General features: G+C 37.6%; 5 protein-coding genes, 2 long non-coding RNA genes and 12 gene segments (V, D, J or C); 10 read left to right on the forward strand and 9 right to left on the reverse strand.

Annotated features, from left to right (window-relative positions):
* The first annotated feature begins 5,255 nt into the window (after window positions 1-5,255).
* LOC128013528 (katanin-interacting protein) lies at window positions 5,256-25,375 on the forward strand. Its single transcript, XM_052596617.1, has 27 exons — window positions 5,256-5,375; window positions 7,011-7,096; window positions 8,282-8,454; window positions 8,531-8,628; window positions 8,789-8,890; window positions 9,791-9,892; window positions 10,032-10,251; window positions 10,597-10,725; window positions 11,721-11,866; window positions 11,999-12,066; window positions 12,680-12,764; window positions 13,844-14,035; window positions 14,122-14,259; window positions 16,703-17,528; window positions 18,622-19,338; window positions 19,734-19,948; window positions 20,800-20,878; window positions 21,051-21,228; window positions 21,299-21,464; window positions 21,577-21,767; window positions 21,856-21,920; window positions 22,928-23,038; window positions 23,171-23,310; window positions 23,489-23,590; window positions 24,060-24,220; window positions 24,675-24,760; window positions 24,841-25,375. Exons 1-27 carry the CDS (start codon window positions 5,364-5,366, stop codon window positions 24,897-24,899), a joined length of 4,647 nt encoding a protein of 1,548 aa, XP_052452577.1. The 5' UTR covers window positions 5,256-5,363; the 3' UTR covers window positions 24,900-25,375.
* Window positions 25,376-26,287: 912 nt separating this feature from the next.
* LOC128013568 (cytochrome c oxidase subunit 6B1) lies at window positions 26,288-28,448 on the reverse strand. Its single transcript, XM_052596674.1, has 4 exons — window positions 28,281-28,448; window positions 27,518-27,638; window positions 26,620-26,720; window positions 26,288-26,532 (listed from the first exon to the last, which is right to left on the reverse strand). The coding sequence occupies exons 2-4, from the start codon at window positions 27,621-27,623 to the stop codon at window positions 26,479-26,481; spliced, it is 261 nt and encodes an 86-aa protein (XP_052452634.1). The 5' UTR covers window positions 27,624-27,638; window positions 28,281-28,448; the 3' UTR covers window positions 26,288-26,478.
* Window positions 28,449-30,128: 1,680 nt separating this feature from the next.
* Window positions 30,129-38,953, reverse strand: fam234a (family with sequence similarity 234 member A). 4 transcript variants are annotated; one of them, XM_052596645.1, is made up of 13 exons: window positions 38,808-38,953; window positions 38,213-38,322; window positions 36,978-37,252; window positions 36,799-36,906; window positions 36,368-36,550; window positions 35,357-35,502; window positions 35,147-35,279; window positions 34,936-35,062; window positions 34,713-34,853; window positions 34,554-34,635; window positions 33,367-33,519; window positions 33,194-33,281; window positions 30,129-33,024 (listed from the first exon to the last, which is right to left on the reverse strand). In XM_052596645.1, the coding sequence occupies exons 3-13, from the start codon at window positions 37,225-37,227 to the stop codon at window positions 32,795-32,797; spliced, it is 1,641 nt and encodes a 546-aa protein (XP_052452605.1). In that variant the 5' UTR covers window positions 37,228-37,252; window positions 38,213-38,322; window positions 38,808-38,953; the 3' UTR covers window positions 30,129-32,794. The 4 variants fall into 4 exon arrangements, with proteins under 4 accessions (XP_052452605.1, XP_052452602.1, XP_052452604.1 ...); XM_052596642.1 differs by having other exon boundaries at window positions 33,194-33,287; XM_052596644.1 differs by having other exon boundaries at window positions 33,194-33,287; window positions 38,213-38,319; window positions 38,808-38,883.
* An 867-nt stretch (window positions 38,954-39,820) lies between these two features.
* Window positions 39,821-46,031, forward strand: luc7l (LUC7-like (S. cerevisiae)). Of its 4 annotated transcripts, XM_052596664.1 has the most exons (12): window positions 40,012-40,028; window positions 41,005-41,071; window positions 41,358-41,438; window positions 42,366-42,460; window positions 42,536-42,634; window positions 42,739-42,849; window positions 43,134-43,277; window positions 43,416-43,592; window positions 43,676-43,764; window positions 44,284-44,313; window positions 44,895-45,059; window positions 45,322-46,031. In XM_052596664.1, the coding sequence occupies exons 5-12, from the start codon at window positions 42,539-42,541 to the stop codon at window positions 45,443-45,445; spliced, it is 936 nt and encodes a 311-aa protein (XP_052452624.1). In that variant the 5' UTR covers window positions 40,012-40,028; window positions 41,005-41,071; window positions 41,358-41,438; window positions 42,366-42,460; window positions 42,536-42,538; the 3' UTR covers window positions 45,446-46,031. The 4 variants fall into 4 exon arrangements, with proteins under 4 accessions (XP_052452622.1, XP_052452621.1, XP_052452624.1 ...); XM_052596661.1 differs by lacking the exon at window positions 41,358-41,438 and having other exon boundaries at window positions 39,862-40,028; XM_052596662.1 differs by lacking the exons at window positions 41,005-41,071; window positions 41,358-41,438 and having other exon boundaries at window positions 39,821-40,028.
* Window positions 46,032-46,646: 615 nt separating this feature from the next.
* On the forward strand, window positions 46,647-52,750 carry stub1 (STIP1 homology and U-Box containing protein 1). The gene is made up of 8 exons (XM_052596666.1): window positions 46,647-46,951; window positions 47,372-47,603; window positions 48,750-48,948; window positions 49,932-50,097; window positions 50,181-50,256; window positions 50,348-50,404; window positions 50,502-50,618; window positions 51,697-52,750. The coding sequence occupies exons 2-8, from the start codon at window positions 47,490-47,492 to the stop codon at window positions 51,820-51,822; spliced, it is 855 nt and encodes a 284-aa protein (XP_052452626.1). The 5' UTR covers window positions 46,647-46,951; window positions 47,372-47,489; the 3' UTR covers window positions 51,823-52,750.
* Window positions 52,751-58,873: 6,123 nt separating this feature from the next.
* LOC128013087 (Ig kappa chain V region 3547-like) lies at window positions 58,874-59,461 on the reverse strand. The segment is given in 2 exon segments: window positions 58,874-59,205; window positions 59,295-59,461. Coding segments are annotated over 2 exon segments (381 nt in total).
* A 225-nt stretch (window positions 59,462-59,686) lies between these two features.
* LOC128013088 (Ig lambda-3 chain C region-like) lies at window positions 59,687-61,734 on the forward strand. The segment is given in 3 exon segments: window positions 59,687-59,710; window positions 60,005-60,053; window positions 61,298-61,734. Coding segments are annotated over 3 exon segments (390 nt in total).
* Window positions 61,518-62,977, reverse strand: LOC128013559 (immunoglobulin kappa variable 3-15-like). The segment is given in 2 exon segments: window positions 61,518-62,711; window positions 62,814-62,977. Coding segments are annotated over 2 exon segments (387 nt in total).
* A 379-nt stretch (window positions 62,978-63,356) lies between these two features.
* On the forward strand, window positions 63,357-66,985 carry LOC128013089 (Ig lambda-3 chain C region-like). The segment is given in 3 exon segments: window positions 63,357-63,395; window positions 65,357-65,405; window positions 66,549-66,985. Coding segments are annotated over 3 exon segments (405 nt in total).
* Window positions 66,986-67,637: 652 nt separating this feature from the next.
* Window positions 67,638-68,193, reverse strand: LOC128013090 (Ig kappa chain V region 3547-like). The segment is given in 2 exon segments: window positions 67,638-67,978; window positions 68,068-68,193. Coding segments are annotated over 2 exon segments (390 nt in total).
* Window positions 68,194-68,561: 368 nt separating this feature from the next.
* LOC128013091 (Ig lambda chain C region-like) lies at window positions 68,562-70,070 on the forward strand. The segment is given in 3 exon segments: window positions 68,562-68,570; window positions 68,660-68,711; window positions 69,549-70,070. Coding segments are annotated over 3 exon segments (378 nt in total).
* A 9,949-nt stretch (window positions 70,071-80,019) lies between these two features.
* On the reverse strand, window positions 80,020-80,762 carry LOC128013092 (Ig kappa chain V region 3547-like). The segment is given in 2 exon segments: window positions 80,020-80,351; window positions 80,446-80,762. Coding segments are annotated over 2 exon segments (384 nt in total).
* Window positions 80,763-82,054: 1,292 nt separating this feature from the next.
* LOC128013562 (immunoglobulin kappa variable 4-1-like) lies at window positions 82,055-82,623 on the reverse strand. The segment is given in 2 exon segments: window positions 82,055-82,386; window positions 82,476-82,623. Coding segments are annotated over 2 exon segments (381 nt in total).
* A 458-nt stretch (window positions 82,624-83,081) lies between these two features.
* On the forward strand, window positions 83,082-84,330 carry LOC128013093 (Ig lambda-3 chain C region-like). The segment is given in 2 exon segments: window positions 83,082-83,094; window positions 84,014-84,330. Coding segments are annotated over 2 exon segments (330 nt in total).
* Window positions 84,331-86,031: 1,701 nt separating this feature from the next.
* LOC128013094 (immunoglobulin kappa variable 1-39-like) lies at window positions 86,032-87,053 on the reverse strand. The segment is given in 2 exon segments: window positions 86,032-86,390; window positions 86,497-87,053. Coding segments are annotated over 2 exon segments (456 nt in total).
* Window positions 87,054-89,776: 2,723 nt separating this feature from the next.
* LOC128013095 (Ig kappa chain V region K29-213-like) lies at window positions 89,777-90,426 on the reverse strand. The segment is given in 2 exon segments: window positions 89,777-90,111; window positions 90,215-90,426. Coding segments are annotated over 2 exon segments (387 nt in total).
* Window positions 90,427-90,458: 32 nt separating this feature from the next.
* Window positions 90,459-91,340, forward strand: LOC128013569 (uncharacterized). Its single transcript, XR_008183341.1, has 2 exons — window positions 90,459-90,834; window positions 90,968-91,340. It is a non-coding gene; the product is annotated as an uncharacterized LOC128013569 (long non-coding RNA).
* A 6,805-nt stretch (window positions 91,341-98,145) lies between these two features.
* Window positions 98,146-101,884, forward strand: LOC128013572 (uncharacterized). Its single transcript, XR_008183344.1, has 6 exons — window positions 98,146-98,456; window positions 99,347-99,446; window positions 100,446-100,561; window positions 100,679-100,763; window positions 101,272-101,399; window positions 101,505-101,884. It is a non-coding gene; the product is annotated as an uncharacterized LOC128013572 (long non-coding RNA).
* A 4,521-nt stretch (window positions 101,885-106,405) lies between these two features.
* On the forward strand, window positions 106,406-108,144 carry LOC128013096 (Ig lambda chain C region-like). The segment is given in 3 exon segments: window positions 106,406-106,420; window positions 106,456-106,507; window positions 107,653-108,144. Coding segments are annotated over 3 exon segments (384 nt in total).
* The last annotated feature ends 2,304 nt before the right edge of the window (window positions 108,145-110,448 follow it).

Consider the following 110,448-nt stretch of genomic DNA (forward strand, 5'->3'; position numbering starts at 1 on the left):
ATTTTATCCTATTTATTTAACTGTTCAAAAGGAATGGTCCATTTGTATTTTATGAGTGTCAGGGGCAGATCTAGAAAAATATTGATGGGGTGGCGAGAAGGGGGCAGGAATTTTTGAGGGGTGGCAACATATTTCAGATGTATATGTACTGAATTTAGTCACAGTTTGATGATAAAAATATGTGCACACTACAAAAGGACACAGGCTGCATTTACAAACTTAATCTCATGCAATCAATGTGTTGCATTTGAAACCGTTCGTATAAGGAATAAGTGACCATACCCCATAAGCACCACCACACTCACTAATGCATACAGTATGCATCACTCAACTGATTTTCTACTGTTTAATGTTAATCCCCATCTAACTCAACCAGTCAAGAGCTACATTTAGCCTTAGATGTTATATGAATATGGTCTCTGAAGCATAGGTTTTATTAGCTGACAAAAAAAATAAATAAATAAGCATTGTAGGCACAAATACAAATGTACTTTTAGAAATTGTTTTTGAAAAACATGGTGTTATTGTTTTGGCAAGTTTAAATTAAAACATCTATGAAAACTTGTGTGATATTCCTTTAAAATAATGTTTTAGTAGATCTTTTTTTAAGTATATTTTACTAAGCAATTTCTTACATCATTTCTTTGAGTTAGACCAAACTTTTATTTTGGTGGGTTGTAACCAGAGTTTCTGTGTTTTTTAATTAACTATTATTATTACCTATTAGGCCTACTTACTCTACTGTGAAATAGAACTATATTTCTGTTTGAATTTCTTCAAGTTATACCGAAATTTTATTTTGACAGGTTGTCGTAAAGACATTGCTGTTTCTGTCAGTCTGTGTATACGATACGAATGAATGACGATAGTTTTATCAAATGAAATGGTGAAATCCTCTCATAGCGTGCTGACGTGCACATGTGTAGCCTACAACATGCATCAATATAGTGAAGAGCTGAAAACACCACGCGTGCTTCAGTGTGTGTGTGTATGTGTGTGTGTGTGTGTGTGTGTGTGTGTGTAGTAGAGCACACGTTCCCAGAGATGTGTATATCAACACCTTCAGGGCCGCTGCTTGCCAAACAGGTGCCCTAAGCAGGATTGTATTGTTGTGCCCCCCTTACTCAAATATGATGATGAAAAAAACACCCACTATGGGGTGAAAAAAGAACTTTAATCAAATAAAGGAATGAATTGTATTATTTACAAATTACAATTGTAGCTCTCGAGATTTACCTATGGCTGTAACTTTATTATGACTCTAATTTATTTTATAGTCTCAAGCATTCAGAAATCATGCAAAAGGAAATTAAGCAGTTTTACTATGATAAAACCATGGTTTATTTTTGTAAGGGTTGTGATATGCACGTTTTTTATGTTGAATAAGTTATAAAGCCTGTGTCATCTATAGCAAAAAAGTGTCCAAAAATGAAATATTTAGTGAATATTTGAATTAAATGTTTGGTCAGTAGCCTAAACAAGGATTTGATCGTCCTGTAAGTGTAACAGCAGCAATCACATGGTATTTGTAATAATGTACATAAATTGTTTATTTTGTATTTGCCTACATTATGTATTGTAACCGTGTTATTATTAACCAATCATTATTGCATCATTATTTTTTTATATAATGCATAAGTCATTTTAAAGGCTACAACAACAAAAAAAAATGCAGTATATTAATACTTTGTAAATTATTATTTGAAGGAACAAAACCATGGTTAATTTGCAGTTACCATGGCTACAAGAACAATGATTAATGTTGTTATTGATAAAACCATGGGTAATTTTCGTAAGGGAAACTAAAAAAAAAAAAAAAAGTGATAAACAGGCCTCATTTTTACCTAAATGATTTATACTTTATTTTAATATATATTAAAAATGTATAAGGTGTGCATTGTAGCTGACACTTAAATTAACACATTACAATTGTTTTATGACTGCAAGTCTTTCTCCTCAAATGCTATTGAGCTTCAAATTTGCGTTTGAGCCCATGTGAAAGAGTAGCATAATTTACATATGATTTACAGTTTATTTTAATAAATATCAAACCTTTAATTCAATTGTGCATTATAGCTGACACCTACATGAACAATTACAGTTGTTTTTATGACTATAAGTCATTCTCCTCAAATGCTACTGACGTTAGAAAAGTGTATACCAATATCGCATGTAACTTTAGAGACGGTCCCTAAATTTGAGACTCTCGAATGTTCAACGTCAAGCCAACTTTGTTTTTGTTTTTTTTTACTTTTGGTTTTCTTTTCTCTCAGCTGGATTGGATTCATCCATCAATTATGAACATTCAGCCGCAAACATGAGGTGCGAGCGGTCGCGAGCGCGGATGGGAGAATAGAGGAAGTTTTTTTTTTTTTGGGAGCAACTGGGATGGTGCCCCCTCTGGGAGTTGGTGCCCTAGGCAGATTGAGTCAGTTCGGGAGTCAGGAGCGGGATCGCGAATCATTTGAGTCAGTTCGCGAGTTCAAAGCGGGTTCGCGAATCATTTAAATTAGTTCTGGGGATCGCGAATCATTTGAGTCAGTTTGTGAGTTCGGAGCGGGATCACGAATCATTTGAATCAGTTTTGGGGATCGCGAATCATTTGAGTTCGTTTGGGAGTTCGGAGCAGGCGGCAAGGATGTCGACCGGAAGTTGAAGTCGGCTGCGTGCTGCCATCTTGTAGCAGAACTTCACTTGCGTTAGCATTCCCATTGACTCCCATTCATTTTGGCGTCACTTTGACAGCGAATAACTTTACTGTAGAAACAGTTTTTGTAAAAAATTGGCTAACGATTGCGTCATAACCACTCGTCTCTCTGTCGCATTACCGTACAGACAGGAGGAGAAGCTCGCAGGCAATTAACTTAATATGGCGTACTGGCGTTACATTTTAAAATACTATACAAAATAATTAATCAGAATACTTACTCCTGCTCACTCACGACAAAGAACTCCCCGCTCAAGCTCGCCGTCTCTGCAAGATTAACGATGGCAGTTTGCATGCACAGCCACTTAGAAGATTTACATCTGTCAGACAGGTTGCTGACGTCTTCAAGCTTCGTTTGAGTCTGCGCGTCAGAAACGGAAGTGCTAAAAACTCCGAAAATGGGCTTCAATTGTCTCAGTTGAGTTCCAATGGGGTCGCTGTGTCCATTTCTTTTACTGTCTATGGTTCGGAGCGGGTTCGTGAATCATTTGAGTCAGTTTGGGGATAGTAAATCATTTAAATCAGTTCGGGAGTTCGGAGCGGCTTCTCGTATCATTTGAATCAATTCGAGAGTTCGGAGCGGGTTCGCGATTCATTTGAGTCAGTTCGGGAGTTCGGAGCGGGATCGCGAATCATTTGAGTCAGTTTGGGAGTTAGTAGCGGGTTCGCTAATCATCAGTTATGGGGATCGCGAATCACTTGAGTCAGTTTGTGAGTTCGGAGCGGGATCGCGAATCATTTGAGTCAGTTTGGGGATCGCAAATCATTTAAATCAGGTCGGGAGTTCGTAGCGGGTTCGCGAATCATTTGAGTCAGTTCGGGAGTTCAAAGCGGGTTCGCGAATCATTTGAGTCAGTTTGGGGATCGCAAATCATTTGAATCAGTTCGGGAGTTCGAGCGGGATCACGAATCACAAAAAATTCGCGCTCTTAAATTTTCAAATTGGCCATAACCTTAATTCGTTGCTGCCAACTAGGGTGGCAAGGCTTTCTTTTATGCCACCCAGGTAGATCCACCCCTGATGAGTACAAATAGCCTATGCATAAACAGAGCAAATATTAGTACTGGTAATAATACAAATAAAAAAAAACGGAGCATTTACCAACTTATTAAAAACATATTTGAGATGTTATATATTTTTGCATATATATTTATTTAAATATTTTATTTTTGACCACTTTGCATATTTTAAAGTGTTAAGGTCAGTAGTACGAGATGAAATAAAATGTAATCTTATAGAATAGAATAGTATTTCAACATATTCAAATGCATTGTTTCAAACTTGTTGCTGTATCCAATGTGAATTCTATCAAGGGTAAAAAGAACACCTTTATTTTCATTTGATCGATTCATTTATATGTATTACATATTCACATGTAGTAATTTATAAAATGTGCAAATATGCAAATAGACACATCGTACACTACATTTTTCTGTTGATATAGAATTCCAAATCTTTCGCAAATAATCTCGAGTGAATACAATAAATAAATATTAAAAAAAAATGTAAAAACAAAAAGATGCAAAATAGTTTGCTTTTCTTGAACACAAAATTCAAAGGTATACGCAATATCTTTCCAAAACATCCTTAGCAGGGTAAATTCTCTGAAGTATTTTGTAAGACACTTCCTTAAATTTGTTATTGATTCGAACTTATCTGGCAGTTTCCATGCTTTAACCCAAGAGATATAACTAAATAAAGAAGACCAAAAAGATCTTGCTACAAATAAGGACATAGAGCAAAGAGCATTCCTCATAATCTTATTGCTACACTGTTGATTTAAAACAACATTTCCAATCAAAATGTTTCCATACTGATTTCTCCTGAGATACTGTTATTATTATTATTGTTGTTGTTGTTTTTTAAAGTAACATCACACTCTTTGGAATTGTGCCAAAAGCAACCTAACAAATTATCTTGGTTTAATTGCTAATTAATTGGAATTTATGAAGAAATTATATGTCGGTATATGACAAGTAGGCCTACCCATCGGAATAAAAAGCGTCTTTCTAAAATAATTCCTTCCTTGAGCCAAGTAATGATAGAATTGCGATTTTTTAAAAAATCGTATCTCCTTGTTATTCCATATGCAGTAGTTTTGGGGTAAAAAAAAAAAGTGCATATACACCAATTTCCACGCTAACAGGGCTGAAACCGGCCAATTTTGTCAACAGAAAAATTACATTTTTAACAAAAAGTCTATGCATCCAAGAGTATTAAATATATAATAAGGAAATGCATTCCAATGACTTTCCCCCCTTCTTCATAAACTCTATCAGCCATTTAATTTTTAAAGTGTCATTGAGAGTAAGATCATATAAAACCTCCCGTTGTTCTTCAGGATCACAAATGACCTCCTTTTTTGTGTGAAAAAAAAAAAACTTTAATTTTTTCTGATGATTTTGCGTTCAACCTTCTAATGAGAAGGCAAGTTATGATTGGTCGGCGTGTTTGCTCGTTGTCGCTGTGTGGGCAGCCTGTTTTTATATAGCGAGCTGTGATTGGACCATTTCTCGTCGTTACCGTTAGATGGGCGGGTAATGTACTTAGAGAACGTGCTGTGATTGGTCAGCGTTTCTCCTGGTTACAAGCGCTGGCTGAACGCAACAACACAGCCGCTCCTGCTGCAAACAGAAGGGCGATTTCAGCTGAGAAATGTCATGGACTGTAAGTTGACACCTTTTATTATTCAACCCGTATATTTCAGGCTATGTAGAAATGAATACTAGAGTTAATATTATGATTTGTGTTGTAAATTTTAATAGCGGAAAGTGTTTGTGTGTGTGTTGTTAGCAGAGAGGCTAATTATCGTGAACATCTGATAATATCGCTGTTTGCTTTTCATCTAACTTACATAAAACTAGTCAAGTTTATTATCCTATGTTTGCCCAAATAGTTATTATAAAACGTTATCGTTTCCATGTTATATCCATAGAGGAAGACTGAATACTGAGAATAAAACCAGAAACAACTTGTTCAGACCAGGGTTTTTATTGTTAACCATTAAAAAAAATAAGTTCTGTTACTTGGAAAAAAACTTGTGTAAACTGAAATAAAAAATAAAAAGAACTTAAATAAATTTTTGTTTTAACCTTTCACTTGATGTACTAAAATAATTAAAACTTGAATAAAAAATGACAATGGTACACAACAAAATGACTTAAACTTAAATTAAAACGAAAAGAAAATATTAAAATAATAAAGTAATGCATAACACAAATTTGACATGGAGGAACAAAGCAAAAAATTATGATGATTGTAATCATAATCACCTCTCTGAATTGTGATTGGATGCGTCATGTGCAGTGGACACCTGACAGAAACACACGAGCTGCGTATTGAAATCATCATCTTCCAAATCAAGAGCAAAACTCCTAGTTTGTTCGCTGTAAACCTTACTTACACTTTATCTTCTCTTCTCTGTCCGTTTTCTCTCTTCTCTTCTGGTTTCTCGCTCCTCTCTAGTATCCAGATGCTGTGATTGAAAGAAGATTCTGTAAGAGTCATCCTGTCTCTCTTCTTTCATGTCTGTGTCTCTTGCATCTTTCTGTTGTGAGGGTCATCTTTGCTAGTTGCATGCAAGAACAAGCATATAATCCAAATGACTCTTAATAACTCCTTACTTTCAATGAATTGTTCTAAAAGACTCACAAATCAGTCTTAGACTCAAGAGTTATTGGTTCACCCATGAATAAAAAATCAGCTAAAAATGTGCTCACCCATTCAAGATGAAGACGGATTGGGGAATTTCGTAAAATTTGGTGAAAATGCATCAGTGTCTCATCAATGGATGCTCTGCAGTGAATGGGTGCCGTCAGAATGAGTCCAAACAGCTGATAAAAAACATCACAATCATCCACAGCACTCCAGTCCATCATTTACTGTTTTTGAGAAGACAAAAGTTGTATGTCTGTAAGAAACAAATCCACAATTAAGAAATGTTTAATGCGCTTTAATTTCCGGAGCATTTCTGGTCTGAATCAGGAGAGAAATCTGCACAAATATAATGTGAGATACAACAGTGGATGGGCATTGTAACTACAATTATGGACTTTTGTAGGTGAAGGAGTTCTTTTCTCTGTTAAAATGCTTGCTCCGGTCACAAGTTAGTATGCAGAGTCAACAGTTTGTCCAACCTGTCATTATTTTTTCATATTTGTTGCTTTCTCAAAATTGCTAAAATAATTGTTCAGTAACCATAATAGTCAAATGAATAGGAAATTCCCTCTCCATCCCATTAGTCTCCTCTGTTTCTCTGTGTCTGATATTGTTCAGATTGACTGAGAGTTGTATTGTCTGCAGGAGCTCAGGAGGAGCAGGGGAGGGAAACACTCCTCGGCTGAGGAGAAGCTGGATGAATATTTAATCAACATCCAACACAAAAACAGGTTTGATGACACCTGAACACAAACGAACAAACACAGGTCAGATAACGCAAAAATAGGTTAACTGTGTGAGATCAGGTTGAACGTTATGGCTACTATTACAAGCACAGCAGGAATCACACGCAAACGCTTCTCGTCCATGTGACTTTCTACAAGATTAGAACCCGCTAATGAGCTGCTCTGATTGGCTGGAAACCCACTAGAGTGAAATTCAAACTGGCCATGGAAATTTGTAGCTTTAAGTGATGTGTTGTCTTTGAACTCTGATGCTCGTGAATAACCAGCTGCCAGTGAAACCAAAGCTTGTCTTTCAGAAAGCTGAATTCTTTGTTGGGTAACACTCAAATCTCTACTTGTTTACGGTTTTATTAGAGATAACGGCATGCAAACAAGTCAAATGATTTATATTTAAATCTAAAACTAGTAATTAGTAAAATCTAGTAATATTACATTTACATTTATGCATTTAGCAGACGCTTTTATCCAAAGCGACTTACAGTGCATTCAGGCTATACATTTGTTTTTTGTTTTTTTTTGCCAGTATGATTCATTACTAATATGTTTGTTTAAAATGAAATCTATTAATAAAATAGGGTGGGGTTTAGTGACAAGGCTTTTTATGGTTTGTCTGGTTAGTTTAGATATTTTTTTTTATCTGATTTACATTTAAATGTAATGTAACATTTATTATTTAATGTTTATTTGTTTTTTACTATTTAATAGTTATTATCCTAGGGATTCTTTATCAAGCAAATTAGCAATAATAGCTGTTAATTAGATATTAAATTAATAGCATTTTTAAAGAAATGAATACAGAAAGATGCATAAAATTAAGCAAAATGATCAGTAAAGACATTTATAATGGTACAAAAGACTTATATTGCAAATAAATGCTGCACTTGAACTTTCTGTTTCCTCAAAGAATCCTGAAAATCTAATGTATCACGATTTCCACGAAAAATGAAGCAGCATGACTGTTTTAAACATTGATAATGATAAGAAATGTTTCTTGAGCAGCAAATCAGCAAATTTTTACCAATCCTCATGCACGTGTTCAAAAATGTAAGCTGGTAAATATACATGTATATTTCTCATGGTTAAAAGATTTGTATTTAAATACCTGTATTTAGTGTGTGTTTCTCAATGTGAGCCAATCAGCCAGTGTGTGTGTTTAACGTCCTCTCTCAGGGCTTTGAGAAGACTGCAGAGGAAGGACCCTCGCCAGACAGAGCTGGAGCTTCTGGAGCAGGGCTTCAATCTATACATCAACGGCGCTCATGTCAGCTCCGCTAATGCTCCTCAGAACAGCCGATCCAGCAGGAAAACAGTCCAGCCTTCACAGAGAAACACACACACTTCAGGTACTCACTCACCCCTACACTGACGTATGAGCGCAGGCTTCCTGTGACGTCTGAAATATAGCATCCGTGTTCACAGATTCATCCAGAGAGAGTGGAGAGAAGTGTGCGGTCGATCGACAGAAACAGAGGAGCCACACGGCGCCTGAGAAGACACAGAGACGACGATGGATGCAGGTACACACACACACACACTGTCCAGTTACTGCTAATGGCTTCACAAATCACTCTTACTATCACAAACCCCTAACACTCATTCCACTCCATGAACTGAATTTCTTCCCTTTCTGTTTCTTCAGTATGGCACTGCATTTTAACTTTATGCACATTGCTGTAGGAATCTGTGTACATCTGCAGTGAGAGAGGCAAAAGAGTGAAGATTTGCCCAGAGCACAGATACTCCCATGACTTTGAGCCGTGCGAGAGTGCAGATATGGAGGTGAGAGTATGTCTATATGAATGTCATCTCCGGGATAATGTTGCATTAGTTCTCGACTCCGGCCAATCTAGATTAATTACAGTTTATAAGCTCCAACCTCCAGCTACACCTAGCAATTGTGATTCTTACTTTTTAGTATTTTAAGGGGAGTTCATGTGAGGTATGTTTAAAAACACGTGAATCCATTATGAGCATTGCCATGTAATATATTCTTTCTGACTTTAAAAACATCAACATTTATATTTAAATATATAAGGGATAGACAGTATATTTTGTGTGGTTAGGTGACACTGGATAGGATTTTTCTTTTTCTTTCTTTATTTGTGTCTAATTGGGCCAGTAATTTAGACTTTCACTTACCCTGTTGACATCTTTACTGGTCAGAAAATATTATTTATTCATATTATTTTTACATTCGTTTACATTTTCTCATTTTAAATGTATATTTTATCTATATTATTTCATTAAAAAATATTATTTTTTATTATGCTTTTTCACTCATTATGCACAAAGAAAAGTAGCAATGATATCTTGATTTATAAAGTTATTTTAAAAACAGAGAAAACTCCAAATTCCTGTTTTATGAGCATTGCCATAAAAAACTATTTCTGAATTTCCAATATTTCATAATTATTCTAATTGTGTATTTACATGAGGTGTGAAAACCTATTTACAGCAGTCTGCACAAAAAATGAGTAACTAGCACATTGCATTGTGGGATGCGGTATTCCACACAATGTGCTCCGGCACACGTGAATGTATGCATGTATTCCATGCATATAGAAAATTGTGTACGTTGCACATGCTACATCCAGCTTTCTTTGAGAACTAGTACTTAGTATATCATTCTGATCCCCAGACCAGTTATAACAACTGTAAAACCTTGTGTTTGTCTGTCAGTCTGCTCACGATGGCAGTAAAGCGTCACGTTCTGTCGCCCTGAGGTCACGCAGCGAGCCAGAGTCTGTCGACAGGGTTCTTCTGAATACTGACCAGGTCAAGGTGAGGAGGAAGTGTCACTGCTATGAGCACACTTGAGGATAGACACAAACATTGCATTGCTCTTGAAGGGATTGTTCACCCAACAATCATGTGAACAAATCTTCGTACTCCGTGCTTGACCAGTGCTTGTGTGTTTAAGGCACTGCGACGCAGCCTGGAGGTGAGCGTCAGACGCAGCGATCGAGACTCAGCCGGAGAGGAGTCGGAGGAGGAATGGATCGAAGAGCAGATCGAGAGAGAGGAAAGCAGCGACAGCCTCCCTGACCTCACACTTCCTGCCCAGCCCACAAACCAGCCAATCAGCAAGCAGCTCAGCCGTGGTGACCTCATCATGCTGGAATTCAGCTCCCCCTCGCAAGGTAATGATTTATGACCGCAGTCTCAAAGTAGGTTCTTTTTTCATAAACAATAATATTTCTTGTTTTGTTTAATATTTTTAAATAATAATTTTTAATTTATTCACTAATAAAACTTGATTATATATATATATATATATATATATATATATATATATATATATATATATATATATATATATATATATATATATATATATATATATATATATATATATATATATAATTAAATTAAATTTCCCGCCAAGTTGCACGAGCCTAGTTCTGTTCTTGATTTCTCAACATGATGATGTTAGATCAGTGAAAATCAGTGGTGATTAATATATATGTTTTTGTGTGTATGTGCAGGTGGGCGTAAGATCGAACACTGTCTCTCAGCTAAAAGAAAGGAGAACGTAGAGTCGTACATCTCTACCAAACCAGTGACGGTCAGGAGAGCGACAGAGAGAACATCTGCTAGCAGACAGGAGAAGTCACGTACGTGTACTCACACTGAAGGTCATTGCACACGGAGTCTGAAATTTTCATGTGTTTTTTTTTTTTATTCATTTTTTTTATTCAGTTTCCTAAAAATTCATCACTGACCGAAACCTTGCACACTTGCACGCACCTTGCATAAATTAAAATGAAATTAAATGTATGCATTTAGCAGACACTTTTATCCAAAGCGATTTACAATGCATTCAGGCTAACAATTTTTTCCTAACATATTGCATATTAATTAATTCGCAAAAAGAAATGCAAAACAGTACTAAATGGAGCCTTCAAACAGTGAGGAGGATTTTGCTGTCTTCTTGCTTCTTATTGGGTATTGGGTCCATCCAATCCTGAGATTCCTCCTGCTTATTTAAGAGGGGGATTCAAAGTGTTCTTCAGGATGTCAGTGGCTAGAGATACCAGAGCCACATATTAGAAAGAAGAGCACTCATTTCTGTGAGGTTGATGAGGGAGGATCTTTAGTGTTTTGTGCTGCAAGACGAAGTAGATGACCTTGACAATCCCCATTCTGGATTTTTGCATTTGCTTGTACGCTGGCTCTGAAATGTCTCAAAATGATTGCTACGGATGTATGTGTAACCCGATCCAATTTTTTTTTATGATGAACGAAAGTTTCAGAGTGCAGTGTGTAAACGTGATTGATTTATTTTTCTACATGTGAAAATTTGGGACTCTGTGTGCAATGACCTTTACTCGTCATCAGTGTATGCTTCATTAACAGTTTATAGAGAAATATATATATATAAAGTAACATCTTTAACATTTTTAAGTTTTGATATATCTACTCTTGGAAATGTATAAAATATCTTCATTGAACATGATCTTTACATAATATCCTAATGATTTTTGGCATAAAAGAAAAATGCATAATTTCGACCCCCACAATGTATTTTTGTCTATCTCTACAAATATACCCCAGAGACTTTCAGACTGGATTTGTGCTCCAGGGTCAGATATGATTTGTTGTCTTGTAGGGCCGTGCAGTCGTGTAGAGCGCCCCCTGTCTGCGGCTCGTAAGGTGCAGGAGGAGCCAGATTCGGAGGAAACGGCTGCCAGTGTGTTTCAGGCTCTGCAGAGAGAAAACTCACCGCTGTCGAGAAGCACGACCCAACACACACAGGTAGAGCTTCACTTACAACAACGCATCAGTTACAGCACATAGAAAATGCTTTGTCATACTCCAACATAAATAATAGATAATGGAGTCTAATTAAAATTATTAAATGTCTGCCTGCATCTTCTTGTGGTGGAGGACGATGATGATGATGATCAGATCCGGGTTATCAAAGCTATGCGGAGAATCTCTCTCATGGAGCCAAGGTATACAGTCCTAAAGCATGTTTATAGTGTAGTGGAAGCTGCTTTAGAAGTAGATAAATGAGGATAAAAGTTTGGGTCCGTATGGTTTATTTTTTGTTCTGCATTCTGCATTTATTTGATAAATATAATAGAAACAGTTGAGAAGTGAAATATTATTGCAGTTTAAAATAACTATTTTTAAATCTGCATATGTTTCTAAAATGTCATTTATTCTTGTGATCGAAGCTGAATTTTATATGCTGATTTAGTTTAGATGCTGTTTTGTGGAAAACACTATGCATTTTATTTTTCAGGATTATTTGATGAATGGAATTTTTGAAAAACAACTGGATTTGTTTTTAATAGAAATCTCTTGTAACATTAAACGCCTGTCCTGTCATAAATAGAAATATTAATTCCTTAAAAATAAAGTACCTACCCCAAACTTTTAAAAGCAATGTAGTGTCATTTTTGTGTAGATTTCCAATAAATAAGTCACAAAACTATAGCACAACATTATTATATGATAATGAAATGATAAACTGCAGAATGCAAATAAATGGTTCTGTTTTTGAAAAGTTTAAACACTGTTTAACACTATAACTATCAGACTTTTTCTCCGTCTGTCTCTCAGGCAGCAGAAGTGTTTGTTAAAGGCTCTCGAGAGGATCGATGCTGACGGTCAGTCTGATGTCACGGACAGCAGCTTCACTCTGACTGTGAGTGTATCTGTGTTAACTGTACAGAAGACAGGTGACCGATGAATCAGAAAAAACAACAGCTGGAACCATCATGGCTTGCTTAGTTTACAAACCGCTAGTACAGTGGGGCTCAAAAGTTTGGGCACCCCGTGCAGAATCTGTGAAAATGTGAATAATTTTAAAAAAATAAGAGGGATCATACTAAATGCATGTTATTTTTTATTTAGTACTGTCCTGAGTAAGATATTGTACATAAAAGAGATTTGCATTTAGTCCACAAGACCAAAAAAATTGCTGAAATTATTAAAATAACTCCATTCTTAATACCGTGATCTGTTACCTGATGATCCTCGACTGTCTTTCTGTTTTGTGATGGTTGTGCATGAGTCCCTTGTTTGTTCTGAACAGTTAAACTGAGCAGCATTCTTCAGAAAAATCCTCCTTGTCCTGCAGATTCTTCAGTTTTCCAGCATCTTTTGCATATTTGAACCCTTTCCATCAGTGACTTTATGATTTTGAGATGCATCTTATCACACTGAGGACATTTGAGGGACTCAAACACAACTATTTAAAGAGATTCAAACATTCACTGATGCTCCAGAAGGAAACAAGATGCATTAAGAGCTGGGGGGTGAAAACTTTTGAACACGATGAAGATGGCCAAATTTTTCTTATTTTGTTGAAATATAAGTTTTTCCATTTAGTTCTGCCCTTCGTAAGCAACAGAAGATACTTGTATGTTTCCTGGAAAACACAAATTAAGTTCAATTTACCTTGATCTTCAAATTCCAAAAGTTTTCACCCCCCAGCTCTTAATTCATCTTGTTTCATTCTGGAGCATCAGTGAATGTTTGAATCTTTTTTTAATAGTTCTGTTTGCCTGGATGGGGTTATTTTTGTCTTTTGGACTAAATGCAAACATCTTTTATATTCAATATCTTACTTAGGACAGTACTAAATAAAAAAAATAACATGCATTTAGTATGATCTCTCTTATTTTTTTGAAAATGATTCACATTTTCACAGAAGGGGTGCCCAAACTTTCGAGCCCCACTGTATGTCTTCATCTGACTAAATCTTCTCTGGTTGTGTGACAGGAGGTGACGCCCACTCTTTACGTTACAATGGAGATCCTGTCAAACTGGGGTCACCCGGGTCAAGTGGGGCTCACAGAAGTTCAGTTCTTCTGTCCACAAAATCGCAAACTCTACGTGTCTCCACATGACCTGGACATTCGTAACACGGACCAGCCCGGGAATCTGTCTGCCCTCGTCAACGGAAAAACCAAAGTAAGTGAGGAAATCACACTACTGCTAAACAGAGATAATAATCAATGCAAATAATTAGCATGTGTTCCACATCTGTGTGCTTTTAGACCACAAAAGAGCGTCATATGTGGACTTGTCCGTTCCATCCTCCTGTCCAGCTGTATTTTATCATCAGGAACGTGGAGCGAACTCCAAACTTTAACATCTCTCGGATCAAAATTTGGAATTATAACCACAGCCTTAATGTAAGTACAAGCTGATCGATAAAACAGTGTTTACTGAACACAAGAGCAGCACATCCGTCAATCCAAACGATCAGTTCAGTGTTCATCAGCAAGAATGGTTGCTGACTTCCTGCAGATTAAGCACTTGCAAAACACATCAGCGAGCCAGCTAATGCGCTTGCTATTTAAAACTTTCTATTTTACATATTTATATGGATGTTTCCGACCTGACTTGATCTGCTCAAGCAATGCAACACATGCCAAGCAGCTGCAATGTGTGATGGGAATCATTGTGAATCTAATCATCTGCTGTTGGAAATTGTTGGACTGGGTTTTGTAGAACATCACAAGGACAAAGAGCATTTTCTGTAAATGGATCCCAACTTTGGAATATGTTGCCAAATGAGTTTAAAATGATACATGATATAAAGTCTTTTACATGCACGGTTGGCGTTGGCTCAAAATAGGCCAGACCGGTACACATATTTACATTTTATATATGCTTTTAACCTGTTAACTGTCACTCACGTTTTTGAAGATAGACATGAATGTGCATGATACAAACCTAAATTTTTATATTTCATGACTGAAAACATTTTGTAACATGATTTTGATGTACCATTTACATGGTAATGCAATGTCTGATTTTAAAATGGGTTTTGAAGGATGAATTTTGAGATTTTATGTTTTCAAGTGATATATAACTTCTGATGATTTCTAAAAAGTGATAGAGAAAAAGGCAACGAGGAAGTCTTATTTTTAAACAAAGGTAAAAGCTCCTTTTGTAATGTAGATTTCTGAGGGTGCACTCTTGTCATAAATTCATCTATTACTTTTCCTACATAATTTTTAACAAAAAATATTGGTAAAATATATATTTGGGAGTCTTAGACCTTTCCAACGATATATAGTTTGTCAAGATTAGATTAGATTTGATTGTAATATAGTATAGTCAACGTAGGCGTCCCGTATAAGGGACGGGGTGACATTTAACAGGTTAAACTAGTTATTTATTAGGACTGGGCATGTGGTTGTTCTGGATTCTGTTAGTAATGTATGAGGATATTGTATGAATTTTATTAAATTTTTTGATAGGCTACAGATTTAGTCAATTATATTTGTTTTAGAAAAGCCTTTTAGGGTCAAGAGAAACAATAGTATTATTCTGTTAGTACTATATTAATAGTAATCAGTTTCTTTATTTAATTCATAAAATTTAAATAGTGGTAATTATATTAAATAATATTATTATTGGTATTATTGCTGTCTTTGTAATAGTAGTAATAATATTAATAATAATTCCTTAAAAAAAAGTACCTACCCCAAATATTAAACACAATGTAGTGTTATTTTCATGTAAATCTACAATAAATTCAACCCAAAAACTATAGCACACCATTATTATATGATAATAAAATGGTTTTATTTTTAAAAAGATTTAACACTATTGAATACCTATTAAATACCCATTTGTTATTTTACAGTATAATTGTGTTATTTCAATATTGATCAGTTTTTTAAAGGCAACCGGTTCAAATAAATCTTTATAGCAGTTAAAGTTAATCTTACCTGGTTAAATGAAGGACTTTACGAGAGGAAGCTTGGGAGGAAACAAAGGACCAAAATTGTTGGGTCTGAATGAAGAGTTCTTTAATGTTCATCTGTGGGGGGAAGTTGTGCGTCAGAAATTGTGAGCAAACGCCAGTGTAATGTAAATGTAATGAAGAGCTATTGTGCTCTCTTGCCCTATATGAAGATATCAATTCATGCTAAACAGAACAAATGTGCGTGTGTGTGTGCGTGTGTGTGTGTGTGCGTGTGTGTGTGTGTGTGTATGTGTATGTGGAACAGTTGGAGATTAGCTGCAGGATTATCTGAGTTTAGCTCCCCCACACACCGCTCTCTGTCAGTCTGATCACTGCACTCGTCTCTTTACACACTGACTGACTGACTTACAGATACGGACGGGTTCAACGGTAGGGACTGACTCTGTCTCTGTGTGAGTGTTGAGATAGCGCTGTATGGATGTCCCTCCTGGATCTATTTTATTTCATTTCTAGTCTGCAGTATGTAGTGTTGGCTGACCCAAGCATCACTATTAATACAGGAGATAGAGGTGTGTTCAAATAACTCATAAGTATTAGACTTTAACTTGTCCTGCTCGTTTTATCGGTGTGCTGTAACTTCTCACATTTAAGACTCGCATGCATCTTTAACAAAAAAATATGTATATGTGTGTGTATATTCTGTGTGTTTCATGTTATCTTCAATATATATATGTGTGTGTGTGTATAGGTGTTATTTTTTTGTGTTTTTCATATCATTCATCTCATTAGGAGCAGTATTAGTAGTGTATTGTTTTATGGAAATTCATGTCATGTTATATAAATACCCAGATGTGTTTGCACATTGCTATCACTCACATTTAATGATCTGTTTGAATATGCGTGTGTTTTTCTGACAGGATCTGGACGTCGGTGTGCGACACGTGCGCTTGTATGTGAACAGTACTCTGGTGTTTGAGGGTGAGTTGGAGAAGGGCTGTGGTAATCAGGTCTTTGACTACAGCAGCTCCATTGAGCTCCAGGAGCCACATCTCCCAGAGTGCACCTCTCCGAGCCCGGTCTCTTCAGGACACAGTCTGCCAGACTGCAGCCCACATGAGCCAGAGCCCCAGGAGTCGAACGCTGCTGTTTCAGTGTTAGAAACGAGCCAGGACAAATCTGACACAAGCTGTGTGGCAGAAATGCAGAGAGACTCTCTAGAGAGAGACGACTCGCCTCCTCTGGACCTCACGTTACCCGTCGGACGGACCGAAGCGATGAAGACGGTGACCACGCAGCCGTCCTCCAGTCGGATTCCACACTGGCTCCAGGAGCTGGATCGAACTGCGGCAGACGAGGCCGAAGCGTCTCGAGATCTAGAGCGTCCTCAGTGGCTCCAGTCACAGAATACAGCCAAACACAAACACTCGGTGCTGCCTGACATCTCGTGCAACCCTGTGCGCTCCTGCAAAGAGGCCTCCAGCAACAAAGCCCTGCAGAGGACAGCGTCTGCCGAATTCAGTTCTGATTCACTGGACTTGGATCCCGATCTGGGACTGAATCGCAGCATGCAGACGGAGCAAGAACCGCACATGGAGCAGCACTTAAGCGATCGGTTAGACCGGGGTTTGGACTTGTGTGATGAGCGGTTTGAGAGGACCGAGCGGCCCATCAGTGGCAGGAGAGGTTCAGCACGCTCTGTAAACAGAACACAACCGGACCGCAGCAGAGACTTCACCGGGACAGGTGCACTTCTGAACAAACACGGCACTGAACATATGACAGAGCTTCTGAGATCATCTACTCATGCTTTTCTGGTATAATCTTACCCACAATCTCAATTGCTAGGCAGGATTGTGGCACTTGGTTCTAGGACTAGGTATATATAAAAAATTAATAATTGAGTAACTTAAGTAACCTTTAGTGCATATTAAGCCTAGACTGAGTGATTGGTGCAGTTTTGACACAAACTTTTGAAACAAATCACAATTAGGTTTGCATTATATTGCTATTGTGTAGTAAAACCTACAGTAGTTCTTAAAGTGGTAATAATAATGACAACCATAATTCTAATTCTACTAATAATTAAGAGATATTATATATTATACAGATACTTTTCCATCACTCTTCTAATTTATTCAGGATGCTTGTTAAGTTGTGCAAAAAATAGTTAATTGTATTTTTATTTTTATTTAATTAGCAGCACTTTATTCTCCAAAAACATTTCAATATTTTTTTTTTGTTAATTAATTGTTATATTTTCATTTTAATTTAATTACTTGCACTTTTTGTTTTGACGACAAGCACTTTAGTTGAAAAAGTAAAAAGTAATTATTTTTAATTTAATCACATTTTGAAAGATTGAACTGTTAAAGTTTAAAAAAATACATATTTATATATTGACTTTTTTTGATAAATCAGTTTTACATCGTAAAATAATTTTAGGGGGGAAATATGAATGATATAGGACTAACAAACACATGGGAAAAAGACCCTGAGACCAGGAACATTATTGAAGACATGAATGCTTATCTTTGTAATGTTTTGCCTCTGAAATGGTGTGAAACTCCCACTACTTTCCAAGAGACCAAATCTAATTCCGCACCTCTTCTTTTTTCCTGTTGATATCACGTTTCACATTGAATTATGTCAGAAAACTGAGGCAAAATAGGTTTTCAGTAGAGAGTTCAATAGGTGGTTTCATGAATTTTATGCTGTCTTAAGAAACCCTGCATACTTTCCCATCACCAGATGCAGCTTCTCGTACTTCCCCATGAATTTATGCACATTTGTAGTTTATTTATGACTGCTTATTTTGATCTGTTTCTTCCTGCCACAGAGCAAAGCAGCCCAGCGTCCGTCCGTAACAGAAGACCGAAACCTCATTGGTGTGAACCGGACGACCCGTTGATGGAGTCCTGGGACTCGCTGACGAAGTTTAACCAGAGTCAGCGAGGGCGGATCTCCAACATGGGGCTGGAGGGAGATATTTTCGACGAGTTTGTTCAGCGTCAGTCTCGTCTGACACCCGTCTCCACCCGACGGCCCTCTGCTCCGGCTCTCCCTGATTCTGACGAACCCGAAGACGACCCTCGGGACGAGGACTTCGAGATCCCGGTTCTCCCGCAGGGTCGCCACCTCGTCATTAACATCCTGTCCACGTGGGGCGACCGTCACTACGTCGGCCTCAACGGTATCGAGATCTTTTCCTCCAGCGGTGAGCCGGTGACCCCGGTCCACATCACGGCTGACCCGCCTGACATCAACATCCTTCCGGCCTACGGGAAAGATCCACGCGTCGTTACTAACCTGATAGACGGAGTACACCGGACGCAGGACGACATGCACCTCTGGCTCGCCCCGTTCTCTCCGGGTCGCAAGCACGTCATCAGCATGGATCTGGGCGGTAGATGTTGCCTGGCCATGATCCGAGTTTGGAATTACAACAAGTCTAGGATCCACTCGTTCAGAGGAGCGAGAGAAATGGAAATGATTCTTGACGGTCGTTGTATATTCCGAGGAGAGATCGCCAAAGCTTCAGGAACGCTTTCAGGAGGTACGGACCAACATCACGTTTCTTACTAATTATGGGGTGCTGATGCCGAAAATAGTGGCACTTTCTCAATAAATATTGCACTTTTGCTTTTGACAATCTTACAATTTGTAATATGATAAATATGATATAATAAAAAAAAAAATATATATAATATTTTATATATTTTTTAAATATATAAATATACAATTGTATAAATAATATATATACAATTTTGCAAAAAAAAATATTTAAAGTATTTATTAGTATATTAACTCTGCATCATTAAATTTGGAGATTTTAGGCTTTATTTGCAAAACAGCAAAGCAGATTTTTTTTTTAAAGAAGCAAAGCTGTGTAATTGATAATTACATCATTTAATGTTAACTTGAACTTCATCACGATTTAACGTTATTCAGCGCTGGATCAGTTTGGCGATACGATCCTGTTCACCACGGATGATGAGATCCTGGAGGCCATGGCGCGGTATGATGACACGTTTGGGAGTGAGATGGAGATGGGCGGGGCGGGCGTGGAGGAGGAGGAGCTACAGCGGCCACGGACGGCTGACGGTGAAGGAGAGGAGAGACCGTTCACACAGGCTGGGTTCAGGAAGGAGGACACACACACGCGCGTATGTGATGCTGCCTCTAAAGCGCTCTTATTGTAGATCATTTGGGCTGAATGTAAAAGTGAGATTTTTTTTAATGAAAGAAAATATTTAAAAGATACATTAAATGAATGACAGTAAAGACATTTAGATAGTTTAAAGATTCGATTTCTTTTGAACTTTTGTATCCATCAAAGAATCCTGAAAAAAAAAATTTATGAAACATTAAGCAGCAAAAACTATTCAACATTGATAATAATCAGAAATGTTTCTTGAGCAGCAAATCAGTATATTAGAATGATTTCTGAAGATCATGTGACACTGAAGACTGGAGGAATGATGCTGTTGTGATTTGTGGTTTATTAAACCATATACTTGACATTATGAAAGAAGAAAATAAAATGTACCGTATTTTCCGGACTATAAGTCGCACTTTTTTTCATAGTTTGGCTGGTCCTGCGACTTATAGTCAGGTGCGACTTATTTATCAAAATTAATTTGACATGAACCAAGAGAAAACATTACCATCTACAGCCGCCAGAGGGCGCTCTATGTTGCGCAGTTCTCCTGTAGTCTACACTGAGACCATAGAGCGCCCTCTCGTGGCTGTAGATGGTTTTCTCTTGGTTCTTGGTTCTAAATAAATGCGACTTATAGTCCAGTGCGACTTATATATGTTTTTCCTCATCATGACGTATTTTTGGACTGATGTGACTTATACTCAGTCCGAAAAATACGGTATACAATTTTTAATTAATCTTTTTTTTTTTTATATATATATAAATGGGCCCTATATAAAGTTCTGCTCTTGTTTTTATGCAGTATTGAGGTCAAACAGTATGTGAGAATGAATGACGGGATGTGTTTTTCTTCAGATGGATCTGGACCCCATCGCTGCAGCTGAACTGTGTGCTGATACTGGAGACCCAACTACAGGAATTCATACTGGCAGTAGTGAGTAAATTTACACAACTAAGTGTATGTGTGTGTATAAAATGCAGAAAAAATGCAGTTTATGTCTCTTGGTAATATTTCATGCATTTTCTGTAAAGCTGCTTGGGGATGATGTGTAATGCACAAGTAAAAACAAATGGGATTTAAATGTTTGAACCCTGTTTCTCTCTAGTTTTGCAGCTGAATCTGCTGTCGTCGTGGGGTGACCCTCATTATGTGGGTTTGACGGGGTTAGAGGTCGTAGGTAAGGGTGGCGAGAGTATTCCTGTTGATGTCTCTATGGTAACCGCATCACCTCGTGACCTCAACGACCTCCCGGAGTACAGCAACGACCTTCGGACTCTGGACAAGTCAGTGAAAGACACCTTCTGTGTATGAGAATTTAGATGAGTTTCTAATCCAGGTTTCTTCCTCTGTCAGGTTGTTTGATGGGATGAACATCACCACAGATGACAAACACATGTGGCTGATTCCCTTCACGTCCGGTTCTGATCACACACTCACCGTACGGTTCGCTCAGCCGCAGACCATCGCCGGGTTCAGGATATGGAACTACAACAAATCTCCTGAAGACTCTTACAGAGGGGTGAGAGTAAAATCTGGGCTCTGGTTTTCTGGAGTGTGTTTTTTCAGTTCAACAGGTGTGTTCACTAGTGTTTTCCAGCACACACACCTCACGTGCCGTGTGTTTCCTCCAGTTGAAGGTTGTGCAGGTGTTCCTGGACGGTGTGTGTATTTCTCCAATCGGTGGGTTTCTCATTCGCAAGGGTCCGGGGAATTGCCACTTTGACTTCGCACAAGAGATTCTGTTCATAGACTACCTACAGTCCACCCATAACAGATCACTCACTACGAGCAGGAAAATCACAGAGGACACACACGCTCACAGGTACAGCACGCTCTTGAAATTATGTCTTGACTCCACATGTCTTGACTCTCGTCTTGAGGGATGAAGTTGTTTGCTCGTTCTCTTTCAGGCGTGGGAACCGGAGAGATGAGTTGGTCAGTATGGACTATGAGGCTCCACTGATGCCATGCGGATGTATCCTCACTTCTGCTCACTATACGCTTCATTACAAACATCAGTTTCTGCTGTTGATTCATGTTAACACAAATTCAGCTGAACACTAGTAACATTATTAGTCATAAAGGTGTGGTCAGATTTCAGTTATCCATTAAAATAACTTTAAAAAATATAAAATATATATTTTTTGCCTGTATTAGATAAAATAATCTACTTCATTAGATAATTCCCTGTGAGATCTGACAAATAAGAAGTATTAATGTGTGTGTGTGTCTTTGAGTGTATTTCATTCATTCTTCCTTTCATTTATAAATCTTTTATTTATTTTTTAATTTTTAATTATTTTTCAAAATAATCAAATCTGATTTTTTTTTATCTGACTATAGAGAGAGGATAGATTCATGAATCAGAGTTATTTCATATATATATATATATATATATATATATATATATATATATATATATATATAATATTATACAGATCAAAAATAAAGATTATATAAATTGATGATTTCAAATAAATATTCATGATTTATTTTAGAAATTATTATTGGTGTCAAACGATTAATCGCGATTAATCGCATCAAAAATAAAAGTTTTAGTTTACATAATATATGTGTGTGTGCTGTGTATATTTTTTATGTACATATAAAAACACACAAATGAATGTATATATTTTAGAAAAATGTTAGAAATATTTAACATTAAGTATATGAATATAAATATATACATGTAAATATTTTTAATTAATGCTATATGTGTGTGTGTGTGTTTATATATGCATAATTAATATACACAACACACACATATATTTTGTAAACAAAAACAGCGTTGAATCGTTTGACAGCACTAGAAATTATATATAAAAGAAAAAAGTAATCATCTAACAATGATAATAAACTTTTGAAGAATTACTTTTTGCCACATTTGATTAAACATTAGCAAGTGTTACAGTTCATCAAAGCATTACAACATTTCCGTTCTTTGATTGATCCTGAGTTTTTCCTCGACTGAGTGTGTGTCAGTTATCTTCCAGTTGCAGTTGTTGACGACGTGGGGCGACCCGTACTACATCGGCCTTAATGGACTGGAGTTCTACGACCAGAATGAGCAGAAGATCCCGCTCAGTGACAACAGTATCCTTATGAACACACACACACACACACACACACACACACAGAGTGATCAATCTAGGATCCACACACCCAGCACTCAACAAGACTGAGACACTGTTCAGCTCGAATCATTCTCTTTAATATGTCTCACAGACATCGCTGCGTTCCCTGACAGCGTCAATGTATTAGAAAGCGTGTGTGGGGACGTCCGTACGCCTGATAAACTGATAGATGGGGTCAATAACACACATGACGGGCAACACATGTGGCTCGCACCGGTGCTGCCTGGACTGGTGAGGACAAACTTTATCAGCTAAGCTCCGCCCCCTGATTACTGTTGTAACCTCAGACAAGCCTTACAGAAGATAATCTCATAGGAATCATCAGGACGTTACCATAAACAGTGTGATTTTACAATAAAACCTGCTCTGAAGTGGTCAGAATCTGATCTTATTGTTGCATGTTTCCCAGGTGAACCGTGTCTATGTCATCTTCGACCAGCCAATGACCGTCTCCATGATTAAACTCTGGAACTATTCCAAAACACCTCAGCGAGGAGTCAAGGAGTTTGGGGTAAAACACACACATGCACACAAATTACTGTCATTTAAAGATTTTACTGCAAGTTCTCAGGTTTTTGAAAGACGCTTTTGTTCACCGACACTGCATTCATTTGATCAGTAATGCATTAAAAACAGAAATATTGTGAAATTATTAGAAATTAAAATACCTGTTTCCTAGCTGAGTATATTATAAAGGTAATTAATTTATTTGATGCACAGCTGTATTTTCAGCATCATTCCTCCAGTCTTCAGTGTCTCATGATCTTCAGAAATCATGAAAATATACTGATTTACTGCTTAAGAAACAGTTCTTATTATTACCATTGTAAAAAAAACATAATCTTTGAATAATGTTTAAGATAACAGCATTTATTTGATTGTGTTTGATTAGTGTTTCATTTTCTGGTCTTTCTTTATCGGATGACCTGAGCTCAGTCGTGTGTGTGTGTGTGTGTGTGTGTGTGTGTGTGTGTGTTTAGCTCCTAGTGGATGACCTGTTAGTGTATAACGGGATTTTAGAGAGTGTGAAGAACGTTTCACGAGGGATTCTGCCAACCCTGGATCCGGTTGTTCCTTACCACACCGTACTGTTCACAGTTAACACACACATCACACACCGGGAGAAGAGCACTATCATCAGGTACACACACTACATGTAATATTTCTCTGGTGCTTTTTTGTTGAAAGCAATTTGAGCAACTTTGTTTTTCAGAAATGTGGGTTTTTCCATTACGTCAGGCTGGAATTAACTTTTTTGTAAGCTCTATTTTTAAGATGAATTAAATACACACACACACACAGATGAATGTGAGCACTCAATGCCAAACCCAGAAAAAACACACACCCACACACACACACACGCACTACTGCTGTTGACTGACTCTGGCCTGATTATACCCTGGGCGTGATGCTAAACAGACCAGATGATGACTTGAGAAACAGAGTGTGTGTGTGTGTTTAATGAGCTGTATGAGAAGCTATGATCACTCTTATCTTCACCCATCCAGCCTACGGTTCACATTCAGGCTACATTTTTGTTCATGTAAACATGTCGGTGCCAGTGAAACTCACTGAGGAAATGTCTGTCGTTAAAGCAACCATGTGGAGGACCAGGATGTGAAGTTGACCAATGATAAACAAATAATTCACCAGCACAAGAAGAAACCCACAGCTGACCCAGGTGCTCACAAGCATCACACGTTTAATTAGCTTGATTAGTTGCTTTATGTGAAACTAATATAAAAAACCTTTTATTTTCAGCTCTACGGCCCAAAACCTGCATGACGGACGTGCGGAAACACGGAAAGCAGCGATACTGAGAGAAAACAGCAGGGTTCAGGGATTTTGAAAGCAGGTTTTTTTTATTTTTCCCCTTTGGGAATATTTGGAAAACTCAGTAACCTCAACACACACACAAACACACACACACGCTCAAACTGTATCATAAATCTGTATATTTGTTTTTGCTATGACGTTGTTGTATTATATATTTTATTTTAAGTAAGTGTCCTTTGACCATGTCATGTGATTCTGGATGGAAGTTAATGCATAATACCATGCACACCAGTACTTTAGATTTTTCACGTCAGATACACTCATGATAATCAGAATTTGTAGCTTGTATGTCCTGCAGCCATATTTAAACAGTCTAATTGTCGAATATATTAGTAACATTAAGTGTTTACAATATTTCAGATTTACACTGTCTTTCACAGTCCTTTCAAAACACTTTTACAAATATTATGCAAATACTGCCAGTTTACCTCATATTAAAGCCACTGTAATTATTATTAAATATCACCTATCTCTTTATTGTTTGTCACTATTTTCATTTGAGTATCCCATTTTTATATGCAACTTTACCTTGAAAGAAAACTTCTTAGAAATGGTCATTTATTAGAACTAGGTTCAAACGGTTGTTCTGATTTGATGATTATAATAAGATTGTCAGTCAGTCTTAAAATATTTCTGAGTTAAGTTTGGACGTGGCATCAAGGTGAAACAATGTTTGGATTTACGACTTGCAGTGTAAAGCCTAGAAATTAATATTTGTTGAAAACTTACTCGCTCTCAGTTTATCCAAGATGTAGATGAGTTTGTTTCTTTATGAGAACAGATTTGGAGAAATGTAGCATTGGATCAGTGTCTCATCAATGGATGCTCTGCAGTGAATGGGTGCCGTCAGAATGAGAGCTGATAAAAACATCACAGTAATCCACAAAATAATAGTTGCTTTCTCCAGTGAAAGGTCATTCCTGGAATTACAAGAGAAACTTTTTGACTGGAGGAGGCGTGATTATAGACTTATTAGCAATGGTAAGGATGATGTATTTTGGCCAGATGAGAAGGTTTAAAGTTAAAAATTCTAAATGGATTTGTTTCTTACAAACATGCAGCTTTAGGTTTCACAGGGTGTAAACTGGTGGACTGGAGTGGTGTGGATTGTTTCTGGATTATTTTGATGTTTTTAACAGCTGTTTGGACACTCATTCTGACGGCACCCATTCACTGGTGGGCAAGTGATGCAATGTTACATTTCTCAAAATTTGTTCCAAAGAACAAACGAAGGTGAACTTATGCAGTGTTTTCTGTACAACCCAGCCATTACGACTGTAACAGCCAATTTTCTGCTAAAACCTTTTGGTTTTGTGTAATGTGCATGCATTGGATGCCAAGCCAAAACTCCATGAAGCACACCACAAAAGAATCACATTTCAAAGCCTGAGAGATTTTAATGCAGAATCTGCAATACTTTCATATTAATAAGGAATGACGTTAACAATCTATCTCATCCTGCAGCCTTACAGGAGCATTATTGGACAAACATTATTAAGGCCCTGCTCAGCTGGGGTGAGACGATACCACAGACAGATGCGTTTCGGTTCCCTTTTGCCATCTTCAGATCTTTCCTGGAAACGTTCCATCTTCCCTCTGGGTGTCCCATTTCTCGATCTGAGCAAAACACCAAAATGTTGACAGTAAATGATCTTTAAGCACAATTCTGATGTTTGCATCGATGGGAGAAGCAGGAATGTTTACCCAGGAAAGAGGACAGAGAGATTTGTAGACCCTCTTATACCAGTCACATGGAGCTGTGTCCACACCTTTGGCATCCAGAGCTTTTTGGCAGCGATAATAATCTATACATAAAATAAATAGTTTCTTATAGATTACTGTGTTTTTTTTACATGGTACCATAATATTTCTAAAAGGTGAATTGACAAAAAAAAAAAAAAACATTTTCTATTTTGCATTGCTCTATAAAAAATAATTTAGGAGGAAAATATTTATTAATATGAAAATAAACATTTTTTTAATTTTTACTATGTATATAATTTATTTCATATTTGGTGTAACATGTTTCCGAAAGTCTCACCAAGGCTGCATTATCTGATTACAAATACTCAATAATTTGAATACATTTAAAATAATGAAGTAAAATATTTAAATGATTATTTGATGAACAGAAGGTTCTAAGCATAAGGGTTTGAAATAGAATTTATTTGTAACATTATAAATGTCTTTACTCTCACTTGTGATGAATTTAATGCGTTCTTCCTAGCGCTGTAAAATCGATTAATCATGAATAATCGCATCCAAAATAAAAGATTGTGTTTGTGTGTGTGTGTGTGTATGTAATAAACATATCATTAAAAATATAAATAAAATGTATACTGGATGCAATTAATCGATTTGATAGCCGTAGTTCTTACTGAATCAAAATATTTGTTATTAAAAAAAATAAAGTTGACCTTAAACTTTCCAACAAAAAAAAAAAAGTTTCTAAAAAGACAATTCAGATGACTGACATAAATTCCCTTAAAATGTCGACCCACCTGACCGTCGTTCAGTGTTTATTGCACTACCACAGAACTTGCTGCAGTGTATTACTCGCACTTGGATACTCTCTAAATAATGTGTCCTTTAAATGCCTCACCCAGATAGTTCTGCCAGCAGTTTCTGGTCTGGTTCTGGTTCGGGAAGCGGGCGTCGAAGGGCGCCGTGCGGTACTTCTCCAGCTTCTGCTGAATGTCCTCGGCCATGACTCGCGCGTGTCCCTTTAAGACATCATGCAGATTGAGATAACCGCATTCTCATGGAAAATAAACCCCATCTATGACGCCCTACGAGGACCATAACGGCATAACACCCTCCTATAAGTATATCGACATTAAACGATCTTAAATAAATGCATTTTCATTTTCACCAATAGATCATTGATTTATAGCACGCTGCGGAATGCCAAGAGATATTTCAGAAAAATGCCCATATATGTCCATAACTTTACCATATACGGATCAGAGTGCACTTCATTTCAACATGAAAGAAAAAACATGAGTCACTATTGTATTTATATTAACGTTTGTTCTAAATGATACAGAGGAAAGGCCGCGCGCGCTGTGTATGAGCAATAAACTCATTCATTAATTCCATTAGGATTACAAGCGCACATATGTATTATGTTTTATATTATATATGTGTATGGTTATATTACAAAATGTATATGGTTATTCGTTTAGGTTTTCAAAAAGATCCAAAATAATAGATGCCTTCGGCATTGAGATCATCACATTAACACACTTTCGCTTTTACAATGAGAATCAGTATCAGACTTCACGGAGAATAATACATGCATTTGAATAGAACGCGTTAAATTAGCACAGGCAATGAAAGCATTATTGTCCCATTATGTGTTTTACCTGTCTGAGGCGGCCGGCTGCTCAAAGTGACTTTAGTTCAGTGACAGACAATCCTCATTCACTAGCTGTGTGAGATAGTAAGTGCACTTGAGCGCTGGCGTGCAGTCCTTTACTCACGGTATGGCGGACCGGGTCACATTGAACCGACTGAGATGCGATGCCTTCTCACACACACCCACACACACACACACACACACCAGACGCACTCATATAAGCGCATGTGCATATACACAGAAATACAGCAAATACATAGCCTAATCATGTATTTATTATAAGTGAATTCGTGAAACCTTCAGAAAAGCAAATCATGTCACATCCGCATAGAGCACGTGCACAACAGGTTATTATTTAACCGGTGGATTGATAACCAGCTGGAGAGATGTTTGTGACGTATGTCCCGTTTTGTTTAGTTACTATGTGTATTATTATTACACCTTGTTTGTCTAAACATATTGATTTAAATATTATTCCCAAAACATTCTGGGAAGGTTATCTCAAAGTTATGAAAACAGATTATTTTATTAACATGAATAGAACATTCGTTCAGAGTCCTCTCAAATCGTTAGAACCAAAACGCGATTTAAACATCGTGCATGCAACTTTTTATTTCTTCTCAATTCCGATTTTTAAATGTTGCTTGTTTTAGAACGTTCAGAAATAATGATAAAGTTGCATATGCTCCGTCAATAAATAGCTTCAAGGTTCACACACAGGGCCCTTTCTAGGAATTCTGGGCCCTGACTGGTGCTCTCCGTCTATTAACTGTAGAAATACAATGGAAAGATGTTTGTGGGCATATGACCCTGCGGACGCTTCTCATCATTCCCAGCTAATGCCCTGCTGCTGTGATAAATGGAAAGTATTTTGCATGTGAAGAGTGTATTGGCATGCAGCTCAGATGTATCAAATGGCAACACCAGAAAGATGACAATATTCATACAATGGTCGGCTGTTTGCATTGTAAGTTAGTGAACGGCATTTTAAAGAACTAGGCCTACTTCATAACATGTCTAGTACTAATAGCTATAGCATGTTGTTACTGTGATAACATGTCAGAAACATGATGTTTGTTGTGTCTGGGTACACGACGGAGTTTTCCGTTCTCCGACGCTAATTAGACTGAATTAAACGTCGCTATAAACACATCAGTGGCTCATAAACGAGCATCAGTGAACTTTCGGTTTTACATTTTCTTCGCACAATATATATATATATATATATATATATATATATATATATATATATATATATATTTTTTTTTTTTTTTTTCTTTTTTCCTTGCATTGACTGTCTCTGTGGTCCAGTAAACCGACATGAACCTACTGTACGTGCACGTGACCAGTGACCGGAATCTGACACCAGAGCGCGCGCGCTGAGCGCACCTCCCTTGCGCGGTACATGTGACACGTAAAACATGCATGCTATGTACACGTCAGCTTTAATGACGAAGCATTTTATTTATTATTAAAAACAAGCCGTGTCATACGTTTTTAATACAGTAATGTGGTGTATTGATTTTATTAAAATTAATAAAATACTGTGAGCTATTTTATTCATTTGTTTTTTTTTAATGGTGCATAAATTGCATAGTTGATTGTATTGGTTATTATACATTTTTGAGTAAAATAACAGAAAAGAGAACGGAGGAAAAAAAATACTATTCTGAAAGCTTGCCATATTAATATTTAGTTGGTATAATAAATATTCATGAGCTAAGTTTTTTCTTTCTTTTTTTTTAATATTCACGAGCTAAGTGTAACTCTAAAATGTGTCTTAGATGAACATGAAATAGGAGGGAAAAAAGAAATGAGAACTGCATTAAGGATTGAAAAAAAAAAACAATAGCACTGAAAGCATTCTATTTATTACACAGTGTTACAATGCAATAGAGTATTCTCAAATAAAGACATGAAAATAGCACAAGCTACATTTTCTACCTGATCTACAGGTTAACAAAATCATTGAATCTAAACCAGTTAATAATACAGCTTGAATAATAAATACAATGCATGAAAGCTAGCTGATTTATTTTAAACTTCATGTTCTACACCTTCACGTGTATTCGATGCACAGTGTTTCATTTATTCCGGCTCCTGTAGATTCAAAGGCATGTTGTTTTGGTGCAGCTGATCGTCCTGATCTTCTGTGGATGTAGACGATGCACAGAAAACCAAAGATATCATAAAGCTCTGACTTGGCTTTGATAAACTAAAGGTACAATTCTGCTCATTGGTTCAGACATCCACAACCCTGCTTTAAATAAAACCCACATTTTGAAGATATGATTCTAAACAGCATATGGACAGAATGTGTATATTACTCATCTGTAGTGATTTCGGGTCCCTGTTTAAGGCACATAATGTACAGCTCGATGTGATAACAGTCCAGATGTAACAGTCCAGTGTCTGGGGTCAGTTTTTCTTTTAATCTTATATGTGTCCCTGGAGCACAAAAACTGTCTTGTCTCTGGGGTATATTTGTAGCAATAGCCAAAAATACATTGTATGGGTCAAAATTATTGATTTTTCTTTAATGGCAAAAATCATTAGGATATTAAGTAAAGATCATGCTCTATGAAGATGTTTTGTAAACTTCCAACCATAAATCTATCAAAACTGAATTTGTGATTAATGATATGCATTGCTAAGAACTTAATTTGGACAACTTTAAAGATATTTGTTTTATTATTATGATTTTTTTATCTCACCCAAATATTTTCAGATCCTAATAAACCATACAGCAATGGAGAGCTCAGTTATTAATCTTATTTAATCATTCATGAATAAATCTCAATTTTAAGAATTTGACTTTACGACTGGTTTTGTGGTCCAGGGTCACATATTATTGCATCATATATGATTTAAAAAAAAAAAGTTTTACGATTTTTACTCTGAATGTATAGCACTATGTGATAACAGTCCTTCATGCTAACAAATCAGCACAGTGAGTTAACAAGAAAGACAAAGGTGAATCTTTAACAAAAGCAGCAGCATAAAACGGCAGAACACTTAAACACTTTGTTTCGACTCACTCAAACTCTTAAAACATTAATTATAGAGGCATAAAGTCTCCATCCTAACAAACAAACCCCTGTGATACGGGAGCAACACTGCACTGCAAATCTAAAATATTCACTTGTTTTTTTCTTTTTCAACACACACAACCGCCTCGTTTTTAGTGTTGCCGCAAAATGCAGCTGAATAGTGTGTCTGAAACACGATGAGGTTTGAGTAAACTCCTCCGTTATAGTGTTACACAAGACATCACTCCACTACAGCACTACAATCAAATCTGCACAATTACCCTAACAACAAACTCAAGTCCAGGTCACATTTCATACCCAAATCAAAAGGAAAACACAAGAAATTATGTTTTGCAAAAGAAAATGAAGCCCATTTTTAGGACAATTACTTTTTTAGATTGTGGCATTACTTTTATGACATTTCAGAAATGAGAATTTACTTATGCTTCATCATGTAAACAGATTTGGAGAATTCTCTTGCTCATCAGTGGATGCTCTGCAGTGAATGGGTGCCGCCAGAATGAGAGTCCAAACAGCTGATGAAAACATCACAATAATCCACAAGTAATCCAGTCCATCACTTCATATCTGGAGAAGTGAAAAGCAGCATGATTTTGTCTGAGCTATGATTAAAATATAAAAATGAAAGAATTCATATTTTCTCATTTTATTTGTATTATTTTAGTGTTTTAGTGGATCTGTAGATAGATAAGTAGATGGATAATGCAGAGATAATACACATTATTCCTGTGGCTCAGTGGTAGAGCATTGCATTAGCAGCGTAAGGTTGTGGGATCGATTCCCAGGGAACATATGTCAGGTAAAAACTGTTAAATGCATAAAAAATAAATAAAAACAAACACTGATTATGAAAGAAAAGAGCTCTAAACAAATATGTGGGTGGATTTTAATGTAAAAGACATTAACTGCTAGACTGGATTACTTGTGATGTTTTTATCAGCTGTTTGGACTCTCATTCTGACGGCACCCATTCACTGCAGAGCATCCGTTGATGAGACACTGATGCAATGCGACATTTCTCCAAACCTGTTTTGATGAAAAAACAAGCGAAAACAAATTCTTGGATGTCCCGAGGGTGAACACAGCCTTTTTTGATGAACTGTTCCTTTAGGCTAATTTCCAAATGACATCATCTTGACCCAGACCGTTCTGCATGAGACTCACCTTTATATGAAATCCCTGATCATTATTAAAATAAATGCACCTCCTGATAGTCTCCGGCTATGCAAAAATCTGAAATACTTTACAGTAGTTTATGATTGTCTTAAAATAATACACGTATAAATTAATATGTTCGAAATAAATGCATTGGGGACAAAACCCTGCTGATTTGGTTTAGTTTCCTGCAAGTGTCTTGGGTGTAATGACATCATTCTCAAGCACAGTTTAAACTAGAAGATCTGATTTCAAGAGTGAATTTGAAGTTCTACATGCAGCGGGTGACCTTTGTGATGAAGATTAGTGCTGTGTTTCAGAAAAGTGCATCACTGAAGCGCAGCCTGTAGAACGCCTCCTTCACCTCTTTTTCTCCAACGGCTGATTCGGCTCCTACTCTCAGAACGGTGCTATCCGGGACGTCCCCCTTGATCTTCCTCTTGGTCAGAATCACTGGATCCATCTCACTTAATTCTGCGTGCTCTCGTCCGTCCGGTCCCGTCAGAACGAGGTAGCCAGCATGACGGCCTCGCTCAAACAGTGTCGCTAAACAGATGCAGAGATCTCTATTTTTGAATGAGCCTGACTTATAACATGTTGCAATATAAAGATGCAAACTTTTAACTCCATATATGCCTTAAAGGTACAGTGTCAAATAAAGAGAGAAAATCGTCATGTATAACTATTTATAATGCAGAAAAAAAAAGAGAGATACCTTTAAAAGAGATGATGTTCTGTGCAGGATTTCTTCTTTCAAGCAGCAGTTGGGAATATCGAGGATGCAGCAGGAATGATGAATGCATCTGATTCTGAGTATGAACAAACACACATCAGTGTCTCTTTTCTGCAGGTGTGTGTGTGTTTGTGTGTGTGTATTTACGCTCTTACAGTCTGGTTGTCGTGACTCGGACTCCGTCCCCAGATCATGAACACTGAGTAGGTGTTCAGTGTGAGGACCGACGCCGGACGAGGATTCGGAGTCCAGAACAACAGATTCATCTCCCACAGGATGACTCCAGAGCTTCCACTGAGGACCAAGACCTAAAACACACCAGAGAGAGAGAGAGAGAGATGATATAAACATGCACTAATGTCTAGGGTCAGTTTGTATTTTAATCACATATGTGTTCCTGGAGCACAAAAGCAGTCTTAAGTCGCCGGGGTATATTTGTAGCAATAGCCAAAAAAATGTATGGGTCAAAAATAGATTTTTCTATTATGCCAAAAATCACTAGGATATGAAGTAAAGACCCTGTTCCATGAAGATATTTAGTACATTTCCCACTCTAAATATATCATACTTCATTTTTGATAATATGCATTGCCAAGAACGTAATTTGAACAACTTTAAAGATGATTTTCTCAATATATATATATATATTTTTTTGTGCACCCTCAGATTCCAGATTTTCAAATAGTTGTATCTCAGACAAATATTGTCCTCCTAACAAACCACACATCAATGGAGAGATGATTTATTAATAAATTATTCTCAATTAAAAAAAAACCTGACCTTTACTTAATAAAATGTTTTGTAAAAATTACCAATAGGACAGAAAACAAACATTTCAGCTCAAGGTCTTCTTTAGTGCATTGATTCAATCCCTCCACCCACATTTTAAGTCATTGATTATATTAAATATTTATATGGAATTTATTCCTGTGATGCGCAGCTGTATTTTCAGCATCATTCCTCCAGTCTTCAGTGTCACATGATCTTCAGAATCATTCTAACATGAGGATTTACTGTTCAAGAAATATTTCTGATGATTATCAGTGCTTTTTTCGGGATTCTTTGATGAATGGATTGTTCAAAAGAATCTGAAATACAAATATTTTGTAATGTCTTTACTGTCACTTTTGATCTACTGAATGCATTCTTGCTGAAAAAAAAAAATTATTAATATAAATTATTATTAATTTGTTTAAAAAAATCTTACTGATCCCATTTTACTTTTGAACAGTAGTGTTTTTACATATGTCAACATTATATATATATATATATATATATATATATATAATTTTTTGTTTTTTCAATTACAAAATTATCAATTATAACACATTTAATCACTTACTCTTTTGGTTTCTCTGCCAATCTTTTCCTCTATCATTATGTCTGGAATTCCATCTTTGTCGAATTGTCCAAATGTTGGCACACTAGACAAACACAGAGGAATAAATCAATGTACGGCACAGAAACCTTCCAGTGGTTTGGATCGGTGTTTTAATGGCACCTGAGCAGATCGCTGGTGTTGGTGCTCCATGCCATCTTCAGTTTATCTGTGTGCAGCAGAGACACGCTGGAGTTCGTCTGGACCAGCAGCGATGGAGAACTACTGCCAGGAACAACCATCACACGCTTCAGAGAATCAGACCTGCAGTGAAGCCAGCAGAAGAAATGAGAAAGGAAAATCAGAGAAAGAAAGAGGATACGGTTTAACACCCAATGTGTGTTACTGATAGAGGGAGATCAATCCAGTGGTTTTATCAGATTTTTCCTTCCAGCTTTTCTCTTCCTTCAGCTCAGACTTCAGACCGGCCAGAGCTGTCAGATGTCGCAAACTGACCGCATAGAGTCCAGATTCTGTGGAGAGAGATTGAGAAACAGTGCAGTTCGGAGACATAAAGGAGAAACAGTAGAGAAGAGATGCTGAAATCCACTACACACTTGTGAGTAACAGCAGGTACGGAGCACCACTGGCCGTTCTGAACTGCTGGTGACCAAACACCTCGTACAAATCAACATTCACCTTCAGGCCGATCTGATCACCTGACTGTCCTGAGAAAAACACCAGCTCGCTCTGAAAGAGGAAACGGATCAGAATGAACGTTATCACACAGTCTTCAGTGTGTGTGTGTGTGTGTGTGTGTGTCGTACCGGTACGGCTGTGAATGATGTCGCGTCAGGATTATATGAAAGTATGGCGAAGTCGTCTGCTTTATCAGCGTTCAGATCCTGAATGCTGATCAGCGGCAGATTTCCGTTCAGCACAGTAGAACGTGACCGCTGCCACCTGACCACACCTGATGAAACAAGACATCAAAACCTGTCTGAATGCACTGTTGATTCAGGCAGAATGTACTGAGGCTGTATTATTAAGATAGTCATACATTACTGCTCAAGCATTGTATTTTGAAGAAGAAGAAAATAATACTACTATTCAGCAAAGGTGCATTAATCTGATCAAAAGTAACCGTAAAGAGATTCATAATGTTACAAAAGATTTAAAAATCAGGTTTAATTTGTTAACATTAGTTACATACATTAGTTAAAGTAAAAATGGACAATACTTATAGATTTATGCATCTTAACTAATGCTAATCTCAACATTTAATAATAAATAAGATCAAATGTTGTATCTGTTAACATTAGCTCTGTGAACTAACAAAAAATACAGTAAACTATATAAATGCTATAAAAAAGATTATTGTTAGTTAATGCATTGACTATTGGCAAATGAGACATTATTGTAATGTGTTAAAAAGTTTTCAGTTATAAATAAAAGCTGTTCTTATTAACTTTGTTAATCAAATAATCAAGGTTTGTCATGGTTTTTATGAAGCAGCAGAACTGTTTTAACATTGACAATAATAAGAAATGTTTTCTCATGTTAGAATGATTTCTGGAGATCGTGTGATGGAGTAATGATGCTGATAAATTCAGCTTTGATCACAGGAAGAAATTACATTTAAAATATATTTCACATACAAAAACTGGTATTTTAAATTGTAATAATATTTCACATTTTTTTTACTGTATTTTTAATTTTAAAAAATGCAGTCTTTATAAGCATAACAGACTTCTTTCAAAAACATTAAAAACAGGAGTTTATACCATAATATTTAAATAGTACTGTTCCAAATACATGGTGTTTTTTTTTTCCTGTACCTGTCTTTTTATCAACAGCTGTGAGATTGTCTGCGTGAGCAACCAAACATCCTGTTCCCTGACGTCCGAGGCCCTTTACACCGCACTCCACCCAATCCAATTCAGCAGCTAGAGGTCTTTCCCAAAGCGCCTTCCCATCAGTGCCATCAACAGCCGTTAAAACCAGACATGGGATTGAGAAATCTGAAAAAGAAACATTATCTCAGGCAGCATAAAACACAATATAGCAGCAGCTCTCTTGTCCCTTCTGAAGATTTTTTTTAGGGGATAATGACTTCAATTTGGGTCTGATCCTCTTACATAACTATCTGATCAATTCAGCCATCTGAACTTCTTTTAAGATGCTTTTGTGGTGTTTTACACATTATTGAATAGATTTGTCTCTATGAACAACAGCAAGCGGTTTAGTACAGGTGTGTTTTTGGGCTTACCTTCACTCAAACACGTGTTGCGGCTGGCTTCAGAGTCCTTGTAGATGAACAACACATCCAAGACTTTGTCTTCATTTGTGTCCTCAACAGCCAGGAAGTCATACGTGGCTACAGGAGAGAAACACTTTCAGTGTCCCATCAGAAATGAATGTAACTCCTGTATTGTGCATGTTGCTAACCTGCGTCAGGTAACGTGTGGTTCCAGGTGGAGAAGTATTGAGGCCGTACGGGGCAGGGAAGGATGAATGAAAAGGTGAAGACCACTGCCAGACACAGGAGGAGAGAGAGGAGTAATGCAGCGGTGCGCCACCCCGTCAGGTGAGGCAAGCCAAGCTTTTCTGAGCAGCTTTTCTTCTTAGAGACGCCCCCTTCTGCCTCTTCACCCTTCAGAGGCTCCGCCTCTAAACCACTCCCAGGTGCATCTGCCATCTCAGAGCAGCAGACCTCCACAGCACTGCAACACAGAAGCAGGTGAGACATAATCATCTGATGATTATCAGAAAATGAGGAAAAACAAGAAACTAGCACAGTTAGAAAACAGTCAATCATATGTTGTGCATAATATTTGGGTTGTATTCCAGAATACAGTTTAATCATTTGACATTAACAAGCCTACTGTTTCATATTTGATATAGTTCTAAAGCATCTAAATGATCAAAACTGAATTGGGAAAATAACTGTCACAGAGTGACAACTCTCAGTGATTTACAACCGATCAGAATTTCATCTTACTTTCTGGCCATATAAATATTAGCATCTGTATTAAAAAGCATATTTTGCTCAGTTTTTTCCTCTTTTAAGTATGAGTATGAGTATGAGAATGAGATTGTATTATATGAGCCATAAAAGCCTGACATATCATATAAGATACTTAACAAACAAACCAATAAAAACATGCAAACTTTCTTTACAGATAAAAAATAAATAAATACTAAAGGTTTAATAAACTGTTCCATAAAAAAAACAAAAAAAAAAAACAAATCTGACTATTAGGCATTACTGGATAAATCCAAATATGTGTTTTTGTAATCTTAAAATCAATTTTAATTCTGCAGATAATTATCTGCAAGTCTACTTAAGCACAAAATGTTAAGACCGACCAAATGTTATTTAAAAAATCATAATGACATCATTTTAAACATGACTAAAAAAAAATAATATAAAAATATATATTTAATGCTTAATTAAAATCCAGTAATAGTAATTTCATATGGCACTCATAGGATGTCTTTTTATTCTTCAAATACTGAGCAAAAATAACAATGAAACACAGATTCAGGTCACAAAATGCATGAATCCAAACATGCAAAAGAACACAAATCTCCGTAATAGCTGACTCAAATTAATGTAATCTACGTGGTTAATCACCATAATCAAGTAAACAATGAAAGAGTATCTAATTCTTCTCTCCTACCTGAATTCAACCGTGTATGTTCAGTGACAGCAGAAGCATCTAAACTCATGCACACTCAACAGATCCTGCTTCTGTTCCCATCCAGAGTGTTCTGTGTCAGACAGGAACTGCTGTTCAACATCCAAACAAAAACACATCAACATAACACCTAGAAGAGCCCGGGGCCAAACAAACACCTCTGTTCTAGAAACTGTCATTAGGATGACAACAACATTTAACAACAGCACCACACACACACACACACACACACACACACACATACACAGCACCATGTGTATATATAATGATTTTTAAGGTATAAAATCCTTGTTACATGGCATTAAATAGCAACCACAGTTTAACTAAACAAAGCTTATATATGTCTTTTCACATTCGCTAAAAAACAAAGCTGTGGCTAACATAAACAGAAATCGAGATCACGTGTTGTAGAAAAATTGCTAGGTTTGTCTTAAATCTTAGTTAATATGACATCAGCTAGCGCATCTCTTTTTATTTTTAATCAACAAGCCTCTCTTGTAGACCAAACAGAAACCAAGTCAATTAATTAAATAGCGGTAGTTTTGGTAAGACACGTCTTTGTCTGATCAAAACAAACCTGGTGAATGACAGATGCTTCTGCTCCTCGAGGGGCTGCTGAGCGGGTTTGACCACGAGACCTCCGCGTACGGCGACACGACTGGGACAAAAGAGCGAGTTTGTCACAATGGATTATTCTGCGAGGAGGACAAAAATTTAACGTCGTTTAAAATTACACGCTGAGAAATTATAAAGAAAGCGTTTTACTAATTGTACGCATAGCGCAGAAATGTAAGTATTTTTTTTGTGTTAAAGCTATCGTCTTAATGTCTTGCAAAAATTGCTGTATTAAAATAAATTACTTTAAATTAGTTAATTAGTAAAACATAATTTTGTAACTGCTACATTTAATATTACTGACGTTAGTAAGCATGTTACAGGTTTTGTTATGCATTTGAGTTTCTTAATTATTATTATTTATATCATAAAACAAACAATACAAAAATGTAATAAAATAATAATAATAACTGTATTAAAGTAATACTTTACTTAGTTACTTAAAATATATTACTTAAAAGATTAGTTACAATTTATATTTGTAACTGCTACATTTTAGTAAATTTGTTACAGGTTTTGTTATACATTTGAGTTTCTTAATTATTATTATTATTACTATTATTTATTTAATAAAACAAACAATACAAAATATATAATAATACTAATTACAATATATAAAAATATATTATTTAAACAATTTGTTAAATTAAATATTATTGATGCTAATGTTACAAGTTTTGTTATACGTGTGAGTTTCCTAATTATTATTATTATTTTAAAAAACATAATACAAAAACAAAAAAAATAATAAAAATAATATAGTAAAATATAAACAATTGTTAAATTAAATATTATTGATGCTAGTATGTTAGATTTGAGTTTCCTAATTATTATTATTATTTATAAAAAATAAAATAAAAAGAATACAACAACAAAAACAAAAATTATAATATAGTAAAACATATTTATAAAAGACACTTCCCCTTTAAGATTGCGTAGCGCGCTCTTATTGGCCGCTCACTCGTTTGAGTTCGTTGCTCTTTCGCTAGTGAAGAGAGAGAGACGACGTCGGCGGCGGCGACAGACAGATACTGTAGCGAAGTGGTTCACCGATGATTAAAACTTTCATTTTAGGGTAAAATCAACATCACCTTTGTAAGGCGAACGAGTTAATCGTTCAGGATGTCGGCCCAGGCTCAGATGAGAGCTTTGCTGGATCAGCTGATGGGAACGTCGAGGGATGGTGAGTGTTAGCCGCGTGCTAACGGCTCTGAGAGGATTTCTGAAGGCCGCGCGCTCAGATTAACCCAATCCAGAATATAATAAGACAGACAAATATTACAATCAATGTCTTAAGCGATATATCAGAGTCTTAAGATTAGCTAAATGCAGCAACACTTCCTCTTGAAACGCTTCAGTTTAATGTTTGTGTCCATGAAGGAGAGTGATGACGTCAGCGGGACGACGTCACGGCTCCGTATGCTCAGATAATAATCAGTAGGTTAAGAAATTATTGTATTTTTTTAGATTCTATAAGAATTGAAAACATACAGACATCCCATTGTGCCTTCATATGTAACTCGTAAGTAATTTGGTAAAACTACTAAAAATTGTAATGTTGTTATTATTAGTGAGTGATAGGTCATTATGACGTCAATGTCAATTAATTAGCTGATATATTTAACAGCCTTGTCAGTGGTTTCTATTGTAAAATATTACAGTTAATATTATTGAGTAGTGAATGCTGCGTATATGTTTGGGCAGTTGGAAAATATCTTTAGTAAATCAATATTTTGCAAATTCAAATATGTATAAAATATATTTTAAAAGATGAAGATTTATACATGAAGCATTTTCAGCCTCCTCTCCTCCTTATTAGCTATTAATAATGGGATTTCGTATATGTAAGGTAATTCCCCGAAAATGGATGCAAGCATTAAATCTGAAAGAGCATTGCCAAGAGGAAATAGGACTTTAAGATTTTGTGAAGTGATTTTAATCAGCTCAAGAGGATTTTGCTTAAGATAAGTAAACAACAGAAGGGACTTGAGCAGATGCACTTGAGTTTGTTAAATTGAGTTTTACTGGCTGTAAGAAATCTCACCCTCCGTGTGAATGAAGCGACTGTCTGTGTGAATGCTGAGATGAATTCATATGCTTCCCGTACATTTGTTTCATACAGACTGAACAATTGTGGCCCCTTTATTCTATTCATTAAGGTTCAGTGTATGTTTGCCAGCCTACATCTGCAAGGGAGTTGCAGAAAAGCCTCATGTTCATCGAGCCGTGAGTCACCAATGCTTTTTAAAGCTGTTATGAATATGAAAAAAAAAAATACTGTTTGCTTTCCAGCAGTAACTGTGTTACACATCACGCTAATTGGTAACGTAAGAGTGAGCAGAGAGGATACGAAGCTCCTGCCCAGGCGGATGTAGTTCAGTGATGCTGCGCCTGAGCGGCTTTCCTCAAATCTAACTTTAAAAAAGATAAAATAAAGGAAAGAAAACTCAAATACCTCCGCCGACGTCTTCACCTTTATTCTTCTGTATCATTCCCAACTTCCTCATTACAGGTTTGGGCAAGAAAAGCTTTTCCCTTTAAACTTTTAGAGGCTGGGACCGCAGGAGGGGTTCTGAATGGGAGAGACCTCGCAGTGTGTATCAATTAACCTTTCACTTTAGTTCTCTATGTCTTATTTCAACTTGGTCAACTGTGGTTTAATATGCACATTAGATTATGTACTCGTGAGGGATAGTGCTATTACTGAGTACAAGATGGCTCTGTGAAACATTTCTCTCTGATCTGTTATCCCATACATGTTTGCACTCAATTGGCTGTTATAAAAGCATAGATGCATCATGCAAACTAGGGCTGGGTGATCTTAAACATTTGATGTTTGGGTTTTTTCCCTTGGATTTATAATATTTCGCAACATTTTGAATAGCAGTGCAATAATTCTAATCCTTATATTGTAACCATTTAACTTCTCAAACGTAGTGTTTCTGATTTAAATTTAATTTGCACATTTACATTTTCATGTATTAATTGATTTTGTAATACTTTTTGCTTATGTTGTTGCATGCAAACTAAATCTCTTGCGATCATTTTATAAATAATAATATCTAACTAAATTATGCCTTAAAATGCAGAAAAATATCAATATATTTAATTATTTTAGCTATATCACCCAGTCCGAATGCTCACTGTAGAAAACATCAGTCCATTTATATGGTGGCTGTACAGAATAAATAACTAATAATAACCGGGGTTCATGATCAGACCCTACCTCTTTATTTTTAGACATTCACATTAAGAAGCCAGTTTAAAAAAGCGGCCTTGGGTCAGTGAAAGTTAAACATCTCCAATCTACCTGAATGAAAAGCCTTTACTTTCTTGTGAAACACAGTTTATATCTGACACTGTCAAACACACACTCTGTATATGTCAGAACTCATGATTTCACTGCAGTGACGGGCAGGTGTGTGACCCTTGGCCGCAAAGTTAGTAGTGTGTAGCGGAAGCAGTGTGTGTGTGTGTGTGTGGTCTCATTCAGTGTCTGTTATGTGCTGTGTCCTTACAGGAGATGAGACGAGACAGCGGGTTAAATTCACAGACGAGCGCGTCTGCAAATCGCACCTGCTCAACTGCTGCCCACATGACATCCTCTCTGGAACGGTAAGAGAAAACATATTACAGCAGTGGATGATGAGTGTTTGTGCAGCACATTGATGAAGCTGTGTGTGTTTGTAGCGCATGGACCTAGGCGAATGCTCTAAGATCCATGACCTGGCGCTGAGAGCAGACTATGAGATCGCGTCTAAAGAGAAAGACCTGTTCTTCGAACTGGATGTAAGTGATTCGGTATTAAGTCGAGCTCATCTGCTAGAGCTTTCAATGAATTTGCAGCAAGGGGTTTTTAAATTCTGATGCTCAATCTGTGTTGTGTTGTGCAGGCGGTGGATCACCTGGAGTCGTTTATAGCTGACTGTGACCGCAGGACTGAGTTAGCCAAGAAGCGTCTCGCTGAGACACAGGAAGAGATTAGCGCTGAGGTGGCCGCAAAGGTATGAAGTGTGGAAAAATTGTAAGTCACGGTGATAAAAAAAAAAAAAAAAGAATTTTTTTTTTTTTTTTATAAACTATAATAGCCCTGATTATTATAACCCTAAATGTAAAAAAAATGAAATTTTGGCACTATCAAGCCTTTATTTACTTTTCTCAGTTTATGAATAATCTGATCTTTTGTGAGCAAATAAAATGAGAAAATTGCTGTGTATTAAAGTCCCTAGATTATATAAAGAACTGATGGAGTTCTGTGTCTCATTTACCTTGTGTGTTTGGTTGGCAGGCAGAAAAGGTTCACGAGTTGAACGAGGAGATCGGAAAGCTGCTGGCGAAAGCTGAACAGCTCGGCGCTGAGGGAAATGTGGATGAAGCCCAGACAGTCCTACAGGAGGTTGAGAGAGTCCGAACTAAGAAGAAGGATGCAGAGGTTCATCAACACACTATATTATTTATTTGCAAGCTGTCAGATTTTACCCATTTATCTCTCTCTTACTCTAGTGTGAGTTTTTAGTGTTTTCTGGATGTTTCTCTGACATAGGTAGTATTTTCTCTGTTTGATGTACAGGAAGAGTACAGGAACTCGATGCCCGCCTCCAGCTTCCAGCAGCAGAAGTTGCGCGTCTGTGAGGTTTGCTCCGCCTATCTTGGTCTTCATGACAATGACCGGCGTCTTGCTGACCACTTTGGCGGCAAACTGCACCTGGGCTTCATCCAGATCAGAGAGAAGCTGGAACAGCTGAAGGTAACGGGTCGGTCAGAATCAGGTGCCGGTGGGGGTCATTGGTTTAGAATAGTAAGTGACAGTGGAGCATTTTCTCTCTACAGAAAACTGTGCAGGACAAACAGGAGAAACGGAACCAGGAGCGACTGAGGAGGAGGGAAGAGCGGGAGAAAGAGGAGAAAATGAAAAAACGGTGAGAATGTTTTTAACATTTTCATGTGATCTGGTGCATTTCTGAGATTCCTAATTTTTGTGAAATAAATTGTAGAATCATTATCTTTGTCTAGTTTGCCTATTTGTTTTTATTTTTTTGTGTGTTTTGAATTAAAAATTCAAAGATATCACCTGTTAAAATCATTAGTTTTGAGACTATTTTATGTGATCGTGTGCATTTCTAAGGTACTAAACTTTTGTAAAATTCTGTAAAAAAAAAAAAAAGTCTGGTTTGCTAGTTTATTTTCATACAATATTTAAATGTATGCTATTTATTAATAATAATTATAAATATGTAAATTTTCTTTTTTTTCCAACATTTTGTCTTTCAGTTTTTGAAGTTCAAGGAAACCCACTATTAAAAAGACAAATTTTTATTATTTATTTAAAGATTTAATAAGTGCATGAAGTTTCCAAAGTCAGTGAGTAGTCAGTTTAAATAATAGTGATTGCAATGTTGACCAAAATAATTGTTATTCTTGTCTGGTTTTCCCTGTAGGACTAAGTCACGCAGCCGAGAACGCAAGAGGTCAGTTGCTCATCCACTTGTTCATCCAGCATTTATTTTCATGTCCATTATGTCACTTATTACAACAAACATGCAAATCAAGATCTGAGGTTGAGTCAAAGAACATTGTGCATTGGCCAAAAGTACATAGTGCTACGTAAGAATAATGGTTTCGACAGTCATGGAAATGTCAAGGCATTTAAAAAATTGGAACTTCGAAGTGATTTAATAAAATCTTGAAACATTTAGAATTTCTGTACTCTGCTCTATAGTAGATTTAGGCTCTCCTCTCTCCTATAGTAGGCTCACCTCTAAAATATTTCATTGGCCTTTCAACTGCTTTTGGGTTTAAATGTTAAAACGACCCTAAAAAGCCATAGCATTGAACAAATAGTTCTTTCAGTTGTACTTTTAGTACTTACTAGTTTGCATATTAATCAGAATGATTCATTCTCAGATCAGCCTAGATCAAAATAAAATCCATATCTTAGAATTGCAAATGACTAAAAGATCAAAGAAAACAGTATTTTATTGTAGCATTGGACATTTCTCTATTCTCAAGCAGTTGTTCATTTTTTTTTTTTTTTTGCCACTGTTTCTAGGTCTCGTTCTCGCGATCGTGATCGAGAGCGCAAGCGCCGACGTTCCCGATCCGCATCACGAGAGAAGCGGCGTTCCCGTTCTCGCTCCAAAGAGCGCGACAGACGCCGGCGGCACCGATCTCGCTCCAGATCCCGCTCGCGCCACAGCCGAGAACACTCACACAAGTAACAATGAATACTCTTCCTCTCTCATTCATATGAAGCTTTGAAAAGCCTGAATTTTGCTTTATTATAGTTTCTGAAATGAATTCTTTGCTGTTATGATTTATTTTATTTTTAAGGAAAACTGTTCTTAAATTTCTTTTAGTTTCTGTTTTAAGTTAATATTTCAAGTATGGTGTTCACCATCAAAATAGGCAAGATTGGCATTAAAAAGCAAACAAACCCTCAGTGGTCTTGCAGTAATGGTTGATTGCTGTGTGTCTAGGTCTTCACGGGACCGTGATCGCGAGAGAGACAGTAAGCACAGTTCTTCCGAGCGGAGATCAGACGGGATGAACGGGAGGACGGAGTCTCGCCGTCATGATGACAGAGAGGCTGGAGAGATCTGAATCATCTCACTCTACCATAACAAACACACACAGCGCGCTCTCGTACATATACCCACTTTTTATTTATCATGTTTGCTTGGTCTGTAGTAAACTGCCCATGCCCTGTTTCATTACAGTCTTTGTAGTCTTTAATATCTCAGTCCTGTGAGACTCAAACCTGTCGGATTCACTGTCAAATGTTGAAAGGACAATTGTATGTGGAGGTATTTTTAATTATTTACTTCCTTTTCTCAAAAGTATGTACTGCCACTTTTTGTTGCGCCTCCATAATGTGTTTTTTTGGGGGGGATTGGGATTTTATTTTGTACTGTTTGTCCTGAGTGGATGTGCATGTTTTGCAGGAAGGCTGTTCTGAGGTCAGTTTAAGTCCCCTTTGTTTAACTAGAGCTGCAGTATTCCCTCATAGAGAGACAGAGAGTGACTGTCTTTGTATCAATAGCAGAGGCGTAGAAGTTTAATTAATCTAAACGAGTGAATCCGTCATGGCATATTGTTTCAGATTTACCATGTACATGATCTTTTATAAGGCTGGTTTGATTTAATGTTGTCCTTATCAAAGTGCATTAAATGGTTTTATGAATTTAAATGGTGTTTGTCATTAATCAGGGAACTTTTACATATTCAGTGTATTAGTTGAAAGTCACTTTAATGGTTTGGTCACTTTTTACCAAATAAGATGAGTGTTTGTGTATTTAACATTGAACCTGTTTTATTTATTCCTTTAGCCTGTTTAATTTGATATGCAGTAAATATTTAGAAATACTTTACAAAATATTTTTGTCATAGTTGAAGCTAAGTGGGTAAAGGCTAAATGGTATACAGATTTGTCTACTGAGCATGCGCACATCAATATAGCATAATTTTTGTCGCGCTATACAACTATTTTTTGCAATGTTGTAAGGAGTCGGTGAAGTAGAACTTGATAAAATAATATAATAGATAGAAAATAAAATCGAGAAAATTATAATTTTTTGTACATTTATTTTAATACAAAATAGGCGTTTGATGTATTTAAAAATTACTCTTTCATGTTAGAATACTGTTGATTAAATTAACGTCTAGCAATATTTTTTTCCAGTTAATGCCATGGATTCATATCACTATACTACCCTGAATTGTTTTTAATTAATAATCAACCTTAAATCTATAAGTTATTGTATATAATAATATGAATTTATAATAGGTTTTATTTGTTTAAATTGCCGCTAGTGTTCCGTTTCTGTACGTCATTACGCTTGTAGATCGTCACCTCCGGGCGACGTCACCGTGACGTTACAGTCAAAACAACCGAAACATCATGCTAGCGTCTCAAACCCGCGAGTAAAATGTCGTGTTTTTAACAAACGCCGATGAAAACGTCAGAGATTTGTCATCTTAATGTCATGATCGTGGCGGACTATGAGTTTGGCAGTGTTTTATTCGGAATAAGGGATCAAAAAGTGATCACGAGCACGAGTGTCGCGACCGGTTTGCTAACGACAGGCGTCAGTCCAGTAGTTAAACCCGGTAGGCGTGAAATCATTCACATTTTACTTTTAAAGCATTAAGTGTAAAGTCAAATGGGCTTCATTAAGCGCCTGTAGACGTACAGAGCACAGATGTGTCCGTCACATGTCACTTTATACAGTTTCTCTTCTAATCCCCATATGTTTTAGATTATTTTGACTCGATTTTGTTGATTCGTTATATTGTTTATTCAAATTACTTGAGTTTTATGTTCACCGTGATGCTAGACGAGTTTGAATCATCTTCCACAGCTGTCAAGGGCTGATCAGAGTCCAGATGTGTGTGTTATATCAATTATGCAATCTATATTTGAGTGTAATTGCATACATGTAATGTGTATTATTGTAGTCCTGTAATGTGTTTTATCAAGTGTAAATCTAGTTGATGTGTGTGTGTGTGTGTGTGTGTGTGTGTGTGTAGTGAGAGGTTTGCTCCAGGCAGGTATCTAGGTCCCCGGGACGGGCCGGTGCTCACCGAAGAGACGGGGAACAGGATCGGGAAGCAGGGGGGAGCGGCCACCGCAGAACCTGTGGAGAAGATGGCAAGCAGCCCCGAGAAAAGCTCCTCGGCACAGGAGCTAAAGGAGCAGGGCAACCGCATGTTCCTCAGCCGAAAGTACCAGGAGGCTGCCACCTGCTACAGCAAAGCCATTGTGAGTGGAGCACGAGTTTGCACAGTAATGTAAAAGTACATCTGAGGGATAACAAATACCTTACAAACACCTTACTTTAGAAATTTGTGACCCTGCACCACAAAAACAGTTATCAGTAGCACAGATGTATTTGTAGCCAAGGCTGGATTGGTAATCGTGCTGATGCACTTAAAGGGTCAAAATTAATGTCATTAATAACTCACCCTCATGTCGTTCCAAACCCGTAAGACCTCCGTTTATCTTCAGAACACAGTTTAAGATATTTTAGATTTAGTCCGAGAGCTCTCAGTCCCTCCATTGAAGCTGTGTGTACGGTATACTGTCCATGTCCAGAAAGGTAAGAAAAACATCATCAAAGTAGTCCATGTGACATCAGAGGGTCAGGTAGAATATTTTGAAGCATCGAAAATACATTTTGGTCACACATGGTCAGGATCACATTTTTATGTACATTGGAGAATTTTTTTTTTTTTAAATTGTGACCAGTGATATTGTATTTTGTTGAAAACCAAGGTTTTTTTTTGTCTATTTGTTAATGAGTAATTCAATTTATAATAATTATTTGTAATTATAAAATTCATCCTTTGGGGTAAAATGGCCCACCAGATTTTGCAAAGAAAGCTTCAAGTGACATTTTGTTATTTGTGATATTTTTAAATGTAATACTTATTGTAATTAATAGGGTTATCATTCAGTATTTCTATGAATTTCTCAAACATCTTTACCTTTCATTAAAATCTACACTGATTAAATTATATCCTGTTATGTTTATGTGCCTGTATTTAAATCATAGACTAAATTTACATTTCAGATTAACCTCTTTCACTGGGATTATTTTATTTTAATTTTATATTTTTTTTATTCATGTTTTTATTCAGTAAGGATGCATTAAATTGATCAAAAGCGACAGCAAAGACATTTCTAATGTTACAAAACATTACAGCTTTATATTCACCTAATAAAGCTATTACAGGTTTTAAAAAAATGACGAAGCACCTCAACTGTTCTCCGTTTAGATGAAAAGTTCATTCATGTTTGACATCCAGGAATACATTTAACTCATCAAGTGGAGATTGTTTGGATATTCTTTAAAAACTCACATGATTCCTACATGTGCTGTACTGAATGTGTTTCTGCTGTGTGTAGAATCGTAACCCGTCGGTGGCCGTGTACTACACTAACAGAGCGCTGTGCTACGTGAAGCTGCAGCAGTACGACAAGGCACTGGCCGACTGTAAACACGCCCTCGAGCTCGACAGCCAATCAGTGAAGGCACACTTTTTCCTGGGCCAGTGTCAGCTGGAGCTGGAGAATTATGAAGAGGCCATCGGCAATCTACAGAGAGGTACATATGGAATTTGAAATATGAGCTAAACATTGGAATAAGAATATTGATTAAATAGATTTTTAGGATGACTTTAATAGCACAGTTCACCCAAAAATTAACAATTCCTAACCCGACTTGTTTTATTTTTGCAAACATGTTTTTTTTTTTTTTTTTTTTTTTTTTTATGGCGCTCTCTTGCTCTATCTTTTTTGTGTGTATATAAAAGTACTTGTCAAATGTTTACGAAAATTACGAATTTAAATATTTTTATTAAGTGTCATGCTTTCCAAGGCTGCATTTATGTGCTTAAAAATACAGGATAAAACAGTAATAATATTACAAATTAAAATAAATATTTTCTATTTCATTAAATGTAATTTATTCCTGTGATACCATGCTCAATTTTCAGCACCATTACTCCAGTTTCCAGAAATCATTCTGATATGCTGATATGCTGCTCAAGAAACATTTCCCGTTTATCAATTTTGAAAACAGTTGTGCTGCTATGTATTCAGAAAGCATGATATACTATCATTCAAATGCTGTGTGTGTGTGTTTGTTTAATAAAAAATAATGTTTTTATTCAGCAAATACACATTATTGATCAAAAGTGACTGAAAAAACATTTGTTACAAAATATTCTATTTCAAATAAAAGTTCTTTTGAACTTTCTATTCATCGAAGAATCCTGAAAAAACATCCATTATTAAAAACTGACACCATACTGATTTACACCAATAATGATTGATCAGCAAATCAGCATATGATTTAACGATTAAAAGCAGTTTTCTGTTGTATGTGATGTTTGGTGTCATTTGATGCAGATAGTAATGACTTGTTTTTGTAATAAAATGATGTACATCATCTGTGCATGCCTATAAACAATCATAGGTATAATCCAGACGCCTAAACAGACATCAGACATCGGTTGCAGTCAGTGTTCAAATGCATGAACTCATGAATGCATGTGTGATGAACTCGCTCTTTGAAATGCTTTTTAGCTTATAACCTGGCGAAGGAACAGCGGTTGAATTTTGGAGACGATATCCCAAGTGCTCTTCGCATTGCCAAGAAGAAACGCTGGAACAGCATTGAAGAGAAGCGAATCAGCCAAGAAAACGAGCTGCACGCTTATCTCAGCAAACTCATCCTGGCCGAGAAAGAGCGGTGAGGCTCACATCAGTCAGTCATGCGGATCTGTGTAGAGAATCTGAGCTGTAACATCTGTCCGTCTGTGTGTGTGTGTTCAGAGAGTTAGACGACAGCGTGAAGCAGTCCGACGACAGTCAGAACGGAGGCGAGATCAACAAGCTCAGATCCAAACACGTGAGACACGCATTCAAACACACAAACATCTCTGAACAGTGGATGCTTGATGAACTGATGTCATTTCCTGTGCTCTGTGCTGCTCCTGCAGGATAAATATTTGATGGAGATGGACGAGCTTTTCTCTCAAGTAGATGAGAAGAGGAAGGTATGGAGAGATCATGTCAGATGTTGTGATTAACATCTATCATTGGTCCAAATAACTGTATATTAAGCACCAGTGTGTTTGATTGGCTGTTGTGCAGAAGCGAGAGATCCCGGATTATCTGTGTGGGAAGATCAGTTTTGAGCTGATGAGAGAGCCCTGCATTACTCCTAGCGGCATCACCTACGATCGCAAGGACATCGAGGAGCATCTACAGGTGTGTGCACAAACACGCATCGCATTCGTGATCACCGTCATCTCAGTGGAGCTGGTTTGGCCAGTGCAACAATTCTGAGGCGCTCCGATTTCTGCCGGGTTTCTGTCTTTTATGTCCGATTTTTTCTTAGTTTTTTGAGTAATGTGACTTCTATGGAAGCCAATTTCCTCCAACTGCAACTTTTTATCTCGCGATTCTGACTTTTTTCTCAAAATTGGGAGATATAAACTAACAATTGCGAGATATAAACTTGCAGCTGCGAGTAATAAAGTCAGAATTGTGGTATATAAACAATTTTTTGTACGTTTGTACCTCGATTCTGAATTTTTTCTTAGAATTGCAAGATATAAACTCACAATTTTGAGAAATAAAGTCAGAATTTTGGGATATGAGCTCACAATTTAGACTTTTTTTTTTTTTTTTTTTGCAATTGCAAGTTTGTACCTCACAATTCAGATTTTTTTGTGAGCTATAAAGTCCAGTTCTGAGGAGAAAAAAAAGACTATGTTCTCAGAATTACTAGTTTATACACAATTCTGAGAAAAATATGTCAGAATTGTAAGATTAAAAAAATCACAGTTACCTTTTTTAATTTTTTATTCATTGGTGGAAATGGGCTTTCATAGACTTCTTACTTTATAGAGGCTCAGGAAAATGATGCTGTTAATTGGTGAAAAATGACAGATTGGCGGATCAGATTTTTTTTTTTTTATTCAGAAAATTATTATTATTAAATACATTATAGTATTTTTTTTTTGTCCTTTATTTTTTTTATTTGTCTTTTAGTTTTAGTAACTTTAGTACTTCAATTTAAACTTTTTTCAGTTAGCTGCCAAGACAATGTTCATCTTTTCATCTAATATTCTATTTTATTTAAGTGCTATTTCAATTATCGTGTTTGGTGTCATTATTTACAACATCGAGCTCATAGGCTGTAGAAATAGATTTCATATATATATATTTTTTTATATTCTCTGTTTCCATTTAATTTTAATTCAAGTTTGAGTAAGTTTTTTTGTATGTTTAGGGTAGTATCACTAGGTTTCGAAGCGTTTAGTGAAGTATTCTCTCTCTGTAGCGTGTTGGCCATTTTGATCCAGTGACCCGCAGCCCGCTGACCCAGGATCAGCTGATCCCCAATCTGGCCATGAAGGAGGTGATCGATGCTTTCATCCTGGAGAACGGCTGGGTGGAGGACTACTGAACACACACACACACACACACACACACACACACACTCGAGCGGACCCCAGCGGTCTCCTCACGCCCAATCGAATCCTCTCTTGTATGTTCATGCACTTTAATCAGTGGAGCTTTGCTGTGGAGTATCTCACCTGCAGGAGTCACCTGACCCTCTTTCTCGCCATCTTTCGACTGTCCTTCTTTACCAGACAGAATAATCGCCCCGTCCTGCAGGTTTAGTTCGGACACTTGCTTTCAATCAGAAACATTGGCTAATGTTAGCTGCACGTTATGATGCTGTAATTTCTCATTGAATGTTAAAATAGCAACATTATTGATGACACTTCACTAATAATCATTCAGAGGAAACTTGCGCAGGTTGGTGTGTGTGTGTGTATGACACCTACGAGATCTATATGCAGAATGAATGCGATATATGCGAGTGTAAAAAGTTCTAACGTAAGTAGAATGTTTCTAAGATGCTTCTCGAGCTTCGGGTTCTAGCAAGATGCCGATTAATTTTTTTTTTTTTTTTTTTTTTTTTTTTGTAAAGAGCATTAAAACATATTCAGACATCCATGTACCGGCTGCCAATCACTGAAACCGAACTGAGAATCTGTGGCATGCAGATGACATCATCATCATCATTATGGTGTATTATATGTTAACTCTCACTATGTGTGTGTCTGTGCGTTATAACGAGAGGTAAGTGATTATTTCACACTATTGATTTTGTCTATCTCTTTGGACCTGTGGGGAGTTTTCTGTTTCCTGTCATGAACACACACTTCCTGTTTAGTATCATTATTTTACAGAGAGCCCTTGTTAGCCGCTGGACTTCAGAGATCCCGAACTGTTTGTCCGACTGGGTTCAAATATTCCCCAGGTGTAACGAGTTTAGGCTGGATGCATGTTCAATAAATGTTCTTTTTGTTTCTTTTTGTAACAAATGGGTTGAGTCTTATTCTTTCCAATAGTGTTGAAGTTGCAGCCCTGAAGTAAACTAGGCATTTTGGAAGTGCCGTACGAATTTTCAATCACTCTATTTTAAGAGACAGAAGAGACAGATCACCTAAAAATGTAAATCCTACCATCATTTTCAAACCTTCGTTTTCGTGCAAAACACAAAATATGTTTTTTTTTATGTCTTAATTTTTGTGTGAGCTACTCCTTCAAATGCTGGATGCTTATGTGGTGGCTATGGCCAGTGACCAACAGGGGGCAGCAAGAGACAATGCATCAGGAACATAGAGAACGTTAAACACAGAGTGAAGCGCAGGTCTAAATATTTATATTGGTCAGAATTAGCTTTTTGCGAATGGAATTTTTATTTTATTTTTAAAATTAGAAATTTACCGAAAGTCATCGTTCATTAAGTTGAGGATCCTTTGGGATATTGCTGAATGCTGCAAAATATGCACTGTAAATTATGCAAACAGTGCAAACGTGTGACGTTGTTGTCATGTTAAGTGTGAATAATGTTTTATTGGCATCTTTTTTTTTAAATATGTCAAAGACATTTGTGTGTTTTAAAATATTTAAAAACCTGTTGTTGAATGAGTGATAGTTTTTGATCAGCTGCAGCATCAGTTCAGTCACTGTGACTCTGACTGACACAGGTTTTTGTACCACTCACAATCACTGTGTGAACACCCAGCTACTACTGATCACTCCAAAACAATAATAATGTCCAGCATCTTCAGTCTGGACTCCACTGATGGTCAGAGTGAAATCACTGTTAGATCCACTGCCACTGAATCTAGATGGAGTTCCTGACTGGAGACGGTTTACAGCATAAATCAGGAGTTTAGGAGCTTCTCCAGGTTTCTGTAAGTACCAGGACACAGTTTACAGCTCATCACAACATTTTCTCCTGGTGTGACAGGTTTCACTGGAGTCTGAGTGACTGTGATCTGAGCTTTACACCCTGAAACACACACATTTATTAGTCCATGGAGTTTATTTATTAGTCTATATTTTAAAGCAGTTTTAAAATTATATATTTATTTCAAATATGCACTATTCACCTTGTAGTATAAAGCAGTATGAGAGAGTCCAGATGAAGATGATGATGAAGGTCATGTTGATGAAGATTGTTGTGTGTGTCAGTGATGAAGTGTTAAACTCACAGCACTATAAACACTCTCAGAGCACTGAAGCATCTGATCAATATGCAAACACACTCACATCATTTACTTGCAGACAGTAAAGATGCACAATTTTGCTATTTTATTTCTTCAATATCTTTGCTAATACATTTTTATTTTCCATTTTCAGAAACAGAAATTTATGATGTACTTCATGTTTTTTAGTTTATTACTGTTTAATGTTTCATTCAGACTTTGATGCTGAGAGCATTTAATACTTGTTGTGCATATTTCAACTATATCATCTATGACACTGAATAACAGGTCAAAGTTCATCTAATATGAGCTAAATCTGGTTAAAGATTTACATTGCAGGTAAATAGAATTAACAGAGTTTAAAATCATGTGTACTGAAAATCTGATGAATGCATTTTAGGACTGATTATGATTTCAGCCTTTATGTACTAACATTTACAAAATTTTATTAAGCTAACATTTGGCAAAAGTTATTATAAATTGTTATTGAAATTAAGAATAACATAAAAGGTTTTATTCGTGAATTGCAACCTTTCGTGATTAATTTGAGTTTATAGTTAATTTTGTCTTCTATTTTAAACTATGTAATATTCAGTGATATTTCATGACATTAGTTTTTTCATTTAAATTTATATTACATATCTTTTCAAATCTATATTTTCTTATTATTGCTAACATTTAACTGCATTTTAACTCATTGATTGAAATAGTTATATATATTAAATTATTTTGTAATATAATTGTGTTCATAATTCTTAATAAAATTAACAAACAAGAGTTTTTGAAATGCATGAAACAAGTTTCATAATGCAAATAAAATAAAATTTGTAAGGATCGTCATCAGACAAAATTAATTGAGTATGTACATTTCCATATAATTATTATTGTGAGTTTCTGATATGACCTTTTAAAAATACAATTCAAACTTAAATTATAATATTATGTTTTCTATATATTATCAGTTTGACAATAATTTAATTTAGAAAATATCAAATTGTTATAATTTTTCAAAGTATATTATATTTGCTTCAGAAAATATATTTACATAAGATGTATATAATACATTCAGTAGTGGTAAACACTTATTTGAAAGAGATTTAATGTAGGATAGTGTCTATGTGGCATATGAATGAAAGCAGTGAAGTGAAACTACAGTAACAATGAAATGAGCAGCGTCCTGAGCCTCAGCAAAGCACGCTGGGAAGCCGGCGAGCGCTTCGTCTGCAGAGTAACACATGACGGAGCTGATCACGAGACCTCGTTCCTCAAGAGCTCCGAGTGCTGATGTTTCTCCAGTGAAGAGCAGCAGGATTCACAGCAGTCTCCTGATTTACAGCTCAATACTCAAGCAGTCTTTCAATGTGCTGCCATTGCTGTTCATTCAATAAAGCTTCTGAACGCCTTCCATTTGTGTTCGACTGCATCATTGATCAGTGTGTCCTTCCTTCACTAAAGTTTCAGCTGCTGTTGATGGATTGTAATAGTTGAGAACAGCTGTGTTTAGCAGTAAATGTGAACTGAAGCTCTTGGGGTTTGAACATGGTCTCTGGAGACGGAGCTGCTCTATTCTGAGACCATCAGAATCACTAAAGCTGTCAATGCAAATCTGATTTCAGCTCAAACTCACAGTTTCACTGTTTGATCGGTTCAACGCTCTGAACTGAAACACTTTCACTTCTGCTCATGCACTGATGAGACAGTTATGAAGTTTGAGTGATAGTTGCATAAGGCAGTTTATCAGTATGATTGTAAGTACACATAAAAACATAAAAACTACCAAACTGTAACAGAGAAACATTTATGTGTTTTTGGATTGATTTGATATCAATTCATCACAAAATCAAAGCATAACTGAGTCAAACCCGTCTGTCCCAGGACAGATCTGAGTCTAATAGAGCTGATGTGAGTCCTAACTCAGTTGTGAGCTCATGTGTAGTTCTGTGTTTGGTCTCTGTGTGTCAGTAGTGAGTGATAGTGTTTGATCAGCTGCAGCATCAGTTCAGTCACTGTGACTCTGACTGACACAGGTTTTTGTACGACTCTTTATCACTGTGTGAACATATGGTTGTTGTTTATCCAGTGTGAACTCATACAGTAATAATGTCCAGCATCTTCAGTCTGGACTCCACTGATGGTAAAAGTGAAATCTCTCCCAGATGATCTACTGCCACTGAATCTAAATGGAGTTCCTGATAGCTGACTGATTGATGCATAAATCAAGAATTTAGGAGTTTTTCCAGGTTTCTGTAAGAGCCAGCCAAGAAAATGGTTTCCATTGTGACAGCAGTCTGGAGCTGTGTTAAATGTACAGGTCACAGTGACTGATTGTCCAGTTTGAGCGAGCAGCACTGAGGGAGTTTGAGTCACTGTCACCTGCCCAATAGATTCTGTCAAATGAGAAAGATTAGAAATCACAAACACTTTTACAAACATATATCTTCACTACATTAAAAATAACAAATATGTCTTTCCAGACACAAACCTCTACATAATACAGTCAGAGTCCAGATCAATATGGTGATGAAAGTCATTTTTGTTGGTTGTAGGTTCAGTTCTAGTGAGAAACAGTTATTGATCATGTTTGATGTTTGTCAGAGTTATAAACACATGCAGAGCACTGAAGTGTGTGTCGCTCATGTAAAACACACTCTCTATGCAAACACTGCAGGAGAATTTCAACAAGTTTAATTTGGTTTATTGTGCTGAGACTTAAAGGGATAGTGCACCAAAATAGCAAAATTAATAACTCACCTTCATATCGTTCCAAACCAGTAAGACCTCAGTTTATCTTTGAAACACAGTTTAAGACATTTTAGATTGAGTCCGAGAGCTCTCAGTGCCCCCATTGAAGCTGTGTGTACGGTCTACTGTCCATGTCCAGAAAGGTAAGAAAAACATCATCAAAGTAGTCCATGTGACATCAGAGGGTCAGTTAGAGGGTCAGTAAAAACTACGACTTTATTCAGCATTGTCTTCTCTTCCGTGTCTGTTGTGAGAGAGAGTTCAAAACAAAGCAGTTTGTCATATCCGGTCTGTGAACGAATCACTCGATGTAACTGGATCCTTTTGAACCAGTTCACCAAATCAAACTGTTGTCAACTGCTGTTAACTTTTTTAATGTGGCTGACACTCCCTCTGAGTTCAAACAAACCAATATCCCGGAGTTATTCATGTCCTCAAACATTCTGTTCTCCGCTGGTTCCGCCCAGCTCTGAATTTCCTGTATTCCCTCCCAGCCTCCTTCTCCCACCTCCTCCTAGACATGCCAGTCCCTCTGCTCCACTTCCGCTGGTTCTGTCCAGCCCTGATCCTCCTGTGTTTCCTCCCATCCTTCCTCTCTCTCCTCCTCCTAGACCAAACCCTTCATCGACCTCATCTCTGCTGGTGCCGGTCAGTCCCGCAGCTCACCCTCAGTCCGCGCCATCTGGGCGCGATGGTTCGCCGTTGGACTGCCAGTCTCCAGCTCCGCCTTGGCGTGTTAAGGGCCCGTCTCCGCCTCCAGCCTCCGAGCCCTGGACTCCTCCTCGGTCCTTTGACCCAGTGGCTCCGCCTTGGCTCTTAGCTCCCTCATCTCCACCGTGGCCTGGCATCCCACCTGCTCCACCGGGCTCCCTCATCCCTCCGGCTCCACCTTGGTCAGTCGTCGACCATCTGCCGCTTCGGGAATCCATTCCTCTGGTTTCTCCTCGTCACTCCATCCCTCCGGCTCTGTCAGGTTCCTCTATTCCTGGTTCAACCTCCATCCTTGGTCGCTCCAGATCCAGAGCGGTCTTCCAGGACTCCGCCTCCACCTTGGTCGCCTGAGCCTTCAGCTCCACCTAGGCCCTCCAGATCCTCGACGTCACCCTGGCTCTGCGGCTGCGCTGCTCCATCTTGGGCTCCTCACCCACTGGTGCAGTCTCCGCCTGTCGGCCCCCTGGTGTCGTCTGCTCATTCACCACCATGGCTCCTCCCGCCATCGACTCCACCCTGGATCTTCATCCTGGCTGCTCTCTGGAGGACCATCTGGCTCCTCCTGCTCCGGGCTCCTCCCTGGCTCCTCCCTCCATCCACTCCGCTCTGGTTCCTACCTCCATGCTCCCTCGTCACCTGCTCCTTACCTGCTCCTCGCCCCCGCCTCCAGAACCCCCACCCTCCCTCTGCTGGTATTCCTCTTGCGGTGCAAGGAGGTACCTTTCCGGGAGGGGGCGAACTGTCACGTTAATGAACTTTTGTTCCCTTATTTGGTCACCTTCCTTTTCTTGTTTTGTTAATTGATTATTCCCCACCTGTCTCCAGTTCCCTCATTACCTTCTGTGTGCATAAATACCCTGTCTGTTTAGTTCTTCTTCGTCTGTGATTGTATTAACACTTCTGAATGTATACTCAATGTGAATGTCTATGTTAATGCTGTTATTTGTATTGTATCCTAACCTATTGTCAGTAAACTCCGCTTTTGATCCCGATTCTCCTCAAGCTCTTTGTCTTTCATCTAGCACTACCCAATTTTTCTATGCACTTTTTACTGTCCATTGCACTAGTGTAATTTATGTTCATATGTTCACAGCTTCTGCTTATATTGTACATACACTTATTGATCCATCTGTATATATGTTCATAGTACACCTATCTGTATATCATGCTGATAGTATTTAAAATATGTAAATTATGTACATAGTACTGCATTATTTGTATATTTACTGTACATTTGTAACATACGGTAGACACTCTTTATCCTGTATTTACTGGTCATTGCACTTCAGGTTAGATACTAACTGCATTTCGTTGCCTTGTACCTTACATGTGCAATGACAATAAAGCTGAATCTAATCTAATCTAATATATATTTTATGATTATTATTTTTTCAGATGCATTTGTGACAATGTTGTTTCAGATCCTCCTTTGATCAGCTGCAGCATCAGTTCAGTCACTGTGACTCTGACTGACACAGGTTTTTGTACGACTCACAATCACTGTGTGAACACCCAGCTACTACTGATATAGTGAGCACTCTGACAGTAATAATGTCCAGCATCTTCAGTCTGGACTCCACTGATGCTCAGAGTGAAATCACTGTTAGATCCACTGCCACTGAATCTAGATGGAGTTCCTGACTGGAGGAGGTTTGTATAATAAATCAGGAGTTTAGGAGCTTCTCCAGGTTTCTGTAAGTACCAGGCTAAATAATGATAATAACCACTGTACACATCTGTGCTGGTTCTACAGCTGATCTTCACTGTTTCTCCTGGTTGAGCTGCTGTCGTTGAGGGACTCTGAGTGACGCTGATCTGTCCTCTACACTCTGAAACACACAACAAGAAGAAAATCAACTCAAAACTTTGACAATATACTTGAAGAAATGAATTGATATCAAACTTGTGCTCCACAAACCTTGAGCAAACGCTGTGAGAGTCCAGATGAAGATGATGATGAAGGTCATGTTGATGAAGATTGTTGTGTGTGTCAGTGATGAAGTGTTAAACTCACAGCACTATAAACACTCTCAGAGCACTGAAGCATCTGATCAATATGCAAACACACTCGCATCATTTACCTGGAGACAGCAGATGCATCATTTACTATTTAATATCCTTCTAATAAATTATTATTTTTCCATTTTCAGAAACAAACACTCATGATTTATCGCATGTTATTTAATTATTTATTTCAGGCCGAGCTTCTCTCTCCAAACACTGTTTTATGTTAAGTTTCAGTCAGTTTTTCACGCTGAGATCATTTAATAACTGTGTTACAGATTTGATGTCATCCATGATAGGTCTAGTATGATACTGTATAACAGGTCAAAGGTCATTCAAGGGAATCACCTTCTAAATCTTGGTCATCACAAAGCTTTAAATAACAGGTGTTTTGTAAATATGATGATTTTTGGGACTGATTATGAAACAAATGATTTGATTTTAGATCAAGGATTAATTATTAAAGATGAAGATTTTGTGCTGTTTTTTATAATAATTGATGAGTGCTGTTGAGAAGAGCTGCTGTTGAGTCTGATATCAGTGTGTGAGTCTCTTCTCTCTTTCTCTGCTGGAGTTTGTGTTTATTTGAGTGTGACGGAGGTTTTTGTACGACGCTTTCACTAGAATGAAGCACTGTGGTACACTTTTGGTGGAGGAACTAAACTGACCATCGGTAAGTCTCTTCAATTCTCTCATAAACATTCATGATATCTGATTCATTCATTTAAATTCATTCATTTTTAGATTATTTCTGCAAAAACATTTTAAAATTAGTCCTTTTATTATAAAAAATGTTTTTGTAAAGTTTCTTTAATAATTGCAATATTTAATTTATTTCATCATTTACTTAAGTTGTATATTTTTTTCGTATGGTTTTTAAATCTCATTTATCATTTTACATGAATAATTTAACTCATTATCAGTACAAAAATATTGTATCTTTACATGACATGATATATAGTCAATTAATTCTTGATATATATAATTTTGACTACAATTAATGGTAAATATAACAATTATGGTGTTTTTAAATGCATGAAAAAGTCTGATAATACTAAATGTAATTGTGTAGACGTCGTCACCAGACAAAGAGAAATGTAGTTAATGAACATGTTCAGAATCAAGTTTGCATCTGCTGCTGATCATTTAAAAACAACAACATCATAACATACATTTACAATTACACTGAAAATTACTATTACTTGTTAGTGTCATATAAGAATAATAGTTTTAAAATACAAATAATATTGCAATTAATATGTTTTCCATACCTTTTGACAAAATCACAACATACTAATTATTTTTCAATTGGACAGTATTTTTTTATTAGATTGAGATTAAAACTTTAAAGTTTACATGTTCTGTAACTTACTATTTCTGAAAATAATCTTATTAGTGTATTTTTTGCATTTATTTCATCCCTTGTTTACATTTTATAATATAAAATTATTTTTAAACTTTATTTTTCCATATTTTGATATGATTTTGTCTAAAATCTTGGCACATTTAACAATAAAGTGTTTGTCATCAGACAACAACGAACTTGAAGAGCATTTAGAAAATTAATCATTTAAACTATTTAAACTCTCAAGTTTGCTGATATTCATGATTGTGAGTCTGAATAGCATGAATATTTCAAAAGTATCATTAATAATGAAATGAAGATTTTTTTCTGAGTCATATAGCGACATCATAATATAAACATACATTTTCTTGAATAATTTTTTTTTCAAAATTCTGAAGATTGTTTCATATGTATCTTATAAAATTAAACTCCACTGATCAGTTTTTCATTTATCTTTCTGTGTGTGTGTGTGTGTGCGTGTGTGTGTGTGTGTCTCTGTGCGTGCGTGTGTGTGTGTGTGTGTGTGTGTGTGTGTCTCTGTGCGTGCGTGTGTGTGTGTGTGTGTGTTGCAGCTGGTCCCGCAGTGAAGCCCTCCGTGTCTCTGCTGCCTCCCTCTTCTCTGCAGATCTCTGGAGACTCAGCCGCACTGCTCTGTCTGCTCAGCTCTTACTCTCCACAGGGGGCGCAGGTGAGCTGGACGCTGGACGGGTCAGAGGTCACCGAGGGGGTTCAGACCAGCGCAGAGAGCGAGCGGGACGGACGCTACAGCCGCAGCAGCGTCCTGAGCCTCAGCAAAGCACGCTGGGAAGCCGGCGAGCGCTTCGTCTGCAGAGTAACACATGACGGAGCTGATCACGAGACCTCGTTCCTCAAGAGCTCCGAGTGCTGATGTTTCTCCAGTGAAGAGCAGCAGGATTCACAGCAGTCTCCTGATTTACAGCTCAATACTCAAGCAGTCTTTCAATGTGCTGCCATTGCTGTTCATTCAATAAAGCTTCTGAACGCCTTCCATTTGTGTTCGACTGCATCATTGATCAGTGTGTCCTTCCTTCACTAAAGTTTCAGCTGCTGTTGATGGATTGTAATAGTTGAGAACAGCTGTGTTTAGCAGTAAATGTGAACTGAAGCTCTTGGGGTTTGAACATGGTCTCTGGAGACGGAGCTGCTCTATTCTGAGACCATCAGAATCACTAAAGCTGTCAATGCAAATCTGATTTCAGCTCAAACTCACAGTTTCACTGTTTGATCGGTTCAACGCTCTGAACTGAAACACTTTCACTTCTGCTCATGCACTGATGAGACAGTTATGAAGTTTGAGTCGTAGTTTCGTAAGGAAGTTTATCAGTATGATTGTAAGTACACATAAAAAAACAAAAAAACTAACAAACTGTAACAAAGAAACATTTGTGTGTTTTTGGATTGATATGATATCAATTCATCACAAATCAGAGCATAACTGAGTCAGACCCGTCTGTCACAGGACAGATCTGAGTCTAATAGAGCTGATGTGAGTCCTAACTCAGTTGTGAGCTCATGTGTAGTTCTGTGTTTGGTCTCTGTGTGTCAGTAGTGAGTGATAGTGTTTGATCAGCTGCAGCATCAGTTCAGTCACTGTGACTCTGACTGACACAGGTTTTTGTACCACTCACAATCACTGTGTGAACACATAATCACTGTTGATTTCATGGTAACTCTGACAGTAATAATGTCCAGCATCTTCAGTCTGGACTCCACTGATGGTCAGAGTGAAATCACTGTTAGATCCACTGCCACTGAATCTAGATGGAGTTCCTGACTGGAGACTGCTTGTTCCATAAATCAGGAGTTTAGGAGCTTCTCCAGGTTTCTGTAAGTACCAGGATAGAGGCTGAAAACTGTAACCCTGGTAAACTTCAGGACTGGTTTTACAGGACATAGTAACTGTGTCTCCTGGTTGAACAGGTTTCACTGCAGGCGTCTGAGTGACTGTCACTTCACCTGCTGATTCTATATCAAGAAAATGAACAAACATTCAGAAATCAGTACTTGTTAAATGAAAGTTTTCCAGCACAGATGATCAGTTAGAAAAGAGCATGTCTATCTCCTCACCTGTGAAACAGCAGCTAGTGAAGATCCAGATGAAGATGGTGATGAAGCTCATGGTTGCTGTTGGTTCAGATTCTCAGAGTTCAGACTCACAGAGATATAAAACCTGCTGAAGCTTGTGCTGCGATGCAAATCATCTCGATGTAAATCTGTACGAGATACAGCTGATGATGCACATAATACATAACAGTGTTTAGGATCTTTCTCATGTAATGAGTCAAAAACTTTGATTCATGTATCTGAAGCTTCAGGTTTTCTGATTATTCAAATGAAAGTGGCATCAAGAAACAAGTATGTTACTATGAGCTCCATGAGAGGGCAAAGGTCAGGTCAGAGGTCATGCCAACAAAACATCCTTTAAAAGCTACCAAAAATTATCCAAAATGAATATGTCAGATAAAAATGTGATTAATACATGCATTTCCTGAATAATGCAATTGAATTATTTACTTAAAAAAATAAAAACAAATTTTAGACCTTAAGAAACCACAGCGATGCATAATAGCATTTATGGCACATTGTGGGAATTTTTTGAGTGTGATTATTATGAGACACAGTCTTAATAAAAACCCTTTCACACTGCACGTCAGACCCGGTAAATTGCCAGAACATTGCTGGATCGCCTTCTGTGTGAAAGCAAACACGTCACGGGATTGATTCCAGGACTGATCCTGGGTCGGGGACCTAGTGACATTGCCGGGTTCAGTGCCGGAACGAGCGCTGTGTGAACAAAAGCCAGAACTGATGTCACGTGCTGTTACGGAACCTTTACGGGTTGTGTGTGAAAGCACGTACATATCCCGGGTAATCACTGGCAGTGTGAAAGTGCAAAATCTAACGACCCGGCAACAACTACCGGGACACATTACCCGTGTATTTGCCGGAATCGCAGTTTGAAAGGGGCTTAATTTACTCACGTGTGAACATTTTCATGCACCATCTGTTACTGTGGACTTCTGTGGAGGTCTAATGCTATTTCATGCATTCCTATAATTTTATACGGATTGGGCGCGGTACACATGTAGTGTGAATGCTAAATGTATCCGAGTGCTGAACTGGAAACATGCAGCACACACGTCGCAACAGCTTGACTCCCAGTCAGAAATGGCTTACTTCATGTGCACTTGCCGTCTTGCAGACTTACAGTTGCCACCGTATGTGCGTGTCCATGAAGTCCACGAGTCCATAGATTGTCCCATTCATCATTTTGGCTTCTAGAAGGGTGCGTATGAGTGCCCCTTTTGCAGCCACTATGCACGCTTCTCTCGACTCCACACCGAGGTGAGCTCTGCGGCAGACTTCTACCGACAGTCACATAACAGCAGTGTGGACTCAGAGGAAGACTGCGAGGGTTTAGGCTGTGATTTGGGATAGGGCTGCTGTCTACACTAGACACAACAATGCTACTGTTGCAAATCATTTGATCTTTGTGTCAGTACGTCATAAATAGAGCGAGGCAGTAGTTTACTGTCTGGGGTTATAGGCTATATTGTGAGAGTAATGAACATCGACTATTTGAAGCTTAGGAGAACCGTTCTTTCAATCAACTTCACGAGGGAGTACTGTGTCGCATTTGGTGCAATATAGATGGACACGCGAGTCGCAACACATTCAGAATTAATTAACATTTAGTAAACTACAGTCAGAACAGCGCGAGCGGGAAGCGGCGCACCTCACGCGGGCAGGGCTTATGCTCCAAGAACGGACACTGCACTAGTGATTTCACGAGTTCACACTTACATACAATTCGGAGGGTAAATTTTAATGCATATTTGGCGTGCTGTCCGGAGGGAGGGCTCCGAGCTCGGAGTTCGGCCCGAACCCAGAGTACTCCCCCCTACCCTATGTAAGTGGTTTAGGACTAGAAGTGTGGAGAAGGGGTGGTGGGGGGATGCTGCGAGACAGTCAAATGAATTGAGGTGAGACTGCTGTATATATACACCTCTTACCATTGATTGCTGAGTGCTCTCCACCTGTGTTAATTATGAAAATACACATGGAAACAGTTCCTGTTTTTGTGGCCTTTAAATGTTTTTAAGTCTCATGATCCAATGATGAGTGTTTCACTTCTTTAAAAATCTGGAAATCATTTATTTATCATTCTGTGTGAGTCTCTGGTTCAGACTGCAGGCTTTGGGATGATTCAGTGACAGAGTTGAATCATTCAGAGAATCAAGTTGTCTCTGTGAACTCAATGAGAGGGCAAAGGTCATTCCAGAGGTCACAGGTCATCAAAACATATTAAAATTGCTTTGAGAATTATGTATAATCTTATATAAAAGCCAAATTAAGACGTGTAAAGAAAATGTATCATAATAGAGACTTTCTGTTTATATTATTTATTTAGATTTAATTCCTAGTTAAGAGACATTTAGAGATGATGAAGCTGTTTTTGTGAAAGTCTCTTTAGTTCAATAATTGCTGAGTGCTGTTGAGAAGAGCTGCTGTTGAGTCTGATATCAGTGTGTGAGTCTCTTCTCTCTTTCTCTGCTGGAGTTTGTGTTTATTTGAGTGTGACGGAGGTTTTTGTACGACGCTCTCACTAGAATGAAGCACTGTGGTACACTTTTGGTGGAGGAACTAAACTGACCATCGGTAAGTCTCTTCAATTCTGTCATTAAAATATATGATATTGGATTCATTCATTTTAATTCATTTTTATATTATTTCTGCAAAAACATTTTAAAATTAGTCATTTAATTATAAAAAAAAGTTTTTGTAAAGTTTCTTTAATAATTGCAATATTTAATTTATTTCATCATTTACTTAAGTTGTATATTTCGTTTTTATATCACATTTATTGTTTTTAAATCTCATTTATAATTTTACATGAATAATTTAACCCATTATCAGTAAAAGAATATTGTATCTTTAGATGACATGATATATAGTCAATTAATTCTTGATATATATAATGTTGAATATAATTAATGGTAAATATAACAATTAGGATGTTTTTAGATGCATGAAAAAGTCTGATAATACTAAATGTAATTGTGTAGACGTCGTCACCAGACAAAGAGAAATGTAGTTAATGAACATGTTCAAAATCAAGTTTGCATCTGCTGCTGATCATTTAAAAACAACAACATCATAACATACATTTACAATTACAATGAAAATGACTATTAATTGTTCGTGCACATGTTCTGTAACTTACTATTTCTGAAATAAATCTTATTAGTGTATTTTTTGCATTTATTTCATCCCTTATTTACATTTTATAATTTTAAATTATTTTTAAATGTTATTTTTTATTTATATGATTAATTACATGCATTTACATGTATTGATAGCAGAACTTTAAAATCTATTTAATTATTTCTTGATATGATTTTGTCTAAAATCTTGGCACATTTAACAATAAAGTGTTTGTCATCAGACAACAAGGAACATGAAGAGCATTTAGAAAATTAATCATTTAAACTATTTAAACTCTTTTAGTTTGCTGATATTCATGATTGTGAGTCTGAATAGCATGAATATTTCAAAAGTACCATTAATAATGAAATGATGATCTTTTTTTCTGAGTCATATAGCGACATCATAATATAAACATATATTTTCTTGAATAATGATTTTTTTTTTTCAAAATTCTGAAGATAGTTTCATATCTTATAAAATTAAACTCCACTGATCAGTTTTTCATTTATCTTTCTGTGTGTGTGTGTGTGTGTGTGTGTGTGCGTGCGTGTGTGTGTGTGCGTGCGTGCATGCGTGTGTGTGTGTGTGTTGCAGCTGGTCCCGCAGTGAAGCCCTCCGTGTCTCTGCTGCCTCCCTCTTCTCTGCAGATCTCTGGAGACTCAGCCCCACTGCTCTGTCTGCTCAGCTCTTACTCTCCACAGGGGGCGCAGGTGAGCTGGACGCTGGACGGGTCAGAGGTCACCGAGGGGGTTCAGACCAGCGCAGAGAGCGAGCGGGACGGACGCTACAGCCGCAGCAGCATCCTGAGCCTCAGCAAAGCACGCTGGGAAGCCGGCGAGCGCTTCGTCTGCAGAGTAACACATGACGGAGCTGATCACGAGACCTCGTTCCTCAAGAGCTCCGAGTGCTGATGTTTCTCCAGTGAAGAGCAGCAGGATTCACAGCAGTCTCCTGATTTACAGCTCAATACTCAAGCAGTCTTTCAATGTGCTGCCATTGCTGTTCATTCAATAAAGCTTCTGAACGCCTTCCATTTGTGTTCGACTGCATCATTGATCAGTGTGTCCTTCCTTCACTAAAGTTTCAGCTGCTGTTGATGGATTGTAATAGTTGAGAACAGCTGTGTTTAGCAGTAAATGTGAACTGAAGCTCTTGGGGTTTGAACATGGTCTCTGGAGACGGAGCTGCTCTATTCTGAGACCATCAGAATCACTAAAGCTGTCAATGCAAATCTGATTTCAGCTCAAACTCACAGTTTCACTGTTTGATCGGTTCAACGCTCTGAACTGAAACACTTTCACTTCTGCTCATGCACTGATGAGACACTTATGAAGTTTGCGTGGTAGTTTCAGAGGACAAGTTTATCAGAGATACATTATGATTGTAGTAAAATCTACAAAAACCAAACAACTACAACACTGGAACGGAGAAAATTGTTGTGCATTTTTGTTTGATTTAATATAATTTTTTCTCAAAATCAGAGCATAACTGAGTCAAACCCGTCTGTCCCAGGACAGATCTGAGTCTAATAGAGCTGATGTGAGTCCTAACTCAGTTGTGAGCTCATGTGTAGTTCTGTGTTTGGTCTCTGTGTGTCAGTAGTGAGTGATAGTGTTTGATCAGCTGCAGCATCAGTTCAGTCACTGTGACTCTGACTGACACAGGTTTTTGTACCACTCACAATCACTGTGTGAACAGCCTAGTGCTACCCGGCCAGTGGAAACTCTGACAGTAATAATGTCCAGCATCTTCAGTCTGGACTCCACTGATGGTCAGAGTGAAATCAGTCGCAGATGAACTCTTGCCACTGAATCTAGATGGAGTTCCAGTGTAACGGTCTGATGTTCGGTAAATCAGGAGTTTAGGAGCTTCTCCAGGTTTCTGTAAGTACCAGCTTAAAAAGTATTGTGGTGCACTATATTCATACACATCTGTGCTGGTTCTACAGTTGATCTTGACTGTTTCTCCTGGTCGAGCTGCTGTCGTTGAGGGACTCTGAGTGACGCTGATCTGTCCTCTACACTCTGAAACACACAACAAGAAGAAAATCAACTCAAAACTTTGACAATATACTTGAAGAAATGAATTGATATCAAACTTGTGCTCCACAAACCTTGAGCAAACGTTGTGAGAGTCCAGATGAAGATGATGATGAAGGTCATGTTGATGAAGATTGTTGTGTGTGTCAGTGATGAAGTGTTAAACTCACAGCACTATAAACACTCTCAGAGCACTGAAGCATCTGATCAATATGCAAACACACTCACATCATTTACCTGGAGACAGTCGCTCAGGCCTGAAAAGGCCTGAAATAAAAAACAATTACTGAACGTCTTCTAGCCAAACTATAAAAAACTGTATCATTCACTTTAATTCTGAAAACATCTTCAAGACCAACTTTAGTACATTAACCTTACTCTTGTGATGTCAAATCCATGGATGTTGTGCAGGTTTTTACAGACATGAGGATCATCACACGTGTCTCTGTCAATCACTGAATCAACTGAGTTTGATTGTGAGTCACGTCACACTTGATATAAAAGTGAATTTCTTTCAATAATTGAGGTTGATGTTTTAGTAATAAGACAGATGAAGTAAATGCAGGTGATGTGTGCTGTGAGTGTGTGTTTGTTGGAGACTCAGTTGATGTGTGTTTGTTCAGTTAGTGAAGCGTTCAGGAGGTTTTTGTTCAGCTGCTCTATTAGTTTGTATCACTGTGGTGGACTTTCGGCAGCGGCACCAAACTGGATGTTGGCAGTAAGTCAATCATCATTTCATATTATTAATACAACCACTGACTCAGAAACACTTTGTTACGCTTTAGAAAGGATTATTTATATATTTTAATTATATTTTTAGTTATCATTGAATGTTTGGCAGTCAGCATTTTAAAGATGGTTTTATTGTCATGGCATCTTTTTTTCATCAAATGACCTAAAATAATTTCTGTTATTTCTGAGTTTTCAGTCTTCAGCTCTTTATTCTTCATTGATAATTAAATCCTAATTGTTAAAAAGGTGCACTGAAATCAAATGTACATTCATATGTCATTTTGGCATCACTTTGATTTTACTTTAAAATTTAAGACTAATTAAACTCAAATTTTCAGAATAGGTTGTTGTTTTTTAAGCAAAGCCTGTAGAAATGTTCAAACTGGAAATTATGGTTGCTTATCTGTATTTTGCTCACTTGATAGGGTAATAATTTATAGAAGACATGCAAGACAAAAATTTGATTTTATAATTTTTAAAACAAACTTTTGTACCTAATCTTCTCATGCTGCCATCAACAATTTTAATTAATTCCTGCAGTTACTATGTTTATTCACATTTGATCTTTCATGCTTTTAATCAAAGTGACTAACATTGTAGTAGTTGATAATGTAAATGTCTTTTCAAATCAACATATTTCACTAAACTTTCATTGCTTTTCTGATCACAGGCTTTTAAACATTTGTTCAGGTCACTTGCAGTTTAATGTTGTTAAAATGGCCAAGAAAAGCTATCATTGTATTAACTGTTCATATATTTTGATGAATCTGAAAGCAGAGAAAAGCTTAGTTCTTGACTGAGGTGAGTGTTGTGTGTTTGTCAGGCGTCACTCGTCCTAAAGTGAGCGTCCTGCCGCCCTCCAGTGCAGAGATCTCCTCAAAGAAGACAGCGACACTGGTGTGTGTGGCCAGCAAGGGCTTCCCGTCAGACTGGAGCCTGAGCTGGAAGGTGGACGGGAGCAGCAGGTCTCAGGAGAGCAGCGCTGGGCTCCTGGAGAAGGACGGTCTGTACAGCTGGAGCAGCAGCCTGACTCTCTCTGAGCAGGAGTGGATGGAGAGCGTCTCAGTGAGCTGTGAGGCCACACGGAGCGGTCAGCCTGCGCTCACTGGACACGTGACGAGACAGCAGTGTTCAGAGTAGATCTGCTGCTCTTCTCACTCATGTCTCACATGGAGACTAACAGCACATGAGCGACTCCTTCATTCTCCACATCCAGCTTCAGTCGCTCGCATCTGCATCTGCTCTGCTTTGTGTGCTTCATACAAGAACAGATGTGTGTGCTTTATCATTCAGTTATGATTTTATTACAATTCAGTCAATAAATAAAATACAATAGTAACTTTAAGTCTTTGTGTTCTTTTTTGTTATTTTTGTTTTGGGTGTTTCTTTGGTTTCACTTCTGCTCATGCACTGATGAGACAGTAATGAAGATTGTGTGGTAGTTTTATAAGACTTACACAACTTTTTGACTGGAAGATTCATGCTGATTCATTTTGGAATATGAATCTATAATTAGAAAGAAGAAAGAAATTATGAAATTTACACATGAGTGCGTGGAAAGAAGAAGAGATAAACAATAAAATATCTAAAAAAAAAACAACAACAACAACAGGCAATATGGTGTCTAAAACACAAGTCTTGGAATAAAACTAGTTTATTGAGCTGTTGTAAAAAATCTATATCACATTTGTAATATTGTAGTAATTTTTGGAAAAAAAAGGCACTCTTTCTTGTGAAATTGATTAAATATATGAAGTGGTACAAATATGTTCAATTCAATTCAATTACAGTTTATTTGTCTAGTGCTCTTTACTATACAATCATTGCAAAGCAACTTTACAGAAAATTAAGTTTTTACAATATTTAGTAGTAGCTTATAAGTGTTGATCAGTTTATGTGCAAATGAAAATTGAAATAAAAATGTATACAAGACATAGTGAACCAGACGATGAACATTATTAACAGCAATTATAATGTGATTGAATAGTAGCAATATTTGTTAGTTCTGTTGTTGATTCAGGGTCAGCATCATCTCTTCTCAGGTGTTCTGGATCCAGACTGGAGCTTCAGAGAAACAAATAGAGACATCATTAGTGTAGATGCTGTTCCAACAAAGTTAAATTAATTAGTTTGACCCAAGCTAAAGAATAAGAATGCGAATTTTGGATTGTAACGTGGTAGAAGACAAGTTGCTGTCTAATATAACACCCAGATTTTTGACTTTAGAGGAAGAAATACTGTAGTACATCCGTCTAGTTGCAAATTGTAGTCTACTAGATTCTGTGTGTACGGTTTTTGGTTCAGTAATTAATATCTCTGTCTTATCCGAATTTAATAGGAGAAAATTATTGGTCATCTAATCTTTTAAATTTTTAACAGGACAGATCTGAGTCTAATAGAGCTGATGTGAGTCCTAACTCAGTTGTGAGCTCATGTGTAGTTCTGTGTTTGGTCTCTGTGTGTCAGTAGTGAGTGATAGTGTTTGATCAGCTGCAGCATCAGTTCAGTCACTGTGACTCTGACTGACACAGGTTTTTGTACCACTCACAATCACTGTGTTAACGCAGTTTGACGGTTGATGACATGTGCACTCTGACAGTAATAATGTCCAGCATCTTCAGTCTGGACTCCACTGATGGTCAGAGTGAAATCACTGTTAGATCCACTGCCACTGAATCTAGATGGAGTTCCTGACTGGAGGGTGCTTGCTTTATAAATCAGGAGTTTAGGAGCTTCTCCAGGTTTCTGTAAGTACCAGGATAGAGGCTGATAACCCCAACTCTGGTAAACTTCAGGACTGGTTTTACAGGACATAGAAACTGTGTCTCCTGGTTGAACAGGTTTCTCTGCAGGCATCTGAGTGACTGTCACTCCAGATACTGATTCTACAAAATATTAAGAAAACACATTTAGATGATATGTATTGAAGGACAATATTTTATCCCAGAGGATCAGTTAGAATAATATATGTTTTAAGTATAAAACAGTTTCACTAACAAAAGCCAAACCACAACTATTTAGATAAAACTTTATTAGGATCAAGTCTGGAATAGGAAAAATAGGGTGAGAAAGGGAGTTATGATCCTTCTGAACTGGCTGACCAGGGTGCCTTGATAGGGAGACTCAGAGTGGGGTCTTCGTCTCTGTAGATAATGCGGTAGGTTACTAGAAGACCCCCAAAGGTTTGAATGAACTGATGTGGGCTTGGGCTTGATAGAGATCGTTGAGACTGTTGCGGATGTAAAGACGATATGCTTCCGATGACCAGCGGCCCATGATTCTTATGGTTTTGTCCGAGATGCCTGCGCTGGCGGCCGTTGTGGCTGCTCTGATCCGAAAGGAGTGTATTGAGTAGTGTTCGGGAGATATGCCTGAGGCGCTGAGAACCTTTTGAAAGTGCTTGTTAAACCAAGATATTGTGGCCATTTTCCCCTTTTCGTTAAGGAAGAGGGGTTCTTGAGGAGATGAATTATTGGCATATCTGGAAGCAACATATTTCGATAGTGGCTCAAAAGGGCTGATAAAGGAGTTTAAGTGAAATATGTAGATGGGAAATGACTCTCCTAATTGGTCGGTTTTGCTTTTCTTCAGAGTGAATATGAGAGACTCTGGAATGTGAGCTGAGATGTTGGAGAGGCTGGGATGAATGACTGGATTGAAAGCAGAAGTCGAAGGGGCCATTTCTGAGCACCTCAAGAAACCAAAGAATCCGAGAAGAAACATGCACTCTAATGTTCGGTCTATTGAAGGACTCGAGTAGCCAGAGCGTAATGTGAGGATACATTGGCTCAGAAGATCGGCGGTTAGTGGCAAGCGATTAGTTTTGGAAGCTGATTCTTGTTTCTGAAGCCCTGTAATTAGCATGGAAACGTGGGAATGGGAAATTGAGTGGCACTGCTCGCCGGTCGCCAGCTTGTGGATGAAGTTGATAAGTAAGTAAGACTTGATGGTGGAGGTTCAGATTTTTTTATTTAGATGAGCGTGCGAGACAAAGTGCAGATTGACCAAGTGTCTATTAGAGGAAAAGGAAGTTGGTAGTACGAGTGGTAAGCCTTAAAGCAGTTCCATCCGGTTAGGTAGGTAGAGAGGGTCCTAAGGGCGAGACCGTTGAGGATAGCTTCTCGCGAAGCACGTGAAAGATCTTCCAGGCGGGGATTTAGTTGAAGATTGTAGCTGAAAACGGTGGGACTGGCGTGGGATGGATGTCTGACTCTGGAGCCAAGATTCTGAACTTCTGAAAAGAAAGACGAGACAAAGAATCAGCTATGTTATTGCGGTAGTCCGGAATGTGGGCGGCTCGTATTACAAACTGGTGTTGAGCAGATATTAGAGTCAGTCTGCGGACAATTTGCATGATGGCTGGGGAACGAGATCTGCTTTTATTAATGATTTCAACTACTGTGGAGTTGTCAGAGTGGATAAGTATCGTGTGTTTAGACCATTCATGTCCCCAAAGGATGGCTGCAATAATGACTGGATAAATTTCATGAAGAGTGGATGAGGGCGAGACTGATTGCTGAACGAGATGGCTAAACTAGGGAGGCCATTCGGAAGCGAACCAACGACCACCATAGTACCCCCCAAATCTTGTGGAAGGTGCTGCATCGGTATACAGCTGGATGTCTTCAGGCTTAGTAATGTAGTCGTTATAGAAGAAGGATATACCGTTCCAAGAAGACAAGAATTTCTGCCAGAGGTGTATCTCCATCTTACAGCCTTCATCCAGATTGACTTTGTCATGGAGGGAAGGAATTGAATTTGTTTTTGATAGAAGGAAGGAGAGAAAAGACTTCCCTTGGGGAATTATTCTGATGGCGTAGTTGAGGTGACCGAGGAGGACCAAAAGCTGCTGCTTCGTGCACCTATCTACTAGAAGGTAATTTGATAGCAGAAGAGAAATACGTTGTACTTTCTCTGGATGCAGCGATGCTTGGAAGGACGTGGAGTCTAGGGTGATGCCTAAAAACTCGATGGAAGTGCATGGCCCAATTGTTTTCTCTTTTGAAAGGGGAACGCCCAGCTCCGAAAATACTTTGATGAGAGTAGACAGACCTGTGTGTGGAGGTTAGGATGGAGGTGTAATGATGAGAAAGTCATCGAGATAGTGAAGGACATAGGGAAGCTTGTGGTTGTTGATAAGGATCCAACATAAGGCCTCAGCGAGAGTGTCGAAAATCTTAGGGCTGCTTTTGCAGCCGAAGGTCAAGCGTACAGCGAAATAATATGCTCCTTTCCGGGATACGCCAAAGAAATGCCAGAATTCTGGATTAATGGGCATGACTTTAAAGGCATTGGTGATATCAGCTTTTGAGAGCCACGAGCTGTGGCCTGCCTGGCGGATGAGAGTGATAGCTTGATCGATGGTAGCATATTTCATAGAGAAATCAGGGGCAGGGATGATGCTATTAATGCTAGGAATAAATGAGCCATGAGAGGAAGAAAGGTCAACGATTAATCTCTTTTTCCCAGAGTATTTCCTGGTAGCGATTCCTGTAGGACTGATTCTAAAAGGAGAGAAAGGAGGTTCTTTGAATGGACCAATCATAAATCCTTCTTGAACTTCCTTCGCTATTAGTGCATCTACAGTGTCTGGCTCAGAGAGAGCGGACTGAAGATTGTTGGAGATATGAGAAGTGTCTGGCGTGAAATCTAAACCTGGATGGAAACCATTTTGTAAGCAATTGGTAAGAAAATCTACAAACTCTTTATCGGGGGGGTTTAATAAAGCGGAGGTTAGGGCTTTAACCTTAATCGGAGTGCTGAGGTACTTTAGTAGTCATTGAGGTAAGGTGGTTGGGCTGTGGGGGCAGGAATTCCTGGCGTGGGCGCCGCCACAGAAGGAGCAGACGTGGAGCAGTCTGCAGCTGGAGAGCGAACAGCCAAGGTCGTTGAAATTATTGCAGATCATTCTGCCTCCTTGGTATAGAACCGGCCGACCCCTTTTATCAATACTTTTGGGAATTGGAATGTTGACTGTGGGACGTACGTCGAGGGGCTTTGGAATTAAAGGAGGAGGTGGAGCAGCTGGAGACAGTCTGTTGAATATGGGTGTCCTGCGGGAGGACAGCAGCTGAGACTTCAAGGGGGTTATAACCGCCTTGAGGCAGGATGTGACGTGGCTCTGCAAAGCTAACAGGAAAGCGAAGAACGGGCTGCAAAGATGCGGCAGTAAAGCTCTGCATCGAGAGTGCCCCAGTATGTTCCTTGGTTAAACTGCTGTAACCGACCTGCTGCTTGGGTAGCGAATAAAACGTGGTAGTTATAGAAGCCTGTCCCTCCAAAGCGGACAGCCATATCTAGAATGATAGACAAATAATCGTCTAGCTCGGACCTTCGGTCCGGATAAACGGAACAAATTATGTCTCTGAAGATCGAAAAAGCTAAAGCGAATTCGGTAGGGGTAAGATCTTTTGAACTGGAATTTAAGGTATGGCTAAGCTGCATGAGCCCTTGGCTGGTTTGAAGCTCTCTGGGCTGGCTAAAATTTATGAGCGACGGCTGGAGAAGGTGGGCTAGATCAGTGTAGTTACCGGATAGAATCTGAAGACGTAAGGCTTGGGAGGCGGGGGAAGGCCGAATAACTGATGAAGCTGGCCGGGGAGGAGGTACTGCTGTGGCCAGGGTAAATGTGCTGCTGTTAGATGGCACAATATGAGGGTAAATGGAAGGGGAGCGGCTAGGGGAAGTGAGGGATGAGTAAGGGTAGGTGGGGGAGGGGAAATAGGATAGGTTAGTTGGAAAAGGAGAAGGTACTGAAGGAGGCAGAAAAGGACCACTGGTGGGAATTAATCCGGAAATAGAAGAAACAGAGGCCGTGGCGGCTGAAGAATGAGTAGAGGAATGGATGATGGGATGAGAGGATGAATGAGTATTAGGATTTGTGGCAGTTTGTGCACCCAAAGAAGAGAGAAATTATGTAATTATCTGAGATAAATCAGATGTAGAAGGAGCTGGGTTGAAAGGCAGTTGCATTTGGCCACCACTAGGTGGTGCCGATGCTGCTTGCTGAGATGGAGGAATTTCGTGAGGATACCGGAACAGCTGAGGCCTCCGTGTTTGCATTTGGAGCGGCATTGATGGGTGCAGTGTAAAGTTGAAATAGCCTTAATTTATTATCAGTGCCTTTATGCTTGAGAGCGCGCTGGAGGCGAGCTACGGTCCAGTGCTTGATATCAGACTCTGATCCGGCGGACTTGCCGGGAGTGTTTGGTTGAGGATTACCAGCGGATGGTTGTCGATGCTGTTGGCGGAGAGAGCGGTCGCGCTGACTTCCGTGCCCGAGAGATCCACGGCGATCGCGGACAGAATCCCTCGAGGGCGGCGGAGAGCGGGCGCATGGCCGAGCCCGGGCCGGAGAAATCCCAGATGGCGAACCTGCGCGAGAAGATGCGAAGATCGGCTGCGTGAGGACTGGTGGGAAGATTGGCTGCGAGAGGACCGGTGAGAAGATTTGCTGGGTGAGGACCGGTGAGAAGACCGGCTGGGTGGAGGGCAATTGCCCCTGAAAAGATCGTCATCTGAGTCGGAGGGGTTGATCTGCAGTTCGGGATCCATGACGAGAGGGACCAATGAGAAACTGAGTCAACAGATCAGAGAAGGTTGGTCTAGCATAAATAGCTGACGGGGAACGAGATGATTGGTTGAGGCGTGGCCTTGTTCCCGAACTTTAGTTAACTTCATTAACTCCATTTATCTCCTCACCTGTGAAACAGCAGCTAGTGAAGATCCAGATGAAGATGGTGATAAAGCTCATGGTTGCTGTTGGTTCAGATTCTCAGAGTTCAGACTCACAGAGTTATTAAACCTGCTGAAGCTTGTGCTGCGATGCAAATCATCTCAATGTAAATCTGTGTACGAGTTACAGCAGATGATGCACATAAAACATAACAGTGTTTAGGATCTTTTCTGCTGTTATGAGTCAAAAACATTAACTCAGGTGTCTGAAGTTACAGACTTTCTGATGATTCAAATGATGGAGTGGCATAACTAACAAAAGTCATTTAAAATGCTATTTGTGTATTTAAATGTTCATTTTATTAGCACAGCGAATGTTAATGCTCTTATGCTATTTCATGTTGCTGTCATCATTCTGAGCTGCAGAGAAAGGCACTAATGTTCTCATCCATTTGTGTATGTATATATATGATTTTATTTTCATTTTGTTCATATATCCATATGAAGGAAATTCGTTATGAAGAGTTTTTGAAGTTGATTTAAACTTTCTTTATAACAAAATTTAAGAAGAAGTAAAATGTTAAGAAAAAATGGAATTATCCTGTAGTCTATAGATAAGTCTAACTTTTATAAGACTGCAGGTAGAAATAAAATAATTTTCGGTAATCTTTATGAGAGAAATCACTGACATAATTTAGGCTACAGTACTTGAATGCAAAAAAATATATAATAATAAAAAAAAATTGTCTAAAACCATTTAATTTGCCATGTTAACTTATTAAAAGAAAGACAAGAAAAAAATCACAACAGGAACAGTTGAGGTTTTTCTTGTAATCAAGAAAGCAATATTTGACAAAATTATTAGCCTAATAAATGATGTGTGACAGTGAGCGCATCTCCACTGCATAAAGCCTACAATCGCTTAAAAAATCTTTGTGAAAATGACTGGTTCTTGAATTCTAAGATTATAATCTTTAGACACCACACACTATGTGACTGCCAACAGCGACTGAACCCAACTGTACCAGACCCTGTCAGGAGTCTAGGTTTATTTTAGATAAAGATTGTTTCTCTCTCTCTCTCTCTCACACACACACACACACACACACACACACACACACACACACGCGTGTGCTTACTCTCCAGCTCTCCTCACACTTGTTTCCCTTTTGCCCTGATTTTCTGGCTATTTAGACCTCATGTTCTTTTCCCCTCTTGTTGGTTTATTGTTTGCTCGCTCATGTCCGTTACTGATGCCTTAGTTATATTGCTACTAATCCTTGTCCTGTCAGTACGTGTATCAGACGAGATACTGCTCCGGCTTTTCTTTGCCAAGTCTGGTTCTCTGTGCTGCGGTTACTGCCCGGTGGAGTCTGCGCTCGTCTATACCGGCGAGTGCTACCTGTGTCGTGCATCCTGCTTGGTTTCGGTCCAGATAGCGTTTTTCCTGCTATGTGATCTCCAAGACTACCTGTGATCGACAGACAGCCTGTGTTGCATTTACCCTTTTTCATTCAATAAATCGTTAACCAGCTTTTGCTTTTGGGTCTGTTTCGAACTGTGACAGACCCAGTCTGATTATAGACACGATCCGCAAGACTAAAATACATTCACTATCGTCCGGACAGTCTGTAGTGTGTTCTCAGATTAAGGGAAACAGTTATATCACTGATCTTCATGAGGAGGCAAAGGTCATTCCATAGGTACAGGCCATTAAAACGTATTAAAATTAAAATGCTTTGATCATTTAGAAACCCCAATGTAGATTTTATTTTAATAATATGTGATCAATACATATATATTTTTTGTTTTGAGTCAGTAGTTCTTAGAAATATGTTGTAGAAACTAATTTCTTTTTGTAGAAAGTAATTGCGATCATAGTAATATACAAGGTAATAATATGAAATATTAAAATTCCCAGACAGCAATATAGTGTTGGCCCATATCCGGCACACATCTGGCCCGCGTGAAATCCATTCGGGCTGGATCTGGGCCGACACTGCTTGCTGTCTGGTTTGGGTCTGGGCTATGTAAGGCTCAGGTGTGGCTCAGATTTGGGAATCTGGTTAACTTAAGGCTGAGAATTGGCACCAATAATAAAATCTGTTTTGGCCCAGATCAGGGCCAGCTAAGGCTGATTAACTGGCTGAAATTCAGGCCGGTTATGGCCCATGTGTGGCCCGAGTCTTTAATCCAGGTCTGGGCCACTTCCAGGCCGTCATTCTTTGAGGTACGTGGGCCGATACAAAGTGAGTGATACCAAGTTTGTGTGTAATGAATGAATAAAATATACAAGTTTCACTTTTTGACTGGAATTAGTGAAATAAATCAACTTTTTGATGATATTCTAATTATATGACTGGGGAAGTCATGGCCTAGTGGTTAGAGAGTTTGACTCCTAACCCTAGGGTTGTGGGTTCGAATCTCGGGCTGGCAATACCATGACTGAGGTGCCCTTGAGCAAGGCACCAAACCCCCAACTGCTCCCTGGGTGCCGCAGCATAAATGGCTGCCCACTGCTCCGGGTGTGTGTTCACTGCTCTGTGTGTGTGCTCTTTGGATGGGTTAAATGCAGAGCACAAATTCTGAGCATGGGTCACCATACTTGGCATAATGTTACGTCACTCACTCACTTGTTTATTTTTTTGGAGTATGGGCCTGTATGACACCATAAAGGACAGAATTGCTTTTAAATAGAATCAATAACAACAGCTAAGTAGTCCCTCTAGAGTAGATCATTTTTGATAACAAGCAAAATATTGCTGCATAAATCAGACTTATGGAAAATGCTAATTAATTCTCCCGCCAGCAGGAGGTGCTTTAAAGCAGGAGAAACAGAGGTTTCCCCAGTAACTGCTGTACACAAAGCAGCATTGAGCTCACAGACACTGCTTTATCAGGCATATAACATGCAAGATGAAATAAAAATGACATGGAAAACTTTATAAACTAATTAAATATAATCTTTCTTCAGAAACACAATGATATAAAAACACCAACACCTGATTGATTTTTTTTAAACGTATAGTGCGTGCTCATGTTTATTCAACAAATATACTGGAAAACTATATTGGAAAATCGGTCAGTTTTGATATTTTGAGCACCAAAAATAAATGAATGTATGGGAAACACTTCCACAGCACAACCACCTGAGCCCAACTTCAGTCTACTCATCACCATAACTTTAATTGCATTTGTAAATTGCTCAAATAACACTAAAATCCTATAAATGTACCTCCCACGATACATGAAGACATGTTCTATCAATTCACTTTATCCACACCAATCATAGAGACCTGTTGGATGCTTAGACATTAACTTAATTGTTTTAATAAGTCCAGTGTGACCTATTCTAAGTCTGAATAATATGTTTTCCTCTCTTCTATTCCCACCTGAATACCTCCCTTTCCCCACTTGGGGCTGCATTGAATACATACTGTATGTCTTCCTTTGTTTCCTATATTTCCCAGTTTTTTTTTAAATTGCTTTACTTTAATATCTGATACTTCCATTTTTATACTGGTTTCCTGCAGAGCTTAGTTCAGTGTTTGATCAGCTGCAGCATCAGTTCAGTGATTCACTGTGACTCTGACTGACAGAGGTTTTTGTACGACTCTTTATCACTGTGTGAACACAGCATTACTGTTGATGTAGTGTCTACTCAGACAGTAATAATGTCCAGCATCTTCAGTCTGGACTCCACTGATGGTCAGAGTGTAATAAGTGTTAGATCCACTGCCACTGAATCTAGATGGAGTTCCTGACTGGAGTGTGTTTGCAGCATAAATCAGGAGTTTAGGAGCTTCTCCAGGTTTCTGTAAGTACCAGGACACACAGGGGTTTGGGCTGCAGTATGTATCAGTACTGAGTTTACAGCTCATCTCAACATTTTCTTGTGGTGTGGCATTTTTCACTGAAGGAGTCTGAGTGACTGTAATCTGAGCTTTACACCCTGAAAAACAAACCATATATTACTCCATAAAATATTTATTTGACATATTTTAAAAGAGTTGTGTTTAATATTATTTCAAATATTCACTATTCACCTTGTATAAAGCAGTATGAAAGAGTCCAGATGAAGATGATGATGAAGGTCATGTTGATGAAGATTGTTGTGTGTGTCAGTGATGAAGTGTTAAACTCACAGCACTATAAACACTCTCAGAGCACTGAAGCATCTGATCAATATGCAAACACACTCACATCATTTACCTGGAGACAGTCTCTCAATAACAGACACAAAACACTGTAACTAATTAATCTTTCAATATTAGATCTTCTAATAGCCAAGCTGTTATAATTATATCAGATCATTCACTTCTCAATTCATCCAAGACCAACTTTAGTATTTGATCCTGACTCTCTCCTGTGAGACTGTGAGAATATTTTTGACTGTAGTTTGATAGAAACATGATTAATGTTAATTCATTAATTTGATGTCAAATCCAATGGATGTTGTGCAGGTTTTTACAGACATGAGGATCATCACACGTGTCTCTGTCAATCACTGAATCAACTGAGTTTGATTGTGAGTCACGTCACACTTGATATAAAAGTGAATTTCTTTCAATAATTGAGGTTGATGTTTTAGTAATAAGACAGATGAAGTAAATGCAGGTGATGTGTGCTGTGAGTGTGTGTTTGTTGGAGACTCAGTTGATGTGTGTTTGTTCAGTTAGTGAAGCGTTCAGGAGGTTTTTGTTCAGCTGCTCTATTAGTTTGTATCACTGTGGTGGACTTTCGGCAGCGGCACCAAACTGGATGTTGGCAGTAAGTCAATCATCATTTCATTATTAATACAACAACTGACTGACAAACACTTTGTTACGCTATAGAAATAATGCATGCTTGTTTATTTATTTTTATATTTATATATATTTGTATTTTTAGTTTACACTGAATGTTTAGCAGTCAACATTGTAAAGATGGTTTTGATTGTCATGGCATTTTTTATTTCATCCAGTAAACTATAATAATTTCTGTTAATTTGATATTTATTGATTATTACATTTTAAATGCACTGAAATCAGTGTTATATGATTGTCATTTAGAAACCACTTTGATTGTAGTAAGTGATAATTAAAAATATAATAAAATAATTAAACTTAAGTTTTCTGATAAGTGTGTTGAATTTTAAGTAGCCTGCAGATATTTTAAAACTGGAAATGGCTTAATTGTATTTTTTGTTATCAATAATATTTGAATAATTTATTTTGAAAGTTATAATACACATCCCAGACATTTTGTTTTATTTTCTATTTTTAAAGCAAAGTTTTGTATCTGATTTTCTCATGATGTCATCAAAAATTGCAGGTCACCTCTGATCTTTGATGCTTTTAATCAAAGTAATATTATATTTGATAATGAAAATGACTATTCAGTATATTAATATATTTCACAAAACATGCGTTGCTTTGCTGATCACAAGTTTTGTGTGTGATAGAGACTCTGCAGAGACACTGATGGACTTGTGTCTAGATGTTTCTCTCGACTAATGCTCTGATCTCTATGATTATTAAGAGTGACAGATTTATTTATATGTTTTTATTTTAGATGTTTGTGTGACAATTTTGTTTCAGATCCTCCTTTGATCAGCTGCAGCATCAGTTCAGTCACTGTGACTCTGACTGACACAGGTTTTTGTACCACTCACAATCACTGTGTGAACACATAGTTACTGTTGATGTAGTGGAAACTCTGACAGTAATAATGTCCAGCATCTTCAGTCTGGACTCCACTGATGGTCAGAGTGAAATCACTGTTAGATCCACTGCCACTGAATCTAGATGGAGTTCCTGACTGGAGGGTGCTTGCCCAAAAAATCAAGAGTTTAGGAGTTTCTCCAGGTTTCTGTAAGTACCAGCTGAAATAATAAACGCTACTGTAATACACATCTCTGCTGGTTCTACAGCTGATCTTCACTGTTTCTCCTGGTTGAGCTGCTGTCGTTGAGGGACTCTGAGTGACGCTGATCTGTCCTCTACACTCTGAAACACACAACAAGAAGAAAATCAACTCAAAACTTTGACAATATACTTGAAGAAATGAATTGATATCAAACTTGTGGTCCACAAACCTTGAGCAAACGCTGTGAGAGTCCAGATGAAGATGATGATGAAGGTCATGTTGATGAAGATTGTTGTGTGTGTCAGTGATGAAGTGTTAAACTCACAGCACTATAAACACTCTCAGAGCACTGAAGCATCTGATCAATATGCAAACACACTCACATCATTTAACTGGAGACGGCAGATTCAACATTTAATATTTAATATTTTTGCTAATAAATTACTTTTTTTTTTTTTTTTCAGAAACAGACACTCATGATTTATCGCATGTAATTTAATTATTTATTTCGGGACGAGCTTCTCTCTCCAAAACTCTGTTTTATGTTAAGTTTCAGTCAGTTTTTCACGCTGAGATAATTTTTTTTTTTTTGTAAATATGATGATGTTTGGGACTGATTATGAAACAAATGATTTGATTTTAGTCTTAATGTAATAACAAGGATTAATTATTAAAGATGAAGATTTTGTGCTGTTTTTTATAATAATTGCTGAGTGCTGTTGAGAAGAGCTGCTGTTGAGTCTGATATCAGTGTGTGAGTCTCTTCTCTCTTTCTCTGCTGGAGTTTGTGTTTATTTGAGTGTGACGGAGGTTTTTGTACGACGCTTTCACTAGAATGAAGCACTGTGGTACACTTTTGGTGGAGGAACTGAACTGGTGATCAAAAGTAAGTCTTTCTTAAATTATCTAACATCAATATATAACGTGTGTGTGTTTTAAAAGGAGGTTTACATTTATTTAAGAACATTTGGCAACAATATTTCAAATTTAATTGTACATTTTCATTTTGTTTTATTGATTTATTGCAACTATTGATGTATTTTATTATTAAATTTTGTCTTCTATATTATGCACAAGTCATATTATTTTTCCATTTTAAGACATAGTTCATATTTGTATTATTTTAATATAATATAGACAGAATATATTTAATTTCATGAGTCAAAATGAAATTTATCTGATAAGCATGTTAAATGTATTATTTAAACTATAAGTTTACGTATAATTATCTTTATGAAAAAATGTCCTGAATGTTAACAATTTTCAAAATAGAAATAAGAGTTTAATTTGTTTCCTAAATCTTAGAACAATATCAAACACACAAAATAGCAATTTGCACTTGGTCAGAGATGATTTATCAAATCTTTTTAAAAATGTTACTTAATTCAGAAACGAATAGCATACATTTTACAGTATATCATGTTTGATTAAGAGAACTGATTTATATTTCTACAGTATGTTGTACTTGATACACTGTAAATATTATAGTAAAAAAAAGCAGCAGATCGTCAGATTTGTTCTTTCACTTTCAAAAACTGCATTCAATATTTTACTGTAAAATAACATGAAATGTCCTGTTAGATTTACTACAGTTTTTCACTCTATATAGTGAAATTTAGAACTGTATAGAACTTACTGTTAACCAATTAACAGTTTTTCCCATAACATTTTATTCTTTTGACATTAAATTTATGATTGTTTTTGTAGTGTACATTTGTTAACAGTACATTTAATGTGTGTGTGTGTGTGTGTGTGTGTGTGTTGCAGCTGGTCCCGCAGTGAAGCCCTCCGTGTCTCTGCTGCCTCCCTCTTCTCTGCAGATCTCTGGAGACTCAGCCGCACTGCTCTGTCTGCTCAGCTCTTACTCTCCACAGGGGGCGCAGGTGAGCTGGACACTGGACGGGTCAGAGGTCACCGAGGGGGTTCAGACCAGCGCAGAGAGCGAGCGGGACGGACGCTACAGCCGCAGCAGCGTCCTGAGCCTCAGCAAAGCACGCTGGGAAGCCGGCGAGCGCTTCGTCTGCAGAGTAACACATGACGGAGCTGATCACGAGACCTCGTTCCTCAAGAGCTCCGAGTGCTGATGTTTCTCCAGTGAAAAGCAGCAGGATTCACAGCAGTCTCCTGATTTACAGCTCAATACTCAAGCAGTCTTTCAATGTGCTGCCATTGCTGTTCATTCAATAAAGCTTCTGAACGCCTTCCATTTGTGTTCGACTGCATCATTGATCAGTGTGTCCTTCCTTCACTAAAGTTTCAGCTGCTGTTGATGGATTGTAATAGTTGAGAACAGCTGTGATTCTATGAAACCACATGTCTTTCATATACTGTATATTCACAGATATATAGTGTTTCCCATGTACGCAAGTGTTTCAATGGGTTTCATCTCAAACGGCCTCCCATACAGTTGGCCTAATTCACACAAGGTCTCTCTCTCTCTCTTTCTCTCTCTCTCTCTGTGTGTGTGTGTGTGTTTCTGTCCCTCTACCTCTCTTTCTAATAACTTTATTAATAACTGCATTAGAATGCTATCAATGTCTCAAGCCTCCACTATCAGCTTTAAAATTATGTTTTGGTACTAGCAAAAGAGGCATTGGATGAGACACGAAAGAAATAATCCTACTCACAATAGCGATTTAAGTACAAAAACTGGACGAATCCCTTTAAATATATCATCTGATTGATGTCTTGAGGTGTGGTAACCGTAGTATAAGCAGAATAATTGACTCCGGCCAGTTGAAAATTAGAAAAATCATTTGCGTCGTGGCCGCATCACCACCGCGGGTGTGCATTATTTTTCTAATAATTCAACGGCCCGTCGTCAATTATTCCTTACATATATTGCTGTATATTGAAACATTTTTCACAAGTTTCCAGTCACCTTTATTTATATAGCGCTTTAAACAAAAAAGATTGTGTCAAAGCAACTGAACAATATTATTTAGGAAGTGTGTCGATAATGCAAAATGACAGTTAATGTAATCGTTTTGAAGATAAACATGCGTGACAGACACATATCATTCATCTCTCACTGTTCTGATGTTTAATGGTTATTTGAAGTGTTTCTGGTGTTACAGGAACATCAAACTCCTCTGAAGATGATGAAGATCTGCTCTATTCTGAGAGGAACATCACTCACTGTTTCACTCTTTATTCTGTGAAAAGGGTCAGTTTGACAAACAGAGAGACCAGGTTTGCTCATATTCATCAGTTTACAGCTTTATCTTCTTATCATCAAATACTGGTTTGTATACTTTCTCATAGTTTTAGGAATAAGTTCAACAAAAATGGCAAATAGTTCTGGTAAAACTGTAAACTACAATTCTTGTCTTGTTCTTATCAGTTAAAGACACGATGATGACAGTTTGATGAGCTCATGTGACACTGTTTGGCACTATAATAATGATAATAATAATAATAAAAATCTGTCCTGATTTATAAAATCACATAATCTCTAAAAGCTACACAGATTCGATCATTCAAATTTCCAACACTTTTAATTCTCCTTACAAAGATGAAGATGAAAACAATATTAATAACAGCTGAGTCTGTGTTTTTGTGTCTGATAGAGACTCTGCAGAGACACTGATGGACTTGTTTCTAGATGTTTCTCTCGACTAATGCTTTGACCTCTGACCTCCATTAATAAGAATGATAGAATCATTTATATGTTTTTATTTCAGATGCATGTGTGAAGATGTTGTTTCAGATCCTCCTTTGATCAGCTGCAGCATCAGTTCAGCTACTGTGACTCTGACTGAGAGAGGTTTTTGTACGACTCACAATCACTGTGTGAACACAACATCACCTGCACAAACACCATGAGAATCTGTTCTGCAGTGTAAACTCTGACAGTAATAATGTCCAGCATCTTCAGTCTGGACTCCACTGATGCTCAGAGTGAAATCACTGTTAGATCCACTGCCACTGAATCTAGATGGAGTTCCTGACTGGAGGATGCTTGTTCCATAAATCAGGAGTTTAGGAGCTTCTCCAGGTTTCTGTAAGAACCATTTGAGACACTGCTTTCCACTACAACAGCAGGTAGGATCACTGCTGGATTTACAGGTCACAGTGACTGATTGTCCAGTTTGAGCGAGCAGCACTGAGGGAGTTTGAGTCACTGTCACCTGCCCAATAGATTCTGTCAAATGAGAAAGATCAGAAATCACAAACACTTTTACAAACATATATCTTCACAACATAGAAATAACAAGTTAATAACACAATTAATCCTTCCAGACACAAACCTCTACATAAAACAGTCAGAGTCCAGATCAATATGGTGACGAAAGTCATTTTTGTTGGTTGTAGGTTCAGTTCTAGTGAGAAACAGTTGTTGATCATGTTTGATGTTTGTCAGAGTTATAAACACATGCAGAGCACTGAAGTGTGTGTCGCTCATGTAAAACACACTCTCTATGCAAACACTGCAGCAGTGAACAGGTGTAAGTTGGTTTAATGTGCTGTTTCACCGAGACTTAAGAAAATATTTAATGAGTTCACATTTTAATATTATCCATTATTGGTATAAATCTACAGCACACATACAGTCGGTTGACAACCAAAATTGGTATTACCGCGGTGCTAACTGCAAGTCAGTCACGTCTTAAAATTATTCACGAACTACCGCCAGGTGGCACAAAGGAACGGATTGCGAAATGAATGTAATTGTAAAATTAGATAAAAGGATTAGTGATGTTTGATTCGCGAACAAATCGTTCGATTTAACCGGTTCTTCATGGTGAACCGGTTGAACCAGTTCACCAAATCGAACTGAATCATTTGAAACGGTTCACATCTCCAATAAGCATTAATCCACAAATGACTTAAACTGTTAACTTTTTTTATGTGACTGACACTCCCTCTGAGTCAAAATAAACCAATATCCGATGAACCAGTTGCATCGGTTTTCGGATCATCAGTACACTGAACCATAAACCGTTTCTGTCAGACGCGTCCAATTTGAGACCCGAGGAGCTGATGATACTGCGCAGCGTGATTCAGCATGAATCAGACTGACGTGGGTAAACCGAAGGCTTGAATGAAGCGCAAGCTGGCTAAAGTTAAGATTACTGACTTTATATATTTGAATGTTTGATAGACTTGACGCCATTACATCATTGCCAATGACGTCATTACGTAGAGCGTAAAAGAACCGGTGAACCATTTTTTTCAACCGGTTTATTAAATCGAACTCTCTGAAAGAACCGGTTTGCGGAAAATATAACCGAACTTCCCATTGCTAAAAAGGAAGAAGTAAAACAACAATAACATTATGATATAACATTGTAACATCTTTAAAAAACATTTTTTAAAAAAAGGTCTTTCCAGCATTACGGTAATAACATTACTGTTTTTTTTTTTTTTTATCATCTTGTCCAAGATATAAATTTGCAGGGTGCTATTTGCCGGGAGGGATGCGTGAGATTTCTCCCTTTCTGGTCAATGTGGCCTGCCTCTGCTTATTTTGATCTAATATAAATTTATCCCCCCTCAAAGTGATCAGAGCTACTACACAATTGGCGAGACGGATCACAAAACTTATCACGGATCCATGGTTTGATTAAAGTCAATTTTATTTTGAAATGCGCTACTTTCGCTGGCGCGCATCCTCGCTGTATTCACCACTCTGCAGACTTGTCCCGCCCACGGCGTTATCTGATTGGTTACACCTCATGAGTAATAGCCTATCAACACTTGCGAGATGGTTGAAGCGGGGTCCGCTGGTCAGTGGAGTTGCTAAGTTGGCGACTTTGTTGCTAGATTAAAAAAAAAAGCGACTAGCGACAAATCTAGCGACTTTTTGGACAATCATTATTTAATCTCTGAGACTCTCTGGTGCTGCCACACGAGTGCGAGGTCTCTCTTTCCCAGCGCGAGCCTCTCTCTTTGTATCTGCTGCGTCTAGCGAACGCAGAGAGGAAGAGCACTTTCAGTAAAAAAACAAAAAAACTAACAAATATATATATATATATATATATATATATATATATATATATATATATATATATATATATATATATATATATATATATATATATATATTCTGTTGCTTCTAACTCTATTTTACAAGCAAGTATAGCCGACATCAGTCACGACACAACCACTGACTTTATCGTATATGTATTTTGATTTCATTAGTGCAGATTAATGTTTGAGAGCTGGTTGTGTAGTCTTAATGGACCGCGTTTCAGTCATTGTAATATTCATTATGTTGTCTGACTATTGTCTGCAGTATGTGAGCATAGGGAAGCAATACAATACGACGCACTTACGTCATAAATATGCTAATTAGCGCATGACTAACTGACGTCTATTTGCGAAAATGTGCTTTGATGCGCTTGTTTGATAACTTGTAGTTAAAGCGCCACTCAGCGGTCAAAAGCTGCAAATGCACTTTGCAAACGCCGCAGCGGCGGTACCCGCGGCAGTAAAAGGGGCGTTTTGGATGCCCCCCTACTGTACAAGAGCACTTCTTCTGAATATCAGACCAACAGCATGATTGTGAATGTGATATTGCTTTTATACATTTATTAAACAAAAAGTTACTACTGATTAATTTACTTTTTAGTGAATGAGTCATCTGGTGAATTAACTGAATAAATTGGAATATCTCATGACTGTCAATAAATTGGTCACTGATAAAATTAGAAAAAATAATTTTGGTGAAAGGATTTGATAAAGATTGGAGTCACTTTGATGAATCAAAACCGCCAGAATAGAGTTGAGTTTGTTGCATCGGAACTGATTTGTCCGATTTCTGTTTGCTACAAACAAACAAGCTAAAAAATTCTGTTAACTAAGACAAACGGATCTACTTTACTAGATGTAGAGTGGAAGTCAAGATTTCTCTAATTCAATTCTGTATAGGCCACTCACACATGGATTCAGAAGTCATAAGTCATGTGAACTACTTTTATGAAGCTTTTTTTCAGTTTAGAGTTTGACATCCAGAGTCATCAACTGCCTTTGTGTGGAAAATATGAGAAGCTTGAACTTTCTACTAAACTGCTAAACTATTAAACCACAACACTATTTGTGTTCCCCACAGGCATGGGTTTGGAGTGATATAAGACAAATTATTATTTAACTGTCACTCAACCTGCAGTCTACATTTTTCATATTGAAATCACCAAATTATTCCAAGTTACATCAAAGCAAAGATACTTTTTGTTAGATTTACGATAACTTTATACGTTACGTTAACAATACCTCCAATCCAAACTAATTGTCAATCATCTTTGCCAATAGCGGTTCTGGCACGCTGAAATAATGTGCCATAAGACAAAAATCAGGCCCATTTTGTTTGTATACAGATATGTTTGCTCTAGTGGATTGTGATGGAAGAGAAAACTTTTGAAATCTCTCCCTGTGTGTGTGTGTGTGTGTGTGTGTCTCTCTCTCTCTGTGTGTGTGTGTGTGTGTGTGTGTGTGTGTGAGAGAGAGAGAGTGACGGTGTATGATCAGCTGCAGCATCAGTTCAGTCACTGTGACTCTGACTGAACAAGGTTTTTGTACGACTCACAATCACTGTGTGAACACTCGTTGACTGTTGATCCAGTGGTAACTCTGACAGTAATAATGTCCAGCATCTTCAGTCTGGACTCCACTGATGGTCAGAGTGAAATCAGTTTTAGATCCACTGCCACTGAATCTAGATGGAGTTCCTGACCTGAGGACATTTGTTTTATAAATCAGGAGTTTAGGAGTTTCTCCAAGTTTCTGTAAGTACCAGGAAAGAGGCTCATAACTCCAACCCTGCCGGACTTCAGGACTGGTTTTACAGGACATAGTAACTGTGTCTCCTGGTTGAACAGGTTTCTCTGCAGGCGTCTGAGTGACTGTCACTTCACCTGCTGATTCTATATCAAGAAAATGAACAAACATTCAGAATTCAGTATTTGTTGAAGGACAGTATTTCTGGCACAGATGATCAGTTAGAACAGAGCATGTCTATCTCCTCACCTGTGAAACAGCAGCTAGTGAAGATCCAGATGAAGATGGTGATGAAGCTCATGGTTGCTGTTGGTTCAGATTCTCAGAGTTCAGACTCACAGAGATATAAAACCTGCTGAAGCTTGTGCTGCGATGCAAATCATCTCGATGTAAATATGTGTACGAGTTACAGCTGATAATAACATATGCACATAAATCATAACAGTGTTTAGGATCTCTTCTCCTGTTATGTGTCAAAAACATGGAGTCAAGTGTCTTGGTGATTCAAACAATTGAGTTGCAAACAAAAATCTATTATTAAACCTGCTTTAATTATTACCAATGCATTGCAAAATGCATGATCATTTAGAAACCAAAGTAAAGACACCTGTATTTCTATAGCACTTTTAACAGACAGTTTTAGAGTATTAAAAAGGAAAAACAGTGTGTGATAATGCAAACAGTAAACATTCAATTTTCAGTTTAAGTCAGTTCATTATTGATTTAGTGATGTCATCATCCAGCTCAGTTCAGTTCGTTTAGTATCTGTGCAATCAAGTTGACAAGCAGTTTAATTCTAAGCGGCAGCAAAGTCAGATTGTGCAGAGGACTCGACTGGTTCCCGTGGTCTTGTGCCGATGGCCGTCTAGGTGACGTGGTCTTAGATGGGGGTGTGTCTCTGGGGCTTATCTAGTTGTCCTGGTCTCTAAGCTTAGGATGTCTAATGAAAATTTGATTAATACATACATTTTAATTTTAATTTACTTTTTTTATTTTATTTAGAATGAACTAATATTCATGCATCAAGAGACATTTAAAATGAGGCTGTTTTTGTAAAAGAGCTGGACGCTGGACGGGTCAGAGGTCACCGAGGGGGTTCAGACCAGCGCAGAGAGCGAGCGGGACGGACGCTACAGCCGCAGCAGCGTCCTGAGCCTCAGCAAAGCACGCTGGGAAGCCGGCGAGCGCTTCGTCTGCAGAGTAACACATGACGGAGCTGATCACGAGACCTCGTTCCTCAAGAGCTCCGAGTGCTGATGTTTCTCCAGTGAAGAGCAGCAGGATTCACAGCAGTCTCCTGATTTACAGCTCAATACTCAAGTAGTCTTTCAATGTGCTGCCATTGCTGTTCATTCAATAAAGCTTCTGAACGCCTTCCATTTGTGTTCGACTGCATCATTGATCAGTGTGTCCTTCCTTCACTAAAGTTTCAGCTGCTGTTGATGGATTGTAATCGTTGAGAACAGCTGTGTTTAGCAGTAAATGTGAACTGAAGCTCTTGGGGTTTGAACATGGTCTCTGGAGACGGAGCTGCTCTATTCTGAGACCATCAGAATCACTAAAGCGGTCAATGCAAATCTGATTTCAGCTCAAACTCACAGTTTCACTGTTTGATCGGTTCAACGCTCTGAACTGAAACACTTTCACTTCTGCTCATGCACTGATGAGACAGTTATGAAGATTGAGTCGTAGTTTCAGAAGACAAGTTGTGAGCTCATGTGTAGTTCTGTGTTTGGTCTCTGTGTGTCAGTAGTGAGTGATAGTGTTTGATCAGCTGCAGCATCAGTTCAGTCACTGTGACTCTGACTGACACAGGTTTTTGTACCACTCACAATCACTGTGTCAACACATTTACACTGTTGATGACATGTACACTCTGACAGTAATAATGTCCAGCATCTTCAGTCTGGACTCCACTGATGGTCAGAGTGAAATCTCTCCCAGATGATCTACTGCCTGTGAATCTAGATGGAGTTCCTGACTGGAGAGTGTTTGTTGCATAAATCAGGAATTTAGTTGCTTCTCCGGGTTTCTTTAGATACCAGTTAAGAAAATGGTTTCCATTATTACAGCAGTTTGCATCTCTGTTAAATGTACAGGTCACAGTGACTGACAACCCATTCTCACTCCAAAGGCGTCAAAAACCGAAGCATGGTCAAGCGCCCCTAGCGTCACTTTTATGACGCCAAATGTGCCTCTCGGCGTCGACCATGGTCCGTGTACGTTTTGATAGTTTGTTTTCCAATTTGAAATGAAATAAGCAGAAACGAGAAAACGGCCCCTTTATTCGTTTTTCGTTTTTTTGATAAAAACGAAAAACGAGATTTCGGCTTGATTTTTCGTTTTTTAGTTCAGAGACATAAAACGAATAAATGACTTTAAAATTCGTTTTCCACATGTGGGCGGTGCTAAGACGCCCCCTTCCGCCGATTGGTCAAGCAAATCTGAGCATGTTACGTCATCAGTTGTCGCTCAGGTCTGTTCGGCAAAATAATAGTCATAGACATATGTCTATGATAATAGTCCTCTAACGTTACTATGGCTACCGATTCTTAAACTGTGCAGGGCAGGTCCTGTTGGGCTTTCTTCTGTGCAACTTTACGCGTTTTACATAAATCTTTACATCAGAAATATTAAATATTAGTCTGCCACCAGCCCGTTTTAATTAGCGGTGCGGAGTTAAATCTGTGTTGAAGCTGCGCTAGACAGCGCCGAGCGGGAGAGGATCAATGACCAGTGTTCGGTCAGCAGTCAGAACTTGGGTACCGATGATGATGAAATACATTTTTACTGAAAATGACCCGCGAGTATGATTGACAGGACGATATATATATTAATATAAGCGACTTTGTCTTTGTTTTTAATAAAATAATTGTGAACCACAAACCGAGCCTTCGTTTTAAAGGGCGATTTTCAAATATATTTTATTTATTTGTTATAATATGGGTATTTTATGTCACCCGTCTTATTAGTTTGATTATAGTAGGCTATACGCGATTTTTTTTTTATTATTATTGTACTATTGTACTGTTGTTTTTTAATTAAAAATATATCATAACAACTGAAAAAGATCAAAATCTACAGAAGAGATTAACAAATAACACTGGTGTTGTCATAAGTTAACTAATCAATGGGAAATTTTCCTCACCGGCACAACCCTATTTTTAATGTTGGCTACATGTTACAAATTTAATGTTGAGCACATAATGTTAAAGGCTTCTTAAATACCATCACATTCAGTTGAAGAGTCAAGAAGGATGTGTTAATTTATTCAATCTTTCATTAGTTGGTGACCCGGTGTGATTATAATAGCATAAATAAAAAAACACGTAATAGGCTATGTATGCCAATAGACAAAACACATCTGCTTTTCCTCTAGATCACTTTACAGTGTGATGGAAATAAACTTTTCTTAAAGCTTGTTGTATATCACCACAGCTTTATTGGCACCCTTCTTTATGTGTTGTATACTGTAATAGACAATTGTCCTGCAAAATGATGAGGTTTGGTAAAAAAAAAAAATAAATAATTGCGAGCAAATGTCGAATTGTGTTTTGCAATTTAAATCAACAAGGTAAGAGGCTTCAGGCTGTCTGATGAACTCTGTATGAACAAACACCCAGCTTTGCAGTATAGGTGGCACAGAAACAGCATCTGACCTGGCATTTAGATGTACTTTACACACTGTCTATTGCAGCTCAAAGGAGGCACTGTGAATTTACATTACAATTTCATTCTAAGAGACTATTAAATGTGAAGTGACAACATGAAACACTACTTTTAATATATATATATAAAACACCAGCAGTTGGTAGCAAGTCACCCTGATAATGATTAAATACCAATTTACTAATTTAGGCTCACAATAAGCAGATTACATAATTATACCATGAAAAAATTAAAATAAATATTTATATGTGTGTGTGTGTGTGTGTGTGTGTGTGTGTGTGTGTGTGTGTGCGTGTGTGTGTGTGTGTGTGTGTGTGTGTAAAAGCAGGAAGTCCAGTCCTGGCTGTATAATCAAACAATAAAACGAGAAAAAATGAATGCCATCAAGAACATTTTTTATTCCACAGGAACTTGATCCAGTTCACTTGTTAAAGGATACTCCACTTTAAAATAAATTCTGTCATCATATACTTGCTCTTATGTTTTTTTCAATCCTTTATGAATTTCTTTCTTAAGCATGAATTCAAAAAAGATCAATTAGTATTTTCAAAGCATTTTGGAACTCTTCTTGTTGGAAATTGACAACACGTTCATTTACATTTACATTTAGCTGACGCTTTTATTCAAAGTAACTTACAATTGCTATATATATCAGAGGTTGCACGCCTCTGGAGCAACTAGGGGTAAAGTGTCTTGCTCAGGGACACATTGGTGTCTCACAGTGGATTCAAACCCGGGTCTCTCACACCAAAGGCATGTGTCTTATCTACTGCGCCAACACCACCCCCTCATAGTTCAAAAAGAGATGCAATGTCAGGACACTGCATAGAGAACTGCCTCTCCACAGCAACCTGGTCCTCTATTGACTGAAATGGATTCTGCCCAAAAGTTGAAACTGCTGTCAATGAAGATCTTGCTTCACAGTCATACCTGCCTGCAGCCTCCACTGCATTTGGCAAAAGATCCACAGACACTCTCTTTTGGCATCCTCCATGAGCCAAAACATTAGGAACCCCCTTTTCTAATAATAATAATAATAATAATTAGACAAAAGAATATGTATCTTATCAACATAATTTCGGTAATTTGATAAGGAAAGGGACTTTTAACAGATGATAGAAGGTAATTTACAAAATAGGAGGCATTCTTGACTCTGACACAGTCACGGCCTGTGGCATTTACATTGGCAGTCGATTGATTCAATTACATATGCCTGTACTCTGTAAGATTTACTGCGATAATTAACAGGGCCTATCATGAAATAATATTTGCCAAAAGTGTTAGATTTTCCTGAATGCGCTGTAGAATAATTTACATCCAAAGATTTTCAACATTACAATTTTTAGAGGAAACGTTCTTGAACTAAAAATAGCAAAAGGGAGACAGACACATTAACTGTCATAAATGGTTAATGAAAAGGGTAAACTCCAGATACATCTAAATGGGTGTCAACTCTGTCAATTTTTTCTGTCATAAAATTTTGTGGTTACCATTGTGCTGAAGAGTATTGCTGTTAATTGCGATTTTCACTTTGATTCAACTCATGAGCAGGTGCACATGTGTCGAATGTGTCCATCCTGAGCAAGCATTAATGGAAATTGTATGTTAAGTCAATGTAACTCAATTAGGTTATAACAGCTTTTCCCTGTTTTATGTTTCAACGAACTGATTGAAGTAGGTCACAACGACGACATTAGAATTTCTATGTAGAATCAGGTAGAAATACCTCCTTAAAGCAACCAGATTTAAGATCCACTGCTCTAGAGGTCCAAGATTGTATGTAATAAACTAACTTCCTTAACTGTATGTAGCTGTTGTGCTCGTCTAATTGCTTTCCTTTTTTTCCTTTTAAATAAACAGAATCACACAATTTAAAGAATATGGCCTGAAGTAAATAACAGAGTGAATTATCCAGTGAAAGGGGCACTGATGCAATTAGTGAACCAGGAGGAACTGGACATGGAAGATGACCTGAAACGTTATTGCGTGTCTGCACTATCTTGTCAGGTTACTACAGTTGGTCTTGACCGTGTGGTGCAGTCCTGGTATGCTCACCGGATTCCAGGTAAAACAAAGTTTAAATGTGAATTATGTAATAGGCATGTACAAGTATCAAAATTTCATATCACAGTAATTACTTAAGGTTCAAGTTTTTTAATAGTATTGCAATAAAGAACAGGTTTTAAAAAATTGTCTTTGGTAATGACAAGTTAAAATTTTTGTGATGTATATTAAAATATCATGCAAGTATAAGTTTCAGATGTAAGAAACAAAATTAATCTAAATAAGCTTAATACTAATTTAAATAACTCTAATGCAAACATTAAATGAAAACAACACTTTGTAAAAAAGATAAAATAGTGGTTGCTTGCCCATTTATGATCAATCAGATCAGCCACAAGCTAATACATTTCAGCAAAGAATTTATTATCAAAGCAAGGGAATATTCTTAAATGCTTACAGTTTTTATTTTCAACTGCTTACACAAAATTATTACTTGTCACACAATTTCTCAAACCAATTTCTAAAGACACTCAGACACCAGAACCACACACTAAATCTGCAAAACCATACACAAATGTTTGGCCTTTTACTCAGTTTTCAATTTCGTTAAACACTTTTTGCAAAACACAACACACGATTTTCTATACAACACACAAAAATCTGACAGGAAGTTTCTTTATTTCCTTTTATAAACACAACCAATCAAAATGCCACACTAATTCATCCGTGCCTCACACTAACTCCTCACATGTGCAGACACTTGTTGCTTTACTTAACAACAACCAATCATAACTTTACTAGTGGCCTATAAATAGGCCAAAGGTCAAGTAATAGGTTTTGGACAATAGATGCAAACACTGCAGGCAGAGTAAGAGGAGTTGGAGGGAGAGCCAGAGGATGAGTTCAACTAAGAGGAGTTGGAAGGGGAGCAAGGGAAGGAAGAGGACGAGTCAGAAATGGAGGACAAGGAACAAGAAGAGTGGTCTCGAATGAGATTAGGGCTACAGTAGTCATTCATGTGATAAACCATGGTTTAACAATGAGAGAGGCTGGACTGAGAGTAGAAAGAAATTCATAAAGGATTGAAAAAAACATAAGAGCAAGTATATGATGAGAGAATTTATTTTAAAGTGGAGTATCCTTTAACAAGTGAACTGGATCAAGTTCCTGTGGAGTAAAAAATGTTCTTGATGGCATGCATTGTTTCTCGTTTTATTGTTTGATTATACAGCCAGGACTGGACTTCCTGCTTTTACACACACACACACACACACACACACACATATATATATATATATATATATATATATATATATATATATATATATATATATATTTATATTATTATAATAATAATATTATAATATTTTTATAGATGCTGTTTCTGTGCCACCTATACTGCAAAGCTGGGTGTTTGTTCATAAAGAGTTCATCAGACAGCCTGAAGCCTCTTACGTTGTTTATTTAAATTTCAAAACACAATTTGACATTTGATCGCAATGATTTTTTTATTTTTATTTTACCAAAACTCATCATTTTGCAGGATAATTGTCTATTACAGTATACAACACATATAGAAGGGTGGCAATAAAGCTGTGGTGACATACAACACGCTTTAAGAAAAGTTTATTTCCATCACACTGTAAAGCAGATGTGTTTTGCCTATTTAGCCTTATGACAACACCAGTGTTATTTGTTAATATCTTCTGCAGATTTTTATCTTTTTAAGTTGTTATGATATGTTGTTAATTTCAAAAACAACAGTAAAATAGTACAATAATAAAAAAAAATCGCGTATAGCCTACTATAATCAAACTAATAAGACGGGTGACATAAAATACCCATATTATAACAAATAAATAAAATATATTTGCAAATCGCCCTTTAAAACGAAGGCTCGGTTTGTGGTTCACAATTATTTTATTAAAAACAAAGACAAAGTCACTTATATGAATATATATATATATATATATATATATATATATATATATATATATATATTTTTTTTTTTTTTTTTTTTTTTTTTTTTTTTTTTTACAGACGTTATATTGCGCTTCTAATTGTCTCCGCTATCGTCCTGTCAATCATACTCGCGGGTCATTTTCAGTAAAAATGTATTTCATCATCATCGGTACCAAGTTCTGACTGCTGACCGAACACTGGTCATTGATCCTCTCCCGCTCGGCGCTGTCTAGCGCAACTTCACCACACAGATTTAACTCCGCACCGCTAATTAAAACGGGCTGGTGGCAGACTAATATTTAATATTTCTGATGTAAAGATTTCTGTAAAACGCGTAAAGTTGCACAGAAGAAAGCCCAACAGGATCTGCCCTGCACAGTTTAAGAATCGGTAGCCATAGTAACGTTAGAGGACTATTATTTTGTTGAACAGACCTGAGCGACAACTGATGACGTAACATGCTCAGATTTGCTTGACCAATCGGCGGAAGGGGGCGTCTTAGCACCGCCCACATGTGGAAAAGGAATTTTGAAGTCATTTATTCGTTTTATGTCTCTGAACTAAAAAACGAAAAATCAAGCCGAAATCTCGTTTTTCGTTTTTATCAAAAAAACGAAAAACGAATAAAGGGGCCGTTTTCTCGTTTCTGCTTATTTCATTTCAAATTGGAAAACAAACTATCAAAACGTACACGGACCGACCATCGAAGCACTACGACCTTCATTGCTTTCAGTGGGAAACTTTTGGCGTCAGAATTCGACACGAGGACATGAGATGTTTATCGCTATGAAATCACGTTCAAGAAGTCTCATTCAGCACACATCGCGCGATACTTGCTATCAGTTTCACAGTTTGGGTGAGTAGTCGTATATACGCTCTTTTAATGCCTTTTATCAAATGTATTCTGTCTTCTTTATTAATCAGATTAGTGCCATATGTTTAATCGCTGTATTATATCGGTCATCCGCGGCTGTCTTTGAGTTTCATTGCGTTTAAATAAATGAACACAGCTGCTAATTAGTGTGATTAAACTCTATCTGTCACGTGACGTGCCATAGACCTTCGATCCGTTTTATATTATTATTAATTTCAGGATCAATGATGTAAGTTGTATTTGTAGTAAAATCATGGTAATCACGACACAATAGTAATAAATGAAATGTGAAGTTAAAACACAGTAAATGGGACATTAGTAACTGCAACTGTAGTTTTACTATGATATATTAATAATCAATACAACAATACAATAATCACCAAACCAGCTATGTTTGTATCACTGTAATGTTAGTGTTTTTATGTGCTTTTATATGACAGATATCACAGTAATCATGTGTTCTGTACCATGCTTTTAATACCTTTTAATGTGAATCCAAAAAAAAAAAAAAAAATCAAATTAAAAATAAATAATAAAACATGTATTTTTCCATCTTGCAGTTCATTCATATCAGTTTATATATATATATATATATATATATATATATATATATATATATATATATATATATATTTATTTATATATATATATATATATATATATTTATATATATATTTATTGTCATATATATATATATATATATATATATATATATATAAATATTTATTGTCATATATATATATATATATATATATATATATATATATATATATATATATATATATAAATATTTTGCTCACAGATCATTATTAACATTCTGTATATAATTCAATTTTATTTTCTCTCCCCTTTTTTATTATTTATATTTTTAGCTGAAAAGACGTAAAGGCAGTCAGCCCAGTGGTGTTTCTGGAGAGGGATTCCTTCAGAAATGGAGAAGACAGAAAGCTGCGGAGGCAGATATTTGCAGCAGTAAGTCTGTGATAGTTTGTCTCTTTTATCAAAAATTCCTGCTGTTATAATTTGTACAGCATTTGTTGTTTCTTAAACTGTTGCACTGTCCAAATACCCACACTTGCCATCTTTGCACTTGACCACTTGATTACTTATTTGACGTCTTTCCTGTATTTGGCCTAGTGTTCAAGTGAGCATGATGACCACAAGTGTGTGTCGAACTTTTCATCACTTGATGACTGTGTTTCCCAATCCTGATCCTGGAGAACCCCAGCACTGCACGGTTTTGGTGTCTCTCTTATCTGCCTTGGAGTCTTCACTGATGAGCTGATGAGTTGAATCAGGTGTGTTTGATCAGGGAGACATCTCAAATGTGCAGTGTTGGGGTTCTCCAGGACCAGGATTGGGAGCCACTGCCTTATGGGACACTTATGTGTTTACAGAGATTTTTAATATCTAATTATCAATATTTCACATACTGTACATTGGACAGCTTTCCATGACCTCTTGTGAGATCTCGGCAAAAAGTCTGACGATTTATTCCAAAACATGATGCATGATGGGATACACTAAGCTTTGTATAGCGCTCCGGAGCAGTATTGGAGAGGTTTAGTGTGTGTTAAGGACGCTGTGCTTTGGCATTATTAAGACCGGGGACAGTCTTGTGCACACACTGTCATGTACACACACTCTCAAGTGGCCAAGACTGCAAGTGTGGGTATCTGGACAGGGTCAAAGTCTTAAAAAAGATCCCTAAACACATCACAGTCTTAATAATCCAGTTTAACACTTGTATGATATTGTACAAGCCCCAGGACGGTCTCATCTGACACTATCAAAATAATTCATATGACTATAGCTTGTTATTAATTACTTGCTTTCAATAATGGATTCATTTAACATTTAATTTTACAGCATCTTTACAGAGGTGTAATGTACAAGCTGCACGTTATTAATAATATGTCCTTCCTTCTGTCTTACAGGATTTTTCCAGATAATGCTGTTCTTCTTTTTCAGGTCTAAAATATCGAGCTCAACAGCTATTTTAAGAGCCAACCCTCACAAACCTTCCTAAAACCTAAAAGAGCTATTACTGAGTCTCAGCGAATCTTGCCATGATCAGCTCTTCCCAGGTACATTTGTTTACTCCAAAAATGCTCTGGTCTGAATCTTACTTAAATTAACTTAATTATGTTTAATGAGCAATATTAATTGCACACAGAGTAAGTAGAGATTATCTTGTTTCACAGAAGAGAAGGAAGACCAAGGAAATGATTTGCTCAGGATGAGGAATGAAGACGGCCATCTTGAGCTCAAACAAACAGAAGTCCTCTGGTATGTGTGTGTTGAAGCAATGTTATACAACATTTTATGATGATCTCTCACAGAACTGGTCATGTCAGCCTTGATTTCGTTTTATACTATTACAATTACAGCATGTTAGCAAAGTGTGACTGGACATTTTTAATATTATGTTTTTAAAAACACACCACCTGTTTTAAAAGCAGACAAGTATCATGCAATTGGTTTAGTTGATATTAACAACAATTGACATTATTTCATTGTTTTGTAAATGTTATGTTATAAATTGTGAATTGATAGTTGATTGGTTTGAAGCCAGGCCTTACACTGCACAGACTAAAACACATTTGTGAGAGAAGTCAGGAACTTTGGAGAAAGATTCTAGAGGAAGAAAACACATTTACTGCAACATTAGATCAGTTCTAGAGTCTCTAAGAACTACACATGCTAATGCAGTCTCATGAGCAAGACCTTTGCTTCTGTAACTTTTTCTTAATTCTTGGAGAATGACATATTTATTGCAGTATTTTTATTTGTACAGATGATCTCATCAGCCAAATGAGAGGTTTTGACCAAGTGATGCTCTTGAAAGGAGTGACAGAAGAGGATGTGGTAAATTGTCTTCAGAGAAAAAGCTTCTCAAAAGGTCTTAAAGCAGCTTGAAGAATGGTAAGTGTACAGTACTACAGGGGTAAAATCACACAGAACATAAGCTGAGCTCTCTGTCCATTAAACAACTTCATCTGCATTGTTTGTTTGTTTCACTTTGACCAGGTCTGGGATGTTAGGACTGAGAGATCCTCTGGCTGAGAAAACGCTACACCACATCAGTGCTGGATATCAACCACAAACTGTTTCCAGACACGAGAGAAGAAGAACACGATGGGGAGATGAAACCAGTTTAGATGTGATGATGGGAATCATTATTTTCTGGAACAGTATCTCATGTCTTATATGTATCACATGATCTGTATCACAGTTGACTGGATGGGACTGTGTGACTTTTAAGGACATTTCATCACTCATCTGTGTGAACTGATTTATATATGAGGTTAATGTATCTTTGATGATAATTATTTTCATTGAATCTTATTTGTCTTGATGCTACTTTATCAACTTTATAGTCTATGCTTCAATAAAATGAAAATGGTGAATATTGTGTTCTGAAGATTCTTGGTAAATACATAATTTTACTAGGTAGGCTCATGTGTGTTTATTTTAGACTTGGAAAAACAACATATTAATTATTGGTATTACTTTTTTATTTAAGACATAAACATTTTTGTTCGGATTAATTACATCTGGGACATCAGTACACCAGAAAGTATTTTTTTTATATTTTAGTAACAAATATGCAAATTTTTTGTGAAATACAGGGAGTTACAAGATTAATTATTCTGCATTACAATATGGTTCCATGGGCTTTATTGTTACAAACACTTGAAGGATAACTGAGAATGTAGCAGGAATGATCAACGTGGATCTTGTACTGCATTAAAACCAAGAGCACGCACATTACTGATGTCCAGCACATGAGGAGCAAGATATGGGGGTGAGGAGGACATTTTTACACTGATTTCGGCTAATTAGTTATATATAATGCTAATATATATATATATATATATATATATATATATATATATATATATATATAAATTAATATTCTTAGCACTGCATGAATTTGTCCTTGTGTAATAGTGAAGTATCACAATGTGTATACATTGTCCTTGATTACTGCTTTACTGTGGGGAATAGATAATGGCAAGTTGTTGCAGGTTCATCCATTATATTTCTTGCCATTTACTTCAAAAATCAAAGAAATAATCTATTATTTTCATTATTAAATCATTTCTTTATAATTTTTCCATGTTTCATCAGATGGCCTCACAATGTCCTGTCAAAAGGTATAATAGCAATGATGAATAGAATAGAAAACAGAGGACTGTGAAAACTGTCAGATATAAATGTGACTCAGCTCAGTTTGTTGTTCATGAGGAGGAGAATACATATATGTAGGTTTTACTGCCCTGCTACCCCCAGGGGCCCAGTAGCACCCCCCGGAAGAGCCCAAAACTGTACATTTCAAATGGCTGTAAATCAGAGTCCAATTAACATATCAAAGAGAAAATGGGCAGGATTATTACTTATGCTATGCTGATAAAATAATGTTGAGCTCAGTTTTCAGAAATAAGTGGAAAGCTGGCATAAAAGCATTTTAAATATTGCTCACTGTAAAATACCACATTTCAGCCTGCCTCTCAAATATATCACAGATGTTTGCACAATAAACATATTTAGATATCCAGTTTACCTTAAAATAAATAAATAATTTAGTTTCGTTAATAAAAAGTTTTAAACTACATTACCCACAAGCCTCCGTCGTTCTATCTATAGAAAGGCAACACTAGGGGGCTGTTTTTGTAGTTCATTGAAGTTATGCTTAGGGTTAGGATTAGGATCTCGCTAAAGATGTCATTTTTGTCAAGATAGCAACACTTCATTGTTGACTTAATATATTACTAATGTGATGATAGGAGCAAAACATACTTTTTAACATGATGCGCTGTTTAATATGGGTTAAAAGATAGTCCAACCACAGACTGTCCTGAAAAGTCATAGCCAATGACATCAAAGCTGAGCAGCAGCGTCACACTTCCTTATCCATGTATGACCGATGTCTTTCGTTTTTCGGCTGAAGGGATAGATTCGGTTAACAATAGATTAAGCTTGCTACTTATTAGATTCTGTTTTATTAACGTCTTCACCTTCCTCCGTTGTTCAGCTTGACAAAAATTGGGCAATATTGATGTGCACATGCCCAGCAGTCGCAGTTGTATCCAACAGATAGATTCCTCTCATTAAATATAAGACACATTTTTAAGATTTGTATATTTTTTTTTTTGACCAAAGACAAATATATTTACTAATCAAATGACGTGCTTCTAAAATTTACATTGTATATTACATTGTGTTTTAAAGTTAAAAAATTGTGTTTCTGTGATTTACCATTCTCTACCATTTGAACCCTAGGAATAAAAACAGAAATTATAAATGAATGAATGAATGAATGAACAAATAAATACATAAAGCATAATAAACATGCATATTTTTGTAAGGATCTTCCATTATTTATTGATATGTCAAACTCATTTAAAGACAACATGCCCAAATTACTACACTGCATCCTCTGTCACCAAGCTCGTTTTTGCCACCATAAAGAATAAAAAGGCAGTTATGTTGTAAACATTAACTATTTTCAGTATGCAAATGAAAATGCTTTTATTAAAAAACAAAACAGTAAATACAGTATGTCTTTCAGAGAACACTGGAAAAAGATCAATTTTATTAAAAAAATAAAATTGACCAAAATGTTATACAACACAATGTAAATGTTTCAAACTCACAAAAAAACCAACATGAAGACATGCATGTCAAGTGTGCAATATCATCTATAAAACTCAATCAGCACAGCATCAAATAAACACTGATTGTCTGAACAATGGAAGACAGAGAAAGTGTTCAGGAAAAAAAACACCTGCTAGCTTTGACATAACATCATGAATTCACTTCATAACTGGAGCTAGGGGATGACTGTGTATGAATATCTCCTTTACTAAAACTCTTAATTAAAGTCTAAAAAGTTCACTGTATGAAGCTTGAAAAAGAGAACAAAATGCTTTATCAATACGAAAAATACTATTTTTAACTATTGTTTTCATCACTGGTTCTGTAATGTATTCATTATGAGCTTATAAATAAAACAAAGTTACATCTTCTGCAAAAATCAAACCACTGCAAAGTCTAATCACTGATCCAGGGACCATATCTGTGTGTGTGGGGGATAAAGAGTTAACGAGGTGAGTCCTTGTGCATGATGGAGAACTGCAGTGTTATCCTCAAACAATCCTGTAAAACAGAAATATTACATTACATTCAACTTATACATTACACTGTGTTTTGTTTAGACCATAAAAGCAGCCTCTGTAAAGATGCTGTAAAATTAAATGTTAAATGAATCCATTATTGAAAGCAAGTAATTAATAACAAGCTATAGTCATATGAATTCTTTTGATAGTGTCAGATGAGACCGTCCTGGGGCTTGTACAATATCATACAAGTGTTAAACTGGATTATTAAGACTGTGATGTGTTTAGTACAGTATGTGAAATATTGATAATTAGATATTAAAAATCTCTTTAAACACATAAGTGTCCCATAAGGCAGTGGCTCCCAATCCTGGTCCTGGAGAACCCCAACACTGCACATTTGAGATGTCTCCCTGATCAAACACACCTGATTCAACTCATCAGCTCATCAGTGAAGACTCCAAGGCAGATAAGAGAGACACCAAAACCGTGCAGTGCTGGGGTTCTCCAGGATCAGGATTGGGAAACACAGTCATCAGGTCATGAAAAGTTCGACACACACTCGTGGTCATCATGCTCACTCGAACACTAGGCCAAATACAGGAAAGACTTCAAATAAGTAATCAAGTGGTCAAGTGAAAAGATGGCAAGTGTGGGTATTTGGACAGTGCAACAGTTTAAGAAACAACAAATGCTGTACAAATTATAACAGCAGGAATTTTTGATAAAAGAGACAAACTATCACAGAATTACTGCTGCATATATCTGCCACCGCAGCTTTCTGTCTTCTCCATTTCTGAAGGAATCCCTCTCCAGAAACACCACTGGGCTGACTGCCTTTACGTCTTTTCAGCTAAAAATATAAATAATAAAAAAGGGGAGAGAAAATAAAATTGAATTATATACAGAATGTTAATAATGATCTGTGAGCAAAATATTTATTTATATATATATATATATATATATATATATATAAACTGATATGAATGAACTGCAAGATGGAAAAATACATGTTTTATTATTTATTTTTAATTTGATTTTTTTTTTTTTTTTGGATTCACATTAAAAGGTATTAAAAGCATGGTACAGAACACATGATTACTGTGATATCTGTCATATAAAAGCACATAAAAACACTAACATTACAGTGATACACACATAGCTGGTTTGGTGATTATTGTATTGTTGTATTGATTATTAATATATCATAGTAAAACTACAGTTACAGTTACTAATGTCCCATTTACTGTGTTTTAACTTCACATTTCATTTATTACTATTGTGTCGTGATTACCATGATTTTACTACAAATACAACTTACATCATTGATCCTGAAATTAATAATAATATAAAACGGATCGAAGGTCTATGGCACGTCACGTGACAGACAGAGTTTAATCACACTAATTAGCAGCTGTGTTCATTTATTTAAACGCAATGAAACTCAAAGACAGCCGCGGATGACCGATATAATACAGCGATTAAACATATGGCACTAATCTGATTAATAAAGAAGACAGAATACATTTGATAAAAGGCATTAAAAGAGCGTATATACGACTACTCACCCAAACTGTGGAACTGATAGCAAGTATCGCGATGTGTGCTGAATGAGACTTGTTGAACGTGATTTCATAGCGATAAACATCTCATGTCCTCGTGTCGAATTCTGACGCCAAAAGTTTCCCACTGAAAGCAATGAAGGTCGTAGTGCTTCGATAGTCGACGCCGAGAGGCACATTTGGCGTCATAAAAGTGACGCTAGGGGCGCTTGACCATGCTTCGGTTTTTGACGCCTTTGGAGTGAGAATGGGTTGTAGTGAAGCGTTCAGGAGGTTTTTGTTCAGCTGCTCTATTAGTTTGTATCACTGTGGTGGACTTTCGGCAGCGGCACCAAACTGGATGTTGGCAGTAAGTCAATCATCATTTCATTATTAATACAACAACTGACTGACAAACACTTTGTTACGCTATTGAAAGGATATACATTTTTGTTTATTTATATCTCTTAATTTTATTTTTTTGTTCACATTGAATGTTTGGCAATCAACCTCAACATACATTTTCAGATTATAGTGTTGATTTTTAAGTAAAACCTGCAGATATTTCGAATAATTAAAAGTAGATACAAAAGTTATGTTTCCTGTACTTTAAAAAACATTTGTACCCAATCTTCTCGTGCTGTCATCAAACACTGTAATGAACTCCTGCAGTTATTATATTTACTTAAATACTTCAGCAAAAATAATGTTTGTTTTTTAAAAATAATGTCTTAGTTAAAACTTGTACAAAAACAATCACTTTAGCAAACTTTGTACTATTTTCTGCTTATTCATTTTTGTTCAATAAATATACTGTCATTAAAAAGTTAATATAAAAAATATACATTTTTAAAATACAGAAACAAAATAATTGTAAAAAGCAATTAATGATTAATATCATGTTTTTAAATATGATGGTTTCATCTAAATACACCCAACATAATATATGATATTTACCATCTGAATCTAACCATGTCATGTCAACAAATGGAAAAGTCATTCTTCTATTAATTATCATGTTAATTATTGTGTCTTTAGCCCCAACAGCAGTGGCTCTTTTTACCCCAAATACTATACTTTTACATACACTTTTATTATTTAAAAACTGTTGCTTTGATTATCTCAAAAAATAGTTAAGAAATCATTCTTCTCTAAATATGTGCATACATTTGAAAGATTCTCATTTGCTACTTAAGTTACTACATTGGAAAAAAAGCAATTGTGTCAAGGATCAGCCAAATATACATGTGCATCTTAAAAAGCAGATCTTTGTTTTTATGCCATCTAGTGGTTTAGAGGAAAATAATATCAAAGACGGTATTTCAAAGAAGATCAAAGAAGATATTTCACCAAACTTCCATTGCTGTTAACTTGCTTTATAAAAATGTATTTCAGTAACTTAAAATGACCAAGAAAAGCTATCATTGTATTTCTCTTTCATATATTTTTTTAAAACTTTTAGAAAGTAGAGAAAAGCTTTGTTCTTGACTGCTTTGACTGTTGTGTGTTTGTCAGGCGTCACTCGTCCTAAAGTGAGCGTCCTGCCGCCCTCCAGTGCAGAGATCTCCTCAAAGAAGACAGCGACACTGGTGTGTGTGGCCAGCAAGGGCTTCCCGTCAGACTGGAGCCTGAGCTGGAAGGTGGACGGGAGCAGCAGGTCTCAGGAGAGCAGCGCTGGGCTCCTGGAGAAGGACGGTCTGTACAGCTGGAGCAGCAGCCTGACTCTCTCTGAGCAGGAGTGGATGGAGAGCGTCTCAGTGAGCTGTGAGGCCACACGGAGCGGTCAGCCTGCGCTCACTGGACACGTGACGAGACAGCAGTGTTCAGAGTAGATCTGCTGCTCTTCTCACTCATGTCTCACATGGAGACTAACAGCACATGAGCGACTCCTTCATTCTCCACATCCAGCTTCAGTCGCTCGCATCTGCATCTGCTCTGCTTTGCGTGCTTCATACAAGAACATATGTGTGTGATTTTATTAAAATTCAGTCGTTAAATAAAATATAATTGTGACTTTGTGTCCCTTTTTTGTAATTCTTGTTTAAGGTCTTTCACTGAATTAGGGGTATTTAGCTAATGTATTATAAATAAACTTAACTCAGTGGACCATGAAAACACCTGCATATTCAGTATCTTCTCTATTTTCAGAGGAACACAATCACGAATGCAAATATGAGTTCAACATTCAGTTTCACAGTTTGAGTCAGTATTCTGTGAAATGAGTTTGACTAATAGAGAGAAAAGCATGCTATCTAATAGTTTATAAAAATGTATAAAAACTCAATTAAACAAAAGAGCCTCTGTCCTGAGTATAATAATTATAGGGCTGTACAATCAACAGTCCTGTGGATAATAATTAAACAAGAAAATAAATAAAACAAGAAAACGTAATCGGTTACGAACGTAACCTCGGTTCCCTGAGATACGGAACGAGTACTGCGTATGGGGAAAAGCTCCTTTTTCCCCGATACTGGAGCCTTTTTTCAATAACGCAGTGCAACTGCACTGCCATTGGTTTAATCTGTACCTAGCACCTCTCAGGAAACGCACAATGAGGCTGTTTCGACCCACTGATTGGCCAGCAATAGGAGCATGAAATGCTGCAATGGCTGCTACGTAAACCTTGAGTGTGGAAGGGGTGAGACCCTTTTCTAGACGCTCCTGGAGAAATGACAGTATCGGAGATACATCACACTCAACAGGGTCTTTGTTTTGTGCTAAGCACCAGTCAACAAAGACTGACCATTTTTGGGCATAGAGGCGTCTTGTAGACGGGGCTCTTGCCTGAGCAATGGTGTGTAGCATGTCCCCGGGGAGGCTCAGAGGCTCCCATCGAGGGACCATACATGCAGAGCCCAGAGTTCTGGCTGTGGATGCCAGATTGTCCTGTTCGCCTGAGAGAGGAGGTCCCGCCTCAGGGGGATCGGCCATGGGGCTTTCATGGAAAGCCTGAAAAGCTCTGAGGACCAAACTTGGGTCCTCCAGAGTGGGGCCACTAGGAGGACTCTGTGTCTGTCTTCCCTGACTCGTCTGATGACCTGAAAAGCATAAAGAAGGAGGCTGGGCCAGTTGTGGGCCAGCGCATCTGTTTCCTTTGAAAAATAAGTTGGGCAATGAGAGTTGCTTTCTGAGGCGAAGAGGTCGACCTCTGCCTTCCCAGACTTCTGTGCTGCAGTGAAGCGTTCTGTAAATCCTTCTACTGCTGGTCTGAAGAGGCCGCATGGAGAGACTGGGGCATCGAGAAAGGCCACTTTGTCGCTCTCCTTAATCTCTGTTAGGTTGAGCCAGAGGTGGCGCTCCAGCACAACCAGGTTGGCCATGGATCGTCCGATGGCCTGGGCCGTGGCTTTCGTGGCATGCAGGGCCAAATCAGTGGCGCTGCGGAGGTCACGGAAAGCAGGTTCACTAGAGCTAGACTCATCCAGGGAACGGAGAAGCTTTGCCTGGAACACCTGCAATATGGCCATGGTGTGCAGAGATGAAGCGGCTTGGCCCGCAGAAGTGTAGGCCCTGCCAGCCATGGCAGAGGTCGTCCTGCAGGGCTTGGAAGGAAGGGCTCTCTTATTTTTCCACCCCACAGCCGCGGGGGGACAGAGGTGAGCAGCCACGGCCTCATCCAGGGGCGGCAATTGCTCATAGCCCTTCTCCTGAGAGCCATCTACTGAGCTGAGAGCTGCACGCCACGACTTTGTCAGCTCATCATGAACCTCAGGGAAGAACGGGGCAGATCGGTGGCGGGGGGCCTGGCGGCGTCCTGGCAGGTACCACTCGTCCAGCCTGCTGCGTGTCGGCTCTTCAGGGGGGGCCCACTCCAGATGGAGTTCCTCAACGGAGAAGGAACTGCGGAGAAGCTCGGCATCCATCCCAGCTCTGGCGTCGATGGGCTTCAGCGATGGCAAGTGGGCGGGGTCAGAATCGCCGGCCCAGTCCTCCGTTTCAGAAGCCGCGAGTGACATGGAGTCGTCAAGCGGCTCGTCCTCCGATCCGCCGAAAGAGATGAGGTCGCTCGCTTCAGCCGAGGGACGCTGCTCTGGGCGTGAGAAGAGGACAGGGGACGGCTCTCTCATTGGAGAGGGTGAGGCACGCGGGCGCTGAGCCGGTGTGAGCTCACCCAAATCGGTCGGCGGTCTCAGCTGGTCCGCTGCGATGCCTCTTCGACGGCGAGAGCTCGTTCCAGGCGAAGGCGTTCAGCAGAGATCCAGCGAAGTGAAGTCGTCGCTGAAGGAGTAAGATCTGATTTCCTCTGGCGATTGCCTGCTTATATAGCCATTCGCCCCGCCCATTTTGGCGGGCTTTGGTGCGCTGCATCGC

This window comes from Carassius gibelio, chromosome B24 (assembly GCF_023724105.1).
Source record: "Carassius gibelio isolate Cgi1373 ecotype wild population from Czech Republic chromosome B24, carGib1.2-hapl.c, whole genome shotgun sequence".
NCBI lineage: Eukaryota > Metazoa > Chordata > Actinopteri > Cypriniformes > Cyprinidae > Carassius > Carassius gibelio.

Coding starts and splice junctions, on each gene's coding strand:
- LOC128013528 (XM_052596617.1), top strand. Junction 8,455..8,530: donor GAGAAACACACACACTTCAG/GTACTCACTCAC, acceptor CCGTGTTCACAG/ATTCATCCAGAGAGAGTGGA. Junction 12,067..12,679: donor ATCTCTCTCATGGAGCCAAG/GTATACAGTCCT, acceptor TCTGTCTCTCAG/GCAGCAGAAGTGTTTGTTAA.
- fam234a (XM_052596642.1), bottom strand. CDS start 37,227: ATGGCAGATGCACCTGGGAGTGGTTTAGAGGCGGAGCCTCTGAAGGGT. Junction 35,503..36,367: donor AGCTGTTGATAAAAAGACAG/GTACAGGAAAAA, acceptor TTGTTTCATCAG/GTGTGGTCAGGTGGCAGCGG. Junction 35,063..35,146: donor GTACCTGCTGTTACTCACAA/GTGTGTAGTGGA, acceptor CTCTCTCCACAG/AATCTGGACTCTATGCGGTC.
- LOC128013568 (XM_052596674.1), bottom strand. CDS start 27,623: ATGGCCGAGGACATTCAGCAGAAGCTGGAGAAGTACCGCACGGCGCCC. Junction 26,721..27,517: donor CTGCTGGCAGAACTATCTGG/GTGAGGCATTTA, acceptor TTTTATGTATAG/ATTATTATCGCTGCCAAAAA. Junction 26,533..26,619: donor CTCTCTGTCCTCTTTCCTGG/GTAAACATTCCT, acceptor TGTTTTGCTCAG/ATCGAGAAATGGGACACCCA.
- stub1 (XM_052596666.1), top strand. CDS start 47,490: ATGGCAAGCAGCCCCGAGAAAAGCTCCTCGGCACAGGAGCTAAAGGAG. Junction 50,098..50,180: donor ATCCTGGCCGAGAAAGAGCG/GTGAGGCTCACA, acceptor GTGTGTGTTCAG/AGAGTTAGACGACAGCGTGA. Junction 50,405..50,501: donor AAGTAGATGAGAAGAGGAAG/GTATGGAGAGAT, acceptor GCTGTTGTGCAG/AAGCGAGAGATCCCGGATTA.
- luc7l (XM_052596661.1), top strand. Junction 41,072..42,365: donor AGCCTCATGTTCATCGAGCC/GTGAGTCACCAA, acceptor GTGTCCTTACAG/GAGATGAGACGAGACAGCGG. Junction 44,314..44,894: donor CGCAGCCGAGAACGCAAGAG/GTCAGTTGCTCA, acceptor CACTGTTTCTAG/GTCTCGTTCTCGCGATCGTG.